Source organism: Triticum urartu, chromosome 6A (assembly GCF_056163025.1).
Source record: "Triticum urartu cultivar PI428250 chromosome 6A, HENAU_Tu73, whole genome shotgun sequence".
Classification (NCBI taxonomy): Eukaryota; Viridiplantae; Streptophyta; class Magnoliopsida; order Poales; family Poaceae; genus Triticum; species Triticum urartu.
The window spans coordinates 58,182,736-58,326,914 of record NC_141878.1 but is presented as its reverse complement, the minus strand read 5'-3'; the positions used below and the strand labels follow the sequence as shown (position 1 = coordinate 58,326,914).

Genomic DNA, 144,179 nt, shown 5'->3' with positions numbered 1-144,179 from the left:
TCGATCGTAGCGCACACCGGCGCCGGCGCCGGCGCCGACCGTGCGCACACACACGCGCGCGCACACACACACTACATGCATGCACACACACACACACACATACACTACACACACACTAGACACGCACACACACAATTTTTCTGTTTTTAGCTTTTAGTTTTTTCTGTTTTTCTGTTTTTCATACAAAGTTTTAGATGAATTAATTAATTAGATTAGATTAATGTCAAATAGTATGTAGAAATGTTAGTTATAATATATATAATGTCAAATGTTATAGAAATGTTAGTTATATAGAAATGTTAGAAATTTTGGAAATGTTAGTTTTAGCTAGCTAGATGAATTAGATTAATTTCAAATTGTTAGACGATGATCGATGTTTTTTTAGTTTCTTATATTTTTAGTTATAAAATTTAGAATTTGCATATATGAAATCATCACAATCCATCATTTAAAAAATGTTACTTTACTTTTGCGGCATATAGTATTTTGTTGTCGACGATGCCCGGCCCGCATCCTCGCCGTCGACACGTCCGTGACGACGTCCTGCTTCAGAGGACCCATGTCCGGGACTGGGCTCCGCCGGGCTGGCACTGGGAGGTGCTACCTTCAGGGGCGCGACGCTTGGTGAGGAACCCGGCCCCGGGTCCCGTCGTCGACCCTCATCTCCTTTGGTGGCATTCACGTGGGCCACTTTCGGTGCGGAGGGAGCCGGCCCCGCCGGAGGTGGTACGTCGCCGTGTCAGGGAGGAGGACGAGCACGTCCATCGCTACATGGCTGCTATGGACGTCAGGTTCTCCAATACCTGGCAGGTTCTTTGGGGAGATCACCCGAGCTATGATCTAGTGATGGTTCCTTCTCTTTGGGTGTCCACCGCCCGCACCTCAGGAACCGCGAGTGGCCTAGATTACTCTGTACTATTCGATCTTTATTAGCTTGCTAGCTAGCTAGCTAGTGATGTATTCAATATTATATCTATTATTCGAGATGATGTATTCGAGATTATATCTATTATTCGAGACGATGTATTCGAGATTATATCTATTATTCGAGATTATACTAAATTGTTTTATATTTCTTTTGGCATAGTTAAATAAAAGCTATGGCGGACAATACCGACAGAGATAGAGAACAGACCATGCTCGATATCATACGCGGGCCAGATGATGATCAGAATGAAGAAGATTTTGACGGCTCCGAATTTGTAAACAACACCGGAGAGGGTGATATGATATTCGATCGCGACGACCGAGAAGATGAAGTCATGAACTACGACGAAGAACATGTTGATCCTGAAACAACAAACACCGGCGAGGTATATATATTTATATAAGCAGGAATCTGGTGATCATCGCATGTTTTAAATGAGTTGAAGATATATTAACGAATCGATCTTTCTTCTTTCAGCCATCCGGATCAAGCAAATCTTCAGGCAAAAGGACGAAACGAGGCCCGAACAAAAAGTTGAAGGAGGGCGTAAAGTACAATATCGAGGTAATCAGACCTAATAGCGAACCATTAGCGCCTAAAAAGATTGCGGACAAGTTCGTTCGTTAGTGCGGAGTTATTGTGAAGGACCAACTCCCGATCTCCCTTCAAGAATGGAGAAAGCCAGCAAATCCACGTCCAGATGTTACTTTTGTCGACGAGAAGCAAAAAAATCTGCTTTGGGATACTCTCATGGAACATTTCACCTTACCAGATAATTTCAAAGAAGCAGACGTGCAGAAAGTCAAGGACGCTGCTTTTAGGAAGATGGCGGTTGCATTCAAGAACCACAAGAGAATGACGTGGGAGAAGTACGTCAAGGGAGGAAGGAAGACTCCAGTATTCGAGGGGATACTAGAGAATCAAAGTGCTCATTGGGACGATTTCGTGAAATTTAAGGATTCAGAATTAGCTAAGGAACGGTCGAGAATAAACAAGAAGAATGCCGAAAAAAAGGATAAGTTCCATAAGCTGGGGCCAGGTGGCTACGCGGTGGCAATGCCTAAGTGGGATAAGTCTGAGAAAGAGATGGAGGATGCAGGTGTCACTCCGGTTAGTAAGAGCTGGCCCCCCAGGTGCAGGACTTGGTTCTATGCGCATGGGGGGGAGTTGGACCCGAAGACAGGCAATGTTTCGACGAAGGCATGTCTGAACGGAGCCGACGATGCGCTACTTGTTGCAATAGAAGAGGCTCGATCGGGGGTGTTCCAGCCCAACAGAGAGAACGACGAGCTTACGCGTGCCCTGGGAAATCCTGAACACCCGGGAAGAACACGAGGCAAGGGCGCTATTCCGTGGTATGAGGGGTTTTCGGACTAGAACGCCGACTACAGAACCCGTGCGAGAAAGAAGATTGCGGAGGAGAAGAAGAGGAAGATGGAGGAGGAGCAAAGGAAGCTCGACTATGAACGCCTTCAAGGCCTAGAAGCAAGTCAAGCGGAATTGGCAGCTAAATTCCAGCGGCAGCAGGAGCAGATCGACTCACTTAGCCAGCAAAGGGGGTCTCAGCAGCTGCAGCAGCTAGCGGATGATCCAGCATTGGATACCACCACCCCATCCATGCCGAGAAGCAGCGTGGGTTCCGCCCCGGGCGACGCAGTAGTGCTGGATAGATACCCCGTGGATGACATCATGGAGAACACTAACTGCGAGCTACACTTCAAAATGAAGAACATATCCATGAAGGTGGCGGACGCCGTTGCTTTTTCAAATTCCCCCGAGGCAACCTTCCATTGCAACCCGATTCCAGCGGGCTATGCTCGTGTCTTGGTTGATGAGGTGGTGGACCAATATTCGGGGCTAGAGCTTGACATTCCTGGAGGTGATGAGGAGCACACACTCGGAGATGCCAAACATCGTATCATCCTATGGAGAAAGGATTGCATCATTTTTCGAAGGCCACCGACACCGCGTCACCCGACTCCTCGTCGAAGTCCGCCACCGAGTCAGCAGACTCCCGCTCCTCCAAGTCCACCAACGCGTGAGGCCACTCCTCCTCCTCCAAGTCCGGCAAAGTGTCAAGCCACTCCTCCTCCAAGTCCGGCACAGCTTCAGGCCACTCCTCCTCGTCCAACTCAGCCCCGTCAGCCGTCTCCGCCGCCTCAGCAATCGCAGAAGAGACACCCCGCAGCTATGGTGCGTAGCGGTACCAGTCGAGGTCATAGTACAGGAAGTACAGGCGGAGGCAAGCGATATAAATATGGTCCAAACCTCACTACTCCTCTTCCTGTGAGGGCTTACGACAGGACCGAGGAGCAAACCAATGCCATAGTGCGGGCAGAAGTCGACGCCCATTTTGGACCGAAACTGCCACCGCCGCCAAGGGAGAAAGTGCCTGTGGAAGTAGTTGACCACTTCATTCGTATGGCTCAACCACCAGCTCCTAAGCCTGTTGACACAGACTATGAGCGCCACATCAGGAAGTTACATCGACAACGTCTACAGAAGGAGGCGAGCTCGAGCTCGAGCAAACAACAAGCAGCTGTCAAAAAATGCGGGAAAACCGTTGCCCAGCTGGGAGAACAGGCGGCGCAATCGACCCCCCCGCTTGTTGTGCCGACAACACGTGACAGTACGCGCGCCCAATATTATTGTGGCCAAACATTTTACATTCCTGAGGTGGGCGATGTGGTAATAACCCAGGAGCATATAATGCAGGCTGAAGAACTCAAGATCACTGTTGGACAACTCCTCGAGATCGAGGACATGCCTGTGATTACAGAGGAGGAAATAAAACGGAAATATGTCCGGGGCCAACCTTTGGTCAAGCCAGAAGATGTCAAGAAGCTCCCAACGAGAATGTATGAATTGCATCAATGGTACATGGACATTACCAAGAGATCCGATCGAGAGTCCCTCATGGTGTATGTCAAGAAGGATCATTACTACCATGAGAAAGCTGTGGCCGTTGAGTATTCTGAACTGTTTCAGTTATACAATCAAGACGCACTCGACAAATCTATCGTCAGTTGCTATTGTCTGTAAGTGATTTCTTTCTGTAATTAATTTAAGTCTCAAGCTAGCTGTAGTGATCCTTTTGATCAATCATTACCTGTAATTATACTCACTATATTCTTTTCTGTGGTATTATGCAGGATGAAGATGTATGAAATGAGAAAAGGTGGACGCTATGGCATTGGGTTCATTGACCCAAACACCGTTAATCAATACACATGGAAAATGAGCAAGTATTATGAAAAGCAGGTAGAGGACAGCATGCTAGAGTTCTTGAAGGGCCTCAAATACAATGAAGATATACTACTTCCTTACAACTTCGAGTGAGTCACACTTTCTTGTACTACAAATTCTCTGTTTTTGCCTACTAGCTAGCTACATGTTTTTGCTTACATATGCCCGCTTAATTAAGACATGCAAACGTGTGTGCATGCAGATTTCACTGGATCTTGTGTATCATTAAAGTTGACGCCGGAACAGTTGAAATACTGGACTCGCTACTCAAAGCAAATAGTGACTACAACATCTTGTATGGGATAGTCAACAGGTAATTTCAATCATTATTAACTATATATCTCGGCCTATTTAGTTCGTCATTTCATGATATGAACTATTTAATAACCCCTTTATTCATTTTCTTTGTCGGCGGGCAGGGCTTGGGCAAGGTTCATCAGCGTCACGGAAGGCGAATGGAAACCATAGCTGAAATGGTTTCGATCCAAGGTAAGTAATTAAGTAGTACTAGCTAGCTAGCTAGCTGCCATCTCTTTAATTATCATGCTTGATTAATTATTATCTGATCAAATTAAATTCCATTCTCGTAATAAAGGCCCTGAAGCAGGCGCAGGGGACTAATCTGTGGGCATACTGCGTTTGCGAGAACATTCGCATGATGGCGTCCGAAAGGAGCAGATCTCAAAGACAGGAATGGGTACGCTTGTCAGAACACTATTCACAATTTTTACACCATTATCGATATCTAGTCACACAACTAATACACATGCATATTGATCTCCTTCTTAACAGTTCAAAGAGGTGCGGGACAAGCTCCTAGAAATGGAGCGCGTAGAAGCGCTTCAAGAGGAAATAGCGGGATTTTTGCTCGACCAGGTCATAAATCCGAAGGGAGAATACTATTACCCGCTACCGCCCCCATCGAACATGTCATGAACCACTTCCAATTGTCATCATGCTCCGAAGGCACCAATTAGGCTAATGCCACTGGCTCCGAAGGCAACATGCATATGTAGGAGAAATTGTATATAGCTATACATGTGTGTATGTGTAAATTAATATGGTGGTTTGTGAGACATTGATGATATATATATATATATGATTGGTTCTACTAGAAATTCTATTTATATATATATGCATAACGTGTACAATGTGTAGTACCGTAAAATACCAGCAAACGAAAAAGAATTAAAATGGAAAACACAAAATTAAATGAAAAAGAAATCATAAAACCAAAAACCCCCCAAACATTTTAGTACCGGTTGGTGTTACCAACCGGTACTAAAGGGCTCCCGGCCCCCGGAGCTGGCTCGTGCCACGTGGTTGCCCTTTAGCACCGGTTCATGCTGAACCGGTACTAAAGGGGGGGGCCTTTAGTGCCGAAATGTTAGTGCCGGTTCCGAAACCGGCACTAAAGGGCCTTACGAACCGGTGCTAATGGCCCGTTTTCTACTAGTGGTGGTGAATGGCTATCTTCCGCCTTCTTTCCAGTGGTTCCCCTACCGCTCAAGATTGCCGGATTTGCTTCTTGGCATTTTTGGGACTTTTTTATTGCTTCTTTCCTCTATTGTGAGGATTGCTTGCATGGGCTGGCTGCATTACCCTGGACTTCATGAGTATTTTTTTTCACTTTGGAGCTTTGCTTGCACTTCTTCGGGGATCACTTTCCACACTTGCTCGGGGGCCCACCTTCAGAACTTGGAAGACAACCATTCACCTATGTGTACTAAGAAAACCCTCTGGCACTTTATCTGAGGCTTTTGGTGGCACGACCCAGGGTTGCCATGTGGCTACACACCGAACCCAACTTGTGTTGGGTCAGGTAGCGCTGTAATGCTTTACTTTATCACTAGGCGGTAGCGATAGTCGTGGAAGCATAAGATTGGCGAGACGACAACGATGCTACGATGGAGATCAAGGTGTCGCACCGGTGACGATGGTGATCATGACGGTACTTCAGAGATGGAGATCACAAGTACAAGATGATGATGGCCATATCATATCACTTATATTGATTGCATGTGATGTTTATCTTTTATGCATCTTATCTTGCTTTGATTGACGGTAGCATTTGAAGGAAATATACCCTAGAGGGAATAATAAAGTTATTATTTATTTCCTTATATCATGATAAATGTTTATTATTCATGCTAGAATTGTATTAACCGGAAACATGATACATGTGTGAATACATAGACAAATAGAGTGTCACTAGTATGCCTCTACTTGACTAGCTCGTTGATCAAAGATGGTTATGTTTCCTAGCCATAGACAAAGAGTTGTCATTTGATTAACGGGATCACATCATTAGGAGAATGATGTGATTGACTTGACCCATTCCGTTAGCTTAGCACTTGATCGTTTAGTTTGTTGCTATTGCTTTCTTCATGACTTATACATGTTCCTATGACTATGAGATTATGCAACTCCCGTTTACCGGAGGAACACTTTGTGTGCTACCAAACGTCACAACGTCACTGGGTGATTATAAAGGTGCTCTACAGGTGTCTCCAAAGGTACTTGTTGGGTTGGCGTATTTTGAGATTAGGATATGTCACTCCGATTGTCGGAGAGGTATCTCTGGACCCACTCGGTAATGCACATCACTATAAAGCCTTGCAAGCATTGCAACTAATGAGTTAGTTGCGGGATGATGTGTTACGGAACGAGTAAAGAGACTTGTCGGTAACGAGATTGAACTAGGTATTGAGATACCGACGATCGAATCTCGGGCAAGTAACATACCGATGACAAAGGGAACAACGTATGTTGTTATGCGGCTTGACCGATAAAGATCTTCATAGAATATGTAGGAGCCAATATGAGCATCTAGGTTCCGCTATTGGTTATTGACCAGAGACGTGTCTTGGTCATGTCTACATAGTTCTCAAACCCGTAGGGTCCGCACGCTTAAAGTTCGATGACGGTTATATTATGAGTTTATGTGTTTTGATGTACCGAAGGAGTTCGGAGTGCCGTATGAGATCGGGGACATGACGAGGAGTCTCGAAATGGTCGAGACGTAAAGATCGATGTATTGGACGACTATATTCGGACATCGGAAAGGTTCCGAGTGATTCGGGTATTTTCGGGAGTACCGGAGAGTTACGGGAATTCGTATTGGGCCTTAATGGGCCATACGGGAAAGGAGAGAAAGGCCTCAAAGGTTGGCCGCACCCCTCCCCATGGGCTGGTCCGAATTGGACTAAGGAGGGGGACGCCCCCTTCCTTCCTTCTCCTTTTCCCTTCCCTTTCCTTCCCTCCTACTCCTACTACTTGGAAGGGCTCCTAGTTCTACTAGGAAAGGGAGAATCCTACTCCCGGTGGGAGTAGGACTCCCCTAGGGCGCGCCATAGAGAGAGCCGGCCCTCCCCCTCCTCCACTCCTTTATATACGGGGGCAGGGGCACCCCAAAGACACAATAATTGATCTCTTGATCTCTTAGCCGTGTGCGGTGCCCCCCTCCACCATAATCCATCTCGGTCATATCGTAGCGGTGCTTAGGCGAAGCCCTGCATCAGTAGAACATCATCATCGTCACCATGCCATCGTGCTGACGAAACTCTCCCTCAACACTCGGCTGGATCGGAGTTCGAGGGATGCCATCGAGTTGAACGTGTGCAGAACTCGGAGGTGTCGTGCATTCGGTACTTGATCGGCCGGATCGTGAAGACGTACGACTAACCGCATTGTGCTAACGCTTCCGCTTTCGGTCTACGAGGGTACGTGGACAACACTCTCCCCTCTCGTTGCCATGCATCACCATGATCTTGCGTGTGCGTAGGAATTTTTTTGAAATTACTATGTTCCCCCAACAACATTATAAGATGATCTCTCACTAAATTTCAAGATAAAAGTGTTCTCCCTGAGTATGCACCGTTGCCAAAGTTCTTCGTGCCCAGACACCACGTGATGATCGGGTGTGATAAGCTCTACGTCCATCTACAACGGGTGCAAGCCAGTTTTGCACACGCAGAATACTCAGGTTAAACTTGACGAGCCTAGCATATGCAGATATGGCCTCGAAACACTGAGACCGAAAGATCGAGCGTGAATCATATAGTAGATATGATCAACATAGTGATGTTCACCATTGAAAACTACTCCATTTCACGTGATGATCGGTTATGGTTTAGTTGATTTGGATCACGTGATCACTTAGAGGATTAGAGGGATGTCTATCTAAATGGGAGTTCTTAAGTAATATGATTAATTGAACTTAAATTTATCATGAACTTAGTACCTGATAGTATCTTGCTTGTTTATGTTTGATTGTAGATAGATGGCCCGTGCTGTTGTTCCGTTGAATTTTAATGCGTTCCTTGAGAAAGCAAAGTTGAAAGATGATGGTAGCAATTACACGGACTGGGTCCGTAACTTGAGGATTATCCTCATTGCTGCACAGAAGAATTACGTCCTGGAAGCACCGCTGGGTGCCAGGCCTGCTGCTGGAGAAACACCAGATGTTATGAACGCCTGGTAGAGCAAAGCTGATGACTACTCGATAGTTCAGTGTGCCATGCTTTACGGCTTAGAACCGGGTCTTCAACAACGTTTTGAACGTCATGAAGCATATGAGATGTTCTAGGAGTTGAAGTTAATATTTCAATCAAATGCCCGGATTGAGAGATATGAAGTCTCCAATAAGTTCTATAGCTGCAAGATGGAGGAGAATAGTTCTGTTAGTGAACATATACTCAAAATGTCTGGGTATCATAATCACTTGACTCATCTGGGAGTTAATCTTCCTGTTGATAGTGTCATTGACAGAGTTCTTCAATCACTACCACCAAGCTACAAGAGCTTCGTGATGAACTATAACATGCAAGGGATGGATAAGACGATTCCTGAGCTCTTCGCAATGCTAAAGGCTGCGGAGGTAGAAATCAAGATGGAGCATCAAGTGTTGATGGTCAATAAGACCGCCAGTTTCAAGAAAAAGGGCAAAGGGAAGAAGAAGGGGAACTTCAAGAAGAACAGCAAGCAAGTTGCCGCTCAGGAGAAGAAAACCAAATCTGGACCTAAGCCTGAAACTGAGTGCTTCTACTGCAAGCAGACTGGTCACTGGAAGCGGAACTGCCCCAAGTATTTGGCGGATAATAAGGATGGCAAGGTGAACAAAGGTATATGTGATATACATGTTATTGATGTGTACCTTACTAGAGCTCGCAGTAGCACCTGGGTATTTGATATTGGTTCTGTTTCTAACATTTGCAACTCGAAACAGGGACTACGGATTAAGCGAACACTGGCAAAGGACGAGGTGACGATGCGCGTGGGAAATGGTTCCAAAGTCGATGTGATGGCGGTCGGCACGCTACCTCCACATCTACCTTCAGGATTAGTATTAGACCTAAATAATTGTTATTTGGTGCCAGCGTTGAGCATGAACATTATATCTGGATCTTGTTTGATGCGAGACGGTTATTCATTTAAATCAGAGAATAATAGTTGTTCTATTTATATGAGTAATATATTTTATGGTCATGCACCCTTGAAGAGTGGTCTATTTTTGATGAATCTCGATGGTAGTGATACACATATTCATAATGTTAAAACCAAAAGATGTAGAGTTGATAATGATAGTGCAACTCATTTGTGGCACTGCCGTCTAGGTCATATCGGTGTAAAGCGCATGAAGAAACTCCATACTGATGGACTTTTGGAACCACTTGATTATGAATCACTTGGTACTTGCGAACCGTGCCTCATGGGCAAGATGACTAAAACGCCGTTCTACGGTACTATGGAGAGAGCAACAGATTAGTTGGAAATCATACATACAGATGTATGTGGTCCGATGAATGTTGAGGCTCGTGGCGGATATCGTTATTTTCTTACCTTCACAGATGATTTAAGCAGATATGGGTATATCTACTTAATGAAGCATAAGTCTGAAACATTTGAAAAGTTCAAAGAATTTCAGAGTGAAGTTGAAAATCATCGTAACAAGAAAATAAAGTTTCTACGATCTGATCGTGGAGGAGAATATTTGAGTTACGAGTTTGGTCTACATTTGAAACAATGCGGAATAGTTTCGCAACTCACGCCACCCGGAACACCACAGGGTAATGGTGTGTCCGAATGTCGTAATCGTACTTTACTAGATATGGTGCGATCTATGATGTCTCTTACAGATTTACCGCTATCGTTTTGGGGTTATGCTTTAGAGACGGCCGCATTCACGTTAAATAGGGCACGATCAAAATCCGTTGAGACGACACCTTATGAACTGTGGTTTGGCAAGAAACAAAAGTTGTCGTTTCTGAAAGTTTGGGGCTGCGATGCTTATGTGAAAAAGCTTCAACCTGATAAGCTCGAACCCAAATCGGAGAAATGTGTCTTCATAGGATACACAAAGGAGACTGTTGGGTACACCTTCTATCACATATCTGAAGGCAAGACATTCGTTGCTAAGAATGGATCCTTTCTAGAGAAGGAGTTTCTCTCGAAAGAAGTGAGTGGGGGGAAAGTAGAACTTGATGAGGTAACTGTACCTGCTCCCTTATTGGAAAGTAGTACATCACAGAAACCGGTTTCTGTGACACCTACACCAATTAGTGAGGAAGTTAATAATAATGATCATGAAACTTCAGATCAAGTTACTACCGAACCTCGTAGATCAAGCAGAGTAAGATCCGCACCAGAGTGGTACGGTAATCCTGTTCTGGAAGTCATGCTACTAGATCATGATGAACCTACGAACTATGAAGAAGCGATGGTGAGCCCAGATTCCGCAAAATGGCTAGAAGCCATGAAATCTGAGATGGGATCCATGTATGAGAACAAAGTGTGGACTTTGGTTGACTTTCCCGTTGATCGGTAAGCAATTGAGAATAAATGGATCTTTAAGAAGAAGACTGACGCTGACGGTAAAGTTACTGTCTACAAAGCTCGACTTGTTACGAAAGGTTTCGACAAGTTCAAGGGATTGACTACGATGAGACCTTCTCACCCGTAGCGATGCTTAAGTCTGTCCGAATCATGTTAGCAATTGTCGCATTTTATGATTATGAAATTTGGTAGATGGATGTCAAAACTGCATTCCAGAATGGATTTCTGGAAGAAGAGTTGTATATGATACAACCGGAAGGTTTTGTCGATCCAAAGGGAGCTAACAAAGTGTGCAAGCTCCAGCGATCCATTTATGGACTGGTGCAAGCCTCTCAGAGTTGGAATAAACGCTTTGATAGTGTGATCAAAGCATTTGGTTTTGTACAGACTTTTGGAGAAGCCTGTATTTACAAGAAAGTGAGTGAGAGCTCTGTAGCATTTCTGATATTATATGTGGATGACATATTGCTGATTGGAAATGATATAGAATTTCTGGATAAGCATAAAGGGATACTTGAATAAGAGTTTTTCAATGAAAGACCTCGGTGAAGTTGCTTACATATTGGGCATTAAGATCTATAGAGATAGATCAAGACACTTAATTGGACTTTCACAAAGCACATACCTTGACAAAGTTTTGAAGAAGTTCAAAATGGATCAAGCAAAGAAAGGGTTCTTGCCTGTGTTACAAGGTATAATGTTGAGTAAAACTCAATGTCCGACCACCGCAGAAGATAGAGAGAAAATGAAAGAAGTTCCCTATGCTTCAGCCATAGGCTCTATCATGTATACAATGCTGTGTACCAGACCTGATGTGTGCCTTGCTATAAGTCTAGCAGGGAGGTACCAAAGTAATCCAGGAGTGGATCACTGGACAGCGGTCAAGAACATCCTGAAGTACCTGAAAAGGACTAAGGATATGTTTCTCGTATATGGAGGTGACAAAGAACTCATCATAAATGGTTACGTTGATGCAAGCTTTGACACTGATCCGGACGATTCTAAATCGCAAACCGGATACGTGTTTACATTAAACGGTGGAGCTGTCAGTTGGTGCAGTTCTAAACAAAGCGTCATGGCGGGATCTACATGTGAAGCGGAATACATAGCTGCTTTGGAAGCAGCAAATGAAGGAGTCTGGATGAAGGAGTTCATATCCGATCTAGGTGTCATAGCTAGTGCATCGGGTCCAATGAAAATCTTTTGTGATAATACTAGTGCAATTGCCTTGGCGAAGGAATCCAGATTTCACAAGAGAACCAAGCACATCAAGAGACGCTTCAATTCCATTCGGGATTTAGTCCAAGTGGGAGACATATAAATTTGCAAGATACATACGGATCTGAATGTTGCAGACCTGCTGACTAAGCCTCTTCCACGAGCAAAACATGATCAGCACTAAGGCTCCATGGATGTTAGAATCATTACTGTGTAATCTAGATTATTAACTCTAGTGCAAGTGGGAGACTGAAGGAAATATGCCCTAGAGGCAATAATAAAGTTATTATTTATTTCCTTATATCATGATAAATGTTTATTATTCATGCTAGAATTGTATTAACCGGAAACATAATACTTGTGTGAATACATAGACAAACAGAGTGTCACTAGTATGCCTCTACTTGACTGGCTCATTGATCAAAGATGGTTATGTTTCCTAGCCATAGACATGAGTTGTCGTTTGATTAACGGGATCACATCATTAGGAGAATGATGTGATTGACTTGACCCATTCCATTAGCATAGCACTTGATCATTTAGTTTATTGCTATTGCTTTCTTCATGACTTATACACGTTCCTATGACTATGAGATTATGCAACTCCCGTTTACCGGAGGAACACTTTTGTGTGCTACCAAACATCACAACATAACTGGGTGATTATAAAGGTGATCTACAGGTGTCTCCAAAGGTACATGTTGGGTTGGCGTATTTCGAGATTAGGATTTGTCACTCCGATTGTCGGAGAGGTGTCTCTGGGCCCTCTCGGTAATGCACATCACTCAAGCCTTGCAAGCATTGCAGCTAATGAGTTAGTTGCGGGATGATGTATTACAGAACGAGTAAAGAGACTTGCCGGTAACGAGATTGAACTAGGTATTAAGATACCGACGATCGAATCTCGGGCAAGTAACATACCGATGACAAAGGGAACAACGTATGTTGTTATGCGGTCTGACCGATAAAGATCTTCGTAGAATATGTAGGAGCCAATATGAGCATCCAGGTTCCGCTATTGGTTATTGACCGGAGACGTGTCTCGGTCATGTCTACATTGTTCTCGAACCCGTAGGGTCCGCACGCTTAACGTTACGATGACAATTTCATTATGAGTTTATATGTTTTGATGTACCGAAGGTTGTTCGGAGTCCCGGATGTGACCACGGACATGACAAGGAGTCTCGAAATGGTCGAGATATGAAGATTGATATATTGGAAGCCTATGTTTGGACATCGGAAGTGTTCCGGGTGAAATCGACATTTTATCGGAGTACCGGGAGGTTACCGGAACCCCCGGTAACCTAATGGGCCTTAATTGGCCTAGTGGAGGAAGAGGGGAGGAGGCCAAGGGGCAGCCGCGCGCCCCTCCCCCCCCCCCCCCAAGTCCGAATTGGACAAGGAGTGGGAGCCCCCCCCTTTCCTTTCCCCTCTCTCTCTTTCCCTCCAAGTCCTAGTCCAACATGGAAAGGGGGGAGTCCTACTCCCGGTAGGAGTAGGACTCCTCCTGGCGCGCCCCTTGCCTGGCCGCACCTCCTCCCCCTGGCTCCTTTATATACGGGGGCAGGGGGCACCCCATAGACACAACAATTGATCATTGATCTCTTAGCCGTGTGCGGTGCCCCCCTCCACCATAAACCTCGATAATATTGTAGCGGTGCTTACGCGAAGCCTTGCGACGGTAGAACATCAAGATTGTCACCACGCCGTCGTGCTGACGGAACTCTTCCCCGACATTCTGCTGGATCGGAGTCCGAGGATCGTCATCGAGCTGAACATGTGCTAAAACTCGAAGGTGCCGTAGTTTCGGCGCTTGATCGGTCGGGCCGTGAAGACGTACGACTACATCAACCATGTTGTTATAACGCTTCCGCTTTCGGTCTATGAGGGTACGTGGACAACACTCTCCCCTCTCGTTGCTATGCATCACCATGATCTTGCGTGTGCGTAGGAAATTTTTTGAAATTACTACGTTCCCCAACAGCTATTGCTTTCTTCATGACTTATACATGTTCCTATGACTATGAGATTATGCAACTCCCGTTTACCGGAGGAACACTTTGTGTGCTACCAAACGTCACAACGTAACTGGGTGATTATAAAGGTGCTCTACAGGTGTCTCCAAAGGTACTTGTTGGGTTGGCGTATTTTCAGATGAGGATTTGTCACTCCGATTGTCGGAGAGGTATCTCTGGGCCCACTCGGTAATGCACATCACTATAAGCCTTGCAAGCATTGTATCTAATGAGTCAGTTACGGGATGATGTATTACCGAACGAGTAAAGAGACTTGCCAGTAACGAGATTGAACTAGGTATTGAGATAACGACGATCGAATCTCGGGCAAGTAACATACCAATGACAAAGGGAACAACGTATGTTGTTATGCGGTCTGACCGATAAAGATCTTCGTAAAATATGTGGGAGCCAATATGAGCATCCAGGTTCCGCTATTCGTTATTGACCGGAGACGTGTCTCGGTCATGTCTACATAGTTCTCGAACCCGTAGGGTCCGCGCGCTTAAAGTTTCGATGACGGTTATATTGTGAGTTTATGAGTTTTGATGTACCGAAGGTTGTTCGGAGTCCCGGATGTTATCATGGACATGACGAGGAGTGTCGAAATGGTCGAGACATGAAGATTGATATATTGGAAGCCTATATTTGGATATCGGAAGTGTTCCGGGTGAAATCGGGATTTTACCGGAGTACCGAGGGGTTACCGGAACCCCCCCCCCCCCCCCCGGGGGGCTTAATGGGCCATAGTGGGCCTTTGTGGAGAAGAGGAGAGGCGGCCAGGGCAGGGCCGCGCGCCCCTCGCCCTAGTCCGAATAGAATAAGGAGAGGGGGGGCGCCCCCCCCCCCCTTTCCTTCCTCTCTCCCTCCTCTTTCCCCCTCCACTCCTAATCCAACAAGGAAAAGGGAGGGAGTCCTACTCCCGATGGGAGTAGGACTCCTCCTGGTGCGCCCCTCCTGGCCGGCCACACCTCCCCCCTTGCTCCTTTATATACGGGGGCAGGGGGCACCCTAGAGACACAACAATTGATCGTTTGATCTTTTAGCCGTGTGCGGTGCCCCCCTCCACCATAGTCCACCTCGATAATACTATAGCGGTGCTTAGGCGAAGCCCTGCGTCGGTAGAACATCATCACCGTCACCACGCCGTCGTGCTGACAAAACTCTCCCTCAACACTCGGTTGGATCGGAGTTCGAGGGACGTCATCGGGCTGAATGTGTGCTGAACTCGGAGGTGTCGTGCGTTCGGTACTTGATCGGTCGGACCGTGAAGACGTACGACTACATCAACCGTGTTGTGCTAACGCTTCCACTTTTGGTCTACAAGGGTACGTGGACAATATATACTCTCCCCTTTCGTTGCTATGCATCACCATGATCTTGCGTGTGCGTAGGAATTTTTTTGAAATTACTACGTTCCCCAACAGCCACGACTTAAAGCACAATGGTAGGTTTACGTTTGTGGCTGGTGTATTCCCCTGCCCAAGCCACCGAGCAGTTCTTCCACCTTTAATGCATGCAATCAATACTACCAAGCATGCCCGGCCATCCCCTCTCTTCGTTCATCGCCATAAACTTCTTTGTGTCCTCCTTATTGGAGCTCGAAGATACTCTGGGCCAAAAACCCGGATCATTGTATTTGCAAACATCCGCATGAACTTGATGGATGTATCTTCGCCAATGCGAAGATATTCATCGGCATAGTCGGTGGGAACGCCATATGCAATCACTCTCATCGTTGCCGATATTTTTTGATATGCACTAAATCTAAGCAAAAGGGTGGCATTCCTCTGGCGAGTGAAAAATGGCAATTTGCCTAACAAGCTTCAACGATGCGAACGAAAAGAGGCCTACACATTCGATATCGCCTACAAAGAAGGTGAGGCGGATATGTCGATACTTCGGTGGAGTAGTCCTTCATGAGCATATTGTCGCTGAGAGCTCGGTTGCGCGAAATGCGCCGCCCAACCGTGGATTTGCGACATTTTTTTGGACCCCTTTTCAAATTTGCCCATGAGATGCAACAATGCTAGGTTGTCGACATCGTCGTCCAAGATCATCTCTTCTATGTCCGGATCGTCCGACAAAGAGACAAGGACGAACTCCAATCCATCTAAAACATTGCACGCCCGTGAATTTCTCCAGAATCTCACCAGTCGAAACTGAATCAAAAGATCGGTGAGCATTGAACATACTTCCCCCGAAGCAAAGCCGGCCGCCCCTTTTTTCTCCCCCATTGGCCGAAGCAAAGACGGCGAAACCCCTTCCTCCGGCGCGCGTGGCTGTCCCTCGGGCAATTCCAAGGCCCACCGACGCTGGAAACAACTGGATCCGCGAGCTACAAGGCCGCGCGCCAAGCTTCCGCGCGGATCCATGGCGCCGGTGGCGGCCGCTAGCCCGCAGAGACAAATGGGCACCCCCCCTGGCTTCCAAATTTGGTGCAGTAGATGCGGCACGGGGCAGCGGAGCTAATGGATGGCGCGGGGCAGCCGGAGGCACCAAGAACCGACAGGGAGATGCGGCGGCAGCGGCGGCGAGTGAGGCGGGAACGGAAGCGGGCAAAAATGACCTTTGTGCCAAGGATATGAAACAACAAAAAGAAGGGTGGCTCCCGTAGATATGGCGGAAACGGCCCGTAGAATGCAGGATCCCGCAAAAACAATTACGGGATGGCTAAATTTTGCAGGGTCTATTCAAGCCGGAAAAATCGCCCACGTCCGATATATCGGCAGTTATTATTCGGGATGGCCCGTTTTACAGAATCTGCTAGAGATGTTGTTAAGCGAAGCTCCCAAAGAGACAGACTTGAGGCATAATTGATGAGCAACCATTTCTCCGTTAACTTTGGCACCTTTCTGTCGACATTCAGAGCTCCCACTCACTCCTCGGTACCTCTTGCACTTATACCAATTTCAACAATAAGATACGATTGGTTTCCAACAAAAATCGTAAGTTCTCAAGCAAGGAAGGTGAATGGGTTGTCCGTCGTTCAGCTTCAAGGACAACAACTGGCCTCCCTACATCCTCGACCTCACCGCCTCCTCTGATCCAGCAAGATGGTATGTACCAGCAAAATCAATGGAGAGATCAAGATGGTGAAGCATAGGTCCAAGCGTATAAAATGGGGTACTCTGATGTATTCACGGTTCGACATCAACAACTACCAAATCATGCACTAAGGTACATTATCATTCTGGAATAATGTCCTTTGTGTGGAGATGTAACAGTTATGTTTGCTCCTGATAGAAGTCGGTAATGCCAGTGAAAAAGCATACAACAAAACCTTTCTCGGTTACAACTGCTACTCGTTGAGTAACATATTTCTCGAAACAAGACACATCGATTTGAAAAAGTGCATCGATTCAAAAAAAAGTTCATACATTTTAGGAAAGTTCCTCAATTTGAAAAAAGATCATCGATTTGAAAATAAATTTCACAAATTTGAAAAAGTTCATTAATTTTTTAAAAGTTCACAAATTTTTTTAAAAATAGTTTGTCAATCTGAAAAATAGTTCCTAAATTTTGAAAAAAGATCATGAACTTGAAAAAAAAGTTCATCGAATTTAAAAAATATTTCATCAAATCTGAAAACGAATCATGCATTTTTTAAAATAAAAAATAAAAATAAAAAGAATAAATAATAAAGGAAAATAAAAAATAAGGAAAAACTAAAGAAAACCGGTCCAGGAAAAAACAAAATCGAAAAAGAAAGAAAGAAAGAAACCGGCTGGGAAGCTTCCAAAACCAGGAAGAGGTCTCTCCCATGGCACCCATAGATGGGCCAGCCCAGGTAAGAGCGCCTTCAACGCTAATTAACGAATTGCACGTGAACGGCGCTGAAGGCACCAAATAGGAAATACGGTTCATTGATGCTCAAAAAAAAAGGAAATACGGTTCATTTAGGGGGAGTTACCAGCGACCCATGGACCAGTAAAATATATAACGTGCAGGAAAAAACGTCTAGGCCCAATTCACTTTTTTTTTCAAAAAACTGTCATCAATAAATTTGCCATGTAAAAAATAATAGTGCATAGTAAGTTCAAAAAATGCCATGTTTTGAAAACCAAAAAAGTGTGAAATTGCTATGAGACTATATGAAACACTATTAAAAAAGACCGTAATATCTAGAGGAAGCTCCCATCGAACGTATCATTCGATAGGGGTTGGACATGCCAGCATGGTGGGAGATCGAGCGAACTATTTTCTTTCTATACGACACCAAGCTTGCCCTCCAAGGATACGTTCGCTCTGCCCATAGGCCTAGTTAATTTTCGTTTTTTAGAAGAAAAAAATGCCAACATAAAAAAAGACCGTAAAATTATTGCCATGATCTGAATTATGAAAAACTGCCATCCTCTAGATATTTAGCCACCAGATCCTGGTATGGAAAGGCTATACACATCCAACCGCACCTACAAGATTCTGCATTCTTTTCAGTAACAAAATGGAAGATGATTGTATCCATATAAGTTTATTACGAAGTATCACCTTTTGCGTCGCGGGGACAAGCAGAAAAGTGGGAACCCTAACCCTCTTGCCCTGTATCAAGGAAACAATTTGTAGCAAGTCAAGCAACCATGGATTGGTGTGATTTAGTTACCGCAATATGTCCCAAATGCATATTTAGGATTAGGCACAAAGAACTACAGGAATAGGATGACCCAAGATGCTTTTGCATAGAGTGAATTACAGAGAACCTACAACACTTTCTATTTTAACAACTGCGCCGTTAATTCATAGTATGTAGAGGGAAGACAACATAAGAAACTGACAAAAAACAATACATGTACAAGACTATTAGAATAACCGTACTCTGCAAGTTTCAAAATACGACACCTGAGTGTATGGCAAAATGCATAAAAATAAAAAATAATCCTGACTATATACTACCATGCTACATGATGATAGGTTTGAAGCTTCTTACCAAAGCTGAGAACACCTTTGCAGCAGCAATTAAGTCTTCAGTCTTACCACCAGTGCAAGCATCATTATAGACTCGATCAATCTTGATATCCTTGCATTCTCTTGCTGGAGCACGGTTGTCAGGGGAATGTGGCTGCACATTCATGGAGATTACATCATTACATAAGAGAACTAACAAAAAACAATACAGAGATTGCAGAAGAGTGGAATATGTTAATAAACCTTGGCAACTACTGGCTCCAATTTAGACACATCAAACTGGCAGACACCGTAAAATCTGAAAACAGAAAGTCACTCAAATAAGAGAACATTTTTTAATCAAAAGCTTGTGCATATGCCAAAGCACCATTCATAACATGACACAAAGATCAAATGATGACAAATCTAGATGGAAAACAAAGGCTGGCAGCAGCATTCGAATTCTAATACACAAGACATGACAAAATATGGGCAATATTTTGCGAATGTCAACCACAGAAGCAGAGAAGCAGATGTCGAGTCCGAGTATTTCTCAAAATATGTAGTACTGCAGAGTTCCAGATTCCGATTCAGAATGACACACGTTTAATTGATAAAAATCCAATTTGACATCTTTTTCTATTTCTTTTCTTTCAGCAGCTCATTTCCTACAATCAATCCAACCAAATCTTGTCCAACGAATAATTGGACAATGAGATGAGAAGTACTCGTATAATCCATGTACAATCGGTAGGCAGGTAGCTATCTAAACTCCTTCCGGAGAACGTATCTGCCAGGCTTCAGTGCCGCACCGCCGGCAGGCCCGTTCTTCACGGCCAGCTCCGCCGGCGCCGCTGCCGAATCCTCGCGCGGCTGCCGGAGCAGGGCCTGCTGCCACTGGGCGACCGCCGACTCGGCAACGAAGAGGTTGGTGATGTCCCTGAGCGGCACCCGCCTCCGCGCCCTCCCGAGCCGCTTCAGCTTGCAGCTCCTGACGGCTACTACGCCATGAGGACGGGCGGCGGCGGCGGTGGCAGGCGGCAGATTCTCCTTGTCGGCGCGGTCAACTGCCATCTCGGAGAAGAGAAGTGCTGCCTGCCGCTCTTGGAATCCGGCCGGCACGGTGCTGGTGCTGTGCTAGGCGGCGAGGTGGCTGGATCGGAGTGGATGGGACTGGGAAGATCTTCCATGGGTACTTGTAGCGGAGGTAGGTAGGAGGGAACGAGAGGGAGGGGGATGAAAAGATTTGAGTTTTCGGCGGAGGATCTGCGTTTCCTGCCATTTTTGGTCGGAAGGCTCCAAGGGCCAGCGGATCTTGAAAATTTTCGCGAAATGTTTGGAGGAAATCGGGATTCGAGGCGGGGAGGAGCGCGCTGGAAACTTTGGCGCGGGGCCAGGGGAGGGAGATTCGAACTTTTTTTTCCTGAGTTTGTGAATGGGCTAATCCTTCCTGGCTTCGCTGAAGCGAGCCTACAGTTGGGCCGGCCCACGTACGGGATTCGCGTGATGTTCGTTCGCTGCTGTTTCTTGCGGGTTTATTTTTTCGTTTCTTGACTTCTTCTGTGGCTTTTTGCTTCCGGTTTTTCAGTGGTTTAGTTCTGGTTTTTTCCCTTTTTCTGATTTGGTTATTTTTCCGTTTCTTTTTTTCGTTGCTTTTTTTCTGTTTCCCTTTTTTTGTTCTCTTTACTGTGTTACTCCCTCCGTTCCGAATTACTTGTCGCAGGTATGGATGTATCTAGATGTATTTTAGTTCTAGATACATCAATTTATGCGACGAGTAATTTGGAACGGATGGAGTACATAAAAAGTTCGCCACACAATATTAAAAAAATGTTCACCGTATATTATGGAAAAGTTCACCATGCATTATAAAGAAGTTCATTGTATATTATTAGAAATTTCAGTGTGTATTTAAATTTTGTTCACCATATACTACAAAAAGTTCATTACTAGAAATGGTCATGCTATATTACAAAAAAAAATCAGCATGTATTTTTTTTTTTGAAAAAATACATTGATATTGTGTGAATATCCTATTTTTCAGAATTCTTCGAGCATTTTAAAATGTGCTACCGGAGTTCGGTGCACCATATGTTCTCCCGCTTTTTTCTGGATGTGTGTAGCTATTAATAAATATGGACATGACACTGATTAGCTTGTGTGTAGCTCGACCAACTGTGTTAAGCGAAGCTCCCAAAGAGTCAGACTTGAGGCATAGTTAATGAGTGACTATTTTCCCGTTAACTTTGGCGCCTTTCTGTCAACCTTTAGATCTCCCACTCACTCCATGTAGCTCTTGCACTTATACCAGTTTCAACAATAAGACGGGATTGGTTTCGAACAGAAGTCGCAAGTTTTCAAACAAAGGAAGGAAAATGGGCACTGCTGTTCGTTAGGAAAACCAAGCAACTGACTGTCGTTCAGCTTCAAGTACATCAACAGCCCTCTCTGCATCGTCGACCTCACTGCCGCCTCTGATCCAGCAAGAGGGTATGTACCAGCAAAATCAAAGAAGAGATCAAGACGGTGAAGCACAAGTCCAACCGTCTGAAATGGGTACTCTGGTGTACTCGCCGTTCGACATCAACAGCTACCAGATCATGTACTAAGATACAGTATCATTCTGGAATAATGTAACAGTTATGTTTGTTCCTGACAGCACACTGGTAATGCCAATGAAAAAGCATACAACAGAACCTTTCTCAGTTACAACTGCTACTCGTTGGGTAGCTTATTTCTCAGCACGACACACACATGACGCATCTAAACTACAGTTTCGAACACGAACAAAAAGTACCAGTACAGGACGGTCCGCAACACAAATTCATTGTTTTCAAGATCTCTACGACAGGAAGTCCCTGGGGTCCGTGACATATCCCGTCAAAGCTGAGGCCGCCGCGGTGAAGGGAGAAGCCAGGTAGATCTGCCCTTCCTTGTGGCCCATCCTGCCCGGGAAGTTCCTGTTCGTCGTTGATACACAGACCTGCACCCAAATACATGACTCTGAGATCACCAAAAAACAATCTATCAACAAAGCCGAGTGGCAGCACGCTTGACATTTCTCTTAACACACCAAAAAGGCCTTCTACCTTAATACATGAAAAAGGTATTTTACAGAATTTGCAGTTGTAGGTTTCATGAACATCTAGCATGTGATATCTCATGCAAGTAAGTGTCCCCAATCAGAAGGATGTGGTAGTAAGGCCTTCTAAGTAGGGGATCAAAACTAATGAGGGAGCATTGTGTTTAGGCTTGAGAACGGCAGCCTAGAGCAAACTGGTGGCTTCGAAACCCTAGGAGAGATGACGGCCAGGAGCCAGCTAGCCAACAATGTGGGGATATGACAGTTCGGGGCGGATGTTGTTTTTTTAGGACAGCAACATGTATCAGTATTCAAGGTCAAATGTCTTATCCAGAAAATTAGCCGACCTTAACACTTCAGAAAACACGCAAGTCCCCATTCTACATTTATATCAAGTGGCATATCTACTGTATAGAAATATATTTAGAAATACTAGAAGATACTTGCCGTAGGTTCATTCATCCGTGCATATGTATCACGAGGACCACCCAAACAAGCACCACAATTAGGACTAGCTGGTGTATCACAACCAGCCTCTTCAAATATCTGGGAGCATGTTTTGCCACCAGATCCTGGTACGGGGAGACTATACACGTCCATCCACACCTGCAAGATCTCACATTCTTTTTAGTAACACAAACTGAAGATGATTGTATCCGTATATTTTATCACAAATTGTCACCTTTTGAGTCGCAGGAACGAGAAAAGTGGGAACCTTAACCTTCTTGCCCTGTATTAAGGAAACAATTTGTAGCAAGTCAGGTAATCATGGATTTGTGTGATTTAATTACCGCAATATGTCACAGGTGCATATTTAGGATTGAGCACAAAGAACTACAGGAATAGGATAGCCCGAGATGCTTTGCATACTGATAAATAAGTTAGTAATGATAATACTTAATGTCGCTCAGCCATACGGTCAGCCAAGTTGGAATTCTTACGTCGAGGCAGATGCCTAAATTCTAATAATGATCCAAACAATGGCATCACTGTTCTCTATAAATGGTCCTTGGTCACAACTAGAGCGCAACTTAATTTAATCCTTGTACATTTACCCCAGAACATGCCAACCCATACGGCCTTAAAAGTTCTCCATAATCTAAACATAACTATATGAAACCACTAATGCCCTTTGTGCATTGATGGTTGTCCATGTATACAGGACCAATTAGCTGTGCCCAAACCTGGCCCACATTAGGCTCTTTCAGTAAAAGAAGAACAATATGCGGGTCTCTTTATTTAGCTTAACAATGTGTATGTCCCTTAACCCAAACAATACCAATTAGTCCTAAAAGTAGATCCAATCAAATTCAAAGTGCATACTGAACCTGTCCTGATAATAATACTAGCCTATTCATTAGCACTGCAGGTTAAACTTATGTAGCCCCACTGCCAGGCCTAATAATTACAGAAAACCTACAACACTTCCTATTTTAATAACTACTCTGTTGAGTAGTTATTATAGTATACAGAGGGAAGACAACATACAAAACTTATAAGAAACAAACAAGTCGAAAACCATTGAAATAATCGTACTCTGCAAGTTTCAGAATACATAGCCGATACCCTGTATGCCAAAATGCATAAAAAGAAAACATAATCCTGAGTATATATCACCACGCTACAAGAAGATGGTTTGAAGCTTCTTACCGAAGCTAAGAACACCTTTGCAGCAGCAATAAAGTCCTCGGTCTTACCACCAGTGCAAGAACCAATATAGACTCGGTCAATCTTGACATCTTTGCACTCTCTTGCTAGAGCACGGTTGTCAGGAGAATGTGGCTGCACATTCATGGAGATTACATCATTATACAAGAGAACTAACAAAAACAACAGAGAGAATGCAAACGAGTAGAATAGTTAACAAACCTTTGCAACTACTGGCTCTAATTTAGACACATCAAACCGGTAGTCACTGTAAAATCTGAAATAAAAAAATTCAATCAAATATTAGAACAACAGACATCAAAAGCTTGCACATATGCCAATATGTCATAACACCATTCATAACATGACACAATGACCATTTGATGATGAATCTAGAAGGAAAAAACACAAACTCGAGAACAGCATTCAAATTCTCGGACGCAAGACATCAGAAAATATGGGCAATATTTTGTGAATGTCAGCTTGTATGGCTATGTGTGTGCCACACAGGAAGGATAACTTATAACTGCACAAGGACATTCTAAATTTCCCAAAGGATGCCGCCTACTGAGAAGCACTACAGGTAGCCAATTATGTCCAAGCCTAATGGGTTCCACATTATTGTGATCAGCTGAAGAAAGTAGTGAACAACCAGTTATCTAAATTTATTGTAAGTGCCCTGCACAAAGTATTTCAAGACCCCTACTCTCTGTATAATTAATCAATATGCAAACTTTGGTTGCAATCAACGACATTGTTTACTGGAAACTTTGTTCAACTTGACTTTGGACCAACCATTTTGTCCATAAAATGCAAAAGAGACAACCTTACTATTGATTAGGTTCGAAGTCAACTAGTGAAGGTTTGTATGAGAAATATAGTTTTAATTCAATTGTCTAGATTGATGTACATGTCTCAAGAGCAAGAAGAGCAAGGAGAGACTGTAATCACCTGGCCTGAGCATCACTATAGACAGGCTCATATTCGACCGATGTCTTACCCTGCAGTGTAGAGGATGGCAGATGATGTCACAATTAGCATGATATAAAAATATTGTTAGCTAGTAGCTGTAAATTGTTTCCCACAGTGGTTATCTCAAACTTTGAAGGGGAAAAAAGCACACTCCTTCGGTCCTACTATTAACATTCAGATGGTAGTTCAATACCTCCAGGTACTTAAATGTAGTTTCATCAGCAGGCACAACACCATTCTTTCCACCAGCTTCGATAACCATGTTGCACAATGTCATTCGTTCTTCCATCTAGCAAGTGTGTGAAAACACTAAGCTCAATTTTACATTAAATAAAAACTGATTAACCAAGTTATGAACATGGAACATACAGTTAGACTTTCTATTGTTGATCCAACAAACTCCATCGATCTGTATGTTGCACCAGATACAGATATCTCACCAATAATCTGTAAACAGATATGACCAAGGATGAAACATTTCGGTTACAATGAAAAACTCCTGACGAAAAAAAATATAAGATTTAGCATAACCGAGACTATTTTGTTGGCTTACTTGTAAAATCAGATCCTTAGCGAGTAAATAAGGTGGCATTTCTCCATCTAATACAAACCTGATGGTTGGGGGCACCTGAAAATAAGATTAAACAGATCAAAACACCATTTTTCCCATAGGGAACACGCTGTATGCAGAAAGAAATAGACGATATGAAAAGAGATAGCATGTTCAAAAACCACACTAAAAATAAACAGAATGTGAGAAGCATACAGGATGCAAAAATGGAAAAGAGATCGATAACTGTTGTTTGAATGGTGCTAATCAGATACTACACCTAATATCTCTGCATTGAATTGAGGGGGTGTTTGTTTCCAGGGACTTGTGTAGGGACTAGAAAAGGTCTCTCTTAGAGACTTTTTTACCAAACGGGAGAGACTTTTTAGGGACTAAACTAAGCATTTGGGACTAAATGAAGAAGACTCTCAAGGAGAGTCTTTTTGGGACTTTTTGGGACTTTTCCAACAATGCCCCTCCATGCACCCATTGGCCCGCCACCCCATGGTGTTGTTTGATTGTTATTTTTCTATATACTAGGGGCAACATGGTCATTTAATAACCTCTAGGAAGGGACTAGGGACTTTTTAGTCTCTGGAAACAAACAGGGAGGGACTTTTTAGGGACTAGGACTTTTTAGTTGGGACTAGAAAAAGTCCTAAGACTAGAGAACCAAACACCACCTGAGTATTTTTGGATGGACCAGCATATAATTTATAAACAAAAAGGAACTTATAGTCACTTCTATCAAATGCATATCTTAAGTTTCCATATTTGTGCAATAAACTGTAGTTTAGTATAGTATGATAGAATAATGTACAGAATATGAGAAACATGATAGAATAATGTACAGAATGTGAGAAACAAATGAAGAAACCCTGACACATCACTGAGATACAGAACCAAAGATTGCTCAGACTGAGAAAGATATGTCCCATCTGTTCTCATGGCAAGACTATTTTCAAATTCCATCCGGAAGTAATTTAACATGCTTGCACACCTTGAGAAGAGCCTTTCCAGTTCCCATCACAAAACCTGCATCAGTGTTTCCAATTCCAGTTGCAAACTGACCAAAGGCTCCAGCATTGCAGGTATGAGAATCAGTACCAAGGAGAACCTATTACATCAAGGGGAACCAGGTTAAACCTGTACAGCAAAACCTCAAGCTTCCAGTACTTCATGTAGGCAGAAAAAATACCTCGCCTGGTCGGCAGTGACCTTCTTGGGCGAGCGCAATGTGGCAAACACCTTTGTAGTCTGGATTTGCCTACAAACCAAGAGTTCAAAGCTCTTTAAGCACATAAATCTTGCTTTTACTTGAATGAACCTCGATCAGGAAGCTCTAAACGGAATGAATCAGCAAGGCATATACTCTGAAGTCGCTGAGGTCCTTGATGTCGTAGAAGTACTTGATCTTCTGCTCCTCGCAGAAGTCCCTGAGGATGTCGACGTTCCGGTTGGCCCGCTCGTCGCTGGTGAAGATGTAGTGGTCGGGGATGATGACGACCTTCTCGCGGTCCCACACCTTGGCGTCCTCCCCGAACTCCTGCTTGAAGATCCCGATGGTGCCGGGCCCGCAGACGTCGTGCGTCATGAGCACGTCCACGTCCACCCACACGTTCTCCCCGGGCTCGAGGCTCGCGCGCTCCGACGCCCGCGCCAGGATCTTCTCCGTCGTCGTCATGGGGCTCTTCACCGAGCCGGTGGACGCGGGGGAGCGCGGCGCGCGGGTCGGCGTCGCGACCGCGCGGACGCGCCCGGCCCGCGCTCGCCGGCTACTGGCGCCCGCGCTCAAGCGCTGCTGCTGCGGCGCCGCCGCGGCGAGCTCCTTCTGCGGCAGGGGAGAGGACGGGGACGGAGGGGTCAGCGGAGTGAGAAGCTTGAGGGGGGCGAGGGGAGGGGAGGGGAGAGGAAGGGAACCTTGTGCGCGAAGGCGGCGGAGGTGGCCTTGGCGGCGGCGGAGATGGAGGCCATGGCGGCGCGCGCGGTCGAACACCTTGAGGTCAATAGAGGGATTGGGGGGTAGTGCGGCCGTGGCGAGCACGAGTCGGGCGTGTGGGCGAAGGGGGGTCACAGGCGGAAGGTAATATAAGGGTGTGTGAGGTTACGTCTGCGATTTTGGCCGTCCGATCGGGAATGGACGGTCGCGCGTGGGTTTGAGGTATCTGTAGCACAACGGGGATTGCATTCTACTACCTGTCGAGTGTTAAAAAAGAGAGAAATCAAATGCAATGTTAAGATCATCTTCAACGGATGATGTAAAAAATGACACTAAAAAAATTAGGCAATAAAAAGTTGATCATTTTTTGGTCATTTTAATTGGGAAATCTAACTGGCTCGCATGAAACTGCTTTTTTTTAGAAAACTTCCGATCTATTCATCTTCAATCATGACAGTATAACGAACACCAAAATTAATAAAAATTGCATCCAAATTCGTAGACCACCTGTCGGCAACTACCTTTCAAGTCCTTTGAGAAATGCACCGAGAGCAGGTCTGGTGCTAGGATGCAAAGCCATGTCCCATCAGGGGGTGCCGACATAGTATCGTGAAAAGGGGAGCGGTCAATTCAAGCGAGAACTCAATTGATGAGTGTGGGAGGGGGTGTTCGTGTTTTCAGTCGTTCGAGTGAGATCAGGTGGTGATGGATGACCTTTATAGTAATGTGGGTTTTTCCTCTACGTGTAGCTATTGTGGTTTTATTGGTGGCATAATTGTGCATATGCAGATTTTGTCTTTTTCTTTCGAGAGAATTTGAATAAATACAGCCACGGTCAATAAGTATTTTTACATCAGCAACAATTAGTAAGTTTGAATGGTAACTTTGAGCAGTGTTTTAGGGTAAATTACAAGTACACCCTTTTTTCATGATCATTTACATGAAAAATCCTAGTTATATATTTATATATTGTAGATATAACAACATAAGCAGACATATAAATGCTATCAAATTATTCACGTGGTCAAATGCTATCAAATTCTTCGCACGGTCTTATTGAAGAAAAAAACTCCACAAACACCTCGCATTGAAGGTGAAGGACTTACTTCGACAGGGATTGATTTTGTAGTATCTCCTAGTTTTAGCTCAGATTAAATCCAACAGAATACCAAGATTATGCGAATTAATACCAAACACGGGTTGTATTTTACTCTTCGCCCATAGTACAAAAGAGAACGAAATACGTTTTTTTTCAGCTTTGGAATTTTCCGGTGCCACACGCAGAAGCCAGTGGCAAAGAGTCAAAGATTCATACGTGGTAAGCGGAGCTCCATTTGAAGATATTTTTTTTCATTAAAGTTTTATTATAAAATCAGGCTCCCTTGGCCCCTACGTTGGCAGATTTGCTAACTTGACCCCTACGCCTTCGTAAGGCAGGTCTGACCCTTCATTACACTGCCGTCTTGTTCGTGTCAGTGCGCCACTCATACGCCCACGTGCAGATCGCACACACCACCGGCGTGGGAGCTGGGGCGGCTCGTGAGCGCACAGATCCCGCCATACTTTATCTAACGGTGCAGATGGCGCCACTCCATGAGCTCCTCAGCATTTCCATGTTCTTCTGTGAGAAGAAGACACGAAATGTTTAGGCTCGTTTGGGGATGAATTTGCAGTGTGTTTGGTTACATTGCCAATGTTTAGGCTCGTTTGGGGATGAATTTGGAGTGTGTTTGGTTACATTGCCGATCCAGTCTGGTCCGGCGAGTCTGGCTCTATTGAGCCGGTTTGAGGGGATGTGGGCCAAAAAAAACTCAGATGCACATAGTTTGATTGCCTACATGCTCTTAGTTGCATGAAACAACCATTTTTGACCCGGCGTTTGGTTGTCTGCATTGCATTAGGCGCACATATGACATGGTGTTTGGTTGCAACCCGCATAAGGTGTTGTCATCACTTCTAACTAGTGGTGAGCTTACCACACAGAATCTGAACATGTAGCGCCATTTACTTAAACAAATGACAGTTCATCCTAACTACTATCAAATGACAGTTCAAATGGTGCTCTTTTCATTCGAAGCATCCATAGAGCCTCGACGTCATTGTAGTTGTAGATGTAGTTCAGATTTTGGATCCTCTCCTGTTCCCGGGGAAACAATGGACCATAAAGGATCAAAGGTCTCCCAGCACGACGAACAGCTCTCTGGTGTATGAACATGACCCATGCCTGAATCACACTAATCAGTGCTGCTGCCTGGATTATCAGCCTCATCCGTGCGTCCATAACCTAGTCAACATCGACGGTTCGTTCAGTGGGAAATCGATTCTACACCTAGCTTAACGGCCTAACCACTAAGCTAACAAAGGGGGGAGGGGGTGCTGCTTACCGGTATCAGAGACGAGGACGGCGTAGGGGGAGCCATGGACCAGACGGTGGCCAACAACAAGGGGAGTACCAGATCCGCCGCAAACACCGCCGCCTCTTCCGCCGCCGCCGCCTATAGCGCAGATCTGAAATCACAGCCGCCGCCGGTGGTGAGGCAGTAGGGAAGAAAAGGGGGCAGTGGCTATGGGTGAGCGAGTGAAAGAGGGTGAGGCTAATTTGGCGACGGGATGGCGCGCCAGATTTCCATCTCCCGCCATCCCCCCTTGCTCCCGCCCGTGCGACCTCGCGCCGCACTTAGCCTGGCTCGCGAGAAACTGCCGATCCGGGCGTTTTCAGCGAGCCAGGCTCTGGGCTGCTTTGAGAAGCGTGCGATGCAGGCCCAACAGGAAATCAGGCAACCAAACAGGCCTCTCCCTTCCCGCACGGGTCTGGTTGGGCAACCAAACACGCCCTTGGTGTATAGCCTGTGCAGCCAGCTAGGATGGCCTCCAATGGCGTTTGGGATGTAGACGCATAATCAAGGTGAACTGATCTCGACTAAGGCTGTCCGTAGTGTAAGTATCATATTATAGTTAGTCTTATGCTAGACAATTTTGATGAGATGACATAGAATTAAAAAACAAACAAATAAATAAATAAATAAATGGTTAAGTATCATATTATTGATACTGTATCATAATATATTTATACTACTATATGTCTTACATGATAATAAAGAAAGCCATCTAAAGATACTAATCTATGATACTACCAACTACCAGCAGCCTAATCCTATTGATAACCGTCACCTTCGGAATGACCGGTGGCGGTGATTTTCTTCACGGATTAACATAAAGGACTACGAGCTTTTCCTTTAAAACATTAATCCTCTGTGCATAGTCGGGTACATAGACTGGCATCTTTCCTTTTTATACACGGGGAGACATGTTAGAAGATTCCTAGAATTAGGAGTCACATGCATAAAACCACCACATTCATGTCCTGATTTACAGAAAACCAACACTTTCCAATTCATGGCATTTTTCACCGCACACACCGCCTGACAGTGGCAAAAAACACCGAGCAATTTTTAAGCTGTTTTTGACATGGCAAATCACGCACGTGGTGAGAGGGGGGATGGTGCTGGGAAAAGGCCATTAACAGTGGGGGTGGGGTCGGGACGGCCTCGGTCAGAGGCGCATGTGTTGGAAATATGCCCTAGAGGCAATAATAAAATGGTTATTATTGTATTTCCTTGTTCATGATAATTGTCTATTGTTCATGCTATAATTGTATTAACCAGAAACCGTAATACATGTGTGAATACATATACCACAACATGTCCCTAGTAAGCCTCTAGTTGACTAGCTCGTTGATCAATAGATGGTCATGGTTTCCTGACCATGGACATTGGATGTCATTGATAACGGGATCACATCATTAGGAGAATGATGTGATGGACAAGACCCAATCTTAAGCGTAGCACAAGATTGTGTAGTTCGTTTGCTAAAGCTTTTCTAATGTCAAGTATCATTTCCTTAGACCATGAGATTGTGCAACTCCCGGATACCGTAGGGATGCTTTGGGTGCACCAAACGTCACAACTTAACTGGGTGGCTATAAAGGTGCACTACGGGTATCTCCGAAAGTGTCTGTTGGGTTGGCACAAATCGAGACTGGGATTTGTCACTCCGTGTAAACGGAGAGGTATCTCTGGGCCCACTCGGTAGGACATCATCATAATGTGCACAATGTGACCAAGGAGTTGATCATGGGATGATGTGTTACGGAATGAGTAAAGAGACTTTCCGGTAACGAGATTGAACAAGGTATCGGGATACCGACGATCGAATCCGGGCAAGTACTATACCGGTAGACAAAGGGAATTGTATATGGGATTGATTGAATCCTCGACATCGTGGTTCATCCGATGAGATCATCGTGGAGCATGTGGGAGACAACATGGGTATCCAGATCCCGCTGTTGGTTATTGGCCTGAGAGTTGTCTCTGTCATGACTACGTGTCTCCCGAACCCGTAGGGTCTACACACTTAAGGTTCGGTGACGCTAGAGTTGTAGAGATATTAGTATGCGGTTAACCGAAAGTTGTTCGGAGTCCCAGAGGAGATCCCGGATGTCACGAGGAGTTCCGGAATGGTCCGGAGGTAAAGATATATATATAGGAAGTCCAGTTTCGGCCACCAGGAGAGTTTCGGGGTCACCGGTATTGTACCGGGACCACCGGAAGGGTCCCGGGGGTCCACCGGGTGGGGCCACCTGTTGGGGATCGTAGCAGAAATTTAAAATTTTCTACGCATCACCAAGATCAATCTATGGAGTAATCTAGCAACGAGGGGAAGGGGAGTGCATCTACATACCCTTGTAGATCGCTAAGCGGAAGCGTTACAAGAACGCAGATGAAGGAGTCATACTCGTAGCGATTCAGATCGCGGTTGATTCCGATCTAAGCGCCGAACAACGGCGCCTCCGCGTTCAACACACGTGCAGCCCGGTGACATCTCCCACGCCTTGATCCAGCAAGGGGAGAAGGAGAGGTTGGGGAAGACTCCGTCCAGCAGCAGCACGACGGCGTGGTGGTGGTGGAGGAGCGCGGAACTCCAGCAGGGCTTCGCCAAGCACTACGAGAGACGAGGAGGGACAGAGGTAGGGCTGCGCCAACAGGGGAAGAACTTCGTGTGTTGGGCTGCCCCTTTGCCTCCACTATATATAAGGGAGAGGGAGGGCTGCGCCCCCACCTAGGGTTTCCACCCTAGGGGTGGCGGCAGCCCCAATCCCCATCTGGGGTGGCGGCCAAGTGGGGGGAGAGGGAGGCGCACCAGGCATGGGCCTTAGGGCCCATCTGCCCTTAGGGTTTGCCCCCTCTTCTCTCTAGGCGCATGGGCCTTGGCGGGGAGGCGCCCCAGCCCACCTAGGGGCTGGTCCCTTCTCACACTTGGCCCATGTATGCCTCCGGGGCCCGTGGCCCCTCCTGGTGGACCCCGAACCCCTCCGGTGGTCCCGGTACACTACCGGTGATGCCCGGAACACTTCTGGTGGCCAAAACCATACTTCCTATATATCAATCTTTACCTCCGGACCATTCCGGAACTTCTCGTGATGTCCGGGATATCATCCAGGACTTCGAACAACATTCGGTAACCGCGTATATACTTTCCCTATAACCCTAGCGTCATCGAACCTTAAGTGTGTAGACCCTACGGGTTCGGGAGTCATGCAGACATGGCCGAGACAACTCTCCGGTCAATAACCAACAGCGGGATCTGGATACCCATGTTGGCTCCCACATGCTCCATGATGATCTCATCGGATGAACCACGATGTCAAGGATTCAATCAATCCCGTATACAATTCCCTTTGTCTATCGGTACGATACTTGCCCGAGATTCGATCGTCGGTATCCCGATACCTTGTTCAATCTCGTTACCGGCAAGTCTCTTTACTCGTTCCGTAACACATCATCCCGTGATCAACTCCTTGGTCACATTGTGCACATTCTGATGATGTCCTACCGAGTGGGCCCAGAGATACCTCTCCATTACAGGGAGTGACAAATCCCAGTCTCGATTCGTGCCAACCCAACAGACACTTTCGGAGATACCCGTAGTGCACCTTTATAGCCACCCAGTTACGTTGTGACGTTTGGCACACCCAAAGCACTCCTACGGTATCCGGGAGTTGCACAATCTCATGGTCTAAGGAAATGATACTTGACATTAGATTAGCCAAAACATTCATGTAGTGTTTGTCTCATTACTAACTAGTATGACTGAGTCGTCAAAACCAAATGTGCAGTCTGTGTGCGAGAAGACAGGTCAGACCGCTCCGCCGATGCCAGTGATTGCTCCTGGGACCACAGTGAGTTTTATTTGAATGGACATTACTTGCTAGTCTTAACATTTGAGTGTCATCATGCTAACAAGACATTGGAAATGATCTTTGGTGCAGCGTAACTCCAGACAAGCATCGCACGATCCTTCTTCAGCTACCGACACGAGCCACCCCGCTCCTACACCTCCTGGATCTTGGTAAGTTTATCTAGTGTTTTGCTTAACACATGCATAAAGACCTAGACTTAGCTTTATTTCCTCCAATGCTTACCATAATGACCTAGACTTAGCTTCTTCTCCTCCAAAATGACTTAATAAGCTTACTGACCTCCAAAACCATCCATTTTACCTAAGTTAGCTCTAAAACGATCTGTACTTAGCTTACTTATGTCAAAAATTGCATAATTAGCCTAGTTAGCTCATAGACGATCCATTTTACCTAAGTTAGCTCTAAAATGACCCATTTTACCTAGGTTAGCTTATAAATGATCCAGTTCATCCAAGTTAGCTCAAAAATGACCCATTTTACCTAGATTAGCTCCTAAATGATCCATTTTACCTACGTTAGCTTTAAAATGACCCATTTCACCTAGGTTAACTCCAAAATGACCCATCTTACCTAGGTTATCTCATAAACGATCCATTTCAACTAATTTAGCTCATAAACGATCCATTTCACCAAGTTAGCTAAAAAAACGATCCATTTCACCTAATTAGCTCTTAAATGATCCATTTCACCTAAGTTAGCTCAAAAAGATCCATTTCAACTAAATTAGCTCATAAATGATCCATTTCACCTAAGTTAGCTAAAAAACGATCCATTTCAACTAAGTTAGCTCATAAATGATCCATTTTACCTAAGTTAGCTAAAAAATGATCCATTTCACCTTAGTTACCTCAAAAACGATCCATTTGACCTTAGTTAGCTCATAAACGACCCATTTCAACTAAGTTAGCTCATAAATGATCCATTTCACCTTAGCTAGCTCATAAACGACCCATTTCAACTTAGTTAGCTCATATATGATCCATTTCACGTAAGTTAGCTCATAAATGACATACTCTTCTTGTTCTAGTCTTCTTCTTGTTCTACTCTTCTTGTTCTAGTCTTCTTCTTGTTCTACTCTTCTTCTTGTTCTACTCTTCTTATTCTAACTTTCTTATTTTTCATTTTGCAGATTTCATTCACTTGATGAAAGCTTGCATAGATGGAGTGCTCCTTATCCCTTTCTCTGTTTCTTTTGTATTGTTGAACTATGCATGTATCGTTGGATGAAACTATTGTAATATATATGGTTGGATGCCTCTATGTTGAACTTGTTATGTATGATGGAACTATGCATGTAATATATATGGTTGGATGATGAAGTTATGTGTTGGATATCTTATATGTTTGCTCTGTAATGGCCTTTTGAAATATATCTATATATGTCATATATATTTGTGATGAAAATTGTTGGATTTAATAAAAAACAGATAAAAGAGCCAATATGCAGGCTCTTTGCCGTCTGCCACCGACGGCAACGGGCTCTTTGCCGTCTGCCGCGGACGGCAAAGAAGACACGTGGCATCCAGCTGTGCTTCCTGGGAGCTGACCCATTTGGTCAGTTTGCCTACAGTGGCAGACGACAAAGACTTTGCCATCAGTGGCAGACGGCAAAGAACCTGCACTTTGCCATCAGTGGCGGACGGCAAAGAACCTGCCATGTAGTGACGTGTAGATGACATCATACGGCGGACGGCAAAGACACTAGAAATTTTTCCATCAGCGGCGGACGGCAAAGGCCTGCCGTTAGCCACTTAACGGACTGACAGCGCAATTATTGCCATCCGCTCTCTTTGCCGTCCGCCGCAGATGGCAAAGGGCCTTTGCCGTCAGCCGCCAGGAAGCAGACGGCAAAGTAGCTGTTTACCGTAGCCTACTTTGCCGGAGCCTTTTGCCGTCCGCGGCTGACGGCAAAGGCCTTTGCCGTCCGCCGTTCATGCCTTTGCCGTCCGCCGTGGCAGACGGCAAAATAGCTGATTCCTGTAGTGTACGGGTTCGGGAGTCATGCAGACATGGCCGAGACAACTCTCCGGTCAATAACCAACAGCGGGATCTAGATACCCATGTTGGCTCCCAGATGCTCCACGATGATCTTATCGGATGAACCACGATGTCAAGGATTCAATCAATCCCGTATACAATTCCCTTTGTCTATCGGTACAATACTTGCCCGAGATTCGATCGTCGGTATCCCGATACCTTGTTCAATATCGTTACCGGCAAGTCTCTTTACTCGTTCCGTAACACATCATCACGTGATCAACTCCTTGGTCACATTGTGCACATTCTGATGATGTCCTACCGAGTGGGCCCAGAGATACCTCTCCGTTACACGGAGTGACAAATCCCAGTCTCGATTCGTGCCAACCCAACAGACACTTTCGGAGATACCCGTAGTGCACCTTTATAGCCACCCAGTTACGTTGTGACGTTTGGCACACCCAAAGCACTCCTACGGTATCCGGGAGTTGCACAATCTCATGGTCTAAGGAAATGATACTTGACATTAGAAAAGCTTTAGCATATGAACTACACGATCTTGTGCTAGGCTTAGGATTGGGTCTTGTCCATCACATCATTCTCCTAATGATGTGATCCCGTTATCAACGACATCCAATGTCCATGGTCAGGAAACCGTAACCATCTATTGATCAACGAGCTAGTCAAGTAGAGGCTTACTAGGGACATGGTGTTGTCTATGTATCCACACATGTATCTGAGTTTCCTATCAATACAATTCTAGCATGGATAATAAACGATTATCATGAACAAGGAGATATGATAATAACCAATTTATTATTGCCTCTAGGGCATATTTCCAACAGTCTCCCACTTGCACTAGAGTCAATAATCTAGTTCACATCGCCATGTGACCAACATCCAAAGAGTTTACTAGACTCAATAATCTAGTTCACACCACTATGTGATTAAAACTCAATGAGTTCTGGGTTTGATCATGTTATGCTTGTGAGAGAGGTTGTAGTCAACGGGTCTGCCATATTCAGATCCCTATGTATTTCGCAAAACTTTATGTCATATCATAGATGCTGCTACCACGTTCCACTTGGAGCTATCCCAAATTGTTGCTCCATTATACGTATCCGGTATCTCTACTCAAAGCTATTCGGATAGGTGTTAAGCTTGCATCGACGTAACTCTTTACGTCGAACTCTTTATCACCTCCATAACCGAGAAACATTTCCTTGTTCATCTAAGGATAATTTTGACTGCTATCTGGTGATCCACTCCTAGATCACCTTTGTACCCTCTTGCCAGACATGTGGCAAGGCACACATCAGGTGCGGTACTTAGCATGGCATACCGTATAGAGCCTATGACAAAAGCATAGGGGACGACCTTCGTCCTTCCTCTTTCTTCTGCCGTGGTCAAGCTTTGAGTCTTACTCAACTTCACACCTTACAACACAGGTAAGAACCCCTTCTTTGACTGATCTATTTTGAACTCCTTCAAAAACATGTCAAGGTGTGCGTTCTTTGAAAGTATCATCAGGCGTCTTGATCTATTTCTATAGATCTTGATGCCCAATATGTAAGCAGCTTTATCCAGGTCTTCCTTTGAAAATCACTCTTAAAACAACCGTTTATGCTTTCCAGAAATTCTACATTATTTCGAATCAACAATATGTCATCCACATATACTTATCAGAAATGTTGTAGTGCTCCCACTCACTTTCTTGTAAATACAAGTTTCTAGCAAACATTGTATAAACCTAAAAGCTTTGATCACTCCATCAAAGCATATATTCTGACTCCGAGATGCTTGCTCTAGTCCATAGAAGGATTGCTGGAGCCATCATACCTTTTAGCATCCTTAGGATCGACAAAACCTTTTATTGTATCACATACAACTTTTTCTTACGAAAACTGGTAAGAAAACTTGTTTTGACATCCATCTGTCAGATTTCACAATCGAAAAATACAGCTAATGCTAACATGATTCCGACGGACTTAAGCATCGCTACGGGTGAGAAATTCTCATCGTAGTCAACTCCTTGAACTTGTGAAAAGACTCTTTCCCACAAGTCGAGCTTCATAGACGGTAACATTACCGCCCACGTCCGTCTTCTTCTTAAAGATCCATTTATCTCAATGGCTCACCGATCATCGGGCAAGTCCACCAAAGTCCATACTTTGTTCTGATACATGGATCCTATCTCGGATTTCATGGCTTCTAACCATTTGTCGGAATACGGGCCCACCATCACTTCTCCATAGCTCGTAGGTTCATTGTTTTCTAACAACATGATATCTAAGACAGGATTACCGTACCACTCAGGAGTAGTACATATCCTTCTCGACCTACGAGGTTCGCTAACAACTTGATCCGAAGCTTCATGATCACTATCATTAACTTCCTATTCAACAGACGTAGGCGCCATAGAAAACATCTTTCTGTGTTGCATCACTTTCTGGTTGAAGTAAAGGTTCGACAACCTCATCAAGTTCTATCTTCCTCCCACTCAATTCTTTCGAGAGAAACTCCTTCTCGAGAAAGGACCCGTTCTTAGCGACAAACAATTTGCCCTCAGATCTAAGATAGAAGGTATACCTGAAGGAAATATGCCCTAGAGGCAATAATAAAGTTATTATTTATTTCCTTATATCATGATAAATGTTTATTATTCATGCTAGAATTGTATTAACCGGAAACATAATACATGTGTGAATACATAGACAAAAAGAGTGTCACTAGTATGCCTCTACTTGACTAGCTCGTTAATCAAAGATGGTTATGTTTCCTAACCATGAACAAAGAGTTGTTATTTGATTAACGAGGTCATATCATTAGTTGAATGATCTGATTGACATGACCCATTCCATTATCTTAGCACCCGATCGTTTAGTATGTTGCTATTGCTTTCTTCATGACTTATACATGTTCCTGTAACTATGAGATTATGCAACTCCCGTTTACCGGAGGAACACTTTGGGTACTACCAAACGTCACAACATAACTGGGTGATTATAAAGGAGTACTACAGGTGTCTCCAAAGGTACATGTTGGGTTGGCGTATTTCGAGATTAGGTTTTGTCACTCCGATTGTCGGAGAGGTATCTCTGGGGCCCTCTCGGTAATACACATCACATAAGCCTTGCAAGCATTGTAACTAAGATGTTAGTTGTGAGATGATGTATTACGGAACGAGTAAAGAGACTTGCCGGTAACGAGATTGAACTAGGTATTGGATACCGACGATCGAATCTCGGGCAAGTAACATACCTATGACAAAGGGAACAACATATGTTGTTATGCGGTCTGACCGATAAAGATCTTCGTAGAATATGTAGGAGCCAATATGGGCATCCAGGTCCCGCTATTGGTTATTGACTGGAGACGTGTCTCGGTCATGTCTACATTGTTCTCAAACCCGTAGGGTCCGCACGCTTAAGGTTACGATGACAGTTATATTATGAGTTTATGCATTTTGATGTACCGAAGGTTGTTCGGAGTCCCGGATGTGATCATGGACATGACGAGGAATCTCGAAATGGTCGAGACGTAAAGATTGATATATTGGAAGCCTATGTTTGGATATCGGAAGTGTTCCGGGTGAAATCGGGATTTTGCCGGAGTACCGGGAGGTTACCGGAACCCCCCGGGAGCCATATGGGCCTTAATGGACTTTAGTGGAAAGGAGAAAGGGGCAGCCCAAGGTGGCTGCGCACCTCCCCCCTCCCCTAGTCCTATTAGGACTAGGAGAAGGTGGCCGGCCCCCCTCTCCCTCTTTCCCCCTCGGGGAATCCTAGTCCAACTAGGATTGGGGGGGAGTCCTACTCCCGGAAGGAGTAGGACTCCTCCTGCGCCCTCCTCCTGGCCGGCGCCCCCCCTCCCCCTTGGCTCCTTTATATACTGAGGCAGAGGCACCCCAGAAACACACAAGTTGATCCACGTGATCTATTCCTTAGCCGTGTGCGGTGCCCCCAGCCACCATAGTCCTCGATAATACTGTAGCGGAGTTTAGGCGAAGCCCTGCTGCTGTAGTGCATAAAGATCGTCACCACGCCGTCGTGCTGACGGAACTCTTCCCCGACACTTTGCTGGATCGGAGTCCGGGGATCGTCATCGAGCTGAACGTGTGCTCGAACTCGGAGGTGCCGTAGTTTCGGTGCTTGATCGGTTGGATCGTGAAGACGTACGACTACTTCCTCTACGTTGCGTCATCGCTTCCGCAGTCGGTCTGCGTGGGTACGTAGACAACACTCTCCCCTCTCGTTGCTATGCATCACATGGTCTTGCGTGTGCGTAGGAAATTTTTTGAAATTACTACGAAACCCAACAATACCCAACTGTCACCTTTGGGTATCCTATGAAGATGTGTTTGTCCGCTTTTGGGTTCGAGCTTCTCTGGCTGAAGCCTTAAGCATCGCAACCCCAAACATTAAGAAACGACAACTTTGGTTTCTTTCCAAACCAATGTTCATATGACATCGTCTCAACGGACTTAGATGGTGTCCTATCTAAAGTGAATGCAGCTGTCTCTAACGCATAACCTCAAAATGAAAACGGTAGATCGGTAAGAGACATCATAGATCGCACCATATCTCATAAGGTTCGATTACGACGTCCGGACACACCATTACCCTGGGGTGTTCCAGGTGGCTTCAACTGTGAAACAATTCCACAATGTCTTAAGTGATTGCCAAACTCATAAATCAGAAATTCTCATCGATCAGATCGTAGGAATTTGATCTTCTTCTTATGATGGTTCTTAACTTCACTCTGAAATCGCTTGAACTTTTCAAATGTTTCAGACTTGTGCTTCATTAAGTAAATATACCTATATCTACTCAAATCGTCAGTGAAGATGAGAAAATAGCGATATCCACCGCACGCTTCAATTCTCATTGGATCACACGCATCAGCATGTATGATTTCCAACAAGTCACTTGCCCGTTTTATTTTACCTGAAAACGGGGTCTTAGTCATCCTGCCCATGAGGCATGGCTCGCATGTGTCAAGCGATTCAAAATCAAGTGACTCCAAACATCCATTGACATGGAGTTTCTTCATGCATCTTACGCCAATATGACCTAAGCGGCAGTGCCACAAGAAAGTGGTACTATCATTATTAACTCTACATCTTTTGGCGTGAACATGTGTATTACCACGACCAAGATTCAATGAACCATTCACATAGGGTGCATGACCATGAAAGGTATTATTCATGTAAACAGAATAACCATTATTCTCTAACTTAAATGAATAACCATATTGCAATGAACATGATCTAATCATATTCATGCTCAACGTAGACACCTGATAACATTTATCTAGGTTCAATACTAATCCCGAAGGCAGATGGAGCGTGCGATGGTGATCTCATCAACTTTGGAAACACTTCCAACACACATCGTCACCTCGCCCTTAGCCAGTCTCCGTTTAGTCCGTAGCTTTTGTTTCAAGTCACCAATAATAGCAACTGAACCGGTATCCAATACCCAGGTGCTACCAGGAGTACTAGTGAGGTACACATTAATAACACGTATATACTTTGTTGAAGTTGCCAGCCTTCTTATCTACCATGCATTTGGGGTAATTCCGCTACCAGTGACCGTTCCCCTTACAATAGAGGCACTTAGTCTCGGGTTTGGGTTCAACCTTGGGTTCCTTCACTGGAGCGGCAACTGGTTTGCCATCCATGAAGTTTCCCTTCTAGCCTTTGCCCTTCTTGAAACCAGTGGTCTTGTTAAACCATCAACACTTGATGCTCCTTCTTGATTTCTACTTGTTGCGTTCTTAAGCACCGCGAACGGCTCCGGGATCATCTCCATCCCTTGCATGTCATAGTTCATCACGAAGATCTAGTAGCTTAGTGATAGTGACTAGAGAACTCAATCAATCACTATCTTATTCGGAAGTTTAACTCCCACTTGATTTAAGTGATTGTAGCACCCAGACATTCTGAGCACATGCTCACTAGCTGAGCTATTCTCCTCCATCTTGTTGGCAAAAGAACTTGTCAGAGGTCTCATACCTCTCAACACGGGCATGAGCCTGAAATCCCAATTTCAGCTCTTGGAACATCTCATATGTTTTATGGCATTCAAAACGTCATTGGAATCCCGATTCTAAGCCGTAAAGTATGGTGCACTAAAATATTAAGTAGTCATCAGGATGTGTCTGTCAGGTGTTCACAACATCCACAGACGACGTTGTAGGGGTTTGCACATCGAGTGGTGCATCAAAGACGTAAGCCTTCTGTGTAGCAGTGATGATACTCCTCGGACTACGGACCCAGTCCGCATCATTGCTTACAATATCTTTCAACTTGGTCTTTCTCTAGGAATGTATTGAAACAGGGAGCTACAACGTGAGCCATTTATCTACAACATATTTGCAAAGACAATTTAGACTATGTTCATGATAATTAAGTTCATCTAATCAAATTATTCAATGAACTCCCACTCAGATAGACATCCCTCTAGTCATCTAAAACATGATCCGAGTCAACTAGGCCGTGTCCGATCATCACGTGAGACGGACTAGTCAACATAAGTGAACATATTCATGTTGATCGTATCTTCTATACGACTCATGCTTGACCTTTCGGTCTTTCGTGTTCCGAGGCCATGTCTGTACATGCTAGGCTCGTCAAGTCAACCTAAGTGTATTGCGTGTGTAAATCTGGCTTACACCTGTTGTATTCGAACGTTAGAATCTATCACAACCGATCATCACGTGGTGCTTCGAAACAACGAACCTTCGCAACGGTGCATAGTTAGGGGGAACACTTTCTTGAAATTATTGCGAGGGATCATCTTATTTAAGCTACCGTCGTTCTAAGCAAATAAGATGTAAAACATGATAAACATCACATGCAATCAAATAGTGACATGATATGGCCAATATCATTTGCTCCTTTTGATCTCCATCTTTGGGGCTCCATGATCATCGTTGTCACCGGCATGACACCATGATCTCTATCATCATGATCTCCATCATCGTGTCTTCTTGAAGTTGTCTCGTCATCTATTACTTCTACTACTATGGCTAACGCTTTAGCAATAAAGTAAAGTAATTACATGATGTTTAAGTTGACACGCAGGTCATAAATAAATTAAGACAACTCCTATGGCTCCTGCCGGTTGTCATACTCATCGACATGCAAGTCGTGATTCCTATTACAAGAACATGATCAATCTCATACATCACATATATCATTCATCACATCCTTTTGGCCATATCACATCACACGACACATGCTGCAAAAACAAGTTAGACGTCCTCTAATTGTTGTTGCAAGTTTTTTCGTGGCTGCTATAGGTTTCTAGCAAGAACGTTTCTTACCTACGCCAAAACCACAACGTGATATGCCAATTTCTATTTACCCTTCATAAGGACCCTTTTCATCGAATCCGATCCAACTAAAGTGGGAGAGACAGACACACGCTAGCCACCTTATGCAACTAGTGCATGTCAGTCGGTGGAACCAGTCTCACGTAAGCGTACGTGTAAGGTCGGTCCGGGCCACTTCATCCCATGATGCCGCTGAATCAAGATAAGACTAGTAACGACAAGTAAATTGACAAAATCGACGCCCACAACAACTTGTGTTCTACTCGTGCATAGAAACTACGCATAGACCTAGCTCATGAGCCACTGTTGGGGATCGTAGCAGAAATTTAAAATTTTCTACGCATCACCAAGATCAATCTATGGAGTAATCTAGCAACGAGGGGAAGGGGAGTGCATCTACATACCCTTGTAGATCGCTAAGTGGAAGCGTTACAAGAACGCGGATGAAGGAGTCGTACTCGTAGCGATTCAGATCGCGGTTGATTCCGATCTAAGCGCCGAACAGCGGCGCCTCCGCGTTCAACACACGTGCAACCCGGTGACGTCTCCCACGCCTTGATCCAGCAAGGGGAGAAGGAGAGGTTGGGGAAGACTCCGTCCAGCAGCAGCACGGCGGCGTGATGGTGGTGGAGGAGCGCAGGAACTCCAGCAGGGCTTCGCCAAGCACTACGAGAGACGAGGAGGGAGAGGGGTAGGGCTGCGCCAACAGGGGAAGAACTTCGTGTGTTGGGCTGCCCCTTTACCTCCACTATATATAGGGGGAGAGGGAGGGCTGCGCCCCCACCTAGGGTTTCCACCCTAGGGGTGGCGGCAGCCCCAATCCCCATCTGGGGTGGCGGCCAAGTGAGGGGGAGAGGGAGGCGCACCAGGCATGGGCCTTAGGGCCCATCTGCCCTTAGGGTTTGCCCCCTCTTCTCTCTGGGCGCATGGGCCTTGGTGGGGAGGCGCCCCAGCCCACCTAGGGGATGGTCCCTTCTCACACTTGGCCCATGTATGCCTCCAGGGCCCGTGGCCCCTCCCGGTTGACCCCGGACCCCTCCGGTGGTCCCGGTACACTACCGGTGATGCCCGGAACACTTCCGGTGGCCAAAACCATACTTCCTATATATCAATCTTTACCTCCGGACCATTCCGGAACTCCTCGTGACGTCCGGGATCTCATCCGGGACTCCAAACAACATTCAGTAACCGCGTACATACTTTCCCTATAACCCTAGCATCATCGAACCTTAAGTGTGTAGACCCTACTACTACTGGAATCAGCTAATTTACCATCTGCCAGCTCTTTGCCGTCTGCTAGCTGACGGCAAAGAAGCTCTTTGCCATCAGCTACCCAAAAGCAGACGGCAAAGAAATGGCAGACGGCAAAGCAGCTCTTTGCCGTCTGCCAGCAGACGGCAAAGAATCTTTGCCGTCCGCTTGCAGACGGCAAAGAGAGGTGGCCCCCACCCCCCGCCCGTTTGGAAAAAAACTTAACGACCCACCTCTTTGCCGTCTGCCAGCAGACGGCAAAGAGGCAAAAGGGCGGACGACAAAGAGAGGCGGACGGCAAAGAGGACACTACCTAACGGCCCGTACCCCCCCTCCCGTTACTCTCTGTTCTCTCCTCGCCGACGCGCCCCGCCACCACTTCCCACCCCACCGCCGCCGCCGCCCGCCGCCGCCCCCACTACTCGCCGCCGCCCGGTCGCCCCACCACCCGCCGCCCCACCGCCCCCCCGCCCCGTCGCCACTGCCGCCCGGCGCCGTCGCCCCACCACCCGTCGCCCCCGTCGCCCCACCGCCCCGGCCCCCCGTCGCCCCACCGCCCCGGCCCCCCGCGCCCCGGCCCCCCGCCGCCCCGCGCCCCACCGCCTCGGGCCCGCCGCCCCCGCCCCCGCGCCCCGGCTAGCTCCTCCACCGGGGGCCTCCTCCACCGCCCCGCCCCCTCCTCCACCGGCCCTGCCCCAGGTGAGCCCCCCTCCTTTTTTTTCTGTTTTTTTTCTTTTTAGTTTTAGTTTAGATTTAGTTTTAGTTTTAGTTTTAGGTTTAGTTTTAGGTTTAGATTTAGTTTTTTCCTTTTTTTCTGTTTTATTAGTTTTAGGTTTATGTTTAGTTTAGATTTAGTTTTAGTTTTAGTTTTAGTTTTAGGTTTAGTTTAGTTTGAGGAAAGAAGAAGAAGAAGAGAAAAAGAGGAGAGGAGGAGAAGAAGAAGGGGAAAAAGGAAAGGAAGAAGAAGAGGAGGAGGAGGAGAAGAAAAAAAGAAGAAGAGGAAGAAGAAGAAGAAAAAAGAGGAGAGGAGGAGAAGAAGAAGAGGAAAAAGGAAAGGAGGAAGAAGAAGAAGAAGAAGAAGAAGGAAGAAAAGGAAGAATAGGAAGAAGAAGAAAAGGAAAAAAGAGGGGAAAAAACCCGACCCGACACGGCACCCCGACCCGTCACGGCACCCCGACCCCGACCCGGCACCCCGACACGACACCCCGACCCCGACACCCCGACCCCGACCCCGACACCCCGACCCCGACACCCCGACCCCGAGCCTGACCCGACACCCCGACCCCGACACCGACACGGCACCCCGACCCCGACCCGGCACCCCGACACGACACCCCGACCCCGAGACCCCGACCCCGACATCGACACGACACCCCGACACCGACACCCTGACACCACACCCACCCTTACCCCGACACCGACACGGCACCCCGACCCCGACCCGGCACCCCGACCAGACACCCCGACCCCGAGACCCCGACCCCGAGCCTGACCCGACACCCCGACCCTGAGACCCCGACCCCGACCCGGCACCCAACCCGACACCCCGACCCCGAGACCCCGACCCCGGGCCTGACCCGACACCCCGACCCCGACACCGACACGGCACCCCGACCCCGACCCGGCACCCCGACCCGACACCCCGACCCCGAGACCCCGACCCCGACCCCGACACCCCGACCCCGAGCCTGACCCGACACCCCGACCCCGACACCGACACGGCACCCCGACCCCGACCCGGCACCCCGAGCCGACACCCCGACCTTGAGACCCCGACCCCGACACGGCACCCCGACACCGACAGGACACCCCGACCACCGACACCTCCCGAAAAGGTGTTCTTTGGCCTTCCAGAGGCCGACGGGGTCATATATTTGTGAATTATTAGTTAGGTCATATATTTTTCGATTTTGTTATGAAAAACATCATATATAATTGTGTTGATCGTGTAGTTTTAAATGTGCAGTTGTTTCATCGCTGCGAGGTTTGGTGTTCGACGACCTCGCCGTGCGTTTGACGAGCTCTGCCCCTTCGTTCGTGGGTGAGCACAAATGACAAGTCCTCCTCCCCCATTAATTATTTGATCTATTCCGATACGAACTACACGATCTTGTGCTAGGCTTAGGATTGGGTCCATCACATCATTCTCCTAATGATGTGATCCCGTTATCAACGACATCCAATGTCCATGGTCAGGAAACCGTAACCATCTATTGATCAACGAGCTAGTCAACTAGAGGCTTACTAGGAACATGGTGTTGTCTATGTATCCACACATGTATCTAAGTTTCCTATCAATACAATTCTAGCATGGATAATAAACAATTATCATGAACAAGGAAATATGATAATAACCAATTTATTATTGCCTCTAGGGCATATTTCCAACACCACCTGTCCCGGAGGGCCCCATGGGCTGAAGTGACGTGGGAACCAGCCCCTGGTGGGCTGGTGCGCCCCCTTGGGCCTCCCTTGCGCCTAGGGTTGGAAACCCTAAAGGGGTGGGGGCGCCTCCACCTGGCTTGGGGGCCAAGCCACCCCCTAGGCCACCGCCCCTCCCATTAGATGGGATCTCTAGGGCCGGCGCCCCCCTAGGGCCCCTATATATAGTGGAGGGGAGGGAGGGCAGCAGCAACCTAAGCCCTGGTGCCTCCCTCACTCCCGTGACACCTCTTCCTCCCCGCTTGCACTTGGCGAAGCCCTGCCGGGATCCCGCTACTTCCACCACCACGCCGTCGTGCTGCTGGATCTCCATCAACTTCTCCTCCCCCTTGCTGGATCAAGAAGGAGGAGACGTCTCTGCTCCGTACGTGTGTTGAACGCGGAGGTGCCGTCAGTTCGGCGCTAGGATCATCGGTGATTTGGATCACGACGAGTATGACTCCATCAACCCCGTTCTCTTGAACGCTTCCGCTTAGCGATCTACAAGGGTATGTAGATGCACTCTCTTCTCTCTCGTTGCTATATTACTCCATAGATTGATCTTGGTGATGCGTAGAAAATTTTAAATTTCTGCTACGATCCCCAACAGTGGCATCATGAGCTAGGTATATGCGTAGATTCTATGCACGAGTAGAACACAAAGTAGTTGTGGGCGATGATTTGTTCAATTTGCTTGCCATTACTAGTCTTATCTTGATTCAGCGGCATTGTGGGATGAAGCGGCCCGGACCGACCTTACACGTACACTTACGTGAGACAGGTTCCACCGACTGACATGCACTTGATGCATAAGGTGGCTGGCGGGTGTCTGTCTCTCCCACTTTAGTCGGATCGAATTCGATGAAAAGGGTCCTTATGAAGGGTAAATAGCAATTGGCATACCACCATTGTGGTTTTGCGTAGGTAAGAAACATTCTTGCTAGAAACCCATAGCAGCCACGTAAAACATGCAACAACAATTAGAGGACGTCTAACTTGTTTTTGCAGGGTATGCTATGTGATGTGATATGGCCAAAAGGATGTGATGAATGATATATGTGATGTATGAGATTGATCATGTTCTTGTAATAGGAATCACGACTTGCATGTAGATGAGTATGACAACCGGCAGGAGCCATAGGAGTTGTCTTAATTTATTTATGACCTGCGTGTCAATGAAAATGCCATGTAATTACTTTACTTTATTGCTAACCGTTAGCCATAGTAGTAGAAGTAATAGTTGGTGAGGCAACTTCATGAAGACATGATGATGGAGATCATGGTGTCATGCCAATGACGATGGTGTTCATGCCGCGCCTCGAAGATGGAGATCAAAGGAGCAAGATGATATTGGCCATATCATGTCACTTTATGATTTGCATGTGATGTTTGTCATGTTTACATCTTATTTGCTTAGAACGACGGTAGCATAAATAAGATGATCCCTCGCAATAATTTCAAGAAAGTGTTCCCCCTAACTGTGCACCGTTGCTAAGGTCCGTTGTCCCGAAGCACCACGTGATGATCGGGTGTGATAGGTTCTAACGTTCGCATACAACGGGTGTAAGCCAGATTTACACACGCAATACACTTAGGTTAACTTGACGAGCCTAGCATGTACAGACATGGCCTCGGAACACGGAAGACTAAAAGGTCGAACATGAGTCGTATAGTGGATACGATCAACATGAAGATGTTCACCGATGATGACTAGTCCGTCTCACGCGATGATCGGACACGGCCTAGTTGACTCGGATCATGTATCACTTAGATGACTAGAGGGATGTCTATCTAAGTGGGAGTTCATTGAATAATTTGATTAGATGAACTTAATTATCATGAACATAGTCAAAAGGTCTTTGCAAATTATGTTGTAGCTCACGCTTTGGTTCTACTGTTTTAGATATGTTCCTAGAGAAAATTTAGTTGAGAGTTGACAGTAGCAATTATGCGGAATGGGTCCGTGAACTGAGGATTGTCCTCATTGCTGCACAGAAGGGTTATGTCCTTAATGCACCGCTCAGTGTGTTGAACCTCGAGCATCGTCTGTAGATGTTGGGAAACATCTGACATACACGTTTTGATGACTACGTGATAGTTCAGTACATAATACTAACGGTTTAGAATTGTGGCACAAAGGACATTTTTGAAACGTCGCAGAACATATGAGATGTTCCAAAGACTGAAATTGGGATTTCAGACTAGTGCCCACGTCAAGAGGTATGAGACCTCTGACAAGTTTCTTAAGCCTGCAAACTAAGGGAGAAAAACTCAATCGTTAAGCATGTGCTCAGATTGTCTGAGTACTGCAATCGCTTGAATCGAGTGGGAGTTAATCTTCCAGATGAGATAGTGATGGTTCTCCATAGTCACTGCCACCAAGCTATTGGAGCTTCGTGATGAACTATAACATATCAGGGATAGACATGATGATCCTTGAGCAACTCGCGATGTTTGACACCGCGAAAGTAGAAATCAAGTAGGAGCATCAATTGTTGATGGTTAAACCACTAGTTTCAAGAAGGGCAAGGGAAATAAGGGATACTTCATGAGACGGCAAATCAGTTGCTGCTCTAGTGAAGAAACCCAAGGTTGAACCAAACCCGAGACTAAGTGCTTCTATAATGAGGGGAACAGTCACTGAAGCAGAACTACCCTAGATACTTGGTAGATGAGAAGGCTGGCAAGGTCGACAGAAGTATTTTGGATATACGTCATATTATTGTGTACTTTACTAGTACTCCTAGTAGCACTAGGGTAATAAATACCGGTTCGGTTGCTAAGCGTTAGTAACTCGAAATAAAAGGCTGCGGAGACTAGCTAAAGGTGAGATGACGATATGTGTTGGAAGTGTTTCCAAGGTTGATGTGATCAAACATCGCACGCTCCCTCTACCATCGGGATTGGTGTTAAACCGAAATAATTGTTATTTGGTGTTTGCGTTGAGCATAGACATGATTGGATTATGTTTATCGCCACACGGTTATTCATTTAAGGAGAATAATGGTTACTCTGTTTATTTGAATAACACCTTCAATGGTCTTGCACCTAAAATAAATGGTTTATTGAATCTTGATCATAGTGATACACATGTTCATGCCAAAAGATATAAGATAGTAATGATAGTACCACGTACTTGTGGCATTGCCATTTGAGTCATGTTGGTATAAAACGCATGAAGAAGCTCCATGTTGATGGATCTTTGGACTCACTCCTTTTTGAAAAGATTGAGACATGCGAACCATGTCTATTGGTAGATATGCATGAAAAAACTCCATACAGACGGATCGTTTGGACTCACTTGATTTTGAATCACTTGAGACATGCAAATCATACCACATGGGCAAGATGACTGAAAGACCTCATTTTCAGTGAGATGGAACAAGAAAGCAACTTGTTGGAAGTAATACATTTTGATGTGTGCAGTCCAATGAGTGCTGAGGCATGTAGTGGATATCGTTATGTTCTTACTTCACAGATGATTCGAGTAGATGCTGAGTATATTTACTTGATGAAACACAAGTCTAAATTATTGAAAGGTTCAAGTAATTTTAGAGTGAAGTTGAAGATCGTCGTGACAAGAGGATAAAATTTCTATGATATGATCATAGAGATGAATATCTGAGTTACGAGTTTGGCACACAATTAAGACATTGTGGAAATTGTTTCACGACTAATACCGCCTAGACCACCATAGTGTGATGGTGTGTCCGAGCATCACAACTGTACCCTATTGGATATGGTGCATATCATGATGTCTCTTATCGAATTACCACTATCGTTTATGGGTTAGGCATTAGAGACAACCACACTCACTTCAAATAGGGCACCACACAATTCCGTTGAGACGACACCATATGAACTATGGTTTAGAGAAACCCAAGCTGTCGTTTCTTAAAAGTATGGGGCTGCGATGCTTATGTGAAAAAGTTCCAGGCTGATAAGCTCGAACCCAAAGCGGATAAATGCATCTTCATAGAATACCCAAAAATAGTTGGGTATACCTCCTATTTCAGATCCGGAAGCAAAACTGATTGTTTCTAGAAACGGGTCCTTTCTCGAGGAAAAGTTTCTCTCGAAAGAATTGAGTGGGAGGATGGTGGAGACTTGATGAGGTTATTGAACCGTCACTTCAACTAGTGTGTAGCAGGGCATAGGAAGTTGTTCCTGTGGCACCTACACCAATTGAAGTGGAAGCTTATGATAGTGATCATGAAACTTCGGATCAAGTCACTACCAAACCTCATAGGTCGACAAGGATGCATACTACTTCAGAGTGGTACGTAATCCTGTCTTGGAAGTCATGTTGCTAGATAACAATGAACCTACGAGCTATGGAGAAGTGATGGTGGGCCCAGATTCCGAAGAATGGCTCGAGGCCATAAAATCCGAGAGAGGATCCATGTATAAAAGAAAGTATAGACTTTGAAAGAACCACCTGATGGTCGTAAGGCTATTGGGTGCAGATGGATTTTAAAAGGAAGACAGACAATGATGGTAAGTGTCACCATTAAGAAAGCTCGACTTGTCGTTAAGATGTTTCCCGACAAGTTCAAGGAGTTGACTACGATGAGAATTTCTCACTCGTAGCGATGCTAAGAGTCTGTTGGAATTATGTTAGCAGTTACTACATTATTTATGAAATCTTGCAGATAGGATGTAAAAACATTGTTTCCTCGACATTTTTCTTGAGGAAAGGTTGTATGTGATACAACCAGAAGGTTTTGTCAATCCTGAAAGATGCTGACAAGTATGCAAAGCTCCAGCAATCCTTTTAAGGACTAGAGTAAGCATCCCGGAGTTGGAATGTACGCTTTGATGAGATGATCAAACATTTTGGGTTTATACAAAGTTTATGAGAAACTTGTATTTCCAAAGAAATGAGTGGGAGCACTATAGAATTTTTGATGAGTATATGTTGTTAACATATTGTTGATCAGAAATGATGTAGAATTTCTGGAAAGCATGCAGGGTTATTTGAAAAGTGGTTTTCAATGGAAAATCTGGATTAAGCTACTTGAACATTGAGCATCAAGATCTATAAGGATAAATCAAAAACGCTTAATAGTACTTTCGAATGAATACATACCGTGACAAGATTTTGAAGGAGTTCAAAATAGATCAGTAAAGAAGGAGTTCTTAGCTGTGTTACAAGGTGTGAATATTGAGTAAGACTCAAGACCTGACCACGGCAGAAGAGAGAGAAAGGACGAAGGTCGTCCCCTATGCTTTAGACGTAGGCTCTACAGTATGCTATGCTGTGTACCGCACCTGAAGTGTGCCTTGCCATGAGTCAGTCAAGGGGTACAAGAGTGATCCAGGAATGGATCACACGACAGCGGTCGAACTTATCCTTAGTAACTAGTGGACTAAGGAATTTTCTCGATTATGGAGGTGGTAAAAGAGTTCGTCGTAAAGGGTTACATCGATGCAAACTTTGACACTAATCCGGATGACTCTGAGTAGTAAACCGGATTCGTATAGTAGAACAGTTATTTGGAATAGCTCCAAGTAGCGCGTGGTAGCTGCATCTATAAGATGACATAGAGATTTGTAAAGCACACATGGATCTGAAAGGTTCAGGCCCATTGACTAATAAACCTCTCTCACAAGTGATATGTGAACAAACCCCATGGGTGTTGGATTCATTGCAATCACATAGTGATGTGAACTAGATTATTGACTCTAGTGCAAGTGGGAGACTGTTGGAAATATGCCCTAGAGGCAATAATAAAATGGTTATTATTGTATTTCCTTGTTCATGATAATTGTCTATTGTTCATGCTATAATTGTATTAATCGGAACCGTAATACATGTGTGAATACATAGACCACAACATGTCCCTAGTAAGCCTCTAGTTGACTAGCTCATTGATCAATAGATGGTCATGGTTTCCTGACCATGGACATTGGATGTCATTGATAACGGGATCACATCATTAGGAGAATGATGTGATGGACAAGACCCAATCTTAAGCGTAGCACAAGATCGTGTAGTTCGTTTGCTAAAACTTTTCTAATGTCAAGTATCATTTCCTTAGACCATGAGATTGTGCAACCCCCGGATACCGTAGGGATGCTTTGGGTGCACCAAACGTCACAACGTAACTGGGTGGCTATAAAGGTGCACTACGGGTATCTTCGAAAGTGTCTGTTGGGTTGGCACGAATCGAGACTGGGATTTGTCACTCCGTGTAAACGGAGAGGTATCTCTGGGCCCACTCGGTAGGACATCATCATAATGTGCACAATGTGACCAAGGAGTTGATCACGGGATGATGTGTTATGGAACAAGTAAAGAGACTTGCCGGTAACGAGATTGAACAAGGTATCGGGATACCGACGAATCTCGGGCAAGTACTATACCAGTAGACAAAGGGAATTGTATACGGGATTGATTGAATCCTCGTCATCGTGGTTCATCCGATGAGATCATCGTGAAGCATGTGGGAGCCAACATGGGTATCCAGATCCCGTTGTTGGTTATTGGCCTGAGAGTTGTCTCTGCCATGACTACGTGTCTCCCGAACCCGTAGGGTCTACACACTTAAGGTTCGGTGACGCTAGAGTTGTAGAGATATTAGTATGCGTTTAGCCGAAAGTTGTTCGGAGTCCCGGATGAGATCCCGGACATCACGAGGAGTTCCGGAATGGTCCGGAGGTAAAGATATATATATATAGGAAGTCCAGTTTCGGCCACCGGGAGAGTTTCGGGGTCACCGGTATTGTACCGGGACCACCGGAAGGGTCCCGGGGGTCCATCGGGTGGGGCCACCTGTCCCGGAGGGCCCCATGGGCTGAAGTGACGTGGGAACCAACCCTTGATGGGCTGGTGGGCCTCCCTTGTGCCTAGGGTTGGAAACGCTAAAGGGGTGGGGGCGCCTCCACCTGGCTTGGGGCCAAGCCACCCCCTAGGCCACTGCCCCTCCCATTAGATGGGATCTCTAGGGGTCGGCGCCCCCCTAGGGCCCCTATATATAGTGGAGGGGAGGGAGGGCAGCAGCAACCTAAGCCCTGGCGCCTCCCTCCCTCCCGTGACACCTCTTCCTCCCCGCTTGCGCTTGGCGAAGCCCTGCCGGGATCCCGCTACTTCCACCACCACGCCGTCGTGCTGTTGGATCTCCATCAACTTCTCCTCCCCCTTGCTGGATCAAGAAGGAGGAGACATCTCCGCTCCGTATGTGTGTTGAACGCGGAGGTGCCGTCAGTTCGGCGCTAGGATCATCGGTGATTTGGATCACGACGAGTACGACTCCATCAACCCCGTTCTCTTGAACGCTTCCGCTTAGCGATCTACAAGGGTATGTAGATGCACTCTCTTCTCTCTCGTTGCTAGATTACTCCATAGATTGATCTTGGTGATGCGTAGAAAATTTTAAATTTCTGCTACGATCCCCAACAGCATGCTTGGCTCAACCAAGACGTTTCCGATAGGGCGATGCCTCGCTCTCTCCATTTTTCGCTTTCATCCTTGCTCGCGAGCTCGAGCTCCCGTGATCCCTCTCCTTTCTCCAATGATGGCGGTAGGACCCGGCGGCGGTGGAGGGGGCATAACATACCACATCGAGGTTTGTAAGGTGGTTATATAGTGTAGGCCCCCTAGGTTGCCCAATCTTTCACAACTTGGAGGGGATCAAGAGGAACACTCAAAAAGCAGAGCGGAAACACTCAAGAAAAGTCCAATCACACATCCATTCTCATCACATACACATATATAAGATCCACAAGATAAAGGAAACCAAAGGGAAAATAGCAATAAGGGTAAAGTTCATCCTAAACCCCTAAAGTAGATGAGATCTTGGAGGGTAGTTCTTCAAATCCACAAGGGAAGATGAAGGTCTTCATGATTCGCTTAAGGGTTCCTTCTCCTTAAGGAGGCTTTGATGATCTATGATGAGATCCTTCTCCACAAGGAGGTTTGTTCCTCAAAGAGGGGACACAAGGAGGAAACTCTCTCTTCTAGTTCATATATATGCTTTGCTAACCTTGGGAAGGACGAGGGGACGTTTGTTTATAATACAAGTTGGATTGCGGGCAAGAGAGAAGGATACATAGCCACTTGGGGTGGGCTGCATGCAAGCAGGGCCGACTGCCCGACTAGCTACTCGGATTATTCGGGCAATGGCCGAATGATCCAGGTAGGAACTCGAATGGTTCGGATTCACCGAGAACCCACTATTGCCTTCCCGGACTCCCGGGTTGGTAGCCAGATTGTCCGGGTAGGAGTCTGGACGTCCGGACATGCGTGGGAACTACCTCTTCTTCTCCTTGCTCCACTTTTGTCCTAGCTTGGCCTTGTTCCATAGCTTCTGCATGGTTGTCTCCTTGGTACCTAAGTATGCAAAGGGTTTCAACTTGAGGCATGTCTCATTTGGATACATTGGAAGCTTAAAGAGGAGAGAGGTAACCTTAGTTTCAATAGCTTGTGCATGGGCTCTAGTCATTGGTCCACTTGGTGAGGGGGTCCCCAACCCGGTCCCCTTAGTGCAGGTGCTCCCTAGGCTTGTGTTGCAGCTCCTATCCCCCCTGACGCCGCGTCGCCTTCCTATTAATTTTTTACTTTCTTGATGCTCAATCCCCCGCATGCCCATCTCGCTCCTGCTGACGCACCCGCATATCTTGCTAGGCCTTGTCCCACATCTTGCGATCCCGCTGTTGCTTCGCTTCCGGATCCAGGGGCTCCATGGGGCGCTTGGAGGCGCATCGCTCGTCGCGGGAGCCCATAGCCACCACTTCGGTGAAGGATCTGGAGAGAGGGGACAGAACTAGAGTGGGAATGAGACGATGGGCAAGATTAGCCAGCCGCCTTACTTTTGATTTGGCAGTACGAAACCCTCAACCTTCGACGAATTTCTTGGGGTTAGTTCTTCCGGTGAATCCGGTTGATGAGGAAAGTCGTCAAATCCTGTTCTCTAGCACCATCTGGTTCATATGCGATTGATGAAACATGTTGCTCTTGATGTACTTCCTTTTCTTTAGCATCCCCCTTTCGTGTAATAAGTTTGGTTGTAAAACTCTTTAGGGTACCTAGAACCTTTTCTTTTTTTGAAACAAAACACCCAAAACTTATTCATTGGAAATGACAATTACATGTTTATGAGGAAGGGTGCAGTTTAATCGGTGGTTCCTCAAATCAATCCAACGTCAAAAAAAATCTAGCCAACCTAGCAAACCCGTAAAACAACTTTATTTGCTTCCCTATTACGATGCTCGAACCTAGCTATAGCAAAATCACAAAAATAATGATAGCAATCGTCGAAAATCGTCGCCACTCCCTAAGAATGACCACTCTTTTTCATTGTGTCAATAACCTCTAGGTTGTCAAAATTAGTAACGAGTCGGTTGCATTCTACCCTTTTGTGCAAGGGCAAGACCGAATCTAAGCGCCAAAGCTTCAGCCGCAAGGATGTCTGCACATCCCTTGATATTTCCATTCCCTCCAGCGACGAAGTTTCCTTTATGATCCCTCAAGACCGTTCCTGCCGTACCCCTAAGCAAGTATTGATCAAAAGAAGCATCAGCGTTAAGTTTGACAAAACCCAAGGGGAGCAGATTCACCCCTCTCTTCTCATGGTACCCTTTGGATAGGACGCGATAACATAGTTTGTCGTTATAGGAAAAGCATCTTGAACTACCCCTCCATAAACTCGACTTACCCACCATAAATACCATGTCGTAATGATGATCATCTCCTGAGCATTCAAAAGATCCCAAACTGGAGAAATCCTGGTACGACAATAGAGGTAAGAATTCCTGCACCGCCTCACCAACACAGTCAACCTCACAGGATCTATTAATAATTTTGGCCATCTATATCCTTTTCCAAACCCCCTAGATGTATTTTTACATAGAAACAACAAGTGCTTTGGGGCAGCACAGCAAGAGGGGCGTTTGGGTGAAACTTTAAAATGCCTATTGGCAAGGGTAGCATGACATGGGAGGCCAACGTACGCCAAACAAAAAAAATCAACCTTTGTCGGGCAAGATAGCCTCCAAATATCTATATATCTATATCTATACTACTATTAAACAATCGAGTTGTGGCAGAAACATTACATCTCAGCCATACATCCGCCATCTCTCAATGGACCGGATTGCCTCAATGTTGTATCACATCATTTACCATAATCAATTAGCAATAATTACCATGATCTACGCCATCATAATTACGCAATAATTACCACGATCTCGCTCCAACCTAGGCCTATTTTAATCATATCAATTAGCAAGAATTTCCATGATCTAGGCCATCATATTTTTTTTGAAACTCGGCCTTGTCTCCTGCATACATAGAAGGAAAATATCAATTAGCAATAATTACCATGATCTACGCCATCATGTTTTTTTTGAAACTCAGCCTTGTGTACTGCGTACATAAAAGGAAAAAAGAAAAAGGTCTGGCCAATGTTTGCATGTAGGCAGAGAATAACGTGGAAACCAAATCGCTCCTTTCCCTGTTTGTTTGGATCACAGGATCAATAAGACCCTGACCTTGATTCTGATCATTCTTGACTTCCGCCACTTCCTTCTTTTCGTTCACCTGTTTGAGTGTTCGTCGAAGTCTTCGACAACTCGACTCTTGGTTTAACTTTCCCGGTCTTCTCATCCAGAGGAACGACGGCGACGTGGGCCTGCAGCGCTACGCGGCCAGGACAGGTACGAGCACGTCTCCTATGCCTTCACATGTACTGTTAATTACTCAAACTTGTCTGGAACAGGGGTTCAGAGATCGACCATCAATTCATCCTGGATCAAATCCATTTTCGAGGAACAAAATGCCTGATCAGCGCCAGGCAAATAATTGAAGCCTGATCCCATCGCAGCTCCATTTTGTCGCATGCTCGCTCTGGGGAGATTGGACGTACCTCCCGCTAAGTAGCAGATCCACCCGATTGATCCGGGCCTGCGAATTTGTACGCCACACACGTAATCTCCATCCAGTTAAGATGGGAATCCCTTCGCAGCAAGCGGAACAATAGTAATTAAGCTCGGTGCAGCTGGTTCGTACGTGGTACTGTTGTACGAGCAGAGCCCCATACTTAGCATATGTCTTTCACTCCTAAATAATATCAATGTTTACCTAAGAAATAATATGGATTCTATAGTTAATGGTTTGGTAGAACTCTTGCTACATTACATATAAATATTACAATCTAATCCAACTTTACACAATGCAGATATGAAAGGGAAAATCCATATTGATGTGATATGGGATTCACAGGGATGTTTCATGACCTTTGGTCCCTGTAATACTGGAAGCAATCCAATCGCTTGTTCAGGTGTCAAATAAGATGTGCATGTTTCCAACACTTACCTTAAGGAGTGAAATTATTTTGCCACTGAAAAGGAGCATGTGTCATTTGTCTTCCCTGTCATGTAAAAAAATGTTTATTTCCCTTGAATTAGAGTGAAAAACAGGGTAGACTATTGGTTAATGTGATATTCTATTTTTGTCAGATGTCTTGAAATTTCTTTAACATTACTTTTAATGTTAGTGTCATGTACCATCATATTTATTTCCAATCTTTGGCGTGAGGTTATATTGCCAGTTTATGTCATGTTCGGTTCACAAATATATATTGCCAGTCCATGCCTTTAAGATTTGTTGGTAGATTCTGTCATTTAGAGTGCATAAAATCTATTTCTACTTTTAGTGTAAAATTGACTTGTACACAGTTTGACATTTTCAGACATTGTGCTTACATGTGCTTGCTTTCGCTATATTTACTATAGATAGTGTTCTGACAGATTTTATAAAGTATGTCAATAGTTGGATCATGTATCCTTGACTTGATAGACAAGTTCAAAGATTTACATTCTTCAGAGTGCATAACCGACAAGCTAAATCCTAACTTTGACTGCTTGCATAACCAACATTTAGTTCAAGGAAGCTTCAGGTCTTACCTTGGAAATTTATTTTACCTCTTCCATCCAGCACGGACATGCTTTCCAATTATTGATTACCAATTTTACACACAAAAAAAGTTTCCAATAATCTTTTCTACAATAGTCCAACATAATCAAAGGAGTCACTAAAATTAGCTTGGAAATACCAAGGGAACCTATAGGCATGGCCGTCGCAATAATCAATCCTCCTCCCTCGACACTTATGCAACCGCTCCCCTTCCTGCGATCCAATTTTCTCTCTATTTCATAACTCTATGATACGTGTGTTGCACGTGCATACTTACTAGTACCAATATAAAAAGATCAAAGGGGCAGATCCAAAGCATCTCGACCGTCAAATCATGTTATCTAGCGGTTCAAATCACTTCAATGTTGAGCACCAAACATGTTTAACGCTCTAATTACCCACCACTACCATTGGTTATAAACACGTTTTGACTCAATGCTCTAATTACCCACCACTACCATTGGTTATAAACCCGTTTTGACTCAATGTTGAGCACCAAACATGTTTAACGCTCTAATTACCCACCACTACCATTGGTTATAAACACGTTTTGACTCAATGCTATCCCATGTAATTTGCCATGCAATTAATATCCTACCATTCCCGTGAAAAAAGTAATTAATATCTTACCAAACACCAACGTGCAACAGATATATCTTACCTAATATAACGTGCAGGTAATATCCTATCTAATATAAACGTGCATTGCACGTACATTATTACTAGTTACACCAAATGGGATTAAGTGTTGGTCGTCCCATTCCATTTGTATGTTGCAGTTTTCTCCCATGCATGTTGATGATTTCATTCCAGAAAATAAGCTGACCAAATTGAAAACAATCCGTGCCTAGAACCTGGCTTGCCACCCAGGTACATCATATATGCTTGTTTAACTGACGTTGTGTGGTTTGCTTTTCATGAGCAAAAAAAGGTGAAGCCGGGGGAAACCCCTTTTATTGAAAAAAAAAACCCTCTTTTGTTGTCATTCTCAAGTCTGTGTACCTGTTGTTGAGCACCTCTATTTCTGTGTTTCTTTATCCTTTCAGAGCTCGCTCAGAAAATATATTATAAGTTTAATTCGTGTTAAAATTATGTACAACTTATGTTATCAGTCTGGTGTTGGTTTGGACTTTATTAGTTGAAAGCCTGGGCGCTGCTTGCTCCTTCGTTCTAAACAAAGATCACAGATATGCTAGTGGTGTTGTCGTCCACACGTCAGTCAGTCTTTTTAGTTTGCGCGAATCTTATACAAACGAAAAAGGCTGAACAACAAAAACACCTTCGAGAAGTCCTTGGCCAAAGGAGTGAAGAAAACTAATGCTGGAACTAAGACCCTTCCATGTGTTGGAATGCCCCTTTCAACTTTCAAGGTCTTCCCCATGACCCAAACCATGCAAGCCGTAGTGAGAAAATGACCACCCGACCAGCAATGGCCAACATTAAGCTAGTAGTAAATTGATCTAGTCCCCTCACTGACCAATGACCCGTTCTTTCTCCGGTACCCGCCCTGGTCTGCTAACCAAGTACGTGCCACGCTGTTTCCTACTACTTATGGTGCGGTGGTGCCCTCACTTATATATAACTCGTCTCTACCCGTACATGCCGTGACACAAAATCTTGCACCCACTTTGCTCTCAACCTCGTAGCACGAAATCTCAGCGCAATTTCATGCACGTCCTTGCGCCGCACTCACGTGGTCCTCCGTTTGCACCACTGCTCGGCTACCTGGATCGTCGTGGAAGGGAAGGCATCGCGATCCACGGCGGCGACCTGCCAGGAGGGATGGACGACGTGCTGTCGCAGATCGGCGACGCCTTCCGGCTCGCCGGGGAGCTCATGGGCGACCTCCCGGCGGCCCAGAACGACCCGGCCTACCTCGCCGCGCGCTGCCACGGCATTGTCCGCGCCTACAACACGGCCATACGCTTGCTGCAGAACTACGGCGTGGGCGCCGTGAACGTGGCCGCGGCTGCGCGCCCGCTCGACGGCGGCGGGCCGCTGGACCTCCTGCGCCTGCGCAGCACGGAGGAAGCAGCCGGCGCCAGCCAGCTTCTCGGGGAGACTCCAACTCATCTGCTGGAGCCATTCCACATGCCGGCCGGTGCGCGAGCGCCAGCGCACGCGGCGCGCGCGGCGGCGGACGTCGCGGGCACCTCCGGCGGCCCGGTGAGGAGGCTGGCACCGTCCAGGTCTCCGCCGACGGCCCAGCCACGGCAGGGCAGGAGGAGGTACGTGCGTGAGCCCGTACGTACCACGTACGGCACTGTCGGTCACTCGGTCGTCGTTAGATTTTGGGGGTCAACGGTTCAAACACGGGGACCTTTTACCACGTCATGGCACGGAAACTTTCGTAGCCCCGCGCGCGCAGCGAATGTTCTCTGCGACAGCGACGTAGGGGCGAATTTCTGGCCAAGTCGCCGGGCGCTACGGGGAAGGTAGACGACACGAGGGTTTACACGGCGACCCGAAGCATGCACTTTTAATTATGTCGGGTATATGGGTGGATTAGTATAAGACTCGGTGAGGATCCATGACTTTATTAGTCGTGTTGTGAGCTTTTACAGAGGTTATACGGGGTATTTTCTAACTAATCATCTTCTACCCCCCCCCCCCCCCCCCCCCCCCCAGGGAGGGAGCCCTCACCTTACTGCTATCCAATAAAAACATACCAACAAAACCACTGCGTTGATCCCGTAAAAAATCATCCGTGCGTGTAGCATTGCTCGTCGTGTTGCTTGTTCTTCCTGTGCTTGAAATCATTTCACGCGTCAGTCGAATATGTGCAGCCTCCGAGGCAGAGACGACACTCGCACGGCTAGCGCCAGCGAGAAGTTGGGATGCCGGCGAGGCCGAGCGTTGAAGGATTCAGGTACCTTGGAGGGGGAGGTCACTGACGACAACATCATGTCGGGGTTAGAGAAAAGGGAGGGCGGGTCGGCGAGCAGATGTTGAAGGGGAAGAAGAAGATCGTGGTCTGTTGGATATTGCCGGAAATTCAATTAAATCATTTTTTTACCCCGATGTTCGATAGCCGACCCCATGATGAAAGACCTAGCTAGCTAGTTTGTGCAAGAAATATTAAGTCGTTTGAGTTTCCTAGACTACTAATTCATACTAATTCATAGTATTAATCAAATAATGTGTTTTTTAGGAGGGACAGCGGGCAGAGGGAGATGATATTGGTGCCGGCACACCGGAATGGCAATACCGAGCTTCCACCGGACGACGGTTACACGTGGCGCAAGTACGGCCAGAAGGACATCCTCGGCTCTAGGTTCCCAAGGTAACCAAACTGATGACATATAAATGTATTGTCTAATTTTTTCATCAGATCGGTTTTTTAGTTGCATTGGCTAGAGCATACACTTCTACACAAATAACTATTTATCAACTTTCGTCTATGCGGGGCCAATTGACTGATTCACATTTCAATCAGTCTGTTCCAAAATTTTCCGGTTTCTCCACCCCAACGATTACGTTGGGAGAGCAGCAACAGTAAATATATTGACTGCCTGATTAGTCAGCAACCCCGTAGTTTCATGGAAGACTGGACATTTCTGGTAAGAGAGTGTAGTACACACAGTCACTGAGTACACACTTCCAGAACTATGAATGCAGATTTCAGTAGCACACTGTACTTCAACTAAAATTTTGCTCTCAGTTTGACCAAAAAGGAGTACTTAATTACTTAACCCAACACTCGTGCAAACTAGTATGTGCATGTTTGCAAATTAATAGGCTTTGCATAGCATACATGACAATCTGAGTTTGTGATGATCAAACTGCATGCATGATGTAACCAACAGGAGCTACTACCGGTGCACCCACAAGAACTACTACGGGTGCGACGCCAAGAAGAAGGTGCAGCGCCTGGACGACGACCCCTTCATGTACGAGGTCACCTACTGCGGCAGCCACAGCTGCCTCACCTCCACCACCCCGCTGCTCAACTTTCCCACCGCCACCGCCACAGCCACCGCTACCAACTCTCCGACCGCCGCGACAGGCTCCGGCCTGGCCCCTGCGGACCACTTCATGGCGCCCACCGAGCAGGCGGCCGTGTCGACATCAATGCACCTCGGCGTCGGCTGGATGCCGGCAAGCTTCCAGGGCGTTGTGGCGGGCTCCGGTGCCGGCGGAGGGAGTAGCGCCGGCATGCAGACGAGCGTGTCCACCGCAGCGAGGGACACGGATTACCCGGCGCTGGACCTTGCCGACGTCATGTTCAACTCCGGCGGTAGCGTCGGCATGGACGGCATCTTCTCTTCTCATCATCGACGTGATAGCTAGAGGGACGGCCATGTGCAGGCAACGATCTGGATCACTCGCTCTGATATTCGATTACGTACGTAGAGAAGTCGCTTGATAAGTCTTGTTGCTCGTCGTTAACTTGATTTACCTATACATAGTTTTTTTGTTAATGATTTATTTATGCATAGGTGTAGGCTTGTAGCCTGTGGTAGACTAATTAGCAATTTTGGATGAAGTTTATTCAGATATAAATTACTTTACAGCTGTGCTAGAAATATTGATCTTGATCTTATATGCGGAAGTTCACATATGAAACACTGAACTAGCACACCTACAGAATTTGCAAGAACAACAAGCGCATGAAACAATAACAGGGTGATTAGGTGCCTTGGCTGTTTATCTCCCTTCCCCTGGCATGTCAAAAACTCAATAAAGGCAAGGGCACCGATGTAACATGACCAGTGGATCCCATGTATTTTCCAAAACTATATCCTATAAATAAAAGGGCCTCCACTCACTTGGATAAGAACTTTGCTACACCTAGAGACCGATCTACTACCCCTCAAAAAAAAAAACTAGAGACCAATCTACAAAATAAAAGCTACATGATGAGGTGGCATGCCAAAGAGAAGGGAATGGGAGGCTCACACCCTGAAATTCAGGGAGGGGATTAGTGAGGATTAGCAAGTCCATGGCCCACTTAGGGCATCTCCAAGGGGACTCACCAAATCACCCCCAAATGTCCAGACCGGATGATCCGGGAACTTTCTAGGCATCCAAAGCGACTCACCAAATTGGGCCGGACTAGTCCAGACATCCAGAATCCCTCAGACCCCAAATAGGTGGGAGCTTCGGGGAACTCTGGACGTCGACCATGTCGATCGGACTCTAACACCAATGTCCCATCTAAACCCCACTCATAGCCGTATTTTTCACAATAATTCCCTCCTCCGCACTCAATCTCTGCTCACGGAGACCGCCACTGCCGTCGTATGTATAGACTCCCCACATTGTCAAGCCTTGCAGGACCCCCGGGACGTCACCCAGGCCTTCTCGGCTGCCACCGATGTACTACCCCGGATATGGTCACCACCCAGGTACCCTTTGCCCCTACGGATGCCATATAAGGCACCACGCCCGACAATTGTCAGAACAAATGCCATAGTGCAATTTTTTGAGGTTCTCATTGTTTACTCTGAAGCAAACACAATGGATTTAGACAAGGAGTACTTCTATGTCGAGTTCATGGATTTGTCTTCATTTGATGATGACGAAGATGAGGATGGGACTGCGACATTGATGGCGATTCTTGAACAAATGGAGTGTGCGGAGGAGCATGTTCTCAACTTCAAGGGTTCAAAAAAGGGACATCGAGTGTTGAATCGGCGTCAGACACATGGGCATGTTGATATCCCTGATGAGTACTTTGCCCCGGATGCACTATTCGACAACTATTTCCAATGTCGATATCGGATGCATGGACCATTCTTCTTGCACATCATGGAAGGTGTTAGGGCTTCTGATGATTACTTGAAGCTAAAGAGGGATGTCGTTGGCCGCATTGGGTTCTCTGATCTCTAGATGTGCACGACTTCTATGTGGATGCTTACGTATGGCACAACCATAGACCAGTGAGATGAGTACCTTAGCATGTCTAAGAGCACATGCCTCCAAACCATGGTCAGATTTGTTGTAGTAGTGGTCAAGGAGTTTGTATTGGAGTACTTGAGAGATCCAAATACCAAAGACACAATAAGGCTGAAGGTATTAGGAGAATCAAGAGGGTTCCCAGGCATGCTCGGATCTCTCGATTACATGCACTGAAAATGGAAGAAGTACCCATATGCTCAACAAGGTCAATACCAGGGCCGTCATAAAAAGTTCGCCATCAATCTTGAAGTAGTTGTATCACAAGACGTTTGGACTTGACACTTTTTCTTTGGCATGCGAGTCACAAAATGTCATCAACATGCTGCAGCGGTCCCATTGCTTGTGGAGTTGTATGCGGGTGAAGCTCCTGCATGCAACTATACCATCAATTGGAATGAGCACACCATGAGGTACTATCTTTATGATGGTATCTGACCTTTGTCAAGGCTCAAGACCATCTCCGATCTAATAGATAACAAAAAAAACCAACTTTGTTACAAAACAAGAATGTGAATGTGGCATTTGGAGTGCTCCAAACCTGTTTTACAATTGTTTGCGAACCTACTAAGTAATGGGATCGAGCGACATTGTGGGAGGTGATGATTGTTGAGAAATTAAGCAATTGTTTGATTAATTTAATATCCAATAATAAATCATAAATATGACATAGGCAGTGCTAATGACATACTGAATTTTGATGATGTACGCACGTACTAGGCAGATAGTAGAAACATCTATGCTAACCACTAGTACTGCACACATGAAAGTAAACATGAGCGGTGTAAATGTGTTATACCCTCCAGTAGGCCAGTCGGCCATAGCAGCAGCGGAGGCGTCGGCCTCGTCGGCGATCCTCTTGTCCGTAGCGGCCTTCTCGGCAGCCGCACGATCGGCGTCAGTTGTAACACCCCGGATGTAACTTTCCCAATTTGTACTCCAACTCTTGCCGTTTCCGGCGTTAAGTTATATTTATTTTTCGGGTTCGGGTCTTTGTCTCCGTGTGTTGTTTTTCGTTTTCATGCATCTCATATCATGTCATCATGTGCATTGCATTTGCATACGTGTTCATCTCATGCATTCGAGCATTTTCCCCGTTGTCCGTTTTGCATTCCGGCGCTTCGTTCTTCTCCGGTGGCCATTTCTAGCTTTCGTTCGTGTGTGGGGATTAAACATCTCCGGATTGGACCGAGACTTGCCATGCGGCCTTGGTTTACCACCGGTAGACCGCCTGTCAAGTTTCGTATCATTTGGACTTCGTTTGATACTCCAACGGTTAACCGAGGGACCGAAAAGGCCTCGTGTGTGTTGCAGCCCAACACCCCTCAAATTTGGCCCAAAACCCACCAAACTCTGCTCCATGTCCTAGAGCGTTCGATCACGATCGCGTGGCCGAAAACCGCACCTCATTTGGACTCTCCTAGCTCCACTTATGCCTATATATACCCCCTCCATTTTCGGATCTCGTCTTCCCCCTCGAAACCCTAGAAAAAAAAGTTCCAGATCTGCCGCCGACGGACGTGTCCGGTGCGGACCGGACAACGTCCGCCCCGTCGCGCCCGGCCACTCCCGTCCTGCCATCTGTCCCCGTGCGGTGCCCACATCGCCGCCGGCCCGCAGGCCCGAGGCGGGCCCTCCTCTCCACCTCGCCGGGCCCGAAGAGCCACGCCCGCGCGCCGCTCGTCTTCCCCGACCCCGGGGGCCGAAGCTCGCCGGCCGCCGCCCCGCTGCTCACTGCCTCCCCGCCGGCGCCGCGCTCCACCGCGCGCCCTCGCCGCCCCGGCGACCGCGGCCGGACCCCACCGGCCACCTCGCCGCCCCACGCCGCTCCGCCGCCGCCCCTCGTCGCCGGATCCGCCGCCCCTCACCGGCCGGCCTCTCCTCCGACGAACTCCGGCCGGCCATCATCGTTTTCCGCGCCATGAACAGTGCCCGTGAACAGTAGCCGGTCCAGATCTGAGATCTAAAAACAAACCCTACGGTTGACTTTTTCCCTCTCCCCCTTTTATTATGTATTACATGGGATGTTGTAATGATTGCCTGAATTGCGACATTGCTTTCAATGCGGTTATGTCTCTAAGTCGTGCCTCGACACGTGGGAGCTATAGCCGCATCGAGGGTGTTACAAGTTGGTATCAGAGCCTTCCCCGACCTTAGGAGCCCCATTGCTTGATCGTCTTAGCAGCCGAGTTGTGTCTAGAAAAATGTTTTGAGTCACTTAGGAATTATATATCGGAGAGTTAGGAATTCTTTTTACTTCCCAGTCTCCTCATCGCTCTGGTAAGGCATCCTGACGTAGAGTTTTGACTCTTCTCTTCTCAAATTTCACTAAAAAAAATTTTAGGATCACGCGAGTATCTTGGATTTGTTCCGATGGCTTATGATGAGAATACTGTCTTGGTGCCTCCTGTCAGGGGTTTAGTGGAAGTGTCCCGGGGAGTTGAGCTCTGAGGTGTTGTCATCATAATTTTATCGTTGCAATTCTGGAATACTTGAGATATGTTCGCCGACATCGAAAATCTCTTTTATGCAGTTCGTTGGTGAGATAACCTCGACGCCACCCAGTACTGGGGCGGGAGTTCGGGAGTATCGCCATAACTTGTATAACGGATACTTTTCGAAGGTTGAGGTAGATGGTTTCCGAAGTTTTCTTGGTTATGTGTTGAAGGATGGATACAGCTGGATGTAGGATTTGCTAGTTTGGGTGAGATATTATGCTTCCCCTGTATCCCCAACACCTGATTGCATAACCGGAAAGGTTCGGGAGTTTCATAGGTGGGAATTCTAGTAGCTCTAGTTCTTCTTCCACGGATATTGGTTTGAGATTGGGATTTCTTACCGATTATTCGTTCTTGATCCGTACCTTGTTGATTTATTTCTCTACCTTAATTCTACGTGGCTTCTCAATTGATGGATATGTGACCATTTGAAGAGAATGCATTCGTTCATTTTGTTCGGATGTGAAGACTATATGTTGCAATTTTCATTCCGTTGGATTCAGCTTCAATATTTACCTGTCAATGTGCTAATGGTGGTCAACCTCTTCAGGATGGCTCCTCCAACGCGCACGACTCCGAATCCTGATCCGCCACCACCTCCACCTCCTCCAGAGGCATGGCAAGCTGTGATGGCCGCAACCAATGCAAACACTCAGCTGATCATGCAAATTATCCAAGAGCGCAATCAAGGCAGTCAAGGGAATCAAGGCAGCAATCAGAGTCACTTTGCTACACTCAACCAGTTCCTTACTTACGGGCCAAAGACTTTCAGTAATTGTGTTGAGGCAACCGATGCTGACGATTGGCTTGTGGATCTGTGTAAGCATTTCGAGTGCAGTAACGTCAGGCCTGAGGAATTTTGTGAAGTTCGCTTCCTTCCAACTCAAAGATCAAGCTGCAGAATGGTTCCAGTAGTACAAGGATTCCAGAGGTGGACGTGTTATCACTTGGGATGATTTCCGTCGAGATTTCCGAGCTCATCACATTCCACAGAGCGTGGTTGAAAGCAAGCGTGAGGAATTCCGCAATCTGAAGCAAGGCTCTTTGTCTGTCTATGACTACAACAAATTGTTCCAGAAGCTTGCCCGCTTTGTCAAGCAGGACGTGCCTGATGAGAAGAGCATGATATACCAGTTCAGGAGTGGTCTCAGGAAAGATATTCAGCTCGCTCTTGTCCTCTTCGAGCCCTTGAGATACGATGAGTTCTACAACATGGCACTGAAGCAAAAGGCTGCTCAGTTGAGGTGTGATGCTTCCAGGAAGCGAGTCAGAGATGGTACTCCTTCTTCCTCTACTCAAGTGGCCAAGCAGCAGAAGTTTTGGCTTCCTCCTCCTCCGTTCCGTCAGCCGTATCAGCAGAAGAGCAAAGGTGGCAGTGGTTCTTCCCACCCACCCAACCCTGGCTTTCAGAACAAGGCTTCGTCTCAAGCTCCAAGATCGAGTGCTCCGTATCACCGTCCGCTTTCAGAGGTCACGTGCAACAAGTGCCAACAGAAGGGTCACTATGCCAACAAGTGTTTCAACCAGAGGCGTCTTCCTCCTCCTCCTGTGAGATCGGCAAGTACAGCTGTGGTCAAGCATAACCCCAAGTCCGCCAAGGTCAATTTGATGAATGCAGCTCAGGTAGAGGACTCGTCAGATGTGATCATGGGTAACCTTCCTGTTAATGATATTCCTGCTAAAGTTCTTTTTGACACGGGTGCATCGCATTGTTTCATCTTGAGGCCATTTGTTTCTAAGCATGAGTTGCCTTTGCAAGATTTGACTAGACAGTTATCTGTGGTTTCTCCGGGTAAATTTATGAATGCAAGCGCGTTTGCCCCAGATGTTTCTATCACATTGGGGGATTACAAATTTCTCTCTTCTCCGGTGGTTCTTGGCAACTCGGATATTGATCTTATTCTCGGAATGGATTGGCTTTCTAAGCACAAGGCACATCTTGATTGTGCTGCCAGACAGATTCAATTGACTCATTCGTCTGAGGATGTAATTGTCTTTGCCGCTCGGGATAATACCATTCGTCTGTTTTCTCTCAATGAGAAGGGCGAATTGGATGCCATCTCTCAAATTCCAGTCGTTTGCGAATATCAAGACGTCTTTCCAGAAGAGCTCCCAGGAATGCCTCCGCGCCGGCCAGTTGAATTCGTTATTGAACTTGAGCCTGGCACGGAACCTGTGTGCAAACGTCCTTACAAGCTCGGACCTAAAGAGTTGAAGGAGCTGAAAAAGCAACTCGATGAGCAAGAAAGAATGGGTCTCATCCGGCCTAGTACTTCTCCGTGGGGTTGTGGTGTTCTTTTTGTGAAGAAGAAGGATGGAACGGACCGACTTTGTCTTGATTACCGTCCAGTGAACAAGAAGACCATCAAGAACAAATACCCACTTCCCAACATCAATGAGCTGTTCGAACAACTCAAAGGTGCCCAAGTATTCTCCAAGCTTGATCTCCGTATGGGTTATCACCAGATTCGCATTCGTGAAGAAGATATTCCCAAGACAGCATTCAGAACAAGCTTTGGTTCATATGAATACACTGTCATGTCTTTTGGCCTCGCCAACGCTCCTCCGACGTTCTCTCGCATGATGAATTTCATCTTCAACGCCTACACCAATGACTTCGTTTTGGTCTATCTCGATGACATTCTGGTTTTCTCCAAGAACAAGGAAGATCATGCCAAGCACTTGCGTTTGGTTCTCGATAAACTCAAGGAACATCAGTTCTACGCCAAGTTCTCCAAGTGTGAATTTTGGCTCGATGAGGTTCTTTATCTTGGTCATATCATCTCTGCCAAGGGCATTTCCGTGAATCCCGAGAAGGTTTCCGCAATTGTGAATTGGGAACCTCCTCAGAATGTGAAGCAACTCCGCAGTTTTCTCGGTCTCGCAAGCTATTGCCGAAGATTCGTTGAAAACTTTTCCAAGATCGCGAAGCCTCTCTCAAATCTTCTTCAGAAGCACGTCAAGTACGTTTGGTCTCCGGAGTGCGATATTGCTTTCAACACTTTGAAAAAGAAGTTGATCACTGCTCCAGTCTTGACTCCGCCTGATGAATCCAAGCCGTACGAGGTCTTTTGTGATGCCTCTCTCCAAGGTCTTGGCGCAGTATTGATGCAAGAGAAGAAAGTTGTTGCTTATACCTCTCGCCAGTTGAAGCCTAGTGAGAAGAACTACCCCACTCACGATCTCGAGTTGCCGGCAGTTGTGCATGCTCTTTTGACTTGGAGACATCTTCTATTGGGAAGAAAAGTGGACATTTTCACCGATCACAAGAGTCTCAAGTACATCTTCACTCAGCCTAATCTCAACCTAAGGCAAACTCGATGGGTCGAAATGATTCAAGAGTATAATCCGAGTATTGAGTATACTCCAGGCAAGGCCAATGTGATTGCTGACGCTTTGAGCAGAAAGGCCTACTGCAACAGTCTGATTCTCAAGCCTTATCAACCCGAGCTTTGTGAAGCTTTCTGCAAACTTAATCTGCAAGTTGTTCCTCAAGGTTTCCTCGCCAACCTTCAAGTCTCTCCTACCTTAGAAGACCAGATTCGCCAAGCCCAGCTTCTTGATGCTATGGTGAAAAAGGTGAAGATTGGGATTGCCAAGAGTCGGTCCAAGTACAAGTGCTACCGCCTTGATGACAAGGACACTCTCTTCTTCGAGGATCGTATTGTTGTGCCCAAAGGTGAACTTCGTAAAGTGATCATGAACGAGGCTCACAATTCTCTCCTCTCCATCCACCCTGGGAGCACGAAGATGTATCAGGACCTCAAGAAAGCTTATTGGTGGACTCGAATGAAGCGCGAGATCGCTCAATTCGTGGATGAATGTGATGTCTGCAGAAGAGTGAAGGCAGAACACCAAAGGCCAGCTGGTCTCCTCCAACCTCTTGCCATTCCAGAATGGAAGTTTGACCACATTGAAATGGACTTCGTGACTGGGTTTCCAAAGTCCAAGCGTGGCAATGATGCTATATTTGTTGTCATCGATAAACTCACCAAAGTGGCTCACTTTCTGCCTATCAAAGAGTCGATCACTGCAGCTCAATTGGCGGAACTCTATACCTCTCGCATTGTCTCTCTGCATAATATTCCTCAAGTGATCTCTTCAGGCCGTGGCAGCATCTTTACCTCCAAGTTTTGGGATTCTTTTCAGAAGGCCATGGGCACTAACATCCGCTTCAGCACAGCTTTCCATCCTCAAACAAGTGGTCAAGTCGAGCGTGTCAACCAGATTCTTGAAGATATGCTCAGGGCTTGTGTGATCTCCTTCGGCATGAAGTGGGAGGATTGTCTTCCTTATGCTGAATTCTCCTATAACAACAGTTTTCAAGCAAGTTCGGGCAAGGCCCCTATTGAAATTCTATATGGCAGGAAGTGCCGTACCCCTCTCAACTGGTCTGAAACCGGTGAACGTCAGCTGCTGGGTAATGACTTAATTACAGAAGCAGAAGAAATGTGCAAAGTCATTCGTGATAACCTCAAAGCAGCCCAATCCCGCCAGAAGAGCTACTATGACAGTAAGCACCGTGATTTGGCTTTCGAGATCGGAGATCATGTTTACCTCCGTGTCTCTCTTATGAAAGGTACTCGTCGCTTCGGTATCAAAGGGAGGCTTGCCCCTAGATACGTGGGACCTTTCAAGATTGTCAGCAAGAGAGGCGACCTCGCCTATCAACTCGAGCTCCCTTCAAACTTTGCAAATGTCCATGATGTGTTCCATGTCTCTCAGCTTCGAAAGTGTTTCAAGACGCCTGACCGCACCGTCAACTTCGAGGACATTGAGCTCCAAGAAGATCTCTCTTATCGTGAGCACCCAGTTGCTATTCTTGAAGAGACTGAACGCAAGACTCGCAACAAGTCAATCAAATTTCTCAAAGTCAAGTGGTCTCATCATTCCGACCGTGAAGCTACCTAGGAACGCGAGGATCACCTCCGTTCTGAGTACCCGGAGTTCTTTCATTCCTAGATCTCGGGACGAGATCTTTTCATAGTGGTGGAGTGTTGTAACACCCCGGATGTAACTTTCCCAATTTGTACTCCAACTCTTGCCGTTTCCGGCGTTAAGTTATATTTATTTCTCGGGTTCGGGTCTTTGTCTCCGTGTGTTGTTTTTCGTTTTCATGCATCTCATATCATGTCATCATGTGCATTGCATTTGCATACGTGTTCATCTCATGCATTCAAGCATTTTCCCCGTTGTCCGTTTTGCATTCCGGCGCTTCGTTCTTCTCCGGTGGCCATTTCTAGCTTTCGTTCGTGTGTGGGGATTAAACATCTCCGGATTGGACCGAGACTTGCCATGCGGCCTTGGTTTACCACCGGTAGACCGCCTGTCAAGTTTCGTATCATTTGGACTTCGTTTGATACTCCAACGGTTAACCGAGGGACCGAAAAGGCCTCGTGTGTGTTGCAGCCCAACACCCCTCAAATTTGGCCCAAAACCCACCAAACTCTGCTCCATGTCCTAGAGCGTTCGATCACGATCGCGTGGCCGAAAACCGCACCTCATTTGGACTCTCCTAGCTCCACTTATGCCTATATATACCCCCTCCATTTTCGGATCTCGTCTTCCCCCTCGAAACCCTAGAAAAAAAAGTTCCAGATCTGCCGCCGACGGACGTGTCCGGTGCGGACCGGACAACATCCGCCCCGTCGCGCCCGGCCACTCCCGTCCTGCCATCTGTCCCCGTGCGGTGCCCACATCGCCGCCGGCCCGCAGGCCCGAGGCGGGCCCTCCTCTCCACCTCGCCGGGCCCGAAGAGCCACGCCCGCGCGCCGCTCGTCTTCCCCGACCCCGGGGGCCGAAGCTCGCCGGTCGCCGCCCCGCTGCTCACTGCCTCCCCGCCGGCGCCGCGCTCCACCGCGCGCCCTCGCCGCCCCGGCGACCGCGGCCGGACCCCACCGGCCACCTCGCCGCCCCACGCCGCTCCGCCGCCGCCCCTCGTCGCCGGATCCGCCGCCCCTCACCGGCCGGCCTCTCCTCCGACGAACTCCGGCCGGCCATCATCGTTTTCCGCGCCATGAACAGTGCCCGTGAACAGTAGCCGGTCCAGATCTGAGATCTAAAAACAAACCCTACGGTTGACTTTTTCCCTCTCCCCCTTTTATTATGTATTACATGGGATGTTGTAATGATTGCCTGAATTGCGACATTGCTTTCAATGCGGTTATGTCTCTAAGTCGTGCCTCGACACGTGGGAGCTATAGCCGCATCGAGGGCGTTACATCAGTGCTCATGGTGAAGACGAAGGTGACGCAGAAGTAGTCGACGTAGATGAAGTAGTTGAACCGAGGCGAGCAGTCGCATAGGAGATGCTCTCCACAAACCTAATCGCCTCTCTCCCGTACAGGATCTGGAGAAGCGGGGTTTCGGAGGCCTGCTCTCCCGTCAGCCGTGTACGCGGTAGACGGGATGGGATCACCGAGGGCAGCAGTAGTGAAAGGAACGACCAGGGAGCAGTGGAGGTGTGAAGTGTATGTGGCTGAGCTGCGATGCCTCATATATATAGCCAGTCGGGTAGGAGAACGGTCCAGCAATAAAACCATTTAATTACAGACTTTTCATCTCCATAAAACACGTTTAATTACAGAAGTTTTCATCTCCACAATAAAACGTATTTATTATGGATGTTTTCATTTCCGCAATGAATATGACGTCTCACATTCGTTTTGTGTCTGTAATGGACTCTCCAATTTTGACCGGTAAAACATTGCATCGGCTCGGCTCATTCCCGCAACCCGCGGCGCGCGTCGTGACGAGGCGGGCGGCGGAGGAGGAGCGCGCGTGTGGAACACCTCTCCTTCCTTCACACCAACTCATACTAGTGGGAGAAGAGCTCACCTTAATAGGGATGGCACCCGCAGGGTATGGGTACGGGTGGAGCTATCCCATACTCTTACCCATCCGCCCTGAGTTTACCCATCACCCATACCCATACCCGTCAAGGGTACAATTTTTTTCCATACCCGTCACCCGACAGGGTATATGGGTACCCACGGGTAAAAATACCCGCGTTTACAACACATCAATTGAGTAAAAAATAGTTGTAAAAAGCAATATATAATCATAAATTATTAATAGCAACACATTTTAAACAACAATTTACAACAACATATTGTAACAACAACATATTCTCATAAACAAAAATACTTGCCTATAAAGTGACATATAAAAATGTTAAACAACAACACATATGAATACACTTTAAGTTCACCAAATCATGAAAAATTATAGAGATAATTTGAATACACATTAGAGTTTTTACCTAGCGTGATTAGGAGGGGAAATGAATACATTGGAATATTAACAGAAACCCACCTGTCAACATTTTAGATGGGTACATGGGTACGCGGGCATGGGTTATACGATCCCATACCCGTACCCTCTCTACCCGATGGGTATGATATTTTTCCCATTTAAGTACCCATGGGTAATTTTTTGTCCCATACCCTTACCCTAATAGGGTTTTTACCCACAGGGTACGCGGGTAATGGGTACCCATTGCCATCCCTACACCTTATAAGTTGGTGTACATCTCTCTCAACTAGCCATGTGGGACTAAAATTCCCACCACTCAATTGACAACATGGGCCCTTAGGTATTTTTCTGAAATTGTTAAGTGGGCCTATAGCCCAACTAATATTCAGCAATCCTCCACCAGATCCCAAAGGCCCATGGTGTTGTCCTCTGTTTCAAACTCTGTTTTGATATACCAGTATTTTCAGTGGAGACCCGTTAAGGTTGAACATCCATCAAGAACAAATAGCTACACTCCTCCACAACTGAACAATGGACTAGGCCTTGAATTGTCAATTTGGCGTGAAGGAGTTTCACCAAGTGTCTTACCAGTACTAGGCTACCGAAGGCTGACCCCTCGGGTGGAGCATATTGGTCACTCCTGGCCCATTCATAAACTTACTAGAGATCACCCTAATCTCATAGACTATGACCAGTAGTCAGGCTCATATAGGTGTGTTCCTCCAAAGATCGCTCTGTAGGATAGCATCTTGCTTTTACAAGCCTTGGAACACATTAAGACAAAAGTCAACCTGCCATACAGTTACCGAGAGTTGTGCATCTCCAATGGAGTGGGTTAGTTAAAATACTCTCCTTAGTTAACCACTAGCTTGTTTTCCCAGGTCCTACTTCACGGGATCTCCGATCACATAGGTTGGGTTACTACCATGGTAACTCATGTGGGTCTCATACCCATCTCCCTCGATGCATTATCTATCACCACACGTGATAGCCCTTTTGTGAAGGGATCTGCCAGATTCTTAGCTGTTTGGACATATTCCAACGTTATCACTCTGGAGTTTCTTAATTTTCTGACAGCTTTTAATCTCATTCTTATGTGTTTGTTGGACTTCATATTGTCCTTTGAACTCTTCACCTTAGTGATGATAGTCTGATTGTCACAGTTCATAAGGATAGCCGGAACCGGTTTACCAACCACTGGCAAGTCCATCAAAAGATCTCGAAGCCATCCTGCTTCGATACCAGATGTGTCTAATGTTGTTAATTATGCTTCTATTGTCGATCTCGTTAAGATCATTTGCTTGCAAGAATTCCAGGAAACAGCGGCACCTCCAAGAGTAAACATATACCCAGTTGTGGCCTTCATCTCATCAGTATCAGAGATCCAATTCGCGTCACTATACCCTTCAAGTACCGACAGGTATCCGGTATAGTGAAGTCCATAGTTCATAGTACCCTTCAGATAGCGCATAACTCTTTCAACAACATGCCAATGTACATCACCCAGTTTGGAAACAAACCGGCTCAGTTTGCTCACATCAAACGTGATGTCAGGCCTCGTTGCGCTCGCTAGGTACATCAGTGAACCAATGATTTGAGAATATCTCAATTGGTCTATAGCCGTGCCTTTGGACTTTCGAATCAACACACTAGGATCATATGGTGTTTGAGATGGTGTGCAGTCCGAATATCCAAAATGACTCAACACCTTCTCAACATAGTGGGATTGCAGAAGTGTAATCCCACCCTCATTATCTCTCAATAGCTTGATGTTCAAGATAACATCAGCCACACCAAGGTCGTTCATCTCAAAGTTCTGAGACAGAAACGACTTGACCTCCTCAATGACTTTGAGGTTGGTTTCGAATATCAGTATGCCATCAACATACAAGCACATTATAACTCCTTCGCCCCCACCATGGCGATAGTATACACATTTGTCAGCCTCATTAACAACGAAACCAACAGATGTCAGAGTTGTATTAAACTTATCATGCCATTGCTTAGGTGCTTGCTTCAGGCCATATAAAGATTTCAGCAACCTACACACCTTTCTTTCCTGACCATCTATCACAAAGCCATCTGGCTGTTGCATGTAGATTTCCTCGTTTAGCTCTCCATTCAGAAAAACCGTCTTGACATCCATCTGGTGGACGAGAAGACCATGCGAAGCTGCCAACGAGAGCAATACTCGAATGGTGGTCAGTCTAGCCACAGGTGAATAAGTGTCGAAGAAATCTTCCTCTTCTTTCTGGTCATAGCCCTTGGCCACAATCCTAGCCTTGTATTTTTCAATCGTACCATCGGGCCTAAGCTTCTTTTTGAACACCCACTTACATCCTAATGGTTTGCAACCATAGGGACGCTCAGTGATCTCCCATGTCCTGTTAGCCATGATGGAATCCATCTCGCTATGGACCGCATCCTTCCAGTAGTCAGCTTCTGGAGAGGCATATGCTTCTGAAATAGAAGTGGGAGTATGATCCACGAGGTACATGGAGAAATCATCACCAAAGGTATTTGCAGTCCTTTGTCTCTTGACCCTACCAAGGGTTTCGTCGTCATCCTCCTCAGGATTTTCATCATGTGTTTGTTCATAATAATCCATAGGAATGGCAGGCTCAGGAGTCTCCTCAACTGTCTAGAAGTGCTTTGCATATCTCTCATAGGAAAAATATCCTCAAAGAATGTAGCATCCTTAGACTCCATAATTGTACCAACCTTCTGATCAGGTACCTCAGATTTCACTACTAGAAATCTATAGCCAACGTTGTTCTTAGCGTAGCCCAAATTAACGCAGTCCACAGTCTTCGGTCCAAGCTTACACTTTTTGGGGATCGGCACATTGACTTTCGCCAAACAGCCTCAAGTACGCAAGTACGAAAGTGTTGTCCTTCTCTTTGCACATTTCTCATAGGGAGTGATCTCATTATCCTTTGTCTGAACTTTATTAAGGACATGACATGCCGTAAATATAGCCTCCCCCACCATGCCTTGGATAAACCCGATGTATCTAACATGGCGTTAACCAAATTAGTTAGAGTACGGTTTTCCGCTCGGCAACCCCATTTGACTGAGGTGAATAGGGAGGCGTCCTCTCATGAATAATTCCGTATTCCGCACAGAAAGAATCAAACTCATTAGAGAAATACTCTCCACCACGATTTGACTGAACTCGTTTTATTTTATTTTCAAGTTGATTCTCAACTTCTGCCTTATAGATTTTAAAATAGTGTAGAGCCTCATCTTTAGTGTTTAAAAGATATACATAGCAATATCTAGTAGAATCATCTATTAGTGTCATGAAGTATCCTTTTCCACCTTTAGTCAATACACCATTCATCTCACAAAGATCAGAATGTATGAGTTCTAACGACGCCAAATGTCTCCTCCGCAGCCTTATGGGACTTGCGAGGTTGCTTTGCTTGCACACACGAATGGCACTTAGAACCTTTGGCTAAAGTGAAACTTGGGATTAAATTCAATTTTGCTAACCGGGTCATACTACCAAAACCAATGTGACAAAGACGTGAATGCCAAACTTCTGTTTCATTAACACTCGAATGAATATTGTTCACAACTTTATTACAAAAATCAGCGAGGGAAAAGCGGAACAGACCTCCGCATTCATAACCTTTTCCAACAAACAGTCCATATTTCGTAACAACTACTTTATTAGACTCAAATACCAATTTAAACCCTTCTCTACATAGAAGGGAACCACTAACGAGATTCTTCTTGATGGCGGGGACATGCCGCACGTTCTTCAGTTGCACGATCCTTCCCGAAGTAAACTTCAGATCGACCGTGCCAACACCATGAACAGAAGCACTCGCGCCGTTTCCCATCAGTACAGACCCGTTCCCTGTGGCCTGATAAGAAGAAAATAATGAAATGTCAGGACACACATGAATATTTGCACCTGTGTCAATCCACCAATCTGTAGACTGACAAACTGAAAATACAGTATACAAATGACCGTACCCAGATGGCCCACTCTCATCGTTGCTCACAATCATGTTGACAGTCTTGGAGTCCTGTCCTGGCTTCTTAAACTTGTTTGAGCACTTGGCAGGCCAATGTTCATCTGAACCACAAGTGAAACAACCATCCTTCTTCTTATCTTTCTTGAAGTTCTGCTTGCCCTTCTTCTTAAACTCGGTATTCTGTTGGACACCAGTCTTCCCCTTGGGCTTGTGGGGGTGGAAATTTTTCTGCACCACATTGGCGACAGAGGTCCCTTCGGCCCCTTTTCCGTGCAAGTCCTTTTCCCTCGAATTCTGCTCGACACTCAGATGGCCAATACAGAATTCTGCTCCAGGAATTGGGTAACTTAGCGATAATGCAACCCGCGACAAATTTGCCCGGCAGCACACACTTGAGAAGCTCAAGCTCCTTAGCAATGCACTATATCTCATGAGCATGTTCCAATACAGAACGGTTTTCGACCATTTTGTAATCGTGGAACTGCTCCATAATGTACATCTCGCTTCCAACATCCATTGCGCCGAATTTAGATTCGAGCGCCTCCCACAAGTCCTTGGCAACCCGCATCAATGCTTAAAGTACGTCCCCGTAAATGGGGCTGGTTTCAGTGCAGCAGCAAAATCATGGACGGCGCGCGCGTCGCGGCGGGGCGGGCGGCGGAGGAGGAGGAGCGCGCGTGTGGAACACCTCTCCTTCCTTCACACCACCTCATACTAGTGGGACACCACCTCATACTAGTGGGAGAAGAGCTCACCTTATAAGTTGGTGTACATCTCTCTCAACTAGCCATGTGGGACTAAACTTCTCACCACTCAATTGACAGCATGTGCCCTTAGGGATTTTTCTGAAATTGTTAAGTGGGCCTGTAGCCCAACTAATATTCAGCAATGATAGCTTGTGTGATCATGCATAACATGATTATGAAAGATGAGGGTGAGGTAGTTCACCAAGTTCTGAATATTGAACAGATGGGTGATCATATATAGCTTCTGGAGCAGAATGCGGTGACGTTTGAGCAAATTCTCTAGATGCATCATCATATTCACAATCGTGCAACTCATACACAACTTCAGAATGATCCAAGGGAGCACTTGTGACGGTTCATACGTACAATTAGAACATGTAAGAATAAATTGAATTGAAATTTAAGATATTATATTTTAAAACTCTATTATGTTTGGATAGTAATTTGTATTGGAAATATTGTTCATTGAAATATTTATTTCTCGATTTTTGATGCATTATGCTATTTAGTGTTCCTGATCAATATTTATGAGTATACAAAATAAAATGGATAGCAGCGTGTCCGGTTTGAGAGACATGGTTGGATGACCAGGCCGGCGAGCCCGATCGGATGTCCATGGATCACGTCTATTGATGTTTTGACGCGTCCGTTTGGTGAAGTGGGCTGCTGTTACTAAAAAGGAAAAGTGAATATATTCCAAATATTAGAGTATTGAAAATCTTGGATTAGATATTCACGTGCACGTACAGGTAAGCATCCTAGTTCTTTCCACGGCACGATTTTTTTTTTGAGGATCACGGCACGATCTTTGGTTCGTACGTGTCCGAGATCAAAACGCGCCCACCGACGTAAACTTGACGCGACTTCTGATCCGTTTCAGGCTCGTCCGCCACGCGCGCTCGGGCCATAAGTAGCGGCACCCGGGACACCGCTGAGCACGCTCACGACTTGCGATCCAACACCATGGCCGCCATCGTGGAGTCGCGCAAGCGCTGCCTCGCCGCGTTCCTCGACGAGCCGTCCCCGGCGCCGGCCCACCTCTGCAAGCGCGGCCGCGTCACGCCATGCGCGGGCTCCATGGCCCCGGCGCCGCCCACGTCTCTGGCGTTCGACCCGCTCGACGCCCTCCGCCACGTATTCCCGGGCGCCGACCCGAGGGGCCTGGAGGCCTGCTTCGCCGCCTCCGGCCGCGACCTGCACGCCGCCGTGCAGGCGTACCACGCCCATCAGGCCAGGGACGCGCTGGCCACCCGCCTCGCGCACGTGGTGGACGACGATGAGGGCTGCGCCGGCTTGCTCTTGGAGCAGATGGCGGCGGCGAGCGACGTGCCCGACGCCAAGAACCGGGCGACTTGGATGCTGGGGGTGATCAGGAACGCCGGAGCAGAGCGAGCCGTGCGGGAGGCCGCGACGGAGCTGGCAAGGCTGCGCGAGGAGAACGCCGCGCTGAGGGAGCAGGCGGAGCGCGGCGCGACGGAGGGGGCGACACTGCGCGAGGAGAACGCGGCGCTGGCGCAGCGTGCGGCGGCGGCGGAGCGCGACGGCACGGTGCTTAAGCGCGGCGTCATGGTGCAGCAGAGGCGGTACGAGGAGATGGAGCGCGCCGCGGCGGCGACGAAGAAGAAGGTGGCCGAGCTGGAGATGGCCAACTACGCGCTCGGAGTCCGGCTGCGTGACGCCGAGGCCAGCCGCTTCCCGGCGGCCTACCGTGGCCCCGACGTGTTCTAGGACTCGTTTGAGTGCTGTTTTGGATCCAAGTTCGATTTAGATACAACTTTCTCTTGTAAAACGATTGTAAATCCATGTTTCGGTGGAATTCAATGCAATAGTTCGATTCCATCCGAGTAGATTTGATGTTTGATCGATTTCCTATTTTTTCGGTTCTAAGATGGATTTGAACGCGAGTTGCATGCAGATCCATCTATCAAGGAGCAATTCTTGTCGGATGGAAAAGAGGTTGGATCGGATGATTGAACCTTTGTAAACACATGAATTGTGAGAATAAAAGAGTTGTGAGAAGCTTGTGCAGATGATTTAGGTTGATGCAATGACTCTATAAGTGTTCTGGCAGAAAACCATATTTGGAAGAAGTTGCAGCTTTATCATCAGCATACTAATACCAGATCTTAGTGGAAGGCTAGGCAGCAGCTCTATCAACACTTATCCTACCAGATAAAGCATGCAATTTGATCTCAACCTTCTTGTGGAAAGGATCCTTCGAGCATTCAAACAAGTCCTAATAATCCCGCTAAGTGGTGATTCAACATGGATTCTACATCTTGGAACCAGGCCAATTTGGGGAATTCGTGTTATCTTCAGGTCTTCCTAAATATTGGATAAGACAACTTGATGGGTCTTGAAAAAATAAAAATGGAGATGTGAGATATATAAACTAGATGATGCCCCTCGCGGGCATGAATTGGTTGCAATATGTTCTCATGATATTTGATAATTTTGAACATTAATATTTGGATGAATAATATGCGAATTAAAACTAAAAAACACATATATTGTATTTAATTAATTGAGGTGGGCCTTTTACCATGTTTGATGTTGAGGTGGATCTTTTCGATTCATGTTTTAATGATGAGGTAGCATGTGTGCATGTTGAGAGGAATATATTAGTGAGGGCTAGCTATTTAGAAAGATACCTTTCCCAACCTTGGTTCTCATTCTCTATAGCCTTTTTTTGATTGTACAAATATATGACACACCATTCACAATGTCTTAATCCTTCCTTTGCACAACGACCTTCAGATCATTACTTATCCTGAGTATAATATTCAACAAGTGCATCATGAAAAAAATGTTTGGATAGCATGAAGAACTCCTGCTGCTTTAATCATGTCAAGAGTTTTGCCACCATTTTTTGCATTATCATCAACGACTTCAGTTACCAAGGGGGGCATTACAACCATATTGAAGAGAGAACTGGAATGAGAACCCCAATGAGTATCTGTGGCTATTCTATGTCCAAGTTCTTGATTCAAACCTCTCTTGATTTCAAGGTCAAAATTATGTAATGGCTTTTGAATTATCTTTTGCTTGTTTTTCTCTAAGCATGTTTGTATTCTTAAAAGAATTTCCAACTGTTGACATAGCAACACTCATCCACTCAAAAAGCCGTACCACATTTTCATGATTTTTTGCATCCGCAACTAGTGTCAACTGAAGTTCCATTATAGCCTGGGCCATTGATCCGAGAAGGGCTAAGGTTATTTTTGCAAACACTGCATAAATAGCTTGTTGAAGAGCAAGAGAAGTTGTTTGAGTAACATGAGAAAGTCCAATAACCCGCTCCACTACCCCCTACCCCCTTATCGACATATCTTACAGCAATATATTTATCAACCAATATAGCAAGGGCAAAGTATTCATCTCCAAGATCTTCTATGATTTCTTTCACTGTTTCTATAGCACAAGCTTCCACAATATCTTTCTAGATAGTAGAAGAAACCAACTTCGTATTCTTAGGAGTATTCTTGAAAGTAACAACAGCCACATCAGGACAATATGCAACCTACTATTCATATAAGGTCAGAAAAATCCTCTTCCTCAAAGAAGACTAGCTGTCCTCATGACTCTGAAATGGCTAGCCCAAAACGGATTGATACTCTATGTTGGATCTGTTTGCTTGTCTACAACAGTTGCAATGGATTCCTTCTGGTTCATTAGATCATCGCATCTCTTCATGTTTTGATTATGGATACTTGAAGGACCACCAGCATGAATATCCAATTGCTTTAGGTTACTGTAGTTTTCCCACCCCCTTCGTTGAAAATACATCTCCACCACCACGGCCTAGACTTTCATTTCGAATTAGGTAGCAACAAAGGCATAAATGTTGCATCTTCCTTTATACTATATTCTAGGCAAGGTTTGTATGTCTTGATTCACATTAAACACGCGTAGTCAAGCGACTACAGAGGATTATGAAGTTGTAGTTCCCGAAGCCACGTTAAACCTGTTTACTCAAGCGACTACACATGATTTCAGTCAAGTTGTTTTTTTTTCAGTCAAGTTGTTGATCACAAATCCACATTAAACCTGTGCAGACAAGGCACTAAACATGATTTTATCATATCGAAGAGTGGGAAAGACATGCTTTTATCTTCATATATACGACTAATATAGCCACGCGTCAGGTCAAAATTCATAGAAGTATTTTTTTTGAGTTGTTGATTGTTTTTTGATATAGCTACCCGCTTATTTCAAGCGGTGAAAATTCATAAAAATATAACGATACGTCCCTCCACATGATTAAGGGCTGTGCTTATACAATAAAACATGATCAAGCAACTAGCCAACTAGGCGTTGCGACATTGATATTACAAGAGAAAACACACACCACGCTCACTTGTTCCATACGTGGGATAGTGAAGCTTCATTATGTCTGTACGTCTAAGCTAGCTGGCTATCCGATGACAGGGATGGTTGCGACGCGGCGGCCGAGCTCATCCTGCGTATGGTAGAAGACGACGACGCGGTCCGACCGGAACCCCGGCGGGTTGGGGGTGGTGCCCTCCGGCAGCTGGTCGATGGAGACCTCCGGCCTCTCGTTCTTGACCGTGAGCATCGCCGGCCTTACCGGCCAGCCAAGCAGCTCCGGCCACGACGACTTCCCTGAGGTGCTCATCACCAGCAGCTGAGTTAATTTCTACTTCAATCAGAATGGGAAAAAATGATCACCATGCACGGATAAGTAGAGAATTAGTTTTACAAAACTAAACAAGGAAATGAATCTAACCTGTAAATCGACTAGTATAGCAAGCTCTTCGAAGTTCTTACGGTTTCCGATTAACTGAAAGCCACTTTTAGCACATGGTATATCTCTCGTTTTGGACTGAATTTATAGGCAGGTCGATCGGGTTGCAGTGTTGAGCTTAAGCATGGATCGATAAATATATCAAATTGCCGGCCGGCCGGCATGCCGGCCACCCATGTACTTTTGGATATATCGATATGCTAGCAAAACTGCTGGACTAGCTAACTGATGATTTGCTATTTCGGTAGTTTGAGTTGGTCAATCAAGCTGTAGATATGAAACCTAGAGTTGCCACAAACTTTATGTACAAATTTACGCGTAAAAAAATTATAGTTGCATGGTTGCGCATCTTAATTTTGAAACATAAACTTGCACACAATTTTCATCAGTACCAAATCAATGTTCAAGTTTGTCATAGAAATGTTTTCCATGCACATAAAAATTAATATATATTTGTACCGAAGGGAAGATGAGAAGAGCTTGAAATATTCAACCAGGCTAGCTAGCAAGCTATCAGAGCATCTCTAACAGATCCCGGAGAAACACGTCGAGCAAAAGGAATATAAGGTATTACCCTAAAATGATTTTACAGTAAAGAGTAGGTTTCTTCAAAAGAGATGTCATAAAAAGCATACTGTAAATAAAACATGTAGGACTCATGTGTCATTGGCCACACACTTTTTTCCCTTTTTATTGCATCTTCCTCGTCGTTCCTTGTCAGGAACAACACCGGCCGCCCATCGCCTTTGTCCTGGCCCACCCACGCCTCCATCCCGACTTTCCCCGTCCAAGCCTCCCCCTTCTCCGTCCCGGCCACCGCCATCCTGGCCTCCCCCGTCCAGGCCTCGCCGTTTGTTGGCTAGCCAGAGGCGCACAACCGTGAAACAACGATCGTGGGGATGCACAATGAAGGGTGCACGTCGAGCTCGGTCGCTACAACCTCTAGCCCGCATGTATGGCGCAACAGTCGCAACCACTCAAGAGCTCGATTCGAGCGGGTTCGAGCTCCGACAGCCTCGAAGATGAGGTGAGGAAGGGCGTGGATTTGGTTGGTTGGTCGCGGGATTTCGCAGGATTCAGGCAAGTTCGACGCCGCTTTGGTGACAGTTGGGCTGAAACTTCCCTCCTGCCAACTGTCACGGTGCGATGAGGGGAATGGGAAAAAAGGCTCCGAAAACTGAACATACGGGGAACTCGGGGTCCAATATACCGCTCCACAAAATAATTCCGGGCCGGGCCATTTTTGGGGCCTGCGGGGGGTTGTTTTTTCACCTCGGAATCTAAAAATGGCGGTTATTATATGGGTCGGACATTTTCTGTGACCTGCTAGAGATGCTCTTACAGCTTATGCCACTCAGGCATCTCCAAAGTGGACACTCAAATCGCCCGCAAACGTCCGGACGCACTTTGCCATTCAATGTCGTCTTGCATCTGTCCATAAACCAGTCCGGCTATCCATTTTCCCTCAAACCAGAAGCAAATCGGGAGACCTTTGCAGGAATCCAGACCTCTGCCACGTAGGACTCCGACACACCTGGCCCACCCAAAACCACATCCGCACCCCGCGTCTCAATCACTTTCCCCTTTCCCTACATTTGATTCCTCCCTCGCCGACGCCGTTGTTGTACCACCTGGCCGCCCGCCAAGCCCTTACCGGACCTCCGCCACTCCAACCGGCCGCCACGCCGCTTTGCCTATGTCGTTGTTCCACACCTCTCAACGGTGCACCGCCCAGGTATCATTCTCCCGTGTGGATGCCGTCTATGGGGTGGTGACCACGCCCAACAAATGTTCGGTGAAATGCACGTGCTAAAATTTTGACAAGTTTTCTTCCTTCTTTAAAGCAATGGATTCAGACATGGAGTACATCTATGAGCACCATGTTGAGTCCTCCTATGACTCGTCCGATGAGGAGGATTATGCTGATGAAACAGCAATGATGCATGTGGTCCTTTTCGACGCGGAGCGTGTGGAAGAACATGTTCTCAATTTTAAGGGATCGATTAAGAGTCATCGAGTGCTGAACCGAAATAGGGATGTGAACATTTGATGCTGATGGACGAATACTTTGCCCCCTATGCCCTATTTGCAGACAACTTTCGATGGTTCTTTGGATGAATGTTTGATTGCCTCAACAATGGCATTCGGAGCTACGATGGCTACTTCATCTTGAAGAAGGATGTCGTAGGAAGAAATGGATTGTCTGGTTACTAGAAGTGTGTGGCTGCATTGCAGATGCTTGCATATGGCGTGACCAAAAATTCAAGGGACGAGTACCTCCAGATGTCTGAGAGCACATGCTGAGACGCCATGGTCAGATTTGCTACTGCGGTGGTCGAGGTGTTTGGACCTTAGTACTTGAGAGAACCAACTATCTCAGACACCGAAAGGCTCATGGCAATTTTTGAAGCAAGAGGGCCGCCAGGTATGCTCGGATTTCTCGATTGCATGCACTGGAGATGGAATAATTGACCATGTTAAGAAGCCCACCATCATTCTTAAAGAAGTTGCATCACAAGATCTATGGATTTGGCACATTTTATTTGGCATGACTGTGTCTCATAATGACATCAATGTGCTATAACGGTTTCCATTGTTTGCTATTTTAACTGAAGGACAAGCTCCTCAGTGCAACTATACTGTCAATGGGCATGAGTACAACATGGGCTACCATCCGGTTGACGGTGTCTATTATCCCTGGGTGACCTTCGTCAAGACCATCTCTGAGACAGTTGGTCAAAAAAGAGCTCACTTTGGATGGAGACAAGGAGCTAGAAAGATATGAGAAGGCATTTGGAGTGCTCCAAGCCCCTTTTGCAGTTGTTCGTAAGCATGCTAAACAATGGGATCCGAAGACCTTATGGGTGATGATGGCAGGTTGTGTGATCATGCACAACATGATCATGAAGGATGGGGATCAAGATGCTGCCAGAGGTCTGGAGTTTGAGAATATGGATGATCCTATCCAACTTCCACAACAGAACCTGCCCACGTTTTACGAGTTTGTCCAAATGCATCAATAAATTTAGCATCGAGCAATTCATGAGCATCTTAAGGAAGATCTGCTTGAGCATCTATGGGCAGTTAAAGAGGACAACTAGAACATATGTGCAAGTTGAATTCAAGTTTGAACTATTTTATTTCAAAAATTAGTTGGATTGTAATATTTACATTTGAATTACCGCCGCATTTTAATATTTTCACTCCTCAAATATTTGATATGCTATTATTTTGGGTGTTGCGGACTTAAAGAAAAAAAAAGGGACAAGGTTAGATGATCGGCTCCTGTATCAGTATCCGCGGACGAGTCTGGACCAATCCGTGGACAAATAGCTTGTCTAGTTTGGGGGCCGGCGTTGGAGATGCCCACTTTCCCCTTTGTTCTTTGTCATCGGTATTAATCCACTCCAAAAAATTCTCAAGATCGCAACTAGTAAAGATTGTTCCACAAGATTCGCAGCCTTGGTGCTAGCTTGAGAACCTCTCTCTATATGGACAACATCGACACTTTTCATGGAACCCATCAAGAAGGACATTGATAACCTCCCTAACATTCTTGGCCTCTTTGGTGATGTCAAGCGTCTCTCAACCAACTCCCACAAGAGCTCGGTTGTTCCTATCTGGTGTGGGCACATTAGCTTGCCATGCATTCTCCAAAGCCTTCTGACAACAAGCGCTTCCTCTTCTATGAAATACTTTGGGTTCCCACTATCGGTATGGCAACTAAAAAAAAGTAGACTTCCAATTTCCCGAAGACAAAGCGGCTAGAAAGTTGCCCCCTTGAGGTGGGAAAAACATAATATTCATGGGACACACCGCCCTGGTCAAATAGGTGCTATCCTCCCAAACAGTCTACTTCATCACTCCCCCCCCCCCACACACACACACCCTTGACACTGGCAATAAGCCTTGAGTGAGCTTTCCTTTGGGCAAGAATGGACAAAACCACCGGTGCTAAATGTAAAGTAAATTGGGACACCGTTTGCCGTCGTTTGTTTGAGGAAGGAGCCAACAAAAATGTGGATTGGCATGGGCAACCCTTGTGACGCCATGGACTACGACTTATGATATGTTTTCATGACCCTCACGGTTGGCAATGGTGCAAGAACAAAAATGAAAAGTGAGGGACGCCCTCAAGGACAATGAATGGGTCACCAAGATCAAAATCTCCCCACTTTTTTCATCGTCCACTTCAGTCAATTTGTTGAGCTTTGGCCCACTATTCGGGTTTTTAATCTTATGGAGGCAGAAGATGACATTACTTGAAAGCATACGGTGAGTAGTTGCCACATGGCGGAGTCCACCTACAAGGCTCACTTTATTGGCATGATCCGCTCCCCTTTGGAGCATGCAGTGTGGAAAACTTGGGCACCACCTAAAGTGAAGTTCTTTGTTTGGTTGGCCATTCAAAATAGAGTTGGACCACCATATATTGGCCAAACGAAGGTGGCCCAGTTTCGCTAAGTGCACATTTGCAAAAGGGAACAAGAACCAATTGACCACCTAGTTTTCAAGTGTCGGCACACTCTAAGGCTTTGGGAAATGATCAAGGCTTGACTCCAACTTGCTCAGATGGATACTTTCACACGGCATTTGAGACGCTCCCTCAAAAATTGATGGATTGGATTATATCCGACGTACCCATCTCAAATAGGAAAGCCACCATCTGGAATGAGGGAAACACGCGTGTTTCCGGTAACCAAGATGCACCCTGTCGATCCTACTCGACAACATTTCGAAGGAGGCTTTGATTTGGGTGGCGTGGGGGCAAAGAAACTAGGGACAATCATGCCGTAAGAGTAATTCATTTGTCGTACTGAGGGGTGTATTTGTAACACAAACTCTTCTTTTCTCTTAATTAACACAAAATCTTTTGCCTCCGTTTCAATAATAAAAAAAAATGCGTGCGTCTGTCACGACGCACGAAGAGTGACCCACTGCCGAAAGCACTCATTTCTCAACTCGCGTGCTTGCGTACGTATTAGTGATCTTCTAAAAAGCACCAGTTCGTGATGAGGAAAAGCTCCACCAGATCAGTAGTGCATTAACTTAGCGAAACTAGTAAGCGTGCACGTGCAACGCACGTATCTTAATAAACTAAAAAAAGCGTTAACTATGTCTTGTGTTTTTACCTGAACATTTAAATGCGTGTCGCGCCCATTGATTTCAATATAGTAATTTATTTTAGATCAAGTCATAGGTCTTGTTTGACGGGTGAAAGACTTCTATTGTTGAAATGTTGTGATCCCAAAATTCCAGAATTAAAATACATAAAAACTCGCACATGTAACACACGACCAATACACATGTCTTCACATAAAATTAACGGTCACATAAATGTATTGTAATTGTTAATTATTACAAAATACGTAAATAACAACTAAGCAACATTATCAAGCAAATTCATCTATTAAGTTGTCGTTTCTTGGAGTGACAAACAGTGAAAGGATAAATGATTGCGACATGAGCTCAACTTATGACGAGGAGTTGGATGCTTTGGGTTTGTTAGGAGGTCTTTCGACAATCATACAATCGGTAGGATCCGTGTTGGTTTCATCATCATCCAAGTCTCGGTTTTTTATATCGTCATCATTGAATTCCGAGTAGACTAAAACCACAGCTAATTTTGTTCTAAAATCTGTCATATGAACCTCAAGTGAAGTAGTAATATGTCATATGAACCTCAAGTGAAGTACTAATAATAAGACCTAGTTTTCAAATAATGATACAACACAAAATAATTAGTATCATGATACGATGCAAAATATACCTATTCGGGAGTGTCGGACAAACTATCTCATGTGAAGTACTCCATATAATTTAACATCCGGAGACCACAAGATGACCTGGATGATAAATAAATTTTGATATGCTTAATAACAAGAATATTAAAAAAAATATTAGTATTATAACATGATGATGACTGAACCACAGAGTCATACTGGAGACGCTCAATAAAAAAAAGAATTGAATAACGTTTGCCGCTAATATAAATCAAATGACCAAAAGGGCTATCATTAAAATAATTGAATTTGTGAACACATATTAATTTATATAAATCAAATGAACAAAAGGGCTATCAATAAAAAAATGAATTTGTGAACGCATAACTTATTTGAGAGGAATCCATATAATTATTACTTCACCAAATGGATACATATAAAAATTTATTCATATTTCACTCGTGCGTTATAATTCTTTTGAGAGGAACCCATATGAAAAATAAAACAAAATAGACACGCCCAATAATCCATTTGGTCGATGATATATTTAATGTGGGTGACGTAATTAGGCCACACAAAAGTAACCAGAGGTCGAATTGCAAAAGAAAAAAAAGCAACCAGAGGAACACTAATAAGGAGCAACGGGTGAAAAGTAAAATAAAAGAACGGGCAGCAGTTGATTCAGATCAGTCCCTTTCTCACAACAGGATATATCCCGACTTTTTTTATTTATTTTTGCAAAATGGATGTATCCCGATCTGAAACGGGCAGCACTCGCTTTCTCCAGTGATGTGTGTGCGGTGAGACCGTGAGAGACACAGGCACCCACCACTTTGCTTTCTCCGCCAGCCGCCTGCTCTGCTGCACGCCGCCGCCTGCTCTGCAGCACGCCGCCGCCTCTCCCGCCACGACGTCGCCCGGCGCCCCCTCCCCCACAACCCACACCACCACCACGGCCTCGCCCCTTCTCGTCCTATCCCCACGACGGTCTCGCCCCGCCATCCCTTATCCCCACGACGGCCTCGCCCTGCCAGCTCCTGTCACCACTGCGGCCTTGCCTCGCCGCCAACCCCGCCAATCTTCCCTAGATCGACTCTGCTGCCGCCATCCTACTGCCCCAGAGCTGATCGAGATGCGAGCTGCTAGACACGATGTGGGAGGAGGAATCTCGAATTGGACGGAGATCCAGTGTGTTGACGTGCCTACTGTAATCATCGTCCCCCCGTGATTGGCTCACACAGTTGCTGCGGGAAGGAGTTCACAGCTCGCGTACGTGCTCGGTTGCTGAAGGTATGCTGTTCGTTTAGATGTTGTTAATGCACCTATGGTTATCAGTGGGGATTTAGTCAGGTGAATTTTTTTAGGCAACCATGCTGTGACAAAGCTGATTGATTTGTGGACTTGAATTCTGGGTGGCTTAATTTGTGACTATCAGCTATCTATAATTGATGTTGAGTTGCTGCTTTTTGTGGCTGTTGCTTGATTAGTGTGGTATTCTCATGTTGTAATGTCGCATTATTACTGGCACCAAGTAACAGAGAGTTCCAGGGTCACAACCAAGTTGGTATCTACACTATTTGTATCAGAAATACATGTGACACCATCATTTGACATTAAACTTTGCTGATGCTTATGCCATTGTATGCACAACAGGCACCTTCATCACATTGTCATTCATTTGTGAGATGTTTCTCTTTCTCTATGTTGGCATGGATGATATATAGAGTAGTGGAAGATTGTTAGTGAAACACATTCAGGTATGCTATCTATCTGATTCTTTCCATGTGTGTAGTAACATATTCGTTATTCAAATCCAGAAATTGTAACACATTTTCTATACTACTATATGCAGCCCAATGAAATGTATCACCTTGAGCTCCATTATTTAGGCCATATCTCATGAGAGATGCTGTGTCAATTGCATTGGCATCCAATAAGGTAAAAGCTCTGAGTTATATTAGGAGGCCTACCCATCCGTCTGAAGACTGCTCTTAATATATTCTTCTCTTTCTCATGTTGTAACATTTAGATCAATCCACTTATCGGATTATAATTCCATGTGCTCGGATGCATATTTGAATAAATCATCCAGTCCTTCTAGCTGTTGTACCAACAAAAGGAAAAAGTATAAGCATCACAAGCGAGAAATAAGAAAAAAAAAGCTACTTATGAAAATAGTTTTCTGGCATTTATAACACATAGGTACCAGTGAACATCGTCCATGTTTATTGGAATGAATATCTGAAGAAAATAATTATTTTAGTTGTACTCCTATGTGGACGAATCGGTCGTTCTCGCTGTAATTCATAGAAATGTGTAGAAAACTAAGACTTACCATATCATTTTCCAAATACTCTTTGGCTCTGTTTAATACCCATGCTGGTGTGGCATCCGTGTCATCTGAGGACGGATAGCAACCGATCTTTATCATCTTATAGATGCATGCATTCTCCAAGAACACAATTCCACCTGACGTTACTTGTAGATGCTCCGTAGCCAATCACAATCTTCATCAGCTACAGAAATTGAGTGATTGTCAGTTAGGAAATGAAAGATTGGATATGCAGTGTTTCATGTATGATAAAGAACATAGAAAATGGAGTAACCAGGCGACATGGCCACGGGTGGCTTAGATGGAGTGTTGGTTCCATTTAGAATAGCAGACGTAGCTTTCTTAGATCCCTTGCCTCCTGTCTTATTTTCTTAGTATTGCATCCCTGTTTACCTCTCCCTTTCCCTCTGTCTCTTTAGTTCTTTTGAATCTGTTTTTTGACCTGCGAGGCAATGACATATTCTGGATTTACAAGATTGAAGTAGGTAAGAGTACGTGATATATGTATTTACCTGAATTCCTGTTGTTCGTCGGGTCCTGAAAGGGAGTACGTGCCCCACTATGCTCAAAGGATGCCATATTGTCAACTCAGTTTGTCATGCAGATCATGATGTACTGTGAGTATCAAATTTCACAGTACAAATTACATATTAAAAGAGCAATTTCCTATTGTCGTCTGCCTGATCATCTGTACTTGCTAATTCAAATGATCTAACATTTGCGCTGGCAGGTCAGAAAGTAGTCATATGTCCTCAGATGCTGCGGGCCACAAGGGGTGATGACACCGGAGGTAGTGCAACACGCCGAGTCGAGGACGTCCACCGGGTGGAGGACGTCGCGGCTAACAGGGGCGACGGCGGGGCGAGGAGAGGTAGGGCAACAAGGTGGGTCGAGGAAGGACGTGCACCGGGGTGGAGGACATCGCAGCCACCAGGGGCTAGGGCTGCGTGGCGACGGCGGCGGGGCGAGGAGAGGTAGGGCAGCAAGGCGGGTCAAGGATGTCCACCGGGTCGAGGACGTCGCAGACACCAGCGCTGATCGCGGCTGTTTGTGGCGTGGTGGCGGCGTAGATCATGTAGGTGTTGTTTAATTCCCAGTAGGTGTCATCGTGGGTCTAGGAGGTGTGATCGTGGGGCTGTGTAGCATCCTGAACGGGGGAGTCTGCCGGCAAACATTTGTTGTGAACCGTCGATCTGATTGTAGTATGGTTGATCTAACGTGGACAGTTGGATGGTACCAAGTAGATCTGACCGGACGTGGGGGAGTATCCCGTGTGCACTTTCTGGTGTGGATGTAGGGAAAGTCATGTTTGGTCTTTTAATAGTAGTATAGATATAGATTGCTTCAGGGACGACAGTTTGCGCATGACCTGCGGGGAGGATGCTTCCTCCCAAGCAGCTCTCCTGCGTCCGCGCTCACTGTTGCTGCTTCCACTTACGAATCGTGCTGCCTTCGTCGTGGATTTTTTTTGAAACTATGATGATTTTTATAGCAAATTCGGAAACTATACACCCTAATGCAGAAAAATCAAAAGTATCACCCTGTCGGCCTCCTGTTGGCCGAAGAGGGACTTTTCGGTATTTTAATTTGATTCTTTTTGCATTAGATTGGAAATTTTATGAAGTTTCTGTAGATATCAAGTTCGACTAGATTTGAATGTTTGAATTTGAATTTTTATGAATTTGCTCAAATCACTAGATTGCCTATAATTTGAGCTAAGAGTATTCTTTTTGCTACTGGTTCTTTGTGACTTTTTTTATCAGTAGTAATTAATTGTGAATTTTAGGATTATTTAAAATTAGGTTTTCACGAAAACAGTTTTGTTTTAGTGTTTTATAGGTTTTATGCCATTTCTTTTAATTTTAATTGCTTTGGACTGTTTTCTTTATTTTTTTGAAATATTATTTTTGTTTCTGTTTAGTTATAAGTAGCTATTTTATTTGCATTTTATTTCTTTTATCTTTCATTTTCTTTTCCGTCGTTCTTTCCCTTCATTTTCTCCTGCTATTTTCTTTGGCGCCATTTTCTCCCGCCATTCTTTGCCTTCATTTTCTTTCCCGTCATTTTATTTGCCGTCATTCTCACCCTCCATTTTCTCCCGCCATTTTATTTCCTGCCATTCTCTCCCGCCATTTTCTTTTCCACTATTTTCTTTCCCGCCATTCTCTCCCGCCATCTTCTTTCCCGCCATCTTCACTTCTCAACTTATAAAACGAGCCTCATGTTGTACACGACCGTAGATAACATCGTCTGACACGGTCTGTGTCTCCTGCATCGGTGCTGCTGGTAGAGTGTGAAACACTGTCTGAGAGAAGTCATAAGTGTTTGTAGCTTTGTCATCATCATCGGAGAGTGTTTCACACTCCACATGAAGGCATCATAGTCATCCTCCGTCGATGCAGCACACCTTAGTGTGGCGGGAGAGAATGGCGGGAAAGAAAATGGCGGCAAACAAGATGGCGGGAAAGAAAATGGAGGGAAAAAGATTGCGGAAATTATTTTTTTCATGTATAAAACGGCAATGGTTGTACAGGATTTATAAGAAACTTTTAAATATAAACTCCTATGAAGCTCAAAACAAGTTTTCTAGTAGGATAAAAGAAATAAAATACAAAAAATACTACAAATAAAATAGCTACTGATAACTAAACAGAAACAAAAAGAATATGTCAAAAAAACTAAAGAAAACAATTTAAAGCAATTAAAATTAAAAGAAATGGCATAAAACCTATAAAACACTAAAACAAAACTATTTTCATAAAAACCTAATTTTAAATAATTATAAAATTCGCCAGTTAATTACTACTGATAAACAAAGTCACAAAGAACCGGTAGCAAAAAGAATCATCTGAAAAAAATACTCCTAGCTCAAATTATAGGCAATCTAGTGATTTGAGCAAATTCATGAAAATTCAAATTCAAACTTTCAAATCTAGTCAAACTTGATATCTACAGAAACTTCATAAAATTTCTAATCTAATGCAAAAAGAATCAAATTAAAATACTAAAAATCCTAATTGATATGAATTTTCTAAAACAGTAGAGCATGTATTGGCCGAAGAGGGACTTTTTGGCCTTTTCGGCCAACGGTAGGCCAAAAAGTCCCTCTTCGGCCAACAGGAGGCCGACAGAGTGATACTTTTGATTTTTCTGCATTAGGGTGTATAGTTTTCGAATTTGCTATAAAAATCATCATAGTTTAAAAAAAAAACATTCGTCGTGTGTATAGCAGCGTTCTTAACTTAGGCAGTTTAGACGTCCGAATCAAAATTTACTTCTCTAGCTTTCCAGCCGGTGCGCAGATGCTTCGCACTTTTGTGGGTCCGCATGCAATTTCTCGGAAACTGCCGCGCCGTCCCCCGTGCTGCTCTTGCTCATCGCCATCTCCCCGGCCCCTCTCTTCATCCCCACCCACCCCCGCCCCATTTTCTGTGGAGGACCGGAAGCAGCAAGAGAGAGCGTGCTCGAGGCCTGGATCATCGTCGCTTGCTGCACGCCTCGCCGGTCGTCCGCCGCACCCAGTAAGCACCTCCATCGATCTTCCGGCTCACTCCGTTTTGGTTGTCTTCCTCTCTCTTTGCTATTGTTCACCCGCTCCACACCCTTATACAAATATTAAACGTAAAAATACCAAAAAAATTTAAAAAAAATCATGCTTTTTCAACCTACTTTTGTGTTAAATTTCATGAAAAATACCAGAAAATGTATCCATGGTAAAGGAAATATTGTCCGAACAAAAATCCATTCAAACAGTTTTTTCTATACATAGAATTTTTTTGTCTTTTTTGTCATGAATACGTTTCCTGATATTTTGTTACCAGATTTCACATGGGAGTAGATCGGAAATCCAGGTTTGATATTCCAAAATCTCTGTTTTTTTTTAAATTTTTTGGTATTTTTTTGAATTTAATGTTCGTATAAGGATGTGGAGCACCTAGGTGCTACAAATCCGCTTCCGTAGTAGATAGTACTACTAGACTACTAATACTATGTATGTATGGAGGTTTGCTTCAGTACATCACATTTATTGTGAATTGAGCTTACCTCAATGGTTAGGTTTCTCATGATGGAGTCAACCCGCCAGAGCTAAGTCTTAGACTTGACAGGTGGTTGCATTTTCTAAAATTTATTTTAGGCTTTTTGGCGATGTGTGTTCAGTGTGGAAGGGGACGTTCCCATCAAGTATGAAAGTGTCAGTGACAACTTCGTTGATTTCAAGATTTAAGATGTTCTGTCGGCTTACGACTTCATTAATTTCATGATTTAAGATGTTCTGCCGGCTTAGTATCTTGAAAGTGCTTACATAGGGTAGGATATGCGTCTGTGTTCATAGAGTTGAGCGCGTGTGCGTGTGTATGTGAGCATATGCGTTTGTTTGTACTCCCTCTGTCCTATAATATATATAAGACATTTTTGACACTAGTGTAGTAACAAAAACACTCTTATATTATGAGACGAAGAGAATACTTTATAGTGTATAAAAAACATATTTATAAGCCCACGAAGTAAGAAATGAAAATCACAAAGCTTAGAGCATCTACAGCCGGAGGTTGCAAATTTGGGCCCTCAAATGCCTGCGGACGCGCCCGCGGACAGTGAGCGAGCATGCCTCAAAAAATTTGGGCCCTCAAATGCCTGCGGACGCGCCCGCGGACAGTGAGCGAGCGTGCCTCAAATTTTACAATTTACAACCATATATCCTATTTTCAAAACATCTATTACATGTAGCGCCATGCACATCGATCATCCTGTCTGTTTTAAACCGTCTGGGCACCGAAAATTGTTCGTACTTAACATTTTTCATAGTCTCACCTCACCGATTGATGAGCTAGTCGACCAGCTTAAATATATGGGTCGTCCAGAAGGGATAAGCTTATGACATTATTGTATTCTTTGTTAAGGATATGGGCTCTTACTATAAATCTTCTATCTTTATCACATAGAAGATTCATAGTCAGAGTCTATCTCCTTCACATAAGGAACATTGGTGTCAGCTTTCTTGAATCACTATGTGTCTATGCATCAAAATAAAATAAAAATATATCGACATTGTAGTAGAGGTATCAACGTATATGATCAAGACAAACTTGACACTCGATGAATAATCATCAGTCAATGAAATGCAATCTAGTGTAAAATTTATCTCGATCACACATGCGAGACCTACACAATAAGAACCAAACTTGCCACCATCCGCTGGCGCATCTATTTAAGCCGGACGACGTCCACCTCGTCCGGTGATGTGGGACTAAAATTTGGTTGCGCCAATGAGAGAGGAAGGAGTTTCGGTCGTTGCAGGTGGGAGAGGGAGGAGCTTCGGTCGCTGTAGGTGGGACCCCTACGACCTGCAGCAGGATCGACAGGCGTGCCCGGGCACCCCATATCCACCTCATATTTGGGTTGAATATAAGAGGTGTCGGTCCGCCCGGGCGTTTGAGGCCTGTTTAAAACGCCCGTCTGGGTCAGATTTTAGCGACAGGATAGTCACCGGGCGGTCTGCCCGGACGTATGAGACGAGCTTGAGAGGTTTGGCCGTAGATACTCTTACTTTCTTTTTTCAGAACATCTCGCAGGTCACAGCTTATCTAATCCTCAATTTTCACCCTGTCGATTTGATCCTCTTCACATCGTCGCTGGTATCTAGTCCTCGCCGACCCCTCGATGGCCGGCCCCTCGCCGACCTCCACCCCTCTCCCTCCCCCCCTCTGCCGCCAGGCCCCCCCCTCTCCCCCCCCCCCCCGCCGCCAGGCCCCCCACCCGCTTCGGCCGTGCTGTGTCCTCCCTCCAACCGGGATGCGCTCGCCTCCCCCTCTGCCAATGCTGTGGCGCATTCAAGGCTGCCCCAGATTCGCTCGCTGGTGGTTGCGCCTTCAAGCCTGGCCGCGCATGCCGGCATCTCCGGGGACGGCCATTCCGCGCGTGCTGGGGGACGGCCGGGTGGGTGGCAGCAGGTCAGGAGGAGGTATTGGTGGCGTGATGAGAGAAGGCAGCAGCAAAGCATTAATGGCAGGGATCCACGTGCTCCTCCCCAACGGCAGCTCACCCGCATCCAGCACTTGTTTTTAACAAGGGCGGCCGGCTGCTGTTTTCGGTGCCTCTCCCCTCGCCATAGAGTCGCCTCCTGCACAAACCCGCCCCGCTGCTTGTTGTGCTCCATCTCTAGTCACGTCTCCAGCAGTTGCCATCTCCGGCGTGGTTTGTCTTCCGACGCCTCCCCGCCTCCCGCTGTCGTTTCGCTTCCGCCGCACACAGCCGCCGTCCCACCCCCCAGTTCGGTTTCTCCCACTCCAGCTGCCGCTCCCCCGCCCATCTCCGCAGCTCCACCTGTCGCAGTTTCCCCCGCTCCGACTGCTCCCTCTCCTGAAACCGCCGCTGCTGGCCCTTCCGACACCATCGCCCGGTCCGGCCGCTCCACTGCCCCCCTCTGCGCCACCGGTCGTAGGGAGAACCCGGTTCCAGACGTGGGCATGAGGCCGCGCATGGTGTCGACAACCGTCCCTTGGACCCCGGCGCTGGCGGCTGCGGAGGTGGATTTCAAGACCCATGCTGTGGTGGCCACCGTTCTGGGCAACCGCCCTCGCTTCACGGTGCAAGACGTCTCTGTCGCTGCATCCATGCAGTTTGGAGTGCCTCGCTCAAGGATGCACGTCTCTGTGTTCTCGCCTGGCGATTTCCTCATCCGCTTCACCGACCGCCTCATGCGTGACATTGCTCTCGCTGAGCCATCCACCCTGCGCATCGGAGGTGCGGTGCTCAGGCTCTCAGCTTGGTCTCGTCGCGTCGGCGCTACTCTGGTGCGTCTCCCCTACAAGGCCAGGGTCTGCCTGGAGGGTCCACCTAGGCAGGCTTGGTCCTTTGAGGGCGTCAGGCAATTGTTCCCTCCGCCGGCCATCATCGACCACATTGAAGACGGCGAGTTTGGTGACGAAGAGTCGGCCTGCTGCTGTGTCTGGGTTTGGGTCCAAGACCCCTCCAAGATTGCTACAAGAGGCTGTCTCACCCTTGAAGAGCCGCCCAGCCCGGAGTCTCCTGCCTTTCACCGGCGCCTCCTCGGCGAAGCTCGAGACGAGGCTGCAGCCTACAGCTCCAAGCCCGTCGATGTTCTTGCCCACCCGGTCCTGCTGCACCTTGATCAAATTCATGACTACACCGTGGTGCTAGATTCCGGCGATGAGAGCATGGGCAGTGTCAACAGCGACATCAGCGGCTTGCCCTCCGAGGTCTCGCCGGTGAGGGAGGACTGCATCAAGTGGGGATACCGCTGGTTTCTCCACTTCGAAGATGGCACCTTCCCGCCGCCCCTATGCTGAAGCTCTGTGCATTCCAGGCTCTCCTTTGGTGGCGGTGACGGTGGCGGCGGGCAGGGGGCCGGGGGTGGACGTGGCCACGGCCAAGCTCCCCCTCCTCGCCGGAGACGCTATGCTGACGCTGGAGGTGGGGACGGCTCTGCCAGTGGTGGTCCTGCCGCTGGCGGGCATGCTGATCGTGGGCGTCGCCGCGAACGCCATCAAGTTTCCGTTATCAATGATGAGGGGGCGGCCAACGAAAAGGACAGGGATGGCATCACGGTCGGAGACGGAAAGCTGGGGCCGCAGCCTGAGGCCATGCACGACGGCCATGTGCAGGATCATGAAGGCTTCATTAAAGGAGGGGAACGGAGGGCTCCTGGCTCTTCACGGTCGGATGATGGTTCAGGGCCAGTCCCCATTCCCATGTCTCATGTCCTCTGCCCAAGTCTGTCGGGTGGCCAGGAGCACGGGATGGGGGTTGGCTCGGAGGAGCTGCTGACAACGCCTATAGTGCAAGCTGCAGCGCCCACCTAGGGGCCTTTTGGTGAAAGGCAACCTGCTCCTGCTGAAGAGGGGACCGTTCTCCCCTCTACCAAGGTGGCGACCAGTCCGCGCTTGGGTCAACGAGGGGATGAGGCACCGGGGCTCTCAATAGTTGAGCCCAAAATCAGTTTGGGCCTGGAAGATGGGGAGGGCCCTGACGGCGAAGGCGAGTCAGGGGGCCCAAGCGATGTTGCTTCTTTGATTTCCTTGGAGAGCCCATGCGGCCCATTGCTTGCCTCTGATCTCCATGTTCTGGAGAGCCCACCTGGGGCTACTGCTCTGCCCATCCGGTCGGTGCCACACGGGGATAAGGTCGAGCTCTTCCTCAACAATTGCTCATCCCCGATCACTCCCCCTTTGATCCCCACACCCCCCCCCCCCCCGTCGTGGCTCCGGCGGCAAAGGTTTCAGCCACGGGCGACCACCCAAAAGCGGATGGCGGGGCTGCACCAAGGTGCAGCGGCAGGCTGGCGGCAAAGCCTTCCAGTCAGCTCTCCAGCTTGGACAAGGCGCTGTTCGTCCTGATGAAGAAAGAGGGGGCGGCCCCTGATCTGGCGGCTGCTATGCCTGAGGGGATCGAGCGCATCAAGAACATTTGCCAAAAGCCGCTCCCCTCGGCGTTTGTGGCTGCAATCTCCTCCCTCATGGCCGCCTCCAGCCCTGCTAAGAAGGCCAAGGCCCAAGCTATGGCGCCAGGGCTTGCGGCATCCTAGTCTGGTTCTGCTATGTTGGGTGTGTCATGGTTTCCAAATGTTAGTCGCCCCCTTTTTTCTTAGAGGTTGGATGTCCCAGTCGTTGTATCCCCATGTGGTAGTTGGTTTGATGAGTTCTGTTGTTCTACCGTCAGTAAGCCAGTTTCAGATGGCTCGACTCTGCTTGGGTCGGTCTGTTTGTCAGTTAACGCTGCCCGCTACTGTTTTGTTGTCGCCCCAATCTGCTGTGTTCCTGGTTTCCCTATGGATTACAAAATTCTGAATTGGAATATCAGGGGTCTAAACAACCCAGCCAAGAGAAGAGCAACGCTAATTTTTGTGGCTGAAATTGGTTGCAACATAGTCTATTTGCAAGAAGTAAAACTAGCAGTGATTACCCCTGCTATCGTGACTGAAATTTTGGGCGCTCGGTTTCGAGAAAATTTCATCTTTAAGCCAGCTGTGGGCACAAGAGGAGGAATTCTTATCGCTTGCTCAGCCGATTTTGTGATCACCCATGAGCCGCTTGCTGATGGGCCAAATTCAATCACTGGGACGGTGAGAGACAGAACTAATAATGATGCTTGGACCCTTTCAGCAGTCTACGGACCGCAAGAAGTCTCCGACAAGATCTTGTTCATTGAAGAAATCAAGAACATTAAGCAGTTTGCCTTGGACTGCTGGATGGTGACTGGTGATTTCAACCTAATCAAGAAGGCTGATGAAAAGAGCAATGGTAATATTAATTTGCAAATGATGGGCCGATTCAGATCTACTTTGGATCAACTTGAGCTGCTGGAATTCCCCTTGCTTGGGAGAAAGTTCACTTGGTCAAACGAAAGGGAAAACGTCACGTTGACCAAGATTGATAGAGTGCTGGTTACTGAAGCCTGGGAACTGAAATTTCCAAATTATCAGCTCACTCCAGCCTCGACATCCATCTCTGACCACTGCCCGCTGGTTCTCAAGCCAATGGATCTGCAACACTTCAAAGGTTTCCGCTTTGAATCCTTTTGGCTTGCAAAGCCTGATTTCCTTGAGGTGGTGACCGAGGCTTGGGAGAAACCTGTTCAATCTGCAGACCCTTGCAGAAAGCTCCACACCAAATTGTCCAGAACTGCCAAAGCGCTAACCAAATGGAATAGAAAGGCTTCCAAAAGATCTCAGTTGATGTACAATATTGCAACTGAATTGATCTTCCACCTTGATCTTGCCCAAGAAGAAAGATCACTAACCAAAGAAGAAAGGAATTTAAGAGATCTGCTGAAGAAGAAACTGTTGGGTTTTGTAGCTATTGAGAGGATCAAGGTTCGGCAAAGGTCTAGGCTAACTTGGATTAAAGTTGGAGATGCCAATTCAAAACTCTTCCAGCTCAAGGCGAACGGACACAGACGCAAGAATCACATCCCTTCTCTGATTGGGCCGGAAGGCGCTGTAGTTGATAAGGTGCATAAGGCCCGGGTCCTGTGGGACCACTTCAACAACCTGCTGGGAACTGTTGGACAGCGCAAATTTAAGCTGAATTGGGAGTATCTGCAGCTTCCTTCATTCAACCTTGAGCACCTGGACGCCATTTTCACCATAGAGGAATTAAAAAAGGCGGTTTTCGACTTACATGCTGAGAAATCCCCTGGCCCTGATGGTTTCATTGGGGGCTTTTTCAAAAAATGCTGGGGTCTCATCAAGAACGATCTTCTGGAGGCCATCAACCAGTTTTTTCATCTGAGAGGCAATACATGGAAGCTGCTGAACAATGCCTTTATAGTGCTGCTGCCAAAGAAAGGGAATGCCGATTGAGCATCTGAATTTTGGCCAATTAGCCTCATGCATAGTGTGGCAAAAATTCTTTGCAAAATCATGGCCAATAGGCTGGCTCCGGAGTTGCAACACATGATTTCTGCTAGCCAAAGTGCTTTCCTCAAAGGGCGTAGCATTCAAGATAACTTCCTGTTTGTCCAGAATGTCATTAGGAGGGCCTTCACAAGAAACTCACCGCTCATTTTTCTTAAGCTGGATATTGCCAAAGCGTTTGACTCCGTGCATTGGAGCTACATGTTGGAAGTTTTGAAGGGTTTTGGCTTCGGACAGAGGTGGACTGACATGATCGCGTTGCTGCTCTCCACGTCCTCTTCCAGGGTCCTCCTCAATGGATGTCCGGGCATGCCATTTCTGCACCGAAGAGGGCTGCGGCAGGGTGACCCCCTTTCACCCATGTTGTTCATTCTTGCAATGGAGCCGCTGCAAAAGCTGATGGCCTTGGCAATGGTGGAAGGGCTGCTCACCCCTATAAGCCAGCAGTCGGCATCATTGAGGACCAGCCTGTATGCTGATGATGCAGCTCTGTTTGTTAACCCCATCAGAGATGAGATTGCTGCTATTCAAAAAATTCTGATTCGTTTTGGAGAGATTTCCGGTTTGATGATCAACTTTGGAAAGTGCACAACATACAGATTCGGTGCAATGTCGAGGAACATGGTGAAGTTCTGCAAGATTTTGGAGGAAAAGAGGACTCGCTCCCTTGCAAATACCTGGGCCTTCCTTTGCACACGAGAAAGCCAAAACGTGCTGAATTGCAACCTCTCATAGACTAGGCTGCTGGGAGAGTGAAACCATGGAAAGGAAAGCTTCTAAACAGAACGGGGCGCCTAACTCTAATCAACTCGGTCCTCACGGCAATCACAACTTTCTTCCTTACTTGTTTTGCAATGGATAAGTGGGCCATCAAAAAGCTAGACAAATATAGAAGAAACTTTCTTTGGGCTGGGGATGAGGAGACAAGCGGAAGTAAAATGCTTGGTAAATTGGAAACAATGTTGCTCCCCCAAAAGTCTCGGTGGCCTCGGAATCAAAGAGCTAACCTGTTATAGCAGAGCTTTGAGACTCCGATGGTGTTGGTTCGAATGGGATGACACTGACAGACCTTGGAGAGGTTCCCAAATTCTGTGCGATGCAATAGACAAAGACCTTTTCTCCGCCTGCACCAAGATCATTTTGGGGAACGGACAAAAGGCAAATTTCTGGAAAGACAAGTGGCTGCATGGGGTTGCACCCATTGAAGTGGCTCCAGAGGTTGCAAAGCTGGCCTGGAGGAAAAATCTCAAGGTGGCAGATGCTTTGACTGAAAACAAATGGATGAAGGGTTTCCAAAGGGTGGGCAACGAAGAACAGGTTCTGCAATTTGTCAACTTGTGGGAGCTGATCCAGGAAGTGCAGCTGTCTCAGGACAGGGATAGCATTGTCTGGGTTTTTAACTCCAAAGGAATTTACACGGCACATGATGCTTATGATGCCCAATTCATAGGGTGAATCAAACAACCACTTCTGGAGCAAGCTTGGAAGGTCAAAGCTGAAAACAAGATAAAATTCTATCTTTGGTTGCTAATCCAAAACAGAAACTGGATGGCGGACAGATTATCCACCAGAGGATGGCCTTGCAACCCGACATGCGCCTTCTGTGATCAGGCCCCTGAGACTGCGAGGCACATCCTCCTCGACTGCCCCTACTCTAAAGAAGTCTGGACAGAGGCAGGCTCCATTCATCCTGAGCTGTTGGACGCGGCCTTTTCCTCCAATTCAGTAAAAGGTTGGTGGCGTAAGCTGCATTTGATCAACCCCAAGAACATCAGGAAGGAACAGATCACGTTTGCTGCATATGTTGCCTGGCATTTATGGAATGAAAGAAACAAGAGGGTGTTCCAACACAAGCTGTTGTTGCCTCATCAAATTTACATGCTGGTGATTGATGACATTAGTCTATTCAGGAAGGCTTTCAGAGTATAATCTGCCGCTGTTTTTCCTTGCCTACTGTCTCTCGTTGTTAGTGGGCTTTTTTCTTTTTTAACTTCTGTCTCCCCTTGTAAGCTCTAAAATGTACAGTTTTTCCCTCTCCTTTAATGCAATGACAGAGCTCCTGTCGGTTCGGGTCAATAATCCTCAATTTCTCATGCATATAAAAAAAAATCCTCAATTCCTCATCTCTCAGATCCAAAATTCCCCCCCTCGTCCCTCTCCGCCCCCCGATCTAATTTGATTCACCAAGCCAGCGACCATGGTGCGAAGGCACGCGGCGGGAGCGCGACCCCATGCCGGAGGCCGCAGCCTCCGCACAGGAGTGGTGATACGAGGGGTAGATACTAGAGGCAACGAGCTCTGTTGCTTGACCGGCGTGATGGTCAGGCGCGGCGAGCTTAGAGTGAAGACATTGAGATTAGGCATTGGCTCTCGCTCGCTAGTGGAGCGTCGTCCAGCCGTCCATGCTGCGGCGGCCCGGCTTGGTTGATCCGTCCTAGTTGGTACAGCCGCGCTGGAGTAGAAGCCAGCGGCAGCAGCTGCAGCGGAGATTCAGTGATGCATCCCTGTGGCTGCACCTTCTCTGTGCACGAAGGATGTCTTGGGCTCTTGGCCAGCCGGTAATTAACCAAGCTGATTAGGCGAGCCGGCCGGAGGTCTCCAGGTCAGGCAAGTTCCTCCTCCACGCAGTCCAAACAAGCCCTCACGAATCCAGTGCCCTGTTATGAGGTGGTTCTCAGGTTCTCTGAAAGAAATCTGTTCTAAAAAATATTACTGCATTGCATTCAATTGTGATTTGTCATAATCCAGTTAGGTCCATACATTCTCTCATACAAAGTATTAGTGCTGTTATGAGGTTGCTCTCAGGTTCTCTGAAGGAAATATGTTCTAAAAAATATCACATTACATTCAATTGTGATTTGGCATTCTTGTGATTTGTCGTAATCCAGTTAGGTCCATACATTCTCCCATACAAAGAACTGGTGTTAATTTCATGGTGAATATTACTCTTTTACTCTTGGTATCTGACCACAAAGTATGCTGTAATGCTCACCATGTCTATTGTTGGTCAACAGGACAGAGAAGAAATCTTCAGATTCGAGTCACCATGAGTATATCAGGTACTATTGGGGTCATCAGTGGCATCAACGAATGTGTCAATTTGTTTCAGTGGGCAAGGTCTTCTATTTCATCTCTGCACTCCCGATGGAGTGGTAAGCAAGAGCAAAATCTTCAGGATGAGGTACTGCACTTGCAGAGTGGCCTACAAGGTCTTAGTGATACTCTTCCGGCAATGTACGACCTCATTGATCGGGCGGAGTGGAGGAGCCACAAACACTGTGTGGCCGAGCTCCTTCCTAAATTCAGTGATGCGGTGTATGATGTGGAGGACATTCTTGATGAGTTCAGGTGGTATGAGCAGAAAGTGACAGTGGAGGGCATTGCAAGCCAATCTCCTTTTATCGATTTCTTTAACTGTGTCATTCAGGGCAGTTTCAACAAAGTGAAGGATATCCAGAAAAGGCTGGAGAATCTTTCTAATCTGCTTGAGAAGATGGGCTTGGGTGAAGCGACACCACGTTTTGACAAATCAGTCAGGCCAGAGACTAGTTCTTTTCCTATTGAGTCAATAATGTTTGGCCGTGATCAGGAGTTGAATCAGGTGATACAATTGCTAGTTGTAAGAGAAGATGATAGTACCACGAAATCTCATTCCAAACAGAAGAGAGAATGTCGCACAATCAATTCATCAAAAAGAACATTAGCAACAATCAACCATGTTTGTAATGAACAAGAAAATCATCTTGCTGTTTTGCCAATAGTTGGAATTGGGGGTGTTGGAAAAACCACTATGGCTCAACATATCTACCAACAAGTGAAGCCTCATTTCAAAAGGACAATTTGGCTTTCTGTCTCAGATGACTTTGACGTCAAGAGGTTAACTAAAGAAGCCTTGCAATCCATTTCTGGAGAGGAAGGAACTGGCCAGTTGGACTAGCTTCAACATGCTCTTCATAAAACTGTGTGCCAGAAAATGTTACTTATTGTCCTTGATGATCTGTGGGACGATGCCTTGAAGGAGAATGGGCAATCTTGGAAGAGATTCTGTGCACCTTTAAAAAATGTGAGGAAGGGAAGCATTATGTTGGTCACCACTAGGTCCCAAAAGGTTGCCGATGGAGTGCGCACAATGGAGACATTGAAATTAAATGGCTTGAAGGATGATGTCTTTTGGAATTTCTTCAAACTATGCATGTTTGGATCCAAGAGGTTTAGCAATGATCATGAGTTAGAGCAAATTGGTAGAAGCATACTTCCTAAGCTGAAGGGTTCTCCTTTAGCTGCAAAAACTCTTGGACGCCTGCTAAGGATGAACCGTCACATGACATATTGGAATAATGTTCTAGAGAGTGAATTGTGGGAGTTAAGGCAACAGGAGGATGACATTTTGCCAGCCCTTCGGTTGAGCTACATGTACTTACCATTCCACCTGAAGAGATGTTTCTCATTATGTGGTGTGTACCCTAAAGATCATGAATTTGAGAAGGATTATTTAGCTGAAATTTGGGTGGCGGAAGGCTTTGTGGAACCTCAGGGGGACATTCCAATTCAGGATATTGCTAGTCAGTACTTTGAAGATCTTGTAAGTCGATCTTTCTTTCAGAAAGTACACGGAGCATATGTAGTCCATGACTTGCTTCATGACATGGTCCAAATGGTTTCAAAGAATGATTGCTTCATATTAAAAAATGTGAACGATTTCCAAAAGATTCCTAAGAATGTTCGTCATCTATCAGTACTCTCTAACCCAAAGTTTGATTATTCAAAGCTGTTCAGCCTATGCAAGCATGAGAAGCTGCGTACCCTGATTTGCAACATGCCCTCGGAGGATAAAGTTGTAGCACCTGTAATGGATCATTGGTGTACTGAACTTGGGCGTATGCGCGTGATTATTTGTGCCTCTACAACTGGGTTACCGGGTAGTGTTTGCAACTTGAAGCATCTTCGGTACCTTGAAATCTCCAGAGCTTCTCCTTTGAAGAGCCTTCCTTCAATGTTCTGTTGCCTCTATAATTTGCAGATTCTTTATATTGGGGAATGCAAGATAGAAAGTTTACCCAGTGACTTGGATAAGTTGATCAGCTTGAGGAGAATTGAATTATGTGGATTTCGATATTATCTAGAGTATCAACTAAACTGCGATGCACTAGAAGCTAAACAAAAAAAGAGATATCTTCACGGTCTAAAAGTGCACCGGTCTTCGATGATGACTCGACAGAACAATGGGACAGAAGCACTTCACCTTTTACAACCTCCCAATGGTCTAAAATCTTTGCAACTCCGAGATTATCCAGATGTGTCTCTACCAAGATGGTTTCAGCCACAAAAGTTATCAAGCTTAATATCATTTGCAAATATTGGTATTTTCACTTCCCTGATGGATCTAGCAATTTCTGATTGCCACAAGTTATCAAGCCTTGAGCATTTTCTACATCCAGCTTCTATACCAGCCATCAAGAAAATAGTAGTTAAAAATTGCGAGAGGTTAATATCAGTACCAACTGAAAGATTCGTGGAGTTCCATTGCCTTGAAGAATTGGAGGTGGTTTATTGCCGAAATATCTGCTCCCAAAGTTTGGTGGCTCCTTCACTCAAGAGGCTTGTGCTGGGTTGTTCTGGGGATTTAGCACACAATATTGAGTGTTGCTCCCTCACTAGCTTCTTCTTATATTATTCCCGCCACACGTCCATACACCCACAACATCTTCCAGCCCTAATGAGTTTGAGCATTGCAAGGTGCGAGTCTCTTACATCTGTGAGACCAGCGATCTTCACTAACTTCTCCCATTGCGGGTGCAGCGCCAACGGCATTACATCGTTCTTGTTCCTTAAGGTGCTAACCATTAGCGGCTGCACTAAACTGTCAACCCTTGATGGTCTCCTAACACAAGAATGCCTGCCTGTCGTTGAGAGGATTTATATTGCACACTGCGACGAGTTGCTCTCGCTACCCGGAGAAAGGTTTGGAAGTTTCCTTTGTCTCAAGGACCTGGAGATTTATGATTGCCAACGTTTGGACTGGCAGAGGGGACTGGTGCTGCCGTCGACGCTCCAGAGGCTCGTACTGGGCCAATGTGGGGATATATCTGCATGGGTTCCCAGCTGCCTGCAAAACCTCTCGTCACTCGTTTCGCTGGAGATGTCTGAGTGCCCGGGCATAACATCCATTCCAGGTGACATTTGGAGGACGAACCTTGCATCTCTAGAGGAGTTATATATCACCGATTGTCCAGACCTTGTCTCAATTGGGGGATTGGAGGCCGTTGCGCAGCTAGGCACGCTGCACATTTCTGGCTGCCCAAAGATGATAGAGATGTAGCAGCCTGTGAAGAGAGGCGGAGACTAGCTAAGATCCCATCGATTTTCAAGTCTATGGTACGCGTGTTTAATTTACAGAAAGCTATTTTCTTACTAGTTAACCTGCAGATTTTACCAATATGTTTTCTGCCACTCGTTCTGATCTTCAATAAAAGTTTGAACGTATCTATGTCATGCAGGATTTTTGTTCTTGTTGCACTGAGAATCTGAGATCGCTGTATCTGTGGATCGCTTGCCAAACTACTCCAGCTCTCTGGCCAGCTGAGCTCATGCCTATTCCTAATTCACTTCAAATCGACACCAGCTCTGCATGCAGAATCACAAGCAACATTTGTTAACGGAGACTTGACATATTTTATAGTGTAGATTCACTCATTTAGTCACTTGTTGTAATCTCTAGAAAGACTTATATTTGGGAACAGAGGGAGTAATTGTTTGGATTGCTTCTTTGATACTCTGATCTTACGTTCCTGTGACAGGAACCTTATAATTCTAGGCGAAGCTAGGACTGGACCAATCCCCTGGTTGGGCTAGATTATTACTCACTAGATATTGGGCTAAGTTGTTACACACCGGGCAAATCCCAAGAATGTAAATTTGAAGAAAAGATTGCAGGAAAAAAAGTGCTCCAGCAACAGAGGTTTCGGAAGGAACATGTACAATTTTCTATGGAAGCATGAAAATTCCTTTAGGGAAGAGCGATTTTTCTTTCATGTTCTATTTCATAACATATGCAAATGTAAACCTTCGTTTGTTCATCACATCATCACAGAAAAATGTTCATCCACCTTAGCTAAAAAAGCTCACGTGGATCCCAAGAAATATTCCAATTTCTTCTCTAAATTTTTTAGCATGATTTTTTTAAAAAAATTACCCAGTCATGGAAACTGTTCACTTATCTCCACAAAAATTTTTGTCATAGTTTGGAAATTGGTACTCATGCTTGTGAAACAATAATTTCTAGGAGATATTTGCTTCACTTTTTTGGCGATAAAAATGCAGCAACGGTGAATATAATTTCTTTCGCCTCAAACAGTACATCATCAATCACCAATAGATCAAAATCCAATATGTTGGCAGAGCAAGAAAATGTAAAAAAACAAAAATCAAAAGCTTCGGTAATATCTTTCAAGAATGTCAGTTGTGGCAAGCAAAAGATAAATTATTTTGCAAGTGAATAATAATGGAAAACAAGATATCAAAAAGTAAAAAGATATGATTAAATAAGAAGATAAAAGGAGAAACCGGAAATGAAGAAAGTAAAGAACGAAAAAACATGAAACGAAAGAACAACAAAGCTTGGTAGGCAAATATTACTTTTATCAAGAACATTACTTTTATCATAACAAAGAGGCCTTTCAACTGAAGAAAATAAGCATGAGCGACCAGTGGCATGCAAATAACTCAGGAAGAGTGGCTTCTTCTGCACCACATTAGAGAAATTACGGTGACCAAAAGCGTCACAAATACTTGTTTATTTGTTTTGATGTGAGCACAAAATTCTTATCTAACTGCAGGAAAACTCTGTTTCGGCAAATGGATAAATATGGGAAGAAGGTCAAAGAATACAGTGGAAAGAACCTGAAGGATCCCTATCCAACAAAGAACAACGAACACCGTATAGAAAAACAGGTGATGGCAACAGTAGCACATATCCCGGAAAGGCAACAATCAAAACAAAGCCAAAGACTAATCTTAAACCCTTACTTCGTACATGTAGTATACCAAATAAATAAATTTTAATTGTGTTTTTTCTAGCATCCTTTATTAGGTATGATTATGTTTCTTTCTAACATTCCGGTCGGTAATTTATGTAATTTGGTTTAACCTTTTTTGTTGGAGGTGCTGAAAATTGATAGCAAAGAAAATATCCATAATTTCAACAAAAAAAGCTTGAAGGGCGACTAGATTATGAATCATGCAACACAAGATCGAAAGGAAAGGCTACTAACAGCAAAATTTGTAATCATTTTGTTTATAACAAGCTCAAAATTCTATAAATTTTGGGTTTTTAATAAATAGTTGAAAAAACCCTGAAATCTTGTGAAAACTTTCCTCTTCAGATATTCTTGCCCAGCAAGAAGGAAGACCGTTACACACTATATGTCTATATCTGATGGACATATATAAGGGAAAGGTTAAAATCCTGATACCAAAAGAGACCACTCCCGCTAAAGATTAAAAAGATCAAGAGGAGTTGCTAAACAAATATCAAAGAAGTTCTTTTTGCGGGGAAATATCAAAGAAGTTGACGCAAAAGAGAATTAAAAAGGAATACTAGCATGAACATAAAAACAGAACGGTAAGTCTTATAAGTAGCGATTTTCGTTTCTCTCGAACCATACCTTCTAGGTATTTTTATTTAAAACATTTTTTTGAACGGACCAGCTGATGGCTGGCATATATTGAAATCATAGCAGGAAGCAGGCGGGAAACATTTAAAGGTGGTGTATGATCGAGTGATCAAGGAGAGAAGAAGAAACTGAAAAGAAAAAGCACACCCAGCCCTAGGCTATGCTGGTGGAAGAAAACCTCTCAGGGCGGGTCCCAGAAAGGGTGCTCCAGGTGTGTCGCTCCTGCTTGGCGCCAGAGCTCGACAGTTCTTGCGACGGTCGCTATTGTTTCTTTATGATTTGCTATCTTATGTCTGAAAGTGCATTCGTTGCGCTGTTGCCAAATGCTTCCCAGCAGCAGAATGATCATTGTCTTGATGCCCTTTTTGTGTTCATGTGTAGCTTGGCTGATCATTTCTGCAATGATCTCCACGGCCTTGTTCTTGTGCTGCCAGACTGTGGGGTGTAGGAAGTTGCATCCTCGTCGTTGGGCGATTTTTTTCCCAGATTGCTAGTGAGAAGGGGCACTGCTAAAACAAGTGGTGCGAGGTTTCCAGGTTTCTAAGGCAGAACTGGCAGAAGTACTCATTTGGCCATCCTCTTCTCTGTAGCCGATCGTTGCACCAGAGCCTGTTTTGAGGAGTAGCCAGACCATAAACTTCAGCCTTGCCGGTGCCCATGCTTGCCAAGGCATTTTTCTGAAACTGGTCTTGATCATTCCCTGGAACTGGAATTTGTATGCCGAACTGGTGGAGAAGGAACCTGAGGCCGTGTGCTTCCACTGAATGGTGTCTCGCAGGTCCTCATTTAGACTTAGGTTTCTCGAGGTGAGCCATCTGCTCAAACGGATCACCTCCGGCCATAGATGTTGGGTATTCCCCTGGGCAAGGTCCAGGATCCAATTTTCATTGTGGATTGCTGCGTGGACTGTCCTGTTCTTTCTCCTTGAGTGCTTGTAGAGCTGAGGGAACTCCATTTTCAGTGTTCCTGCACCGGTCCAGGAACTGTCCCAGAAACTCGTCGTCTGCCCATCTCCCAGTGTCACTGTTGTTGATGCATTGAAGAGGTCTTTGTCTCCTTGGTCACATGGTAGCTGCATTCCAACCCAGGGCCTGTTGGGTGTGATCCAAGAGAACCAAAGCCACCGGAGCCTGAGTGCATGGCTGAATTTTGCACTTCCCACCGCTGATCTCTTCATCTTGAGCCCATAGGAAACGCCGTATGATCTTGTCCACTTCAGTCAGAATCTTCTTCGGCACTTTCAGAACGGTCAGGGCAAAGGTTGGTAGTGCGCTCAAAACGCTTCTGACGAGAACTCTCCTTCCTGCAATGGTAAGGAGACGGCCTTTCCAACCTGCCAGTCGAGCTCGGATTCTGTCCAAAATGAATTGGAGATGCACAATCCGTAGCCTGGAGATGGTGACTGGCAGCCCAAGGTAGCGCAGGGGGAAGTGCTCTTGTTGCCCTCCAAAATTTTGCAACACCTGCTGCAGGTCAATGTGGTCGCATCTTATGGCAGTAACTGAAGATTTCAGCAGGTTCACTTTTAGTCCTAAAGCATGCCCGAAGTCGTGGATGATGCTCATGAGCGTATCAATCTCTTCTTTCACTGGGTTGGCGAAGATGATGGTGTCATCTGCATAGAGGCTCACCCGCAACGACAACTCCCTGCCAGGTAGTGAGTCAAGCTCGCCTAGCTCCATGGCACGTTGGAGGAGACGGTGCAGGGGGTCTATGGCGATGATGAACAGGAGTGGTGACAGCGGGTCGCCTTGCCTGAGCCCTCTGCAGTGTAGGATTTTCTTTCCCTCCGCGCCGTTGAGCAAGAAGGGGGAGGTCGATGTCGACAGTAACATAGTGATCCAGTCGCGCCATCTAGCTGAGAAACCTAGGGCTTGTAGTAGCTCGAGTAAGTATTCCCAGGAGACATTATCGAAAGCTTTTGCTATGTCTAGTTTGATAAGCAATGCCGGTGTCTTCTTCCTGTGTAGTGCTCTAACTGCACTTTGAACATAGAGAAAACTGTCATGCGTGCTCTTCTTTGCCAGGAAGGCAGATTGTGCCGGCGAGATGATGGAGTCGATGACGTTGGTGAGGCACATGGAGAGGACCTTGGTGAATCCTCAGACGGCCAGGATGGAAGCATCCTTGCTACACTTATTTGGAGGAGAAAGACACTGTAAAAGCAAATACCTGAAGAGTTGAATTTTTTGATTTTGTATAAGAAGTGCCAAATGTTTACCATTGTGAATCACCATTTACCATACTAAGATGTTCATTTCTCTATAATGGCAGAGAGTTCAAAAAACTGAAAGAACATTTTATTGTAAGTTTTCGTTGAACCTTTATTTTGTAGGCGCTCTTGGTTTGCAGCTTTCCAAAATGCAATACTTACAAGACCCTAGATATGTGCTTTCATAGGCTAATGGAAAGGGTACTGCTTGTGCTCCCACAAACCATCCATATAAATGATCTGTGCTACCAAAAGCCAGGGAAAAGCACTGCCTGTGCTCCCACGAACCATTGATTTGTGCCTCCAAAGCGAGGGGAAAAGTATTGCATGTGCTCTCACAAACCATAGATCTATGCTTCCAAAACTAATGGGAAAAAACACTGCCTATTTCCCCACGGACCATACATATAGGTGATATGTGCTTTCAAAAACCAGGAAAAAAGCACTGCATGTGCTCCCACGAACCATCGATATGTGCCTCCAAAACGAGGGGAAAGCACTGCCTATGCTCCCACAAACCGTTAGATATGTGCTTCCAACACTAATGTAAAAGCACTAGCTGTCTATCTGCTACTGGCAAAGAGTGTGTTTGACGGGCCGGGGCGAGCACGAATCACGCTGTAGGTGTCGTGTATCGATGAAGCCCAAAAGATGTGGTACGATCAACACATGCCTTGACCTATGATCCCCTTCAAGATGTATATGGTAACTTGATGAACCGGAGGCAAGCAGGAAGCAGGTAATATTACTGAAAACTTGAAGTTCTGAGTTAAAAGTTGTCATTTGTTTGAGTTGAAAGCTATAGTGCTCCCTCCCTTTTTTTACCCCATTAAACTCCCTCCCCCAAAAATAAGACAAGAAAAAGAAAGTGAAAAAAGAGGAACTTTACTAGCAACAAATCTATTTTTGGAGTTTAAGTGTGAAAAGCCACTTCTGTTTTCAGTCCGTCGCACGTGGAAATGGAAACAGGGAAACTGAGAACTTGGAGGGGCAAATTGCAAAACTTGCTAAACCAGAAAGCCGGAAGAAACCAATTCGATGTGGCTGCTCGCGAGGGAGCGTTCCGTGCATGCCACTTGTCGCACGCAGAGCGCTTTGTAACTGGCCGTTGTTTCCCTTTCGTAAGAGGTTTCAAATTTGGAAGCCCATCTCCGTTGGTTACGTTTCGTGGTTTGTGGCTCTGCTCAGGACCGATCCATATAAAAGCATAAGAATAACCTGACTTGAGTCCATAACTCAGAAGTGATGGGCGCGTGGCTATGTGCCGCCCGCAGCGGGTCGTATGCCAGCCTCGCCCGCAGCTAGTCGGTAGTGGGCGGGCCCAACAATGACATAGTCTCGTTGTGATGATGTTATGCTGACACCACACGTGTTTTTTCTTCCTTTGTTTATATTTTGAAATAAATATATATATTATGAACTTGATTTAGTAAATGAAGTGTACAAATAATATTAGCCCCACACTTAGAAAATGTTTCTACCATTCAAAACAAATGTCTGAACAAATGTGTACATGACTATTTTAGTATTATAAAATGTTAAACAAATGTCCGTGTAATTCAAAAAGTGCTTCGTACCATTAAAAATGTACGTTAGATCTAGAAAAAACAATTCACGCATTTTTTTTGAAACGGAGGCAAAAGTTTTGCCTCATCTCATTAATAAAGAAGAAGAAAAAAATTCATGCATTTCAAATAAAATGGTTGTGACATTTAAAAAAAAAACTGTTTACCCAATGTAAAAAAGAGAGTTCTCGTAGTTAAACAAATGTTTTTTATCATACAAAAAATGTGTCAAGGTGTATTTCAAAAACTTTTTAACACCCGTTCAAGAAAATGTTCAAAACAAATATTTATGAAAATGTGAAACCATGTTAAACATATATAATTTTTTAGATGTATAAGAAAAATTATAATGTGTATAAAAAAGTAGACATGAAAACATATATTTTCCAAATGTTAATCATGTATTTGATAAAAGGTTAAATGAGTAGAACAAAAAATTTCCTGTGATATATGGAAAATGTCAGTGCTTATGAAAATGTAGACATGTGTGAAAAAGGTAAAAAAGAAAGAAAGAAAAAAACTGAAGAAACCAAAAAAACCGAAGAGAACCCGAGAAAAACCACAGTACAAACAATGGAAAACCTGAAAAAAAAATCGCGCACGCTACATTGTTGGACCGGCTCTGTAGTCGCCCGCTATAGGCGATTCCTAAGAGAATTCAGTACGGGTGGCATATAGCCCTTGCACGAGTGATGGGCCAGGGCTTGGAATGTTAGTACAGCACGAACTGTAACCTTAGTCCGTCCTTAGGAGTGCTCCTAATTGGTGCTTCACAAGCTGAATTAGAGCGCCATCACTCACACCGTCTAAGTTGGGCCAGCCCGTATTCTCTGCCACATTCTCGCTCGAGCTGTTCAGTCGCTCGCTCGGCCGCTCGGCTGCTCGGGCTACTAGTTCAAGAAAAACCAGTACTACCTGTTTAAGGAGAAAAAAATGACTCCCCGCGATTTTATGAAAAACAATTGTATTTGGAAAAATGTTCATGAATTTTAAAAAAAATCAAGAATTCAAAATATGTTTGTGGATTTGAAAATTTTCACGAGTTTGAAAAAAATCATGATTATTTTAAACGAGCCAATTCGAAAAAGTTTGTGACTTGAAAACAAAGGTCAGAAAAGTGAAAAGTTTCTGAATTTGGAAAATATTGATGGATTAGAAAAGTTTGTGGATTTGAAAATGTCACCAATTTGAAACTTTTACAAATTTGAACAACAAATGTGGACTTTAAAAATGTTTGCAAAATTGCAAATTGTTCGCAATTTTTAAAAACCTTCATGCAAATTTACCAATGAAATAAAAGAAAAAGGAAAAAATAGGAAAAACAAAAAAGGAAAGAAAACTTGTCAGATGCTTCTAGAAGCTTCCCAAAATTGTGGGAAGCTTTTTGAAGCTTCACAAAACCAGTCAGATTTTTTAGGAGCTGGCTAGAAGCTGCACAAACCACGCATGAGCGTTCTGAGTGTATGTGGGCCGGCTTAGTTAGTTTGGCATTCGATGAAGGTAGGGGACGCCGTACGATGCCGGTAATAGGCGCTGTAGGCGCTGAATAGGAAATCACGCACATTAGTGCAAAATTGCAGGTTCACAAATCGTGCCCCGTACTTCCCAATACATGTTTGGTAGTAATGTTACATCTCAGAGCCATAGTACACGACCATAGGCACGCCTAGTACTAGAACGGTGACCATCAAATTAGTCGCCGCTATTAGCAGACTAATACTCCCTCTATCTGGTTTTATTATGTTTCTTCTTATTTTGAGCTAACATTTTATCGTGGATGTAGCTAATAAAATATAACTATATGTCATCAGAATTATATCACTGGAAACCTCTTCCGAATACAAATTTGATAATATACTTTCTGTAATATATAATTTACATTTTCTTAGTCAAATAGATAATCAAATTTTATCTAAAATATGAGGGGCGCCTAAAAGCATCTACAGCCACACATGGCAAATCCGGTCCCTCAAACCGTGCCCGGCTCCGGCAGCATGGGCGGCCGCTGCAGCTCCAGCTCCTTCGATGCCTCCGCATCAGCCTCCTCCGTCTCTATCTCCGCATCGAGCTCAGCGAAGAGCGCGTCGGACTCCGCCTGCTCCTGCCCGAGGAACGCCCGGTTGGCCTCCACATAGGCCCCATCATGGATGGACTCCAGGATGGTCTACTGCTCGGTCATCTCGTCGGACTGGGCGATGGTGAACTCCGCCTCCGCCTTCTCCATGTTGAATGTCGGCACCTGCTGGTCCGGCTCCTTCGTCTCCTCCACCTCCATCGGAGAGGGAGGAGGTGGATGGGCTCGGACTGGCGGCACGAAGAGGAAAGAGGGGGATGGGTTGTGGGATGTCGGCCGGCTTAAATAGTCGGATTTCATCTTCAGTGGCGAGCCGAAGCGGCACCACGCGGCGACGGACTCGGCGTCCGTCGGACCACTGGGTTTTCGGGTGTTTTCGTGTGGGGCCACGACGTGGCGGGCATGCCCGGACGCATCCGGGCGCCCCCATATTTGCCCTATTTTTGGGCTGGATATGAGGTGCCGATCAGTCCGGGTGTTTTGAGGAGTCCATTTGGACCAAAAATTCGGCCGAGCGGCCTATCAAAATGTATGAGACGGGTTTGAGAGGTCCAGTTATAGATGCTCTGGTAAACTTGGACAGAGATAGTAGTTGTTAGTAATTATGAGTCACGAGCTTCGTGTAGCCCGCTGCGTGTAGGCTAGTAGCGCTGCAAATGGAAGGCAGCCTTGGGTGCCTGCTAAAGTGCTATTTGCCGCAAGAGGCGGCGTCTGTTGTTGGACATCAGGCAGTCGGAGCGACAGGGTGCTGCAGTGGCTGGAGTTGAGTGGCTTGGGATGGATATGCATGTAGGTACTGGTGGTGGTTCACTCTTGGGCATAGAAGCGAATTTTGCTTCCGTATCTTCCAATTTAAGACGACGGGGCAACAAGGCGGAGAAGTACAAGAGATTACTCGTCCCACTCGCAGAGATTTTTGGCATTTAAAATGTACTGATCCATCGGCCGGCACTGTGCCAAGAATGGGACGTCCTATACGCCGCTCTCTGCGGCAAAGTGGCGTCGTTTCGCATAGGCGGTCTCCCACCGGGCCGGCCCATGACAGCCAGCAAACTTGTACTGTAGTGCAAAAAAATTCCACCTAGCTGGGAATCGAACTTGTACCCCATGCTGCAGACCAAGCGCTGCAACAAACTGACCTAGCGAGCGTTACTGACTAGTTAGTGGCGTACGCTTTTAAGAATCAACACCTCAGAACAGATCCGAATTATTTTCAGCATTTTGAATGATTTTATTAAAAAACTGAGTGTTTTGTGAAAGCAAACACTTTTCAAATTGGCGAATTGCTTAAAAAACTGTATTTTCTAGAAAAGCAGGAAATTGAACTTGCGACCAATTTTGACAAAACATGATGAAATTTTGAAAAATTCTGTATATATATTTCAATTTCCAACAAAATATGACACATGTGAATTTTTTCTAAAATACTGAACATTTTTTGAAAAATGCGAACATTTTTCTAATTTAGCGAACACAATTTTTAAATCAAGAACAAAATTTGAACATGGGAAAAATATTTGGAAAACCAACATTTTTTGACTTTAGAGTATTTTTTAAATCAAGAACAAAATTTGAACAATGGAACAAAAAATATTTGAAATCCCGAACATTGTTTTAAACCTTGAACATTTTCTAATTTAGAGAAAAAATAAAAATTAAATCAAGAAGAAAATTGAACATTGGAACAAAAAATTGAATATCCCGAACATTTTTTGAATTTACAGAACAAAAATTTCAAATCAATAAAAATTTGAAAATCCTAAACAAAATTTGAAAATGCGAACAGATTTTTAATATATAAAAACTGAAAATATGGAATCATTTTTGAAAGTTTGGAAATTCTAAACATTTTAGAGTTTTAGAACTTTTTTAAAATGTAGTAAACAATCTTTGAACTTCTGAACATTTATTGAAATTTGTGAACAAAATTTGAAAAACAGAAATATTTTTTTGTATTTCTAAAGATTTGTTGAAAAATAAAAAGGAAAAAGAAACAAATAAAATAAAAAACGAAAAAAGGAAATAAAAATGAAAAGAGTATAGAGAGAAACTGGAAAATAAAGAAAAAGAAACAGAAAAGGACATAAAACCGGTTCGGGAACCTTCCTTACCTTCTAGTAGGTTCCTAAAACGAGAAAACCGACTGGAACTTCCTAGAACCTTCCCAAAACCGCCCAGCACTGTAGCACGTGTACTTTGCTGATAATTGGGCCGCCCCATGTCGATCGCTGGTCGCTCCCCCTCAGTGCGAAGTGACGACAATCCGCCGTAGAATGCGGCAGATAGGATTTTCCACCAAGAATGAATGGCGGACGATAGAGCACATTTTGTTTCTTCCTAATTTTGGACCTCTATGCTTTAACTTACTCCCTTATTTTCCTTTGTTTTTTTCTCATCCGTATACAGCTAGCGAGCCAAAACATATTAAATGTAGGTAACACGACAAAATTGCAGTTTCCTTCTCCGGATTGCCCTCCACTGAGGCACTCGCTACCGTTTTCTGACCTTTACCAAGCACGCGTAATCTATTTTGTTAATTTGGGTTTCCTTACACCCCAGGATTTATCGGAGTAGAGCAGATCAAAGCTACTGCTTAACGCTGCATGCTAATTTGGCCCAAGAACATACTAACTCTAACATAAACGATATACCTCGCAAAAAAAACTAACATAACAATATGTATGGTCTCTAGCATCTAGATTTTCCTTGGGTTTTCAGGAGTCTACCAATCGATTGTCCGGAGCGGGAAGCCATCATTTCCGTTTGTTGCAGATTAGTAAAGAAAGAAACATGGCGAATTCTTCCAAATTGAGCGAGACTTAAATGGGAGCCATAATACAAGCAAATCACTCCTAAAAAGGACAGGAATTATTTGGGGTCAATCACTCACACTCAACGCCAACCAAAACCCAGTAATCAGGCATTAATGCTCTGCTTGCTGTCATCCAAGCGCCCTGCCATCCAGCGGATCTGGCTCCAGGGACGCGTCACCTTGGCTCCATTTATAGCCGTGTCATGGTCGATGCAAAAAGTCCGCACCAAATTACCCTCGACACCGGCCACCACCAACCCGCCGCGGATCAAGGGTTCGCCGCGGGTGCCTCCGCCGCTGCAATGCCTATGAGTGGGCCTCTACCGCCGCCGCCGTTAGGTCTTAGGCTCGACGGTGGTCAGGAAATGGCCACCAACAAGCGGACGCGCCACCAACAATCGTCGATGCTTGGTGCAGCCCAAGCGCAACAACAACCGATCGTTGTCGATCACAACCTGCACAATCATGTAAGTCCACCGATCAAATCGTCACCATGCATGTATCTATCCATAATTTGAGTTTGAGGTTTATCTAGATTTTTGTTAATGGCGATCGATGATGCAGGCGGAAAAGGTGTGTACAACTTCAAGGGAGCAGAGGCAGAGGCACATTAGTACGATGATATCCACCGTGGTGGCCAGGGCGAGGAAGCAGCTCGAGGCCAAGGACCAGGAGATCGAGTGGATCAGGAGCGTGAATTGGGCACTCAAGGAGCGCATCAGGAACCTCCACATCGAGGCTCAGGCGTGGCGCAACGTTGCGCAGTCCAACGAGACCGTGGCCAATGTTCTCCGCGCCGACCTTCAGCAAGTGCTCGAGCAGCAAGCGGTTCGTGGCAGTGGCAGCAACGACAGTGAGGACGCCGCCGGATCGTGCTGGGGGGAGAAACATGTGGCTTTTTGCAGGGAGGAGCAGGAGGAGGAGGAGGGTGAGACACCAGGAGTGGACCCCCGAGTGACAGAAGTCGAAATGTGCAAGGGGTGCGGGCAGAGCGCCCCTGTTGTGCTAATGTTGCCGTGCAGACACCTCTGCGTGTGTGCGCCATGCGCAGAAGCGGCACAGGTATGCCCATCGTGCATATGCGTCAAGACCGGTAGTATCAGCGTCAACTTCTCGTGATGCGAGGAAGAAATTGTTTTGGAAGGTAGCCACCGGTGGGCCCGCCCCACCGCATCAAGCCATTGCTGACAGAACGCACATGGTGCATTGCGTTGCACTATTAGTGAGACATCGAACGTTCATTCGCCATTATTTTTGTAGTTTAAGAGTCGACATTTCCTTTCCTTCTAAGACTTTTTAGAGTCGAATGATGTCAACATGAGAGGATGAGTTCCCCTTCTTTTATTCTGTTTAGATTTTTTCTCGAGATGTTGGACAAATTGTTCAACACAAGAAGAATTTTTTTTACTATTGCATTGAATACATATATTCAAAATTAAGCAAAGTATATGGGTCGGGCCGAGGGTTTGCGGCGAGTTAGGTCATCACCACTTTGGAGCGGTGGAAGATGGTGTCTATAGTGTATACGATTATGTGTAAACATTGTAGACGAAAAAAATTACATGTATGTTGTGGCAAACCGGGAGAAATGAGGGCAAGAAGCACAAAGGTTGTGTGGTGGCACTTGGAGGCGCATGTGAGGAATCTGTGGGGGTGGCTAGTGTTAGGATTAATGATCTAGATAGCAAGGAACCAGATTCAGATCCAATAGTAGAAAAGATTGATTGAGTTAGATAAAAAAAATACATGGCTAACAAAGGTGGGTTGCATAAATTCCTACAACCGACTACATAAAATGATTATTTTTACTCACACTCATCAGGGGATGAAGAAGACATTCGCCTCCTAGAGGTGCATAGACGGTGTGTATCTCATTGTGCATGTCATTATTTTCGCAGTTTTAGAGTCGGCATTTTGTTTCCTTATGATACTTATAAAATCCGACGTTTGTTATCATTGATTTATTCTTAATTTTTTTATTTATGATGGCAATGCTAGCGTGATGGTCGAATGATGTCAACATGAGAGGATGACCTCCCATCTTTTATTCTGTTTTTCTTTTTTCTCAAGTAGATCAATTCCTCAACACAAAGAAAAATAGTATGCACCATTGCATGAATACAATAGAAGTTAAGCATCATATGTGGGAAGAGGGTATGCAACAATTTAGGTGATCACCACATCGAAGAGGTGGGAGATGGTGGAGATTGTACCCTGGATATTACCAGTAGAATCAAGCCCACACATGTCATAATTATCCATCTACGACATCCAATAGCTCGTATGGATCACTACCAATGAGGATATGGAATCAACGGAGCCTTGCTGTAAATCTCTCCAAAGTCCGTTAATCCATGTTGCCCAAGCATACAGTTGATTCAGATCTTAGTGTCATGCCACACCGAATCCTATCAAAGGGCCACATCAAGCGTAACTTACAGAGATAGAACCAATGTACCTTTGTAGCAAACAGGAGCAAGGACGAAACCATACATGTCTAGGAAGTAGGAGCCATGTGGGGCATGTTTACCACAAGAAGTAGGTTGTTGAGATATCCTGAATAACAGGCTTCACAAGACCTTAAGGTAGGAAATAATATAATAGAAGCAAGAGGATTGTATAGTATCTATTCTTATGAGATTTAGATAAAGTGGAAACTTTTTGAATCAAAGAGAAGATAAGCTAAGAACCCTAGATATAATTACAAGGAAATGAAAGAAGCATCGAATCATAAATTTACACCACCTACACCCTAATCTTCTTAATAATGCTAGGGTGTTAATTGAGCCATGTGTGATAAAGGATCACACATGGATACACCATATATCACACATATCAAAAGTAAATTCTAATACTAATCTTGATAGAACTACTATTAGCTGAATAATTATTATCACTACAATTAAAAGCATAGAAGTAATGTCAATGAACTTAGCCCATTAGTGGAACTAGGATTCAGATCCATATTCATTTGTTTACGCCAAGAGCAAGATAGACCAAGACAAAATAAATAGACATATTAACCACAAGAGAGCTGCCAGATGAGGCTATAGTAGCAACACAACATGTCATGGAGCACAATTAACTATCTACCCTTAGTAAAGTAATAGGTTATGTTACGGAACCATTTCCATATTAAGCCCAACCCAATTATGATCATTTAAAAAATGTTCACGCCTTTCAGAAATATGGACGTGACCTTTTTTGAAAAATGTTATACAATGTTTATGTAATTAAAAATATGTTTCGTACCATTCAATAAATGTATGTTACATTTAGAAAAATATTTACGCGTATCAAAGAAAATGTTTGTGGCATTTCTAAAAATATGTTTATCCAGTGTACAAAAATGTTCGCATAGTTCAAAACAAATATTTTGTATCATGCAAAAATGTTTAACACCTTTTAGAGAACATGTTCAAAACAGTATTTAAGAAAATATGAAGCCATGTTTTGTAAAAGTTAAACATATATAGGAAATGTTTTAGATGTATCTAAAAATATTACGATGTGTAAGAGAAAGTAGATATGTAAACATATATTTTGCAAAACTGTTAATTAGGTATTTGATAATTTTCAAATGAGTACAACTAAAATGTTCCTGCTATATATGAAAAATGTCCAACGCTTATGAAAAATTTAGACATGTGTTGAAAAAAAAGAAAACGAAGACAACCACGGGACACCAAAGAAAGTAACAAAGAACCCAGTGATAACTGAAGAAAGAAACAAAGAATAAAAAGAAGAAGGAGAACAAAAACACATTAAATGTAGGTAACACAACAAAATTGCAGTTTCCTTCTTCTCCGAATTGCCCTCCATTGAGGCACTCACTACCGTTTTCTGACCTTTACCAAGCACGTGTAATCTATTTTGTTAATTTGGGTTTCCTTACACCCTAGGATTTATCGGAGTAGAGCAGATCAAAGCTACTGCTTAACGCTGCATGCTAATTTGGCCCAAGAAGATACTAACTCTAACATAAACGATATACCCCGCAAAAAAACTAACATAACAATATGTATGGTCTCTAGCGTCTAGATTTTCCTTGGGTTTTTACGAGTCTACCGATCGATTGTCCCGAGTGGGAAGCCAGCATTTCCGTTTGTTGCAGATTAGTAAAGAAAGAAACATGGCGAATTCTTCCAAATTGAGCGAGACTTAAATGGGAGCCATAATACAAGCAAATCACTCCTAAAAAGGATAGGAATTATTTGGGGTCAATCACTCACACTCAACGCCAACCAAAACCCAGTAATCATGCATTAATGCTCTGCTTGCTGTCATCCAAGCGCCCTACCATCCAGCGGATCTGACTCCAGGGACGCGTCACCTTGGCTCCATTTATAGCTGTGTCATGGTCGATGCAAAAAGTCTGCACCAGATTATCCTCGACACTGGCCACCACCAACCCGCCGCGGATCAAGGGTTCACCGCGGGTGCCTCCGCCGCTGCAATGCCTATGAGTGGGCCTCTACCGCCGCCGCCGTTAGGTCTTAGGCTCGACGGTGGTCAGGAAATGGCCACCAACAAGCGGACGCACCACCAACAATCGTCGATGCTTGGTGCAGCCCAAGCGCAACAACAACCGATCGTTGTTGATCACAACCTGCGCAATCATGTAAGTCCACCAATCAAATCGTCACCATGCATGTATCTATTCATAATTTGAGTTTGAGGTTTATCTAGATTTTTGTTAATGGCGGTCGATGATGCAGGCGGAAAAGGTGTGTACTACTTCAAGGGAGCAGAGGCAGAGGCACATCAGTATGATGATATCCACCGTGGTGGCCAGGGCGAGGAAGCAGCTCGAGGCCAAGGACCAGGAGATCGAGTGGATCAGGAGCATGAATTGGGCACTCAAGGAGCGCATCAGGAACCTCCACATCGAGGCTCAGGCGTGGCGCAACGTTGCGCAGTCCAACGAGACCGTGGCCAATGTTCTCCGCGCCGACCTTCAGCAAGTGCTCGAGCAGCAAGCGGTTCGTGGCAGTGGCAGCAACGACAGTGAGGACTCCGCCCGATCGTGCTGGGGGGAGAAACATGTGGTTTTTTGCAGGGAGGAGCAGGAGGAGGAGGAGGGTGAGACGCCAGGAGTGGAGCCCCGAGTGACAGAAGTCGAAATGTGCAAGGGGCGCGGGCAGAGCGCCCCGTTGTGCTATTGTTGCCGTGCAGACACCTCTGCGTGTGTGCGCCATGCGCAGAAGCGGCACAGGTATGCCCATCGTGCATATGCGTCAAGACTGGTAGTATCAGCGTCAACTTCTCGTGATGCGAGGAAGAAATTGTTTTGGAAGGTAGCCACCGGTGGGCCCGCCCCACCGCATCAAGCCGTTGCTGACAGAACGCACATGGTGCATTGCGTTGCACTATTAGTGAAACATCGAACGTTCATTCGCCATTATTTTTGTAGTTTAAGAGTCGACATTTCTTTTCCTTCTAAGACTTTTAGAGTCGAATGATGTCAACATGAGAGGATGAGTTCCCCTTCTTTTATTCTGTTTAGATTTTTTCTCGAGATGTTGGACAAATTTTTCAACACAAGAAGAATTTTTTTTTTGTACTATTGCATTGAATACATATATTCAAAATTAAGCAAAATATATGGGTCGGGCCGAGGGTTTGCGGCGAGTTAGGTCATCACCACTTTGGAGCGGTGGAAGATGGTGTCTATAGTGTATACGATTATGTGTAAACATTGTAGACGAGAAAAATGACATGTATTTTGTGGCAAACCGGGAGAAATGAGGGCAAGAAGGACAAAGGTTGTGTGGTGGCACTTGGAGGCGCATGTGAGGAATCTGTGGGGGTGGCTAGTGTTAGGATTAATGATCTAGATAGCAAGGAACCAGATTCAGATCCAATAGTAGAAAAGATTGATTGAGTTAGATAAAAAAAATACATGGCTAGCAAAGGTGGGTTGCATAAATTCCTACAACCGACTACATAAAATGATTATTTTTACTCACACTCATCAGGGGATGAAGAAGACATTCGCCTCCTAGAGGTGCATAGACGGTGTGTATCTCATTGTGCATGTCATTATTTTTGCAGTTTTAGAGTCGGCATTTTGTTTCCTTATGATACTTATAAAAGCCGACGTTTGTTATCATTGATTTATTCTCAATTTTTTTATTTATGATGACGATGCTAGCGTAATGGTCGAATGATGTCAACATGAGAGGATGACTTCCCCTCTTTTATTCTGTTTTTCTTTTTTCTCAAGTAGATCAATTCCTCAACACAAAGAAAAACAGTATGCACCATTGCATGAATACAATAGAAGTTAAGCATCATATGTGGGAAGAGGGTATGCAACAATTTAGGTGATCACCACATCGAAGAGGTGGGAGATGGTGGAGATTGTACCCTGGATATTACCAGCAGAATCAAGCCCACACATGTCATAATTATCCATCTACGACATCCAATAGCTCGTATGGATCACTACCAATGAGGATATGGAATCAACGGAGCCTTGCTGTAAATCTCTCCAAAGTCCGTTAATCCATGTTGCCCAAGCATACAGTTGATTCAGATCTTAGTGTCATGCCACACCGAATCCTATCAAATGGCCACATCAAGCGTAACTTATAGAGATAGAACCAATGTACCTTTGTAGCAAACAGGAGCAAGGACGAAACCATACATGTCTAGGAAGTAGGAGCCATGTGGGGCATGTTTACCACAAGAAGTAGGTTGTTGAGATATCCTGAATAACAGGCTTCACAAGACCTTAAGGTAGGAAATAATATAACAGAAGCCAGAGGATTGTATAGTATCTATTCTTATGAGATTTAGATAAAGTGGAAACTTTTTCAATCAAAGAGAAGATAAGCTAAGAACCCTAGATATAATTACAGGGAAATGAAAGAAGCATCAAATCATAAATTTACACCACCTACACCCTGATCTTCTTAATAATGATAGGGTATTAATTGCGCCATGTGTGATAAAGGATCACACATGGATACACCATATGGAAATTATCACCATATATCACACATATCGAAAGTAAATTCTAATACTAATCTTGATAGAACTAATATTAGCTGAATAATTATTATCACTACAATTAAAAGCATAGAAGCAATGTCAATGAACTTAGCCCATTAGTGGAACTAGAATTCAGATCCATATTCATTTGTTTACGCCAAGAGCAAGATAGACCAAGACAGAATAAATAGACATGTTAACCAACAAGCGAGCTGCCAGATGAGGCTATGGTAGCAACACAACATGTCATGGAGCACAATTAACTATCTACCCTTAGTAAAGTAATAGGTTATGTTACGAAACCATTTCCATATTAATCCCAACCCAATTATGGTCATTTAAAAAATGTTCACGCCTTTTAGAAATATGGATGTGACCTTTTTTTTGAGAAATATTATACAATGTTTATGTAATTAAAAAATATGTTTCATACCATTCAATAAATGTATGTTACGTTTAGAAAAATATTTACGCATATCGAAGAAAATGTTTGTGGCATTTCTAAAAAAATGTTTATCCAGTGTACAAAAATGTTCGCATTGTTCAAAACAAATATTTTGTATCATGCAAAAAATGTTTAACACCTTTTAGAGAACATGTTCAAAACAGTATTTAAGAAAATGTGAAGCCATGTTTTGTAAAAGTTAAACATATATAGGAAATGTTTTAGATGTATCTGAAAATATTACGATGTTTAAGGGAAAGTAGATATGTAAACATATATTTTGCAAAACTGTTAATTAGGTATTTGATAATTTTCAAATGAGTACAACGAAAATGTTCCTGCTATATATGAAAAATGTCCAACGCTTATGAAAAATTTAGACATGTGCTGGAAAAAAAGAAAACGAAGAAAACCACTGGAAACCAAAGGAAGTAACAAAGAACCTAGTGATAACCGAAGAAAGAAACAAAGAATAAAAAGAAGAAGGGAAAAAAACGCAAAATAAAAAAAACCAGTGAAAACCAAAGAGACGGTGGAAAACTGTAGTACAAACAGTGTTAAAACCAGCAAAGAAAAACTACAGGAAAAAAACTTATGCTTGCTAAAGTGTTGGGCAGGCCCGATAGTCGCCCACCCTACGCGAGTTCCTAATAGGTTTCAGTACGAGCGACAGATAGCCCTGGTGCAAGTAATGGGCCAGGGCACCAACCATGACCTTACAGTGCTCCAAATTAGAGGAGTAACTAGTTAACGAGCGCTTCTTCGGGAGCCTCGCAACGATCAGTGCCACTTGGCGCGTTCTCAGCCATTTGCCACGTGTCGCGTTCCGGACACTCCCTCCGGATTTTTATTTTTATTTTTCCGCACGCGTTTTCGGCTTTTTAAACGGTTTTTTTCGATGTTTTGGTTTTTCACCGGTCTTCCTTAGCTTTTCAATAAAAAAAATTCAAAAAATTTTTTTTGCGTGAAAAAACACGTTTTTTTCCTTTCATGAGAGTCACGGTTTTCCTTCCGCGAGAGGCATAGTTTTGCTTTCGCGAGAGTCACGGCCGTGCCTCTCGAAAACAAAAAAAATGCGTTTTTTTTTTCTTTCACGAGAGTCATGGTTTGCTTCCGCGAGAGGCACGGATGTGCTTTCGCGAGAGTCATGGCCGTGCCTCTCGGAAACAGAAAAAAACGTGTTTTCTATTTTTTTTGTTCGCGAGAGTCACGTTTTTGCTTCCGTGAGAAGCATGATTGTGCTTTCGCAAGAGTCATGGCCGTGCCTCTCGGAAAGGGAAAAAACGCGTTTTCTGTTTTTTCCTTTCGCGAGAGTCATGGTTTTGCTTTCGCGAGAGTCACGGTTGTGCTTTTACGAGAGTCACGGCCGTGCCTCCTCGAAAACGAAAAAAAACATATTTTCTCTTCTTTTTTTCGTGAGAGTTACGGTTTTGCTTCCGCGAGAGGCACGCTTGTGATTTTATGAGAGGCACGGGCGTGTCTCTTTCAGAAAGGGAAAAAACCCGTGCTCCTGGTTCGGTTATTTCGTCCTGTTTTTTTCGTGAAAAAAAAGTTCGTCAAAACCTATCAACATGGTATCTAGTTTTGAAGATCTCGATGCGAGGAATCCAACGGTGAAAGCAGTTCGAGATTTGGACGCACGGTTTGAGAGAAAACGTTTTGAATAAACGAATCTATGAAAAAAGGGAAAACTCTCAGGTTGCGACAAGTGGCACGCTGCATGTGCGCCATTTGTCGCAACCATGGGAATTGAAGTGATCTTTGCAACGAGTACTTCTTAATTAGTGATTTTTTCAAATTGACCCTTCACGCGCTGACTTGGAGCGACAGTGCTCATATCGTCTCAATTAGGCCGGCCCAAATTCTCTACAGCTCACTCGTTGCACACCTCGCTCGCTCGGCCGCTTGAGCTACTGATTCAAGAAAAACCATTACTCCTTTTTTAGGAGAAAACATAACTTGCCCGTCTTTTATGAATTAAAAGAATGGTAATTGTTTTTAGAAAAATTCATGAATTTAAAAAAGTTCACAAATTCAGAAGTATCTGAATTTGAAAAAAATTCATGAATGAAAAAATGTCCATAAACTTGGACACAAGTGAGCTAATTTGGAAATGTTCATAAATTCAAAGAAGTTCGCGACTTTGAAACGACCTTTATTTAGTCCAAATGTTCACCAATTTGAAAAAACGTCAAAAATTGGAAAAATTTCAGAAATTTCAGAAGTTAATAAATTTACAAAGGTTCACCAATTTTGGAAAAATATGAATAAATAAAGTTCATGGATTTGAAAACTTTCCAAATTTAAAGAAAATTGCGAATTGGAAAAATGTTTGCAATATCAAAAATTGTTCGCAGATGCAAATTTATAAATGAAAAAAGAAAAAGGAATAAAAAACTAAAAACAAGAAAATTGGTCAGATGCTTCTAGAAGCTTCATAAAACCGATGAGAAGCTTCACGAAACCGATCAGAATTTGTTTTAGGCAAGCCGACCAGAAGCTGCACAAACCACGAATGAGCGTCCAAGCATATATGGGCTGACCCGGTTAGTTTAGCTTTCAGGGGGTGCGCGCCGCCGGTGACAAGTGCTACATGTGCTGAATAAGAAATCATGAACCTTATTGTAGACGGGTTCGCATTTCTTGTTTAGTACTTCCAATACATGTTTGGTTGTAATGTCACATGTAAGAGCCATTCGCCAGCAAGGACGTGATGTGGCTTGAACTACGTCGGTATTTTCTTAGAAAGAAAGGGATGATGCAACACATCTACGATAGGTATTTTTCTCAGTGATGAGATCAAGATTATCGAACTAGTAGGAGAATCACACAACACTATGTAAGTCGTACTTGCACACAAAGAACAAATATTTGCAACCCAACGTGTAAGAGGGGTTGTCAATCCTCCCAGGTAAAAAGATAGATAGATTTGTAGTAGATTGGATAAATAGATCTCGCGGAAACGAATATAAAATAAATAACAAAAAAAGTACAGCAAGGTATTTTTTGGGTTTTTGGATTAGTAGATCTGAAAATAAAAGCGAATAAAATAGATCTCAAAGGAAAATATGGTAAAGAATAGACTCGGGGGCCGTAGATTTCACTAGTGGCTTCTCTCGAGAAAAATAGTATACGGCCGGTAAACAAATTACTGTTGGGCAATTGATAGAATTTCAAATAATTATGACGATATCCAGTCAATAATCATTATATAGGCATCACGTCCAACATTAGTAGACCAACACTTGCCTACATTTACTGCTATTACTCCACACATCGACCGCTATCCAACATGTATCTAGTGTATCAAGTTTACGGAGAAATGGAGTAATGCAATAAGAACGATGACATGATGTAGACAAGATCTATTCATGTAGGAATAGACCTCATCTTTTTATACTTAATAGCAATGATACATACGTGTCATGTCCCCTTCTATCGCTGGTATTGAGCACCGTAAGATCAAACCCATCAGAAAACACCTCTTCCCATGGCAAGAAAAATTGATCTAGTTGGCCTAACTAAACCAAAGATTCGAAAAAAGAAATACGAGGCTATAAGCAATCATGCATATAAGAGATCAAAACTCAAATAACTTTTATGGATAAAATAGATCTGATTATAAACTCAAAGTTCATCGGATCTCAACAAACACACCACAAAAAGAGTTACATCAAATAGATCTCCAAGAGACCATTGTATTAAGAATCACAAGAGAGAGAGAGGAAGCCATCTAGCTACTGACTACAGACCCGAAGGTCTACAATGAACTAATCAAGCATCATCGAAGAGGCACCAATGAGGGTGATGAACCCCTCCGCGATGGTGTCTAGATTGGATATGTGGTTTCTGGAACTTGTTGTGGCTGGAATTGTGTTTCGTCGACTGCCTTAGGGTTTTTGAATTTTGGGGGTATTTATAGAGCAAGGAGGCGGTGCGGGAGGCCACCGAGGTCGGCACAACCCATCAGAGCGCGCCTGGGCCCCCAGGCCGCCCAGGTGGGTTGTGCCCCCCTCGGGGCACCCCTCTAGTACTTCTTTGGCCCATCTGCTGTCTTCTGGTCCAGAAAAAATCTCCAAAAAGTTTCATTGCGTTTGGACTCCGGTTGGTATTGATTTTCTGCAAAGTAAAAAACAAGCAAAAAACAGCAACTGGCACTGGGCACTATGTTAATAGGTTAGTCCCAAAAAATGATATAAAATTGCTATAAAATGATTGTAAAACATCCAAGAATGATAATATAACAACATGGAACAATAAAAAATTATAGATACATTGGAGACATATTAGGGCGCTGGATCCGGAAAGCCCGGCTACCCGCTCAATGCCACCAAGGGTGTCGTGATTTTGTCACAGGAAATGTCCTTGTAAAAGGACTAAGTTTCGAGGCCATCACAGAAGGAAATATGTCCTAGAGGCAATAATAAAGATGTTATTTATATTTCCTTATATCATAATAAACGTTTATTATTCATGTTAGAATTGTATTAACCGGAAACTTAGTACATGTGTGAATACATAGACAAAACAGAGTGTCCCTAGTATGCCTCTACTTGACTAGCTCGTTAATCAAAGATGGTTAAGTTTCCTAACCATAGACATGTGTTGTCATTTGATGAACGGGATCACATCATTAGAGAATGATGTGATGGACAAGACCCATCCGTTAGCTTAGCATAATGATCGTTAAGTTTTATTGGTATTGCTTTCTTCATGACTTATACATATTCCTCTGACTATGAGATTATTCAACTCCCGAATGCCGGAGGAACACCTTGTGTGCTATCAAACGTCACAACGTAACTGGGTGATTATAAAGATGATCTATAGGTGTCTCCGAAAGTGTTTGTTGGGTTGGCATAGATGAAGATTAGGATCTGTCACTCCGAGCATCAGAGAGGTATCTCTAGGCCCTCTCGGTAATGCACATCACTATAAGACTTGCAAGCAATGTGACTAATGAGTTAGTTGCGGGATGATGTATTATGGAACGAGTATAGAGACTTGCCATTAACAAGATTGAACTAGTTATGATGATACCGACGATCGAATCTCGGGCAAGTAACATACCGATGACAAAGGGAATAACGTATGTTGTTATTGCGGTTTGACCGATAAAGATCTTTGTAGACTATGTAGGAACCAATATGAGCATCCAGGTTCCGCTATTAGTTATTGACCCGAGATGGGTCTCGCTCATGTCTACATAGTTCTCAAACCCGTAGGGTCCGCACGCTTAACGTTCTATGATGATTTGCATTTATGAGTTATGTGTTTTTGGTGACCGAGGTTTGTTCGGGGTCCCGGATGAGATCACGGACATGATGAGGAGTCTGGAAATGGTCGATAGGTAAAGATTGATATATTGGAAGGTAGTATTCGGACACCGGAAGGGTTCCGGAGTGTATCGGATACATACTGGAGTACTGGAGGGGTTACCGGAACCCCCCGGGGAAAGATATGGGCCATAGGAGGAAGGCTAACCAGCCCACAAGGGGCTGGTGTGCCCCCCACAAGGGAGGAGGCCGAATTGGACTAGGGAAGGGGGCACCACCCCTCTTTCCTTCTCCTACTCCCTCTCCTTCCCCTTTTCCCCCTCCGGTAGAAGGAAAAAGGGGGGGGGGCGAATCCTACTAGGACTGGAGTCCTAGTAGGACTCCCCTCTCCTTGGCGCTCCCCTTGTGGCCAGCCTCCTCCCCTCCTCCTTTATATACGGGGGCAAGGGGGCACCTCAAAGCACAACAGTTGTTTATTAGTCGTGTGCAGTTCGACCCTCCACAGTTTACCACCTCGGTCATATTGTCGTAGTGCTTAGGCGAAGCCCTGCGCGGATCACATCACCAACACCGTCGCTGCGCCGTCATGCTGAAGAAACTCTCCCTCGACCCTCTACTGGATCAAGAGCTCAAGGGACGTCATCGTGTTGAATGTGTACTAAACACGGAGGTGCCGTACGTTCGGTACTTGGATCGGTTGGATCGTGAAGACGTTCGACTACATCAACCACGTTACTAAACGCTTCCGCTTTCGGTCTATGAGGGTACGTGGACACACTCTCCCCATATCATTTCTATGCATCTCCTAGATAGATCTTGCGTGATCGTAGGATTTTTTTTTGAAATCGCATACTACGTTCCCCAACAGTGGCATCCGAGGCAGGTCTATGCGTAGATGATATATGCACGAGTAGAACACAAAGAGTTGTGGGAGATAATAGTCATACTGCTTACCACCAACGTCTTACTTTGATCGGTGGTATTGTTGGATGAAGCGGCCCGGACCGACATTACATGACCATGTTCATGAGACTGGTTCTGCTGACGTGCTTCGCACACAGGTGGCTGGTGGGTGTCTGTTTCTCCAACTTTAGTTGAACCGAGTTTGACTACGGCCGGTCCTTGTTGAAGGTTAAAACAACACACTTGACGAAAAACCGTTATGGTTTTGATGCGTAGGTAAGAACGGTTCTTGCTAGAAGCCCATAGCAACCACGTAAAACTTGCAACATCCAATTAGAGGACGTCTAACTTGTTTTTGCAGGGTATGTTGTGATGTGATATGATCAAGACGTAATGAGATATAAATTGTTGTATGAGATGATCATGTTTTGTAAAAGTTATCGGCAACTAGCAGGAGCCTTATGGTTGTCGCTTTATTGTATGAAATGCAATCGCCATGTAATTATTTTACTTTATCACTAAGCGGTAGCGATAGTCGTCGAAGCAAAATTTGGCGAGATGACAACGATGCTACGATGGCGATCAATGTGTCAAGCCGGTGACGATGGAGATCATGATGGTGCTTTGGAGATGGAGATCAAACGCACAAGATGATGATGGCCATATCATGTCACATATTTTTATTGCATGTGATGTTTATCCTTTATGCATCTTATTTTGCTTAGTACGACGGCACCATTATAAGATGACCCCTCACTAAATTTCAAGGTATAAGTGTTCTCCCTGAGTATGCACTGTTGCGTAAGTTCGTCGTGCCGAGACACCACGTGATGATCGGGTGTTATAAGCTCTACGTTCACATACAACAGGTGCAAGACAGTTTTGCACACACAGAATACTCGGGTTAAACTTGACAAGCCTAGCATATGCAAATATGGCCTCGGAACACTGAGACTAAAAGGTCAAACATGAAACATATAGTAGATATGATCAACATAGAGATGTTCACTATTGAAAACTACTCCATCTCACGTGATGATTGGACATGGTTTAGTTGATATGGATCACATGATCATTTACATGACTAGAGGGATGTCTATCTAAGTGGGAGTTCTTAAGTAATATGATTAATTGAACTTTAATTTATCATGAGCTTAGTCCTGATAGTATTTGCAAATTATGTTGTAGATCAATAGCTCACGTTATAGCTCCTCGTTTATTTTTGATATGTTCCTAGAGAAAAATAAGTTGAAAGATGATAGTAGAAATGATGCGGACTTGATCTGTGATCTGAGGATTATCCTCATTGTTGCACATAAGACTTATGTCCTTAATGCACCGTTAGGTGACGGACCTTTTGCAGGAGCAGGTACAGATGTTATGAATGTTTGGCAAGCTCTGTATGATGACTACTTGATAGTTTAGTGCGCCATGCTTTACGGCTTAGAACCGGGACTCCAAAAACATTTTGAACGCCACGGAGCATATAAGATGTTCCAAGAGCTGAAATTGGTATTTCAGACTCATGCCCAAGTTGAGAGGTATGAGACCTCTGACAAGTACTTTGCCTACAAGATGGAGGAGAATAGCTCAACCAGTGAGCATGTGCGCAGAATGTCTGAGTACTACAATCGCTTGAAATAAGTGGGAGTTAATCTTCCAGATAAGATAGTGATTGACAGAGTTCTCTAGTCACTATCACCAAGTCACTAGAACTTCGTGATGAACTATAATATGCAAGGGATGGAAAAGACAATTCCCGAGCTCTTCGCAATGCTAAAGGCTACGGAGGAAGATATCAAAAAGGAGCATCAAGTGCTGATGGTTAACAAGACCACTAGTTTCAAGAAAAATGGCAAATGGAAGAAGGGGAACTTCAAGAAGAATAGCAAGCAAGTTGCTACTCCCGGGAAGAAGCCCAAGTCTGGACCTAAGCCTGAAACTGAGTGCTTCTACTGCAAAGGGACTGGTCACTGGAAGCGGAACTGCCCCAAGTAGTTGGCGGATAATAATGATCGCATAGAGAAAGGTATATTTGATATAAATGTGATTGATGTGTACTTTACTAGTGTTCATAGTAACTCCAGGGTATTTGACACCGGTTCAGTTGCTAAGATTAGTAACTCGAAACAGGAGTTACAAAATGAAAAGAGACTAGTTGAGGGCGAGGCAACAATGTGTGCTGGAAGTGATTCCAAGGTTGATAAGATCACCATCGCATACTCCCTCTACCTTCGGGATTAGTGTTGAACATAAAAAAATGTTATTTGGTGTTTGGGTTGAGCATGAATATGATTGGATCATGTTTATTGCAATATGGTTATTCATTTAAGTTAGAGAATAATTATTGTTCTGTTTACATGAATAAAACCTTCAATGGTCATACACCCAATGTGAATGGTTTGTTGAATCTCGATCGTGGTTATACACATATTCATAATATTGATGCCAAAATATGCAAAGTTGATAATGATAGTGCAACATATTTGTGGCACTTCCGTTTAAGTCATATTGGTATAAAGCGCATGAAGAAACTCCATGCGGATGGACTTTTGGAATCACTTGATTATGAATCATTTGATGCTTGCGAACCATGCCTCATGGGCAAGATGACTAAGACTCTGTTCTCCGGAACAATGGAGTGAGCCACTGACTTATTGGAAATAATACATACCGATGTATGCAGTCCGATGAGTGTTGAGGCTCGTGGCGGGTATCGTTATTTTCTAACCTTCACAATTGATTTGAGCAGATATGGGTATATCTACTTAATAAAACACAAGTATGAATCATTTTGAAAAGTTCAAAGAATTTCAGAGTGAAGTGGAGAATCATCGTAATAAGAAAATAAAGTTTCTGCGATCTGATCAGAGAGGCGAATATTTGAGTTACGAGTTTTGGCCTTCATTTAAAACAATGTGAGATAGTTTCACAACTCACGCCACCTAGAACACCACAGCGTAATGGTGTGTCCGAACATCGTAACCATATTTTATTAGATATGGTGTGATCTATGATGTCTCTTATCGATTTACCGCTATCGTTTTGGGGGTTATGCATTAGAGACATCTGAATTCACGTTAAATAGGGCACCATCTAAATCCGTTGAGACGACACCATATGAACTATGGTTTGGCAAGAAACCAAAGCTGTCATTTCTTAAATTTTAGGGCTGCGATGCTTATATGAAAAAGCTTCAACCTGATAAGCTCAAACCCAAATCGGAGAAATGCCTCTTCATAGGATACCCAAAGGAAACTGTTGGGTACACCTTCTATCACAGATCCGAAGGCAAGATATTCATTGCTAAGAATGGATCCTTTCTAGAGAAGGAGTTTCTCTCGAAAGAAGTGAGTCGGAGGAAAGTAGAACTTGATGATGTAATTGTACCTTCTCCCGAATTGGATAGTAGTTCATCACAAAAATCAGTTCCAGTGATGCCTACACCAATTAGTGAGGAAGTTACTGATGATGATCATGAAACTTCAGATCAAGTTACTACCGAACCTCGTAGGTAAACCAGAGTACGTTTCGCACCACAGTGGTATGGTAACCCTGTCCTGGAAGTCATGTTACTAGACCATTACAAACCTACGAACTATGAGGAAGTGATGATGAGCCCAGATTCCGTGAAATGGCTTGAGGCCATGAAATCTGAGATGGGATCCAGGTATGAAAACAAAGTATGGACTTTGGTTGACTTGCCCGATGATCGGCAAGCCATTAAGAACAAATGGATCTTCAAGAGGAAGACAGACGCTGATGGTAGTGTTACTATCTACAAAGCTTGACTTATCGCAAAAGGTTTTGGACAAGTTCAAGGTGTTGACTACTATGAGATTTTCTCACTCGTAGCAATGCTTAAGTCTGTCTGAATCATGTTAGCAATTGCCACATTTTATGAAATCTGGAAAATGGATGTCAAAACTACATTCTTTAATGGATTTCTTAAAGAAGAGTTGTATATGATGCAACAAGAAGGTTTTGTCAATCCTAAAAGTGCTAACAAAATACGCAAGCTCCACCGATCCATCTATGGACTGGTGCAAGCATCTCGGAGTAGGAATATACGCTTTGATGAGTTGATCAAAGCATATAATTTCATACAAACTTGCGGTGAAGCCTGTATTTACAAGAAAGTGAGTGGGAGCACTACAACCTTTCTGATAAGTATATGTGAATGACATATTGTAGATCAAAAATGATGTAGAATTTTCTGGAAAGCATAAAGGAGTGTCTGAAAGGAGCTTTTCAAAGAAAGACCTCGGTGAAGCTGTTTACATATTGAGCATCAAGATCTATAGAGATAGACCAAGATGCTTGATAAGTTTTTTTTTCCATAAGTACATACCTTGACAAGATTTTGATGTAGTTCAAAATGAAACAGTCAACGAAGGAGTTCTTGTCTGTGTTGCAAGGTGTGAAGTTGACTAAAGACTCAAAACCCGACCACGACAGAAAATAGAAAGAGAATGAAAAGTCATTCCCTATGCCTCATTCATAGGTTCTATAAAGTATGCTATCATGTGTACCAGACCTATTGTGTACCTCACCATGAGTTTGGCAAGAGGGTACAATAGTGATCCAGGAGTGGATCACTGGACAACGGTCAAAATTATCCCTAGTGGAATAAGGATATGTTTCCCGGTTATGGAGGTGACAAAAATTTCATCGTAAAGGGTTACGTCGATGCAAGTTTTGAAGCTGATCCGGATGACTCTAAGTCTCAATCTGGATACATATTGAAAGTGGGAGAAATTAGCTAGAGTAGCTCCATGCAGAGCATTGTAGACATAGAAATTTGCAAAATACATATGGATCTGAATGTGGGAGACCCGTTGACTAAACTTCTCTCACAAGCAAAACATGATCACACCTTAGTACTCTTTGGGTGTTAATCACTTGGCGATGTGAACTAGATTATTGACTCTAGTAAACCCTTTGGGTATTGGTCACATGGTGGTGTGAACTATAGAGTGTTAAATCACATGGCGATGTGAACTAGATTATTGACTCTAGTGCAAGTGGGAGACTGAAGGAAATATGCCCTAGTGGCAATAATAAAGATGTTATTTATATTTCCTTATATCATGATAAATGTTTATTATTCATGCTAGAATTGTATTAACCGGAAACTTAGTACAAGTGTGAATACATAGACAAAACAGAGTGTCCCTAGTATGCCTCTACTTGACTAGCTCGTTAACCAAAGATGGTTAAGTTTCCTAACCATAGACATGTGTTGTCATTTGATGAACGGGGTCACATCATTAGAGAATGATGTGATGGACAAGACCCATCCGTTAGCTTAGCATAATGATCGTTAAGTTTTATTGGTATTGCTTTCTTCATGACTTATACATATTCCTCTGACTATGAGATTATGCAACTCCCGAATGTAGGAGGAACACCTTGTGTGCTATCAAACGTCACAACGTAACTGGGTGATTATAAAGAAGCTCTACAGGTGTCTTCGAAGGTGTTTGTTGGGTTTTCATAGATCAAGATTAGGATTTGTCACTCCAAGCATCGGAGAGGTATCTCTGGGCCCTCTCGGTAATGCACATCACTATAAGACTTGCAAGCAATGTGACTAATGAGTTAGTTGCGGGATGATGTATTATGGAACGAGTAAAGAGACTTGCCGTTAACGAGATTGGACTAGTTATGATGATACCGACGATGGAATCTCGGGCAAGTAACATACCAAAGACAAAGGGAATAATGTATGTTGTTATTGCGGTTTGACCGATAAAGATCTTTGTAGAATATGTAGGAACCAATATGCGCATCCAGGTTCCGCTATTAGTTATTGACCGGAGATGGGTCTCGCTCATGTCTACATAGTTCTCGAACCCGTAGGGTCCGCACGCTTAACGTTCTATGACAATTTGTATTTATGAGTTATGTGTTTTTGGTGGCCGAAGTTTGTTCGGGGTCTCGGATGAGATCACGGACATGACGAGGAGTCTGAAAATGGTCGAGAGGTAAAGATTGATATATTGGAAGGTAGTATTCGGACACCGGAAGGGTTCCAGAGTGTATCGGGTACATACCGGAGTACCAGAGGGGTTACCGGACCCCCCCGGGGAAAGATATGGGCCATAGGAGGGAGGCTAACCAGCCCACAAGGGGCTGGTGTGCCCCCCACAAGGGAGGAGGCCGAATTGGACCAGGGAAGCGGGCGCCACCCCTCTTTCCTTCTCCTACACCCTCTCCTTCCCCTTTTCCCCCTCTGGTAGAAGGAAAAAGGGGGGGGGGCGAATCCTACTAGGAATGGAGTCCTAGTAGGACTCCCCTCTCCTTGGCGCGCCCCTTGTGGCCGGCCTCCTCCCCTCCTCCTTTATATACGGGGCAAGGGGGCACCTCAAAGCACAACAGTTGTTTCTTAGCCGTGTGCGGTTCCACCCTCCACAGTTTACCACCTCGGTCATATTGTCGTAGTGCTTACGCGAAGCCCTGCGCGGATCACATCACCAACACCGTCGCCGCACCGTCATGCTGAAGAAACTCTCCCTCGACCCTCTACTGGATCAAGAGCTCGAGGGACATCATCATGTTGAACGTGTGCTAAACACAGAGGTATCGTACGTTCGGAACTTGGATCGGTTGGTTCGTGAAGACGTTCGACTACATCAACCACGTTACTAAACGCTTCCGCTTTCGGTCTATGAGGGTACGTGGGCACACTCTCCCCGTCTCGTTGCTATGCATCTCCTAGATAGATCTTGCTTGATCGTAGGATTTTTTTTTGAAATTGCATGCTACGTTCCCCAACAGTGGCATCCGAGCCAGGTCTATGCGTAGATGATATATGCACGAGTAGAACACAAAGAGTTGTGGGAGATAATAGTCATACTGCTTACCACCAACGTCTTACTTTGATTCGGTGGTATTGTTGGATGAAGCGGCCTGGACCGACATTACATGACCACGTTCATGAGACTGGTTCTACCGACGTGCTTCACACATAGGTGGCTGGGGGGTGTCTGTTTCTCCAACTTTAGTTGAATCGAGTTTGACTACGGCCGGTCCTTGTTGAAGGTTAAAACAACACACTTGACGAAAATCGTTGTGGTTTTGATGCGTAGGTAAGAACGGTTCTTGCTAGAAGCCCGTAACAGCCACGTAAAACTTGAAACAACAAAGTAGAGGACGTCTAACTTGTTTTTGCAGGGTATGTTGTGATGTGATATGATCAAGACGTAATGAGATATAAATTGTTGTATGAGATGATCATGTTTTGTAAAAGTTATCGGCAACTAGCAGGAGCCTTATGGTTGTCGCTTTATTGTATGAAATGCAATCGCCATGTAATTATTTTACTTTATCACTAAGCGGTAGCGATAGTCGTCGAAGCAAAATTTGGCGAGATGACAACGATGCTACGATGGCGATCAATGTGTCAAGCCGGTGACGATGGAGATCATGATGGTGCTTTGGAGATGGAGATCAAACGCACAAGATGATGATGGCCATATCATGTCACATATTTTTATTGCATGTGATGTTTATCCTTTATGCATCTTATTTTGCTTAGTACGACGGCACCATTATAAGATGACCCCTCACTAAATTTCAAGGTATAAGTGTTCTCCCTGAGTATGCACTGTTGCGTAAGTTCGTCGTGCCGAGACACCACGTGATGATCGGGTGTTATAAGCTCTACGTTCACATACAACAGGTGCAAGACAGTTTTGCACACACAGAATACTCGGGTTAAACTTGACAAGCCTAGCATATGCAAATATGGCCTCGGAACACTGAGACTAAAAGGTCAAACGTGAAACATATAGTAGATATGATCAACATAGAGATGTTCACTATTGAAAACTACTCCATCTCACGTGATGATTGGACATGGTTTAGTTGATATGGATCACATGATCATTTACATGACTAGAGGGATGTCTATCTAAGTGGGAGTTCTTAAGTAATATGATTAATTGAACTTTAATTTATCATGAGCTTAGTCCTGATAGTATTTGCAAATTATGTTGTAGATCAATAGCTCACGTTATAGCTCCTCGTTTATTTTTGATATGTTCCTAGAGAAAAATAAGTTGAAAGATGATAGTAGAAATGATGCGGACTTGATCTGTGATCTGAGGATTATCCTCATTGTTGCACATAAGACTTATGTCCTTAATGCACCGTTAGGTGACGGACCTTTTGCAGGAGCAGGTACAGATGTTATGAATGTTTGGCAAGCTCTGTATGATGACTACTTGATAGTTTAGTGCGCCATGCTTTACGGCTTAGAACCGGGACTCCAAAAACATTTTGAACGCCACGGAGCATATAAGATGTTCCAAGAGCTGAAATTGGTATTTCAGACTCATGCCCAAGTCGAGAGGTATGAGACCTCTGACAAGTACTTTGCCTACAAGATGGAGGAGAATAGCTCAACCAGTGAGCATGTGCGCAGAATGTCTGAGTACTACAATCGCTTGAAATAAGTGGGAGTTAATCTTCCAGATAAGATAGTGATTGACAGAGTTCTCTAGTCACTATCACCAAGTCACTAGAACTTCGTGATGAACTATAATATGCAAGGGATGGAAAAGACAATTCCCGAGCTCTTCGCAATGCTAAAGGCTACGGAGGAAGATATCAAAAAGGAGCATCAAGTGCTGATGGTTAACAAGACCACTAGTTTCAAGAAAAATGGCAAAGGGAAGAAGGGGAACTTCAAGAAGAATAGCAAGCAAGTTGCTACTCCCGGGAAGAAGCCCAAGTCTGGACCTAAGCCTGAAACTGAGTGCTTCTACTGCAAAGGGACTGGTCACTGGAAGCGGAACTGCCCCAAGTAGTTGGCGGATAATAATGATCGCATAGAGAAAGGTATATTTGATATAAATGTGATTGATGTGTACTTTACTAGTGTTCATAGTAACTCCAGGGTATTTGACACCGGTTCAGTTGCTAAGATTAGTAACTCGAAACAGGAGTTACAAAATGAAAAGAGACTAGTTGAGGGCGAGGCAACAATGTGTGCTGGAAGTGATTCCAAGGTTGATAAGATCACCATCGCATACTCCCTCTACCTTCGGGATTAGTGTTGAACATAAAAAATTGTTATTTGGTGTTTGGGTTGAGCATGAATATGATTGGATCATGTTTATTGCAATATGGTTATTCATTTAAGTTAGAGAATAATTATTGTTCTGTTTACATGAATAAAACCTTCAATGGTCATACACCCAATGTGAATGGTTTGTTGAATCTCGATCGTGGTTATACACATATTCATAATATTGATGCCAAAATATGCAAAGTTGATAATGATAGTGCAACATATTTGTGGCACTTCCGTTTAAGTCATATTGGTATAAAGCGCATGAAGAAACTCCATGCGGATGGACTTTTGGAATCACTTGATTATGAATCATTTGATGCTTGCGAACCATGCCTCATGGGCAAGATGACTAAGACTCTGTTCTCCGGAACAATGGAGTGAGCCACTGACTTATTGGAAATAATACATACCGATGTATGCAGTCCGATGAGTGTTGAGGCTCGTGGTGGGTATCGTTATTTTCTAACCTTCACAATTGATTTGAGCAGATATGGGTATATCTACTTAAGAAAACACAAGTCTGAATCATTTTGGAAAGTTCAAAGAATTTCAGAGTGAAGTGGAGAAACATCGTAATAAGAAAATAAAGTTTTCGCGATCTGATCGCAGAGGCGAATATTTGAGTTACGAGTTTTGGCCTTCATTTAAAACAATGTGGGATAGTTTCACAACTCACGCCACCTAGAACACCACAGCGTAATGGTGTGTCCGAACATCGTAACCATACTTTATTAGATATGGTGCGATCTATGATGTCTCTTATTGATTTACCGCTATCATTTTGGGGGTTATGCATTAGAGACATCTGCATTCAGATTAAATAGGCACCATCTAAATCCGTTGAGACGACACCGTATGAACTATGGTTTGGCAAGAAACCAAAGTTGTCGTTTCTTAAAGTTTGGGGCTGCGATGCTTATATGAAAAAGCTTCAACCTGATAAGCTCAAACCCAAATCGGAGAAATGCGTCTTCATAGTATACCCAAGGAAACTGTTGGGTACACCTTCTATCACGGATCCGAAGGCAAGATATTCGTTGCTAAGAATGGATCCTTTCTAGAGAAGGAGTTTCTCTCGAAAGAAGTGACTCAGAGGAAAGTAGAACTTGATGAGGTAATTGTACCTTCTCCCGAATTGGAAAGTAGTTCATCTCAGAAATCAGTTCCAGTGATGCCTACACCAATTAGTGAGGAAGTTACTGATGATGATCATGAAACTTCAGATCAAGTTACTACCGAACCTCGTAGGTAAACCAGAGTATGTTCGGCACCAGAGTGGTACGGTAACCCTGTTCTGGAAGTCATGTTACTAGACCATGACAAACCTACGAACTATGAGGAAGCGATGATGAGCCCAGATTCCGTGAAATGGCTTGAGGCAATGAAATCTGAGATGGGATCCATGTATGAAAACAAAGTATGGACTTTGGTTGACTTGCCTGATGATCAGCAAGCCATTAAGAACAAACGGGTCTTCAAGAGGAAGACGAACGCTGATGGTAGTGTTACTATCTACAAAGCTCGACTTATCGCAAAAGGTTTTAGACAAGTTCAAGGTGTTGACTACTATGAGATTTTCTCACTCGTAGCGATGCTTAAGTCTGTCCAAATCATGTTAGCAATTGCCACATTTTATGAAATCTGGCAAATGGATGTCAAAACTGCATTCTCTAATGGATTTCTTAAAGAAGAGTTGTATATGATGCAACAAGAAGGTTTTGTCAATCCTAAAAGTGCTAACAAAATACGCAAGCTCCAGTGATCCATCTATGGACTAGTGCAAGCATCTCGGAGTAGGAATATACGCTCTGATGAGTTGATCAAAGCATATAATTTCATACAGACTTGCGGTGAAGCCTGTATTTACAAGAAAGTGAGTGGGAGCACTAAAACCTTTCTAATAAGTATATGTGAATGACATATTGTAGATCAAAAATGATGTAGAATTTTCTGGAAAGCATAAAGGAGTGTTTGAAAGGATTTTTTCAAAGAAAGACCTCGGTGAAGCTGCTTACATATTGAGCATAAAGATCTATAGAGATGGATCAAGACGCTTGATAAGTTTTTTTTCAATAAGTACATACCTTGACAAGATT

General features: G+C 44.9%; 5 protein-coding genes, 2 long non-coding RNA genes and 2 pseudogenes across 9 annotated transcripts; 7 read left to right on the top strand and 2 right to left on the bottom strand.

Moving 5' to 3' along the window:
* Positions 1-19,677: 19,677 nt before the first annotated feature.
* On the bottom strand, positions 19,678-20,446 carry LOC125512497 (uncharacterized). The gene has a single exon (XM_048677594.2). The coding sequence runs from the start codon at positions 20,194-20,196 to the stop codon at positions 19,885-19,887; it is 312 nt and encodes a 103-aa protein (XP_048533551.1). The 5' UTR covers positions 20,197-20,446; the 3' UTR covers positions 19,678-19,884.
* Positions 20,447-21,720: 1,274 nt separating this feature from the next.
* IIL1 (isopropyl malate isomerase large subunit 1) lies at positions 21,721-27,523 on the bottom strand. Its single transcript, XM_048677593.2, has 13 exons — positions 27,294-27,523; positions 26,746-27,204; positions 26,572-26,640; positions 26,374-26,490; positions 25,377-25,451; positions 25,193-25,270; positions 25,017-25,112; positions 24,803-24,852; positions 24,074-24,128; positions 23,855-23,986; positions 22,887-22,934; positions 22,652-22,810; positions 21,721-22,105 (listed from the first exon to the last, which is right to left on the bottom strand). The coding sequence occupies exons 1-13, from the start codon at positions 27,345-27,347 to the stop codon at positions 21,965-21,967; spliced, it is 1,533 nt and encodes a 510-aa protein (XP_048533550.1). The 5' UTR covers positions 27,348-27,523; the 3' UTR covers positions 21,721-21,964.
* Positions 27,524-60,088: 32,565 nt separating this feature from the next.
* LOC125515455 (uncharacterized) lies at positions 60,089-62,981 on the top strand. Its single transcript, XM_048680922.2, has 3 exons — positions 60,089-60,700; positions 61,624-61,755; positions 62,279-62,981. Exons 1-3 carry the CDS (start codon positions 60,141-60,143, stop codon positions 62,760-62,762), a joined length of 1,176 nt encoding a protein of 391 aa, XP_048536879.2. The 5' UTR covers positions 60,089-60,140; the 3' UTR covers positions 62,763-62,981.
* A 16,798-nt stretch (positions 62,982-79,779) lies between these two features.
* LOC147963908 (uncharacterized) lies at positions 79,780-80,691 on the top strand. The gene has a single exon (XM_087528159.1). The coding sequence runs from the start codon at positions 79,818-79,820 to the stop codon at positions 80,580-80,582; it is 765 nt and encodes a 254-aa protein (XP_087384285.1). The 5' UTR covers positions 79,780-79,817; the 3' UTR covers positions 80,583-80,691.
* Positions 80,692-90,113: 9,422 nt separating this feature from the next.
* On the top strand, positions 90,114-93,163 carry LOC147963907 (uncharacterized). The gene is made up of 4 exons (XR_015608335.1): positions 90,114-90,632; positions 90,996-91,099; positions 91,195-92,291; positions 92,405-93,163. It is a non-coding gene; the product is annotated as an uncharacterized LOC147963907 (long non-coding RNA).
* A 1,730-nt stretch (positions 93,164-94,893) lies between these two features.
* Positions 94,894-95,892, top strand: LOC147963906 (uncharacterized). The gene is made up of 2 exons (XR_015609555.1): positions 94,894-95,195; positions 95,496-95,892. It is a non-coding gene; the product is annotated as an uncharacterized LOC147963906 (long non-coding RNA).
* A 4,002-nt stretch (positions 95,893-99,894) lies between these two features.
* On the top strand, positions 99,895-109,080 carry LOC125512478 (putative disease resistance protein RGA3; annotated as a pseudogene). The gene is made up of 3 exons (XR_015609554.1): positions 99,895-104,716; positions 105,064-108,424; positions 108,547-109,080. The product of XR_015609554.1 is annotated as a putative disease resistance protein RGA3 (transcript).
* A 10,507-nt stretch (positions 109,081-119,587) lies between these two features.
* LOC125517307 (putative BOI-related E3 ubiquitin-protein ligase 3) lies at positions 119,588-120,816 on the top strand. Its single transcript, XM_087528155.1, has 2 exons — positions 119,588-119,851; positions 119,949-120,816. The coding sequence occupies exons 1-2, from the start codon at positions 119,588-119,590 to the stop codon at positions 120,501-120,503; spliced, it is 819 nt and encodes a 272-aa protein (XP_087384281.1). The 3' UTR covers positions 120,504-120,816.
* A 2,902-nt stretch (positions 120,817-123,718) lies between these two features.
* Positions 123,719-124,736, top strand: LOC125516523 (putative BOI-related E3 ubiquitin-protein ligase 3; annotated as a pseudogene). Its single transcript, XR_015608373.1, has 2 exons — positions 123,719-124,005; positions 124,103-124,736. The product of XR_015608373.1 is annotated as a putative BOI-related E3 ubiquitin-protein ligase 3 (transcript).
* The last annotated feature ends 19,443 nt before the right edge of the window (positions 124,737-144,179 follow it).

What these genes read in the sequence shown, in the direction of transcription:
- LOC125515455 (XM_048680922.2), top strand. Translation starts at nt 60,141, where the DNA reads ATGCACGTCCTTGCGCCGCACTCACGTGGTCCTCCGTTTGCACCACTG. An exon ending in CCACGGCAGGGCAGGAGGAG is followed by an intron (nt 60,701 to 61,623) that starts GTACGTGCGTGA and finishes TGTGTTTTTTAG; the next exon opens with GAGGGACAGCGGGCAGAGGG. An exon ending in CTCGGCTCTAGGTTCCCAAG is followed by an intron (nt 61,756 to 62,278) that starts GTAACCAAACTG and finishes TGTAACCAACAG; the next exon opens with GAGCTACTACCGGTGCACCC.
- LOC147963908 (XM_087528159.1), top strand. Translation starts at nt 79,818, where the DNA reads ATGGCCGCCATCGTGGAGTCGCGCAAGCGCTGCCTCGCCGCGTTCCTC.
- LOC125517307 (XM_087528155.1), top strand. Translation starts at nt 119,588, where the DNA reads ATGGTCGATGCAAAAAGTCCGCACCAAATTACCCTCGACACCGGCCAC. An exon ending in ATCACAACCTGCACAATCAT is followed by an intron (nt 119,852 to 119,948) that starts GTAAGTCCACCG and finishes TCGATGATGCAG; the next exon opens with GCGGAAAAGGTGTGTACAAC.
- LOC125512497 (XM_048677594.2), bottom strand. Translation starts at nt 20,196, where the DNA reads ATGGCAGTTGACCGCGCCGACAAGGAGAATCTGCCGCCTGCCACCGCC.
- IIL1 (XM_048677593.2), bottom strand. Translation starts at nt 27,347, where the DNA reads ATGGCCTCCATCTCCGCCGCCGCCAAGGCCACCTCCGCCGCCTTCGCG. An exon ending in CCGCCGCCTTCGCGCACAAG is followed by an intron (nt 27,205 to 27,293) that starts GTTCCCTTCCTC and finishes CCCCTGCCGCAG; the next exon opens with AAGGAGCTCGCCGCGGCGGC. An exon ending in CTGGAAAGGCTCTTCTCAAG is followed by an intron (nt 25,452 to 26,373) that starts GTGTGCAAGCAT and finishes TCTTATTTTCAG; the next exon opens with GTGCCCCCAACCATCAGGTT.